This window comes from Lissotriton vulgaris, chromosome 4_1, assembly GCF_964263255.1.
Source record: "Lissotriton vulgaris chromosome 4_1, aLisVul1.2, whole genome shotgun sequence".
Classification (NCBI taxonomy): Eukaryota; Metazoa; Chordata; class Amphibia; order Caudata; family Salamandridae; genus Lissotriton; species Lissotriton vulgaris.
The window spans coordinates 1,653,583,798-1,653,727,976 of NC_141691.1; the positions used below are offsets into that span (position 1 = coordinate 1,653,583,798).

Genomic DNA, 144,179 nt, shown 5'->3' on the forward strand with positions numbered 1-144,179 from the left:
ATGCAGCAGCCACCGAATTGCATAAATCCAGTGACTCTACATATAATCCTTCCACTGCAGCACAGTGAGCTACGAACCAGCATCAAGAAGTTGCATACACTACAAAGCATGGATTTAGAAACATTTTTTTTAATCAGTCTTTCTTTATTCTAAGATTGCTATAAAAAGTTCCTTTGGGTAGTAATAAAGTTTCATTAGTACATGCAACCCCAACCACTGTGTGATGTTTAAAGTTGGCTGTGTTTCTCTTGACCAAGCACTTTTAACATATGGTGCCAAGTGCCAACCAATATGGAAGATATCTGACTTTGTGCACCTTGTTACTCTCGTTGTTTTAAGCAATTTCCAATATATTGATGTAATCAGTTGAATGATTCATTCTCGTTGTACAATATATGAGTGTGATGTAAATCCCTCTGACTCCCTACACTGGAACAATAGCTCCACAAAATACATTAAAATAAAAAATATATGTATATACATGTCACTTACATATAGGGGTTGAACAAAGTAAATGACTTGTCTACAAAATATAGTTTCTCTTAAGCGTTTGTGAAGCGATGACAACTGTGCACCTCTAGATCCCTCCACTGCACTGGCATCTAGGTGTCAGGCTCCAGATATCTCCCAACCATGATGAGATGGCAATAAAAGGAGAGGTGATGGCCCTTTGAGTGAGGCCTTTCTGATGGGCCATGCTGGACATGAAAATAAGAAACCTCCCTCACCCACTGCAAATTGCTCCGCTGTAAAGAAAGCAGACAACCTGCGAACACTGCTGGATGTGTTCCAGCACTGGCAAATTTTAGCAGAACAAACTGAGCATATTTTATTGGGGCCAGCCCGGATCCCAGGTCCAGCTCAATAACAGCTGCCGGGTCTACGATCAAGATGGATCCCCTCTTTTCCTGCACTGTACCCAAATCAGTGGTACTCATTTTATCAACCTCAGTACTATGAAAGACTGAATGTACTGGTCGGAAATTAAAATGTTGACCATGAGGTCAAACACAGATCCCTGCAGTGGCTTCATTAGCCCACTGCATCACCCGACCATGCTTCTCATCATGAGACTCTGCTCATGCTGCGATTATGTTATTAGAAAAAAGACTTCTGTGAGCATTAAAGTGCAGTTGGTAGCTGACGCAGGTCACACCAGGAAGGAGCAGTAGCCTGTCTGCACTCACTGCCTGTCACCTGGTGATGGACTTACCTGGCCCACCCATTGCCTGAGAGGCCTGCTGATGGCTGGAGTCCACACCTGCCTACTACCCATTGCCTTGACACCTCACCTGCATGCAGCTTTTGACACACTGCCAGCACATACTTTGTTGCTGAGCTGACACCTCCCCATGGTTTTCCTCCTTGGAACCCTTCCATAGCACTACCAGCCCAGCCCCTGAGTTGCCATCTTTACCAGCTAAGCAGGACAGGACACAGGGAAGAAAGCTATCAACTTTTTCTTTAATATGGCCAATGGTGAACTGCCATGTACTGTCTGGCGGCTGCACCGGTCTCTAAACCAGCCATTTTATCTACTTATGGTGTTTTTCCTGGATGGTGACATGACGAATTTCACTAAAAAGGCCCCCCCCCCTTCTTGCTCTTGCGGACTAGAAAAAAGGTACACCTGTTTGAAAGAGTTTGGAAGTTATATATTTTGATGGCTGATTTCTAAACCCTTAGTTACAAACATTGAACGTGTATTATGGAGAGAACGCCAGATAATCTCTCCTACTTCCAATTTTAAATCACCTTTGCCTATGCCAGTCATTGGACAGATTTACAGACAGGCTACAGCAAGGGTAGACATATTAACCAAGAAATGTTTTGTGAAAGATTGCACTCCATGAATGTGGGCCACTTTTTTGACATGCCTGGGTCAATTTTTGGTCCCAAACCTGCTTGAATGTTATGATCGTCATGCTTCTGTGAGGTTGCTAAGAAACATGACCTTTTACTCATGGCCAAGTAGTAGTGTCTTGTCATTGATTCGGTGGAGTTGTGAGGGGGCGTGGTCCAAGCTGGGAGGTCTCTGGCCACCTATATACGTACACGCATACTAACTGGCTATCAGTAGCTGAGAATGTGGATACTCCTTATAAATGTAGCTGGGCACCTGAAGGGTGGCCATATCTGTTGAAGTGCATAAGTACAATTATATTACCTGATGCTTGGTTTCTGGAGTCTCACCGCCCTTTAACTGAGCAGGTGAAGTCTTAGCATACATGTTGCTGACCATCTGGAGACTGGCATTGCATAGTTCTGGACACGCGGAGGTTAACATTACTCGATGCCAGACATGAGGAGTCTATCTAACCCCGTTATGTCATGGATGGGTTCTAGAGCCCGCCATTGTTATTCTGACAAAGTACTCTTTAAATTAAAGCACATTTTTACCGTTATTTTGATCCAATTTGCTTTACAGAGCACAACTTCTGAATCATTTTCAAAAACCGCCTTTTGGGAAGGGATTTTATATCCCACCAGGTTCTGGCCTGTGTTACTGGGTTATAGTGCTTTGAACCATGTCTGTTACTAGTCAAAGTGCTTCAAAATGCAGCTGTTGCTTCTCTTTGTCCCATGAGTTTCTTCCTGGAAAACCCCCAACCCACAAACGAGGAGGCGCCTTAACCAAATATTTTACCGACATTACAGACACAGAGTTTTTATTTTATACAGTGGTAAATGGTTCAGTTAGTTAAGCGCTTGCCGCTGAGACATGCGGTGATCTGCGGGTCTCAAGTTCACATCCCCCTCAAGGCTGACTCGGCCTTCCAGGCTTCCGCGGTGGGTAAACTGAGCACCCGTATTTACATAACAGTAGCAGCAGCTATGGATTGAAAGCCTCACTGTCATTAAAGCGGGAAAATGTTGGCGATGGGGAGAGGGTCTGGGCAGCTGTCGGAGGTTAAAGCGGTGTTCACCCTTGTTTGCTAACGACCATTGGGAAAGACCCGAATTATCTGAACGGGACAAGACATATCAAGCTAGCTTTTTCTCTCAGAAAAGTCACAGATTACATCCTGAATAACCGTGTAGAAAAAATGAGTCGTGAAAGTAAATTCGGTACAACCACACCTACACCTACACCTACAATGTGAATTTGAAGACCACAGCTGCAGAACAGGTTCAAGGTGACATTACTTGTGTCTGAACTACCGTCAAACTCAAAATCAAAGGCCACTTCTGGTGACTCGGGGAGCAATGCTCCAGTTAGGTGTTCTAAGTACAGAAAAAGTCAAAAGTACACACCCAGAACCTTTTACATGCAAGCACTTAGACCTTGTTCAATAACAATTTAACTGACATCCCCAATAGGAATATATTTGAAGAGTGGTATCCAAATACGTTAACGAAAACTCTAGCTGTGACTAGTCCACGTTTTGGCCTTTAGTCTGCATTGGCGCTTTCCTAATTACCATAAAAAAGTAGGGCGCAGGCACTATATTAAGAAACAACTCGGATTGTAAACACTGCTGTGCTCAGAGGAGCCGAGCCCCGTAGCACAATGAAGAGCAAAGTCAGTGACTGGCTGCTGGCGGGGGGTTGCGGGGCGTCCTATTTTAGAAAAATACCGGGCCTGCGAAGCCAACGCGCTCTTAAAAAAACACTGTTCCGTCTAAAAGGTCACATGCAATGCTCATTTGAAGGACCTCTGTCTGGTTACAGTTGGACACTGCCGCTCGCACACCAGAAGGGGGCGCTCGAGCTCGCACGCCTTCTCTTCAGATCTGAAGAGGGCTGCTTAGTGCACATCAGTCAGTCAGTCAAGTGACCAGGCCTAGCAGCTGTTGAAGCTGCCCAGGCACGTCAAGATGACCCTGAATGGACGTCCTTTGCACCGTCTGTGGGGGTTATAGTTTTAAAGACATCAAACAGCAGTCTCCTAACTGATCGGAAATTACGCTTTGCCGCTTTATTTTGTGAAATTCCAAGCAGCGCGCGTTTCGCAGTGAATGCGAACATACGGAAAGTCGAGGCCCTCTCTTAGTATTGCAAAAGTACATAAACAGACCGGTTTTTTCTTCACAACCCCAAGAAAGCTCCAGGTAACTTCTGGGTACGCACTCCTAAAATGAACCCTTAGTGCATTCCAAATCCGGGCACAGTAGCCCTATTACTGCTTCTGTTTCGTTTGATAATTGGAGCATAGTGTTAATTTCCTTACCATTGCTAAATAATGGCCTGTATATTTACTTTGCAGTATCAACACAGAGCCTGGACTTTACATGTATGTACATTGATCTGTGCCTTTGAAGAAGTAACAATATTCATCACGAAACTTGTCTTGGCAGCGATTGGAAACAAAAACAGAGACCAAACAGAACGTAAAGTCACTGAAAAGCAATGTCCATTTCTTTTTACACATTGGAGTCCTGGTGCCTTGCAGTGCCTCTCAAAAATGTAAATTTTCCTGGCCTTGGGTCAGAAAGGCTAGATTTGATTAAAGACAGGGAGGCGAGTAATACTATTAACATTGACATACTGTGCGGGGGCAATACAGCGCACAAAAGAGGGCGACCTGCACAAAACTCCTTCAAACATGCTCCAGGCCTTGTTCATATTTAGGGGCCTGGGATGAATATTTAGTGTTCCCATAAAACGGAAAGATGAGAGGAAGGATTCACCAAACTGGTGGTAGAACAATCAGCCGTGAGGCACGTTTTTTAATTTGGACAATATTTCACGAGGTAATAAGGAGATTCTTAATGATACAATGTTAGGTCATTATTTACAGTGTGAAAAGTGTGTACTACTCTTGGCTCACAAGGCCCTGATTTGCGGAATAGAGAAATAAAGTCTGCATCTAGGTTGTGTGTTTTTCTTTTATGTCTTTTGATTTGTTTTTTAGCTAATTAAGACCGGCACAAATGTGATCACTTTAGTGATATGGACACCCCTAGCAAACTGAAAAATATTAACTAAATCAAAAATCCAGGCAGAATCTAAAGCAACTAAAAGGATCACATTTTTTAACTAAAACTTCCCATTGTCACTGTATGTGTTTACGTACGTTTCCTTTTTTTCAACAACATAGATATTAAACAGACTGCCATGTGTATGCGTACACACATCCAAATAAAAACATAACATACCGCTGCATAGCACACCTCTTCACATGAATAAAACAAGAGTAGGTAAGTGTGCACATATCTTTTACTGGTTTCTTCTTGATTGCAACCGATAAATCCGATTTGTCAACGCTTAACTCAGAAATATAAAATTCAAAATATACTTTAAAATCAATATTTTCTTCTGATAAAACATCTTTTAAAATATTACAAAACCAACTTTCCAAATTAAGCTTTAACTGCAGTGGTCACCAAAAAAGTAAGACTAGAGATAAGATGTCTATAAGACGTGACGTGTCCTGGGAAGAAAATTACCTGCAAAAAATGGCAAAATGTCTGAAAATAAATTCAAGCAAGTTAAATAAGAAAGATAGACCTAAGTCACATACGTGTTAACATTCTCTATTGCAGCTGTGAACATTTTAGCAACTAGTTAAAAAAAACTGCTGCTGCTTAAGAAAGAAAATCATATTTCAAATGTGTTTACAAAAGTTTGTTGAACATTGTACCATTACCCTCCCTTCCCACCACAAATGTCAGCAGTAGGAAACACATTAAGTATAACCCAGCACAGCTGGATTTTATAATCCGTTTTAGCCCATAAACTGGTACAGAAGTTCTCAGAAAGCCCCAATCTCTGTACCCCATGGTCTGTAGGGCTTGCCAATGTTTGATGCCTGCGCTGGTCCAGACGGGCTCAGTACATTTGGGGATAGCAGGTGGAAAGACCCAAATGAAAAAGGGAACGCAGTTAAGGAGGCCATGGACGATAACAGAGGGCCAGAGAGTTTTGAAGAGGCAACGACCGGAAGCACCGACGCCAGGTTGCCATTAGGGGGCACTCTTAGAGAAGGGGTGTCCGGGTGTGAGGAGGCGGCCACCAGCCGACTTTGGTGATGTGCTTCTGTGGAGGGGGCTGTCGTGCTGGTGTTGTTGTGGCCGTTCTGCGCCAGCATCAGCGGGTGGGTGAGGTGAGGGTGATGTCCAAAGCCGGTGCCCCCCCAGGGGATGTGTCCGATGCCCGTGTGCGCACTGCTGGCTGCTTCCCGCTGCGAGGCGTAGTTGTTCAGGTGGGAGACCAGGCGCAGCCTCAGGGGGTCGGAGGTATCCAGCCCCTCGATGATGCTGAGATACCGCGCCACTTCCGCCAGGCACTCTCTGAATCCCAAGCTGCGATAGTCCATTGCCAGAGCGTGCGCATCGAAGTAGCCTGAAGAAGAAACGAGAGGCGCTTTGTTAAACACAATTCCCTCCAGCGCTGAAGAACCAAATTCCGAGAACAGAGATGCGATTCAGTTCAGATATTCATGCCTGTATTAATATTTACAACGTACGAGAAAGTGCACAGACATACAATAGAGGCAGCCAACATACTGCAGCCAAACAATAAAACTTCAATAACAAAACAGATAGAGGTACAGTACAGATTCGCTTCACAAGAAGAAAAAAAACAGCTAAATATTTTCACGCGAACCATTTATGCCAACCAGAAGGGCCACGCCAAGCGCCTATGGGCAGTTTCTAAGCCCACTAGTTACACCCGGTTTCTCAGAGCTTGCTTACGCAAGTACCATTTCCAATTCTCGACCTTTACTTTGAACGTCGTTTTAGTGGCTCCTCGCGCAGGCAACGGTGCGCTAGAGAGAAGGGACTGGAAATATCCTCCTTGGTGTCAGTCCGCACACAGAGGAGACATGGCTCAGACCCGTGGAAAATGCATGCGAGTGGCCGGCGTCAGCCCACCTGTATCCGTGAGGCAGGCTGGCTCACTCATACATGACACGTACATTAAAATCACAGTCTCTTGAAGGATTGGGAAGGCGGGAACCTGCCGCGGGACGGCAATGCTCCCACCGAATGCAGTAATAAGCAGTGAATAGAATAGATTGCTGAATACTTCTGCCAGCAGCCGTTACATCACCAGACACCACCGTGTAGCAAAAACACTTGACTGGGTGATTATTTCAACTAGTGTTAAATCTGTCAGCTAGTTTCCGCTCGGAAATTAAACAAATATATTTGCAATGCAGAGTAACTGCCTAACTCAATTTAAAGAGCTAAAAAAAACTCAGTGTGTGTATATATTCTAGGCTAAAATGTACCCCGAAACCAATGTATTGCGACAGTCAAGCTACAAAAATGTATCATAGCTACCGGAATGGAAACTTGGCAGTGACACAGTAGTAAAATACATAAATGTATCTGCCAATAGCGCTGTCTGCTCCCAGAACAGAGCGTCTGCCCCACCGGTCGAGGACTGTGTCGACACTCCGCCTGCAAGTCCACAGGACTGCTGGAGGGAATGTCGGGATATTAGTCAGGCTTCAACGTTTCCGAAAAAGGGGCCTGCGGACAAACTAGACCCTGGATTTACCTCCAGAATAACCAACAGTAGCGGCTACAGAAAGAAGCACTCACCCTTTCCGCCCGCGGCATGCAGCATCTTCAGGTGGTCCACGGTCATCTGCAGAATCTCGGCCTTTTCCAATTTGGCGGAACCCTTTGGGAGAAACGTGCAGAAAGGTGCGGTTTAAAGTGCAGTTCAGTCGTTGACATAGGCTGCAAGCATCAACAGTGTCTGACATCACTGCAACTGTGTGTCCAGTTGTCAGGCCTAGAGCTCGTGGATTTCTTACCTGTTTCTCAAAGGCACTGGGGACCAGTCTTCTTAATTCGGACAAACTGTTGTTTATTCGATCTCTGCGGCGTTTTTCTATGACCTGGAAGCCAATGACAAGAAATGCCGATTACTCACAGAGAATACACTCTTATGTTGATTTGTATAGTGCACTGATCAACCAAGAAGGTATCTAGGCGCTTGGTGCTTTTACAAAGACCCTGGTCTTCAGCTTCTTGCAGAAAACCTGGAGTGTCGTTCCATTAGCGACCTCCAATTTTGCTTTTGCGGATGCGAGGAGTTGTGTGTGAGTGAGAGTGAGGCAGAGGTAGGTGTCTAGTGTGTTGGTGAAAGTGTATGCAGCCCATCAGGTATTCTGGCCCTGTGTTGTGTGGGGCTTTGCATACGTGAACTGGCTGAGCTTGTCCATGGCTTTAATGAGCGCCCTGGGGCGAGGTGTGGTGTGATGTGGGCGCGGAACAGGTGTGCAGGATCGTGAAATCAAAGGCCTCTAAAGATACTCACCCCTCGGCGCCTCTTCCTGGCCAAGATCTGGGACGAGGTGGAAGGAGACATAGAGCCCGGGAACGAACTCAGGTTCCTGAAATCAAAACAAACACAACAAACTCGTGAACTTTGTGTCCCATGTGAGTGGGTAACAAATAAAGGCAACTGCAGAATGTCAACAGTGAACACCGTGAGGGGATGCGTAATCTCTGTTGTGAGAGGCTGTGAGGCACGGGTCTACCCCAGGGCACTGGATTCAACATAAACCGTTGCCCCAGGCCATGATCCCTTCCAGGCTACCCTTCATTGATCTGAGGGGGGGGGGGGGTATCGCAATTTAAGAGTTTCTACTAGGCGGGTTCGGACAGGACTGTGTGTGTCTCCACTTCTCTACTTCCATTTCAAGCAAGGTACACACACTCCCATACTGCCCGGTGCAATTCACACCCAAGGCTCTATTAAATGAAAAGGTGCGGGCCTGTGCCGCCTGCACCTGCTGAAAAGTCAGCATGTGCAACACAGAAGAAGAGGGCACTAATTAAATGCACACGGACCGGTGCAAGAGCAAATAGTGTTTATAAGGAAGCAACAGAAAAAGAGAAGCGGGCGCAAGGGCACTTGCTCATGAAGACAGTGTTTCAATCAATATACGAGTCATTTTGGAAGTAAAAGAGGAGAGCTTCCAAGTCATTGCCGGCGGACGTTCCGTTTATTGTGGATGGGTCCCGTAAAAGGTTTGCACCAATCCACGTGTACACCCACGAGTTTAGAGGCCCCGAGCCGTGAATAAGCATGCTCATGTTCTTATCGCGAAGACCGGGCGTCGCCAGCCTGGCCCCGAAGCACTGGGTCAGAGTGCCTCACGACCTCTGCTAAGGGTCGCACGCGGAGTGAGCAGTGGAGTACCCCTAAACCGCCTCTCCATTCCGAAGGGGAATAATCTAAATAATAGGGGTCAACAAGGATCCATCGTTGGAAAGTAGGGGCAGGTGAAGCTCTCCAAAGAGTGCACAAGGCAAGGGGGGGCCGCTCATGGTCTCATCTATGTTTAATGGATGAGACCCCATTAAAACCATTAAAGTCAGCGGAGCATAACCACTTGGGATGATGAAGTTCATTCTTTTAGAAAGTGATCCCCTTTTAGTATATGAGGCGTTTAGATTTTTAGAAGGCAGACTATGACTCTAAACAACATGACAGTCTGCAGGATTTGACAGGCACATTGTAGTTCCCGTCAGCTGGAAGGTACCCCGGTGCTAGAGGTGCGCCCCGCGCGCACTGAACGCTAGCCTCTTACCCATTCTCGTCGGCGCTCTCCTTCTCCACCTCGATGTTCTCGTCCAGGTCGCTGTCGGAGGAGCTGTAATCGTGCGTCCTCTTCATGGTGCAGGCTGAGGGTGGACGGTGGTTAAAGCTGCTAGTGCTGGGCTGACAGTGCCCGGCGTGTGCGGTGGTGCGATCTGTGCTGCCTCCGTGTCCCTGCGGCGCCGCTCGCACTCTGCACCTCCTTCGGCTCTGCCTCCGGTTAAAGCCCGGCCGCCACTTTCCCACGCTCCGCAGGGCTGCGGGCGGGGCGCGGGGGCCGGCGCCGCACTATAATTACTCCATTGTGCGCCGCCAATTGTGCTTCCCTTTCCTCCTGATTGACGCCGTCAGATCGGCCAATGGCGGCACGTGGGCACCAGGGGCACTGGAACACACCCCCTGCACAGGGCAGAGCGGCGGCGCTGGAGGGCCGCAGCGCAGACTTCGGATACTTGAAACAGAAGAAGGACAAGGCTTCTCCGCCACTTGTGAGCTGCACTTTAGTCGCAGCTGAAGACAAGCGGGTCAAGACATCTCAGGACCCATAGAGCGCAGCACTTCTCAGTTCAGAGTAGGCGCGATTAAATGCTGTGCAAAGAAATCGTCCCAACACCCTTCTTTCTGAATAGAAAAGTGTGCAATGCTTAATTAAAGACCTCTGTTTTCATCGTGTGTCCTTAAGACAGACAAAAATACAACGCATTCTGACTAGCATCCTTCACTTATAAAACGAGTACCTTACTGGTGCAGAGGAACGAAGGGGCTTATTTACAAACTCCTTGCGCCACTTTTGCGTCATTTTTTAACATAGGAAAAGTGACGTACGGGTGGCCCAAGAGGTTTGTAAATAAGCCCTGTAGGGGCAGATTTACAAGCCCAGTACGCCACATTTGCGCCGCCGTTGCGCAACTTTTGTGACGAAGCGGAGGAGCAAAGCCAGCGCCATGCTGCGGGGTATTTACAACGTGATGCATCTAGGGAGATGCGTCACGTAAACCCCTGCGCCACATGTAGGCGTTCCGGCTTAGGAACGCCTCCGAAAAGTGGCTGAGTGAAATCTACAAGATTTCACTCAGTCACTTTTATGGCCATGCTGTATCAAAACCCTGTGCCTGCTTGAAGCAGGCGTAAGGATTGACGTAGCACGTTAGGAATAGGGCCCCCCCGAGCCTTGCTGGAGCTGCGTCGTGACTCCAGCAATGCGCCGCCTTTCCGCCGGGGGAGGCGACACGCATCTGCCCATCCGTGCGCCAAAATGCGGTGCATCAGTGGTGGCACAGGGGTGGGCAGATGCGTCGCAACTCTTCTGGCGCATCCCCACTGATTAGCAGAGATGCGCCAGAAGTTGAAAATCTGCCCTGTAGTGTTTCGACTTCCCAACTATGGCGATTCCTGTTATTGTATTGCGACATTTCTAACGTCAAAGTACAGTGCTTTAAATGGGCCGGTACTGAGTACAGGGCATTTTTTTTTATTTTGAGAGGAAGAGTATCTGCACTTCTCCAGAGTGATGTAATACGTTTAATTGGAGAGTACCAGCCCTTTTCAGAAAACAAGAAGGTGCTCCAGTACAGAGTACCCGCACTTCTATTTTTCCATTTCAAGATAGAATCAATCATGATTTTCAAAGGGAGTACTTTAAGGGAGGTGACGTATCTTCAAATAAAGCGATGACTACTTTGTGTCTGCATTTATTAAAATTTAAGAAATAAACATACCATAGCAAGCAGACAGTAACATAACTGTAAACTATATTTCAGTTCCCGAGGTCTTGTCCATTTTCTATGTCGTTAGCTATAGCTTGGCTTCTGATAGCTGGGCAAGGGAGACGTTCCCCGCCCACGCTTACGGTGGTTGGTCGGGCCGCGGGCCAGTCAGAGGAGTCTGCGGGTCGGCTGTTAGCACGCGCGGGCCGTGGGAAAGTTGCTTGCAGGCGGTGGGAAGGGGGCGGTGGCCGGCGGCGCTCGGATGAATGGAGCAGTTGCCTGCTGAGGGCGGGTGGCGGGCGGCCTGTGGCTCCACCGTGTGAACCTGTAATCCGAGCGCAGGCAGCGGCCCCAGGGAGAGTGATGTGCGCACAGCGCTCGTACAGGAGCTGACTGGCTTGGGTATGGCTCGTTTAGAAAATCACAGGCGTGTCGCAGTATGGGAGTCGGTGCCACGCACCAGCGCAATGGAACACACGTGGCATCAGAGCCCCCCTCCCCCCTAGAGACATGTTTCTACTTCATAACTATTCTAAAATACTGCGATGCGTGACACGCAGTGCTTTATTAAAAGGATTTCTGGAACTCTGAAGCTTTGTGATGTAAACTGGGAAGCACAACTTTGTATTCCTTGATATCGTGACACATAAATAGTGCGAGACTAATGTTTGCAGTAGGATACATTCAACTTGGTAGGGTTGCTAGGATGCAATATCACAGGGGAGTTCAGAGGTGTTAGAGTTACCACAGTGAGAATGAGAAGGCGAGGAGGCTGTTTAGCACTCTTTGGATCAAGGTTTGCAAAATGAAAGCTTTTATACAAATACACCTGTAGTTCTAGGTAGGGTGACCAACTGGCATTGGTGCAAATTCAGGACGGTGAGTGTAAAAATTCAGGACAAAGGGTCAAAATTCAGGACACTAATTCAGGACAGGAGGTCAAAATTCAGGACAATAGGTACGTTTTACAGACACATCAGAGGTCGCGCAATAGTATATAAGTAAGCCCAGCCATTTCCAAACATATTCAACCGTTTGCAAACCTATCCATCATATATCCTTCCATCTATCATTTCACTCATCCATCCCTTCATCCATCCCCTCATCCATCCTTTCACTCATCTCCATTATCCATCCATCCATCCATCCATCCATCCATCCATCCACCATTTCACCCTATCCATCTGTACACTTATCCATCCACTCTTTATCCCATCCATCCATTCACTCATCCATTCAGCCATTTACCCTTTCACCAATCCAGCCATCCTTTCACTTACTAATCCTTCCACCCATCCACTATTTTAGTCATCCATCCATCCTCCCTTTCTCTCTCCATCGACCCTTTCACTTAGCCATCCTTCCTTCCATCCATCCATCCACCCACCCATCCATCCATCCATCTACTCATCCACTCATGAATCCATCCATTGATCCTATCACTCATCCATCTATCATTTCACTCCTTCACACATCTATTCATCCTTTTGTCCATCTACCCTCCCTTTCACTCACTCATCCATCCTTACATCCACCCTTTCACTCATACGTCCATTCATTCACCCTTGCACTTATCAATCCATCCATCATTTCACTCATCCACCTACCAACCCATCATCCACCCAACCATCCACCCACCCACCATCCACCCACCCACTCATCCATCCTTTCACCCACCCACCATCCAATCCACTGATCCATCCTTTCACTCACCCACTATCCACCCACCCACTCATCCATCCATCCATCCTTTCACCCACCCACTCATCCATCCATCCATCCTTTCACCCACCCACTCATCATCCATCCATCCTTTCACCACCCACTCATCATCCATCCATCCTTTCACCCACCGACTCTCCATCCATCCATCCTTTCACCCACCCATCATCCATCCATCCATCCGTCCTTCCCTTCATCATCCATCCTTCCCCTCATCATCCATCCTTTTCCCTCATCATACATCCATCCATCTACCCACCCACTCATCATCCATCCATCCTTCCCCTCATCATCCATCCATCCTTCCCCTCATCATCCATCCATCCTTTTACCCACCCCCTCATCATCCATCCATTCCCTAATCATCCATCCATTCACCCTTCCCCTCATCATCCATCCATCCACCCTTCCCCTCATCATCCATCCTTTCACCCACCCCCTCATCATCCATCCATCCCCTCATCATCATCCATCCATCCTTCCCCTCATCATCCATCCTTCCCCTCATCATCCATCCATCCATCCTTTCACCCACCCATCCATCCATCCTTCCCTTCTATCCATCCCCTCATCCATCCATCCATCCCCTGATCCATCCATCCATCCCCTCATCCATCCATCCATCCCCTCACCCATTCCCTCATCCATCCATCCATCCCCTCACCCATCCATCCTTCCCCTCACCCATCCATCCTTCCCCTCATCCATCCATCCCCTCATCCATCCATCCCCTCATCCATCCATCCTTCCCCTCATCCATCCATCCTTCTCCTCATCCATCCATCCTTCACCTCATCCATCAATCCTTCCCCTCATCCATCCTTCCTTTCATCCATCATCCATCCTTCCCCTCACCCATCCATCCATCCATCCCATCCATTTATCCTTCCCCTCATCCATCCATCCATCCATCTCCTGATCCATCCATCCTTCCCCTCCATCCATCCACTCCATCCATCCATCCATCCTTCCCCTCATCCATCCATCCTTCCCCTCCATCCATCCATCCTTCGCCTCCATCCATCCATCCATCCTTCTCCTCATCCATCATCCTTCCCGTCATCCATCTTTCCCCTCATCCATCATCCAGCTACCCTTCCTCCCATACATCCAGCTATTTACATTTTCTCTCCATCCTTCCCCTCACTCATCAATCCATCCATCCTCTCTCATTAGCCATTTATTCAATCTTTCATTCATCCATTCACCCTTTCACTAATTCATCCAGCCATTCACCCATCCCTTCACTTACTTACTCGCCGACCTTTCCATATTAATTTTGAGCTGAGCCCTTTTGAGAAGAGGCCCATCAAGAACTTCACCCTCGCTGCAGGGGCCGTTCCAGGACTGGGACGGAAGCCACCCAGGGAGGAGACAGGATCCACCACAGGGGGGACAAGAGCCACCACAGGTGGGGGTGGACTGGAGCCATCACTGAGGGGAAGGCAGGAGCCATCACAGGAGAGGGAACACAAGGGTGGGCATGCAGTATTCTAGTATCATCTTGGGCTCCTCTCCTGCATAAGACAACGAGAAGACAGACTCTCTGTCCAAAATGCCATCCCCCACTGTGATGTACAGTACTTACAGGAGATACTCTAAGAGAACTGATTGAACTGATTGTCCTCCATACTTTGTTAATCAGTGTGGGTGCGATTGTGCCATTTCTTTATTTTCTTACATTATAGACTGCATGTTTGAAGAACCGAGGTTTGCTTACAATTTAGTGACAGTAATTACGCTCTGTGAAGAGAACCACGTGCTGCCTCGGTGTAATCAGGGGTGTAATCTGGCCGGGTCTGAATGTTTGGGGCCCTGGGTAGAAATGGAATGTGTGAGCCCCCCTCTAAATAGCAGAGACATGACACATTCAGGGCTGTTTGCATGTGAATAGATGTCGCTGCTCCTGAACCGGCAGCCCCTCCCTCTCAGTCACCTTCGAAGCACCTCTTAACAGGTCATCAAGGGCTGGAGGTGTGAGGGTTGCCATCCCGCTGTGCCTCTACAGTGCTGGGGGGCATCTGAGGAGCTTTGGTGCAGCATCGGAGAGAAGAAAAGAGGCGGGTGCAAGCTGTGCCGGCTTTAGGGTGAGGCAACCGGTGCCCTGTTAAAATGACGGACAAATGGCGTCCGTTAAAGATTCCTTCACGGACAACGGACAGACGGCCGAAATTACGGACTGTCCGTGAAATTTACGGACGGTTGGTCACCCTAGTTCTAGGTGCACAATCTGCTTTAGATGAACGGAACACAAAAACTTTATTATGGGCAGGCTCATACCTACCAACTTGAAGAACAATCTTAGTGTGAGTAGGGGGGCGGGGCATTGAAGGAGGCGGGGTCTCTAGCCGAGAAGTACCTAGGAGGCACTTTTGAACCCCACCCCGCCCACAATCCACCCCCCCCCCCAAAGAAAAATCTTACTTAGGCTGGTGCCAATGTCCTGGGGTGTTTTCACACCCCTTTGCTTTATTTGCCAGTCTACCACGTTAGAATCCTACTCAAGTTGTTGGTAATATAATCTTTGGGGAATACAGCAGTAACGTAATTGGTGTAACGCAGCCCCCTGCGGCCTTGGAGTGTGAGGGGGCACCCTTCTGAGGGCTCCCATTCAGCACTATGTATAAATATCTGTGAGATACAGGAGACTCAGTGGCCCTTCACATTCTTCATTATGCCACTGATTGATGCAAATCTTTGCAGAAAAAATTAGAAAAATAAGCATACACTGTACGTGTGCTGAATGCTCTGTTACTACAAGGCTGCAAATGTACCCATTTTTAGGTCAGTTAGGGCTGGCCTTGGGCATGGGCGACCTGGGCCTAGGCCCGGGGCGACAATATTCCGAGGAGCGCAGCAGGGAGCTGTCTGATTCAATGTCATGCACATAGCAGCTCTTCCATCCCACTTGGTCTCAATCGGGTCCCGTTAAATACTTTGGGGCCCATTAGGATGGTGGGGCGGATTGCCCGCGCCAGCCTGGTGGAGGCACTCTGCCCGCCATCCGCACCTAAATCCCCCCCTGCCATATTAGGATGGTGGGGAGGACCGCGGCGGACGGAAAGACCGTCTGCCGCTTGCCGTCCCGGTCGCAAGGTGTCTATTAGACACCGCCAGCCATATTATGATGGGCTTTGTTAGATGCCTCGGAAAGGCATGCTGTCTTCACTCTGGGGGGGCCCTGCGGACCCCCAGAGTGAAGGAGAGGTGGGGGGGTGCACACGGGGGGTACCTGTGGTACCCCCAGCATTTGCATACACGAAGCAGCAGGCACAGCGCGGTGCCTGCCGCTTCGTGTATGCAAATGCATGCATGCATTTTTAGCATTTTGGCAGGCGGTGCAGAGAGCACCGTCCGCCACAATGTTAAAAATGAGGGATGTGCCCACCACTGTGGCAGGCGCATCATAATCCCCACCACGGGACCCCCGCACTTATGGCGGGCGGTCCCAATCCCTGTGAGGATGGCGGGCAGGCAAAGTCCGCCCGCCATCCTAATGACCTCCTTTGTAATCAGCCCTTTATATACCTCATTACTTCCCATTGGTTCGCTCCATCTTTACTCTTCTTTGGTGCTTTTTAACTGGGCAGCACAGGCCATGCATCAGTTCCGTTCCTTTAGTGGAATATGGACATAGCACTGATTAATTAAACTTAATTAGTGCCCGTCTGCAGCTCACTCTATGATTGAAGCACTAATTTCATTGACTGCCGCCACCTGGGGCCGTATGATGGTGTAGGCGCATTTTTATTGTGTGTGCCGGGCGAAGCTTTAAAATGGTGCGCTCGGCGCAAACAGTGAAAATTCGCCCTATTACCATGAATACGCTGCCCTTAGGGCAGCCACGAACATGCGGTGCCCTGTGGGCAGCGCATTAACGTGAAATACAGAGCAGCAGCTTTGAAGCAGCTCTGTGTTTCACAGTGCAGGAGGCAGCCCTCCTGCACTTTCAAAGGGAGTTATACATCCCCTTGCAGGCGGGTGCAACCAGTGACTACACCTGCCTGCAAGGAGATGTCTGGGGGGATCTGTAGGACTCCCTTTACCCACTGCAGATGGCTGTTCTCAGGAGGCGCACTGACAGTGCACCACCTTTTAAATGGCGGACTGTCAGTGCGCCATCTGAGGGCATCTTTGCCTCTGGGCTCTCATCGGCAATTCAGCGCGGGCGCAGAGGCAAAGGGATTTCCCTCGTTTGCCTGGGGCACGCCTCCATGCAAATGAGGGAATGCCCTCTGAAAGTAACACTGGCGCTTGAAGTGCGTCAGCTCTATCAGTATTACAGAGGGGGCCACACAAGTGTCTGCGGCCCTTCTGTAATACTAGAGGGACCCAGGGGTGCACAAAGCAGGCGCAAACGCCCGTTGCACCCCTGGGGCACTTTATGTAATACGGCCTCTGGTTTGTTATTGTTTGCCTGTTGTTGGTTGCCTCGCCTTCCCCACCCACGTTGTTGCTGCTACCAACTCCAGTGATGTTGTCCATTTTCCATTGGACTGACAACATTGAATGCTTGAGGTATAATGTGGACCACACATTAGTTTTCAGTATTGATTTACGAAGATAAGTTCAGTTTGTAGATCTACCTCTCCCGTTGTTTTTATTTCACCCTGATGGAACACTGCAAAGCTCTCTAAGAATGCTTGCAAGCAGCGGGTGCCCTGTGCATCAAAGCGATAAATACGCAGTGTGTCAAAAGATGACAATATATCATTTGGTGGCCTGCAAGTGTGACTAAAACTTTGCTTGGCTGGGAATCACAAGAATACATACACACTCCTGAACGTGGTGCATCAGTGAGGTGCTTGGTTTGATCACAGAGCTTTCTCCCTGCAACTTCTAGACAGTCTGCCTGTTGCGCCCTCCTTGCCCATCCTCCTCCAGTTCCCCTTTCCTCTCCCAGCAGCTTGAGCTGCAACAACCAATTGCCATTCAAGCAGGAAGGGCTGGGAGCATTCCTTTCCATTCGCATTTTCAGGGGACAAATAGGTTCAGAGCAAACCTTGAGGCGCAGAAGAAAACGTGGCGGGATACCTTGCTCCTTCCTCCTTTGCCAGAGGCCTTTCTTTCTTTCTAGAACCATGTCTCAAGGGAACCTGGGTGTATTGCATCTCTATGGTTTCAGTTTCGACAGGGTGCCACTCCTGTCTTGCTTGTTTCCTTAGTGTGGGTCTTCTGTAATGAATCGGAAAGTTGTATTACTTGATTGTTTGCTGTGTACAAGCTGTTAAATGGTACCATCCATCATAGACGTTTTTTTCTTGCCTCCATTGTTCCCCCTTCCTGTCATTGTTGCTCGTCCTCCCAGCATAAAAAAGCGTTATTTTCAAACGTATAGCCATGTTGCCAGCAGCATCGCTGCTGACAACATGGATAAACAACATTCGCAAAGCCAATAGTTCTTGCACAGGCGAGACCTATTGACTTTGCCAATGCTGGGTATTTGTTAATTTGTACATTTCCTAAAAAGGTGTTTTAGAGTGTAGCATAGAGACATCCTTGTGTCACCATGTGCACATATAATTTCAGGCAATACAAAGATTATTTACAGGTTTATGTCGACATGTTAATGTAAGTACCAGTAATTGAGTGTTTTCTAGTACTTTGTAAATGTACAGGAATTTATATAGCGCAAATCACCAAGCGGTTTCTAAGCGCTTGCTTAGGGAACCCGTCCTGGTATTCCCCTGTGAGATAACCCCGGCAGGGTATCCGCTAGGTGAAAGCCAGGCATCCCGCAGCGAGGGACCGTTGTGGACATTAAGCAAGCTATTGCCCAGAGTCGCAGAGTGTGAACCTGTGAATCGAGTAGGCACCGGAGCGAGAATTGTCGAGTCTATGGACATTTTAGGACTCAAGACCCCGCCGAGCCGGGATTAAACCCTGGTCCCGGGCTGACCTCTGCTTCCAGGTCTGCCTCCTCTAACCAGTGAGCCACACTTCTCCATTTAAATTTATTTAAATTGTATTTGGTGCTCTCCTGCTTTTGCTGTGCCTTATGGGTCTCTGCAATTCACAGAGTGTTAAGACACCTTTGGCGGAGCTATTAAAACAACGTCCACTTCTTTTTGGGGACAGAGCCCATTTGATCACAGTTCAGATGAAGTTAGCCACTGGGTATTTTTATTTTATGGAGTTCAATATAGGTTCTCCAGTTTTACAACATTCAATTGAAGATAGTTAGAAACAGTGGTTCAGTATAATATGTAAACAATATCAAATGTACTTAAAACCAAGGAGCACTTTAAAAGCACAGGAACACGTCTCTCTCTCGCTCTCTCTCTCCAGCAAACTTACCATTTGCTGTAGCTGAAGGTACTCAAAACAAAAGACATTAACAGCCGTGAAGGTTAAAAGGGCCTTGATAGAAGTTAGACAAATGTTAAAAAAATTAGTTTCATGCAAATGATTTGTTCATTTCTTTATAACTCACGTTTCAAGTGTAGCTTCTTGAGCAATTCTGACTTGGATATCATTGGTGACTGAAAAGTATGACAAAAAATAACAAGTGTGACCTCTACATGAACTAATGCATCCAATGATTTTCATAAAAATACAAACTTCTACAGGGAAAGATAAACCAAAGAAGCAAAATAGAGAATTTTCTTATATTATTTTTTCAGAGATCGCTACATTGTTTTGCCAGCACAGTTCTTGGTACTAAAGAAGCTTGACTGTCTCACCCAAATGTAGGTGCACCACACATGAAGAAAATGGCATGATCACTCTTATGCCTCTGAAGGGTTGTTTCCTTATGTTATCCTTCGTACCCACGATGGAAGATTATGCCCAGCAGTTGCCCAATGCATTTCAGAAACTCGTGCAGCAAGTTAACACATATGGTTACAAGAACATCTTCACTCATACAGAAAGGCGGACGTTCATGTTTTTTTGTAATTCCCAGCTTCTGTTGTACTGAAATTAAGAGCTGAGGTTAGCGGTTCTATTATTTGCTGCACTTGGCTTCTGACAATTTTTACGCCGTTAACAATTGCCAATTTTGATAAGCTGTTGTCTGTTGTTTGGTTTATTTTATTGCTAAACCTAGACCACGTTGCATTCCTGATTAATGAAACAGATTTTTTTAAGCATTCTTGTTAGAAAATATTTCTACTCCTCACTCCAATAATTTTAAGCTCAGAACTTAAAATTCATTGCACTGAACTTTTTATGTTCCAGATTTGATTCTGGTTGGTCGTACTGCATTCTTTGTATTTGACCAAAGAAGCCTGATAGATAAGTGGTAATGATTTCGTAGTAAACCTATCACATTGCACACATAATTGTGTTAGAAAAAAATGTAGGTGCAGAACAGGTTTTTAGATATTATCTTAAATGGTTTGTTACTGGCCTACTCCAGATTCTGAAAAGAAGAGGAAAACACTACTGATTTGTTTGTCATTTTTGAAAAATATTATTTCAAAAAAATATCTTATAGGCTGGTCTGACAATGCTAAAGCAGGTTCAGTGGGGCACAGATAAGAACAAAGCCAGTATATCTCTAAAAGGATGGTTTTTAGTAAGTGATGTCAGAAGTGAGACCCTGCCTTTCTTTTTTAAAGAAAGGTGTGCTATGAATGTGTGTTCAAATACAGGGCCTCATTACGACGTCAGTCAGAAATAGGGTTACCAACTGGCAGGGTGCAAATTCAGGACGGTCAGAGAAAAAATTCAGGACAAAGGGTCAAAATTCAGGACAGAAGATCAAAATTCAGGACAAAAATTAGGGACGAAACATACGTTTTACAGACATATCAGAGGAGGTGGCACAATAATAAATAAGTAAGTAAATAGACAACCAAAATAAATACGAGTCAAAATAAGTTTATATAAGGTTGATCCAATTGTGCACTTCAGTTTTTAGTATGCGCGCAACTTTGCAAAGCGACATCAGGCCCTTTCTGCAATCAAGATTTGTGCTAGTAACAATAAACATTAATAAATAGTATTTTTTATTTGTATGTTGAAATCTGTGTACAGTGAAAACGGTGTTAGTTATTTTATTTGTATTTTCTACAGCATGGCGCCAAGACAAAAGCAGAACGCTTTGCCCTAGTCCCATGCAGGAGAAGGCACCCCACATGCTGTCACTACAATTGGGCCCATTAGCACTTATAGAATGACAATCCGCTGCAGTCACAGACTGACAATGGGCCGCTCCACAGTCTGCACGAGGGAGGTCTGGGAGGGGCGGCTGCAGGGAGCCTCTTCAGTTTAAAAGATAAGAGCGAGAGGCCCGAGTGAAATCTTTTTAACTTACGGGGCCTCTCGCATGGGAAACAGCATTTCTTTCTGAGATTTCCCATTTCGATTTTAGTATGATGGCTGTAAGGCGTCCGTAATTTGGGATCCCCAAATTACGGACGCCTTGTGGACATCATATTAAAATGACGGACGGTCCGTGAAATTTACGGACGGTTGGTCACCCTAGTCAGAAAGCCTCTGACCTACAGCCATATTCCCCTAGACCGTGTCGGAACCCATCCTCCCGACTCGGTCGGAAACAATTGTGACCGACCAATTAAAATGCTTGCGGTTGGAAGGAGACTTTCAAATCAGTTCTGACCGGCATTAGGAGAATCCGAGCCGATCAGAGCTGATTAGTACAGCTCAACGGACAGCTTTTCTGACCGACCGATTACGATGGAAGATTCCAACAGCCTTTCCAACTCGGTCTGTTCAACACAAAAAGGCTGTCGGAAACTGACTTTGGGGGACCCTAGCAGGACCCCCTTCATCCTGAATTTGCCGGTTTGGGGTCGACGGTGTACCCAAGGAACCCCTGGTAAAACCATGCACAATATGGCAGCCACCATGGAGTGCCCGCCACAGTGTGCAAGGTTTCCGGAGACACCAATTTTCCCCATAGGAGCCTGTGTCATCGGTCGGAATACAGGCTCTCTTTGAAGTCGATGGGAGTCCTGAACGGGGTTCAGACGCATCATATTCGGTCGGGCGTAACCTTCGACCTAGAGTCGGTCAGAACCGAATCTGACGAGTAGTCGGGGGGGTTGGGTTTGCAACCAACATCCTAATGCGGCCCTTAGTCGCAATTGATACCACACACACAAAAATGTTCCCGTACTCCGTTCAACAAACAGAAAGTTTTGACCAAATCTTGCAGGGTCATGTAGTAGGAGCTGCGTAACTGAAGTGCGCATTCTATTGAATAGCGTTCACATGAAAATGAAATGATATGGAAATAAGTTTTGCAAAGCGCTCAATCGCCCAAGGGCATCTTGGTGCTTGTAGCACAACAGAAGGGAGATTAGGGCATCTGGTTATGCAGCTAAGAACTAAAAAGCCAGGTTTTAAGATTCTTTCTAAAAACTGAAATGGATGGACTGGTCTTTAAGTGGGGGCTGGGGCATTCCACCATTTGGTTTTACCATACATGAAACATCTAACATCTTCCCCCAACAAGCTCTTCTAAACATGGCCACTTTAAGGTTCACTGCTGAGGAGGATCGAAGTGGCCTAGAGGGAATGTCTCTTACCAGTTTTATTTTTTAAGTAGTCTGGGCTTTTGTCATTTAAGGCCTAAAAAGGCGATATAATGCACCTTGAAGTCTAACCTCTTCTCAATTGGCATCCAGTGAAATTCCACTAATGTCTTAGCCACTGAGCTGTGTCTAGGTATTCCAAGCAATAGACGTGCTGCCGAGTTCTACTAAATTTGTAGAACTCAGCAGCACGTCTATTGTTAGATTTTAAAATTCATCTGAAGCTGTTCATTGCATCCTAAATTCTCTACATAGAACAACTATTTGAAAAGAACAGAAAAACAACAATCACCTAAGGAAGATGAGACGCACCCAACGAGCCTTGCCTTTTGAAGCACATAAATACAGCCCAGACCCCGGGTCCTGTCCTCTTACCCCTTCTATTGCATGACATTATGGATACCATAACCCATCTCTAGCCTTGTGGACACATCATTTCAATTCAAGAGGAAGAGAAACTTCAAATAGAATTAGACAGAATTTATAGTTAACTTTACTGTGGTGCACTGCAGGGAACTACTCAATCACCACACGCCACAAATGGAGTGGACAAGGCGCACACGCCACGAATGGAGTGGAGAAGGTGGTCATGTGGCAGGATATTATCTGGAGTGTGAGCCATTGGGAAAGAGGTACACCATATGGGTGATTTAAAAAATGACAGGATGAGAGTAGGAAGGTGAAGGACAAGTTTTGCAAGACACAGGTGGCCAAGACTGGTGGTGCTGTTATATGGAATATGTGGACAGATAAGTGACTGCAGATACATACTATACTTAGAATTGCAGAGTTGGCTGTGGTGTCATGGTGATGCAACATTGATTTCTCAGAATGGCATATATTGACGGTGACATAGTTCACCATTCATCATTTACTTAACACTGTTAAACCACTGAGATGCTGCAACCATATTAGCTGTTTGGGTGAAATATGAAAGGGTTACTTGTTCATGCACTTGCAGAGCACGACCGCTAGACTGTGGCCCACACCAGGAATCTGAATGGAACCATAATCCACGGATAAGATTTCCATGTGAGCCATGTTGCATGTCAGTGTTGTGTAACATGCAACAGGCTGCTCTGATTTTGCACAGCACTTCTAGGGAATGCTTGAGCACTCCTCTTGTATGAACAAATGATTTGATGCATGGCACGGGGATGTCAAAAGTAAGGTCAGTGACAGTTTGCATACATATGAGTGTTCTGGTGTACTTCCATTAAGTCATGGAAGTTTGGCATCAGAAAGGGATGAGTGCAAAGAGAGACCATGCCCAGCATCATCTGCAACACACATGTGGTCTCTTTTTTTGCAGTTACACTAGAATGCTGCAGTCATTCGATACATGCATGCACACAATGTCACCATCGTAGGCAAATTGATATGATGTGAAGGTATGAGTGAATATCTTTGTGATGCCATTTCTGGCTTGCTGTAGGCAACTGTTGGAAAACATTGCTGTTGTACACACCCCTGAAATTCAGCATACACACATGTGAAGCAGCCCCTAGAATCGCAGCCTGCTTGCATGTTGATGTAGTGGCACTGATGTCTTTTGCAGCAATGCTGGTCTCTGTGGCAGGGTGGCTAAAGTGCCACATGGCTGAAATTATTGGCACCAATTACTCGAGAGGTGGGCAATGGATTACACTTTACATTCCACCTATTGCCTTTCCACCTCTGGCTGTGGGATGGTGATATACCGGGGCACAACAAATCTAATGACGCTGGTCCTGATGTGCGACAAAGCTCTCAGGATTGGATGTGCGCTCTACTCCTGTTTCATAGACTTCCAAACCTCTTTTGACAGCATCACTAGAGGTGCCTTGTGGTGTGGCAAATCGCGGGACCAGGGTCTCTCAGTTGATTTCCTGAGTCCTATCGAGCAACTGTACCCAAACACCTGGGTGTGGGTCAAACTAGGGGACGGTGCATGCATCTCAAGGAAGATCCCCACAAATTCGGAGCTGAAGCAAGGCTGTGTACTTGGGCCCCTGCTTTTCAACCGCTGATTTATTGGCAGCCCTAGACAAAGTTCACTGTCACCCTCCCAAACTGGGAGATCAACGCATGACACATCTCCTCTATGCTGACGACCTTGTAATGTTAAGCTAAACTATCATTGTCTTACAGAGTCTACTTTACTTCTGCACTGCCGGAAACAGTCTTGAAATTAATTTTGCAGAAACTATGATGGTCACCTTCGGAAGAAAAACCACAGGTCATGGTAGGTGGCATCTCAACAGGAAATTACTTCTGCAAAGTGCAGAGTACAAATATCTGGGCATTTAACTAGACAGCCAAGGCACTTTCAAAACTCACCTGCTTTCACTGAAATCAAAGGTACCGGCCTTATGCTTGATCTCACGACTCTAGCTCAGAGTCTTCGAAGACCGCGTCTAGACCCTTTACTTCAGGTCATGCACGCACAATTAACTCCCTCATTGACTTGCGGGAGTGAAATCACTGTGGGTAAGGAAGTCATGCTGCTGAATAAGGTAATCCTCAAAACTATAAAGTAGCTGTTTTTCTACCAAAAAGAGTGCCACAGACACTATTAAGTCTTGGGTTCATGCGACTAAAGCAGTCCTCGGCCAGAAGTAGTTCCTTTCTTATCTTCAGTCACAGGCCCAGACTTGCCCTACAAGACACTATGGACGGCGTACTCTGGAAGAACTTGGCAGCTCTGGATCACCTTACAAGCGCTATCTTCAAAACAAACTAAACAAACTCTAGTATGCAGAAGCATGGGGGGGGGAAATCTTCCAGAGTCAGCCTTTAAAAAGCTTACACCAATCACAGCCAAAAAAGCCCTCCTCTATTCCCCATTGTCATCACGGTTGATGTTTAGGTTGGCTTTTTAGGTCTGAGCGCCAGGATACCCGTAGGGTGGCAGTTGCGCTATATAAGAACCTAATTCAATTCAAATCAATTAAAAAAAGCTGTCAAGGCTAGAAGGACATGACAGCATTGAGTAAGCGCTCGTAAGCCTGGCAGTAATCAACTCCTATCATCCATGGTATCCGCAGCAATGCACTACCTGTAGTTGTTAAAATCCAGGTTTGTGACACTTATACTGGGGGGGGGGGGTGAAACATGCAGGTGCACCTCTCGCCATGGCAGAACGTTTAATGTGTCGTCTCTGCAGCTTAAGCGAGGAAACCATCATCCATGTACTATGCACTTGCCCTGCCTTACTGCAGTTAAGATAAGACTTACTCCACAAGGACCTCGTTGATTTGGGAGTCCAACCCTGCCGTCAGGCTGTGATCGCCAGCCTGAACAGTGAGAGCACCATATTAAATGGGAAGACTGTTACGTTCTTCCAGGAGGCTGCAGCATAATTGTGTTCCTTATGCAACATACCCGCTCCAGAGCTTCATCCTTAAAATTGTTCACCTTTTTGCATAGCTATTACGCAACACCTGAAGTGACCCCGGGACAACCCATCCCTGGCTTTGCATTTTGCACTTTCCAATTGTTCTGGATTTTAAAATGAATACCACTTGAACCTACTATAACAACCATGGTACAGCCATATGCTGCTTCTGCACTTTCTCATGCACTCTTCTTCTATCATGCTTCCTTCAGATAGTCGATCTAAGAATTTCCTTCGGAATACATGTACCTTTGCACTTTCTCCTATGTATTTGACTAATACCCTTTGTTTGCTTTGCACTTTTGCCTTTTTTAGGTTTTAACTAATTCTGGAACTTAAAAAGAACTCCATGCGGAACACTTAAGGAGTAAGGCGTTCATAATTCCATCACACTGTAGGTGTTGCTCAGTTTCATAGCAGCCAGTGTACAAATGTGTACTGTTGCCCTGGTTTCCTTGAGGACAGAACAGGCAATCCATAAAGTTTACTTGCTTTGAGGATTTGACCCTCTCTGATCAAACAAGATGTTTTGGGGCTTGTGCTTCTCCTGCAGGGTAGCAGAAAGCCTGTCAGTTGTGTGCAGATGTTTAACTGTGATAATGCCATTTGCCATAGTTCTTTATTCAACTGTTGCTTCTTCTCCATGAACTTTCGACTGCGAGAGACAGTTACTATGCTGGGGAATATTGTTCACTTGATGCAATAAACTTTCCATTTCATTAGCTATCCTAAGGGGCTACATGTCTTAAGCAGTGTGTTAAAATATGATCCTTGTAAGAAAATAGACCACCGACATCACTGGGTGATACCGCCTGTAATGGCCATCTGTCACCACGGGGACGTATGGTCCATTTAAACAGGGAAGTTTGTTCCTAACAATTCCTGTCACATTAAAGCATAAGTCTCTTTTTCTATTGTCTCTAAATTCTGTTTGGGTTAGAGATAACTAAAGACAGTCACCGAATATTCCTGTTTCATATTTTTCCATCGTGCCTAAATGGTACCAAAACCCTTGTCAGAAAACTTTCACTCCACGATCAAGGGCCTACAGTATTATTGCACCTAAAATGCAACACCTCCTTGACCAGTTAAAAGTCTTTTGATATTACAATGTCCAAATGAACTTTGTTGTCTTCTTTTTAGATGGCAAGTGAAAGAAGTACTGTTTTAGTTCTCCAAAAACATTGTGGCAATACCCAGCTAGTCTTGAAAGGCCCTGCCTTTGGAATCTCCCAGTCGAACGATGCTTGGAGCTTAGCCTCAAATTTCTGGATCTTCTCTCCGCCAATCTATATCCCAAGGTAGACCACTACTTCATTCTAGTCAGGCACTTGCCTACCTTGAACATATGGTATGATCTTTGCACTGTCCGCGGAACCCTATTAAGGTGGTTCAGGTGTTTTTTCCGTCTAGCCCTGAAGGTCGATAGGCATTCTGACTGGGTGACTCAGAAATCCTCCAGGCCAGCAAGGATTCCGTTCTCTGCCTTATGAAATGTGGCGAGGCCTTCTTTACCTGATATGGCATGTCCCTTTACTGGTAAAGTACTGTTGGGGTCCTGGCCAGTTTCTCCTTAGCACTAAGGTTAACCGTAATCTGCCTTTAGCCAGTGTCATCCAGATTGTTCACAAACTCATCTACCTGAGCAACTGAATGGACAAAGATCATGGCTATCTCATTGAGACCATAGTGGTATGCACATGTGTGGTCCCCCACTTAGGAATCAACTGCTCTACATTTCTCCATAGGCTGTGACTTGTCAATGACTTTTAGGGCATGCATCTTGGCCACCTCTACCTTGATGCAATTGTGTACCTTATCCAACACCCAGTAGATTTGGCTCTTCAGAAGGAAACTGTCTCCAGTATCAATGCTGTGTGTGCAAGAATTGTCTCCCCACTCCTGTTGCACAGGTGTCATATGAAGAGGGATTAATTCCCTCTACTTAATTTACAAAAAGGAACTCCATCTGCCAAGTTCCGCATCCCCTGCACAGATCAGATTAGAGTTGGGGTTAACTAATTACGAAGCCTATAACCTTGGTACTTACCTCAAGCTCTGCCACAAATTAAGACAGGCTGAACCTGGTACACTAGAATCTCTAGTTTGGAAAGAAATTAACGAGAGCAACCCAGGAGGATCATTTGGCTGTCTTTTGAAGGATTACATCCACCAGATGTCAGCTGCTGACCACTGGGCCCTCAATCCTAGTCAGTCTGCCTTTAAAAACGCAATCAAAATATGTGTGAGATCGAGATCTCTCCCTACTGACAAAGCTCTCCTCATTAAATGCTCTCCTTATTAAATGCCATTTGATGTGCAGCAATTCATTGCGTTTCTGTTTTAAATGCCGACGCGTTTCAAACCCAGTTTCATCACTTTGTGGGTTCTCATCAGGGCTCTGTCTCTTTTGTTTATCTGTATTCCAGCGTTTTGCCGGTCAACTGTTGTACGATTCCCTCACTGTTTCGTCTGAGTCTTTCTCTTTTCAGATCTGTGTCACAGGCAATGTTAGCTGACACTTGAACAGGGCCCTGCGTTTGTCCCCACCCCCAACTGGTCCCAGGTCCCTATCACACTGGGCCTCTTTTTGACATTACACTTTGAAAGCCTGATTGTCAGGTCTGCTGGCATTGCATATAACATTCGGGATGTACTACAACGAGCAAAGACAGGATTCCAAAGCAATTGTTGTGTATCCCATGCTTGGTTGCTGAAAACGTAGCTTTGTTCTACAAACGTTTGTCTCTGCATTTGTTGTTGGTACAGGGACTGCCTCAAACTGGATTTTGTGGTTAAATGTTGGAGGGCATTAGGATTACCGTAGCACACTCACCACTCAAAGCCTGAGCCCTCAGAGCCCAAGTTTAGTGTAGCCAAAGACTTTACCTATATGGAAAATGCCCAAAATGGGGAACATTAGCGCCAGTAATGTTTTCATCCATTGGTTAGGGTGTTCCCATGGGTCATTCCCACCAACAAGCTCATGCCAAGCATAAATGTGACATATACAGGCACCAACTTCGGAACACTTCTAGACCTGTGGAAGATCTGAAGAGGACTGAACTTGCTGTCGGAGACCTCAGAAGTGCCCTAGACGACAGGGACTGCTCTCTCTAGTACCAGGGGAAAAATGTGGACTCCTATGGTTATACGGTTGAGCTGCTGTTCACGCTACAAGGATACAGCAAGCTTCAAGGGGCCTTTCCTGCAATTGCCCAGCTGATGAGAGGCAACTGGACCTGGACTGGACTCTGCCTGAGACTCTATTAAGTGCCTCTACTACAGTCCCCAGGGGGGGGCGTTAGAAGTGTGCTCCTGTGGTGGATTGGTACTTAAAGGACTAAAGTCAGAAAGTAAAATCTTTCACCAGGATGAACCTGGTTGGTGTATCCGACCTGCACTCCATCGCTGTCAGCATCAAATCACTCCTAGGTCCCGGTCTACACACAACCTTTAACTATCATTGGCACTGTGTCCTTCTTGGAGCTACTTTTACTTAATGCTTAAAAAAGTCTTTTTTCCGGGTCCCTTTATTGGATTTTTGTCATTTTGTTTATTCAATGTTACTCAATTTTTCTCATTTATTTTGGAATATTTATTGTTTTGCATTTCAAGTTTATTATTGTTTTAGTACTGCATACATACTTTAGCAGTTGCTGCTCAGTTAATCCTGTCTGCTCTATGCCATAGCTACAATGGGATTGAGCTCAGGTTTATTTAGTGTTGTTAGTGGTTAACCGTATGAGGGATTGTGAATATTACATGAGATGGGTACCTACCCCCCTCATCTAATAAACCAATTTCTTGCAGACATTGTAGACGTCTCCACACAGCAGGTTGGGGAGGGGCTGACGTTTCACCTCAACGTTTCCTCCTTCCATGTTGATCACTGCTGTTTTCACTAAAGAGTGTTAAGGTGTAAACCTATTCACTTGATACACTTGATGTGATTCATAGCCTGCAGCCAAATCAGCTAAGTAGTTGTACTCACTGGTATTCAGAATAGTGAAGTGTTTGTCTAGCTTGTCCTCTAGAGCCTTAAGCCTTACAGGTTGGACCTCTTATCCTTCCAGGCCTGCTCAGCATTCTCTTCTAGTCATACTCATTTCACATCTCTTGCTTGGTATAAAGATTTTTTTTCATTTTGTGCTTCAGCTTCATTGTTTTGTGCAAGAGGACAAGAACACTTTCACCACCTCGGGCAAGGATAATCTTGGGTTTCCTTCCCTAACATTCACCAAAGTCTGTGTTCCCGGGCAGGCTCTCCCTCCGTTTTGGCTACAAAGTAGGAGACTTGACTCACCATGCGGTAATAAATCATCCACCACACACCACTTGTATTACAAATTTCAAGAACAAATGTTCTACAGGATTAGGACTTCTTGAACCCCATGTACCCACAATACCTCACTTCCCCATCAGCCCTGGGAACCAGTAAGAGCTTCTTTCTGGTCAAATCACTCATTAAGTTCTTGAATTGCAAGTCAACTTTCCTAGGCCTAATGCCCAAGATAAGCATTTTTCTTTCTCAAATCAATGACACAGATAAGCGGGGAACTTCAGTTTCCTGCCAAATTCTTTGCCACCTATGCAAGGGAGCCATGGATGAGATGTTCACACAGCAATTTATAATAGCTAAGCCCTACTAAACAGTAGCCCTTCTTGAAGGAAGGAGGAGCTTGGACGGCAGAGCACATAACTATTTCCATTGCTCTGTCGCGTGCAGAGTCGCGGAGCCAGATTTCCTGGAGAATGGTGGCTGTGGCCTACTGGAATCATTATCGTGCCACATCATGTTCCACCCGCACTTACCATGTCTTGTGCCACTTTAACTTCATCCTGAATGTCCTGTAGAACTTATGCCTGCTTCCTCTGACATGCGTGTCCTCTACAGAGAACCTTGCGGTCCACGAGTTGGCCTTCATTGGGTTCATGATCTTCTCCCTCAGCCTCATGATTCTGAACTATCTCCCTTGGAAGATGACTGGGTTAAACACTGTTAGTTCTGAGCATCATCCTCTGCACCCAAGAACTTAATATGAAAACATCTGGATTGCTGATGTGCAGCGTACTATAAACATCTGTGAATTGTGAAAAAATATCTTGAATTACTGACTGTGCTTCATGTCATGGATGGTAAAGCTTCTGGAATGGCCTGTGCTAGGCTTTTACCTTAGAGATGGGGCAAACTCATGGCCACTGAGAGAAAACAGTCTACCCCCAAACTGATGGTGTTTGTTCCCATTTAGTACTCTCTCTCTTTGTCTTCTTCCTTTGCTCCTCTCTCCTGAATCTCTCCCCTTGCCCGCTACACCGCCTAGCCCTTTGCCCTTTTGTGCCCTTTGGCTAAGCCCTCCTTCTCCCCTTGTTGGGAAAGATCCAATATTTATATTCTGGAGTCTCAGCGAACCCTCTGAGAGAGCCCATAGCGCCAAGGGGGCCACTCACAGTTGAGGTATGGTATGGCACCCCTTGCCAAAGCACTTTTGTGGAAGCGTCCAGTGTGTAGCCTTGGAGTCTCAGAGACCCCTCTGAGAGAGTCCACTGCGTATAGGGAGCCTCTCTCAACAGAGATGGGGAATTGATACCACTTCCCCTGGGTTCACAGCTTACCGGACTTTGGATGCACTTTGACTCGTCTACCGGTTTGTGTTTCCCCCGGCACCCTGCCTCTCCTCTTTCCATGCTGTGTCTCTCACCCTCCCCTCCTCTTTCCCTCCTCCATTGTCTGTATACTTCCCCTTGCTCCTCCCCTCTCCACTGAATCTCTCACCTTGCCTACTTTTTCCCTTACTTATATGTCCTTCTTGTTTGTCTCGACCTACATGTAACTATGTTGCCATGCTCTAATAAGTGTGTAACCTTTGTAACAATGTAACCTGCAATTATGGTCTGATACTCATGTAGGGCGCTCCGATACCTCCGGGTCTACCAAGCGTTATATAAAACCTTTAAAATAAATAAATAAATAAAATAAAATAAGTGAAGAGAAGAACCTTAGTGTAGTGGTCACTGATGGGCAAAGAGTCTACCTGCTCTGCTAATGAGATTTTCTATTCTTCTAATTTGACAGTTACAAAATAACTCAGCAAGGCTACCATACTTTGAATGTAATAGAACCGTGACATCTCAACATTGCTACTTTATGTTTCATCAAGCTCTTCTTAGAGCAGCAAGAGGTTTATTGGGGCACTAGTTGCACTTGCTAGAAGGGCTGTTGCAATTTATTTCCGACCAATTGTTCTCTTCTTAGCTGGGCTGCTATAGAATTAACTAGGTGATTTGGGAAGAGGGTGTGTTTATGCTCTTCACTGCAGTTCTGCTATCCCTGCAGTTGGACCGTTCCAGTTCTTTCCTGCAGGAATGTAATGTTTTCATGGGACCTTTTTAGGACATCTAGCCATGACTTGGGAATTTATTGTCGCCCACCCCAGTGGTAATATCATTGGTTTGGGCCATTACTGGTCCTTGTTAAAGGGAGTGCTCTAAAGTAAATGTAGTGTTACAATACCAGAGTTTCTCTATTTGGAAGCTACGCTCGTGAACTGACAATGTCAGAGCTTTTCCATAGGGCTGTTGTTTGTTTAATTCAAAAGCATCCGAATTTCTCAGCAAGGATGGTATACTTTGTAATGTGCACCATTGTTAGCAGTTTCTCAGCAGACAGACCAATATTTAAATGGTCAGGAAGTGTATAAGCCTCGTGCACTCCTGAGCAGGTGTGCAAAATAAGGTATTGGGTGCACATGGCATCACCAGTGTAAGGTTTCATACACACAAAACAATTACAGTACAGCTAGCAACAGTAACTTATCAGAAGAAGACAGCAGTAGCACACACTTATTTCACACACACAAGTAGAGCGCATGCATTCACAATACCTTCTGTTCCTGTACAGATCATTTTATGGTGGAAACCAGATCCTTTGACTGAACTAGTTCCAACTGGCATCTGTACTGCTGTAATCTTGTTATTTAGTTTTATTCTGAGCTAATTGGACTTGCATTTTATTGAGGTTAAAAAGTGTTCATTTCCCTTTGTACAGTGCTTCTGGTGTATTCATGTCATCCTTATTATGGCGATATAGTGCCTTTATTGCATTCAGTTGTTACCCTAAGGCTTTTTGGGGTTCGAGAAGCACTGTGGAATGTTATTGAGCCTGCTCTTCCCTTCATGAGAATTTGTACGGGAGAGTTTATGTACTGAGATTTCTACAATTATTAGCAGAGACTACTGATAATTGTACCACCTGCTATTTAAAAGATTTCTACTAGGGAGTCGGGGTCTATAGCCCTGAAAGAGTCCCCTACTGGACAGATGAGACATTGGGATGTATAGGGCTGCATGACCATCTCTTAACAGTCAACAGCTGCATTGCTTAGATGCCTTTTGCCATCCTCACCGCACAAAGGACAAAGACAGAGAGCTGAGGCGAGGCCTGCAAGAGCCGAGACACCCTGAAACACATCCACCAACATTGACACTGATGATCTCTGAGGACCCCACTCACAAGTAGGGGATGAAGAGCATGGTCTTCAGTGGATGCGTGGAAGTTACCTGCAAATGGTGAAGCAGGCCCTAAATGTACATCTTATTTGGGACACGCATGCCAAGGCCCGGACAGGTTCCCTCCATATGGCTTTTATGGACCTCTCCTGTTCCTTTGACTTTGTGGATAGGAAGAAGCTGTGGGTTTTAATGGACCAGGTGGGAGTGGATCACATTTTGTTGGATCTTGTAAAGTGCTTAGATTAGGATACACCCCTCAAAGTGCGCTATACACATTCAGGGGATTGAACTAGAACTTTAAGGGTAGGCAGAGGAGTGAGGTGAGGTTGTATTCTGGCTCCTCTTTGTTTTTATTTTAAATTAATTCTCTTGATAAAGCTTTGAGGTTATATAGTAAAGACATCCCTAAAATCTGCTCCCGTGCAGTGACGGTTCTCTTATGTGCAGATGATGCTGTTCTTTTGGGGCTAACTGTAAATGGCCTCCAAACTTTATTAAATGGTTGTAGTGATTTTATGAGCAATCAAAGTCTGAAGGTTAACCATCCAAAATCATATATAATGACATGCGACCCTAAATTTACAAAATCCCTCAAAAATTCTATTGGTGGGACACAGATATATAGGGAACCCTCATTGAGTATGGTGTTTAATCTGTATACAACTGTTCAGAGAATGCCAAATTCCTAAAAATAGTGAATGTCAGTTTGAAAGCAAATGACCTGTTATGGACAGCTTTTATCTCTATGAAACACCTGAAACCGTCCGTACCTACTTTGAGAAATCAAGTTGATATCATTAGAGATCTGAGCACTGTAAACAGTGCTTACTCTAAGGAGAGCGTTTACTTGATACCGCACTATTTGCAAATAGTGAAACTTTCATAAGAAACACACCACAGAGTATTATAAAGTATCTACTGAGAACAGTGTACACTCCATGAAACAGTTTTAAAAAAGACACTATATGCAAAAAAATCACCATGATCTGAAGGTGCTAAACATCCTACTACCGGCATCTTTAATGCTGTCTTAAAAACTTCACAGATAGCCCATCTTCTCAAGCAAAACAAGCACTTGTATATAAGTTATTACCTGGTGTACACAGGTTTCTAAGATATGTAGAAATTGTCATGCTGACACGATTCTAATAACTCAAGGCTGCTTACAAACGTTAGTATCTACTACTACTGTTGAAAACATTTTCTGCAGTACCAAACAACTTGTGTGGAACATCATGAACACAGGTCGTCAACTGTCACCTGCACATAGAATTACTTTTTAATGCAAAGATTTATAGCGTGTTCAATACCTCTACACACCTATGGTGCATTAGGAGCAGAGGTGTTTTGTAAACACTTCCACCCATTAGCTGGACCCATGCTATACAAAATTAATTAGGTAGACAAGTAATATGGTACTTACCCAACACTATGTACACTTTAAAACAAAGTAGCATACTAAATGGATGATGTCATCAATTATATAATTTGAGATGTCATGAATGCTGTTATAAACGATGCCATTACTGATGTCATATGTGAGGTCATAATCAGTGCATGGGGGTCTTAAATTATAGTTAGTTCTGCTAACTATATCTGGCGAAGTTCTGTTTTTTATTTATTTATTATTTCAAAGCGTTAATGTTATCACTGACATATTCACCCCAGCATGTTCCAGAAAGGAGCTGAAGTGAGGTTGTTTTGGGAAGTGTTTTGAAGATTCGCCAAATGCGGCCAAACTTATTAGCAAACAAAAAAAACGCTCTTTCTATGGAAAAGCAGACTTAACTGTAACTACCTAGTGGAGACAGCCACTAGGTGATATTTAGATTTATTGCAGCTAAATGTTTCTTTTAACACCATAATGTAGATTTTCCTAGTACTTATGATGGAAAGTCTTAATTTTATTAAAGACACAGAGGCGAGTATTATGCCTTCTTTTCTTGCTTTATTCTCAATAGCAGCAAGATAAGTAAACAACTACAATACCCAGAAGGCACAGCAGTAAAAACTACTGGCCAATGGGGATTGGATAAAACAAACAATAAACCAATCACAACATGGATAGTATATATGGCCCGATCTGACCACGAGTAGTCCTCTTTTCTTGTGCGAGAAAGTCAGTGGGAATGCATAAACAAAGGAAATATAGATAACAAAATGCAAAAAAGTCATAATCCAAGCAAATAAATCCTGAAGGAAACCCAGAACTGCAAGATAGTGATGGAGGAAAGTCCAAAGGAAATATGATGAGGATCCTGATGCAGAGAGGCAATCCATAGGAGCAGACACAGTCTTAAGTGGAGGCTGGTGGTAAAGCCGGAGTTCCTAAGGGTGGGAAAGACAGACATAATTAGTAATGCAGAGGTGGGATAATACTCGCCTCCGTGTCTTTAATAAAATTAAGACTTTCCGTCATAAGTACTAGGAAAATCTACATTTTATGTCAAGAACGGAGGCTCCTATTATGCTTGTTCAAAGCATATTAACCACCAAAGAAGAAGAAGTAACAACAGGTTTGCAATAAAATGTTTTGAAAACCGAATCATTTGACCAATCTGCTGATTTCAGGATATCCTCATAACGAGAGCCTGCCCAAAAGGCTTTAGAGGCCATAGCACCCCTAGCGGAGTGTGCACCAAAGGCGGTAATGTCAATGCCCGCGAGGGACATAATCCAACGCACCCAACGGGCGAGCATGGCAGAGGACACAGGATGATGGGGTTTGCGAAAAGAAATGAGCATTTGCGAATAAGAGGAGGTCCTGAGATCAGCAGTTTTTTGTTCATAACTTTTGAGGCATTGACCAACACAGAGCTGAGGTTGGAAAGGGAAATAGGCATAAAACACAGATTGCAAATTGGTTTTGGTACGCCTGTGAACCTGAAACAAAACACCAGAAGGTGAAAACTGTCTGGAAGACAAATCCAAAGCTTTGACATCAGAAACACGTTTGATTGATATTAAGCACAATAACATGTTAAGTTTGGCTGAAAGCATTTTGAGAGAGAGAGAGCATCATTGTCAGGCCATGAGATAAACAATTTGAAAACCAAATTAACATCCCATAAAACGGAACACTTAGCCAACAGAGGTTTCGAGAAACGGACTCCTCGGAGAAGACGACACACCAATGGATGAGTACCTACCGGCTTATTGTCAATGGGACAGTGGTTCAGAGAGATAGCAGATCTGTAAAGGTTGATAGTGCGGTAAGATTTACCCGCGCTAGCTTCTGAAGCTAGAAAGTTAACCACAAAACTTAGAGGGGCTGAAAAGGGATCAACAGACCGTTCCAGACACCAGCTTAACCATAATGTCTAAGCTGACTTGTAGGCTCTGGAAGTGCCCGGGGCCCCAGCTTGATTGATAAAGAGTGAAGCTTCCTGTGAAACGATGAAGTCAGAAGAGGAAGACCGGAAATTTTCCATGTTGAAAGAACCAGGGATTGGTCTAGAATCATGGCGTGGGGAAGACCATGAGGGTCTAGGAGGAGATCTTCGCTGAAAGGAAGAAGTACCGGAAACTCCACTGCCAGCTCCAGAAGCGAAGGGAACCAGATTTGAGCTTGCCAGAAAGGAGCTAGAAGAACCAATGAGGTCGACTGACTTCGGACTTGAGCAAGCACCCTGTTGATCATCAGGAATGGAGGGAAAGCATAATTGAGGTGTAGGGACCAGTCCTGGAGGAAGGCATCCGTCGCCAGAGCGAGAGGATCCGGTCGCCAACTGAAGAAAGTGGGAAGTTGGGAATTGAGACGAGAAGCAAAAAGATCGATAGAGAAAGGGCCCCATTTCCAGGAGAGAGAAAGAAAGACGGAGGGAAGAAGCTTCCAATCGCTTGAATCTCGAAGATAACAAGAGTGCCAATCTGCAATGGCGTTGCGATTGCCTGGCAGGTACTCCGCCCGAAGGGACAGTTTGTGTTGGAGACAGAATTCCCAGAGGCTCTTTGCAGGTTCTGCGAGTGGTTTGGATTTTGTGCCACCGAGATGGTCTATGTAGCGGACCGCAGAAACATTGTCCATCGAAAGAAGAATGGAACAACTTGCCTTGTTTTTTGCCAGACTGCAAATTGCAAAGGAGCCTGCCAGCATCTCTAATCAATTGATGTTCAATGACGACTCCTCTGGAGACCATGTACCTCCAGTCGAGATTGAACCACATCGGTTGCCCCAACCCGACAGACTGGCATCTGATTCCAAGACAAGATCTGGGGCCATAGCAAAGATCGTTCTTCCTTTCCACGCATCTAAATCCACCATTGAAGTTCGAGGCGAGACTCTAGGTCTAGCTGAATGAGATCGGAATACGCCAGTCCTTTGCGGAGATGTCTTCTCTTCAAGCGTTGCAGGGCGCGATAGTGAAGAGGGCCGGGGAAGATGGCTTGAATAGACGCCAATAGAAGGCCCGCTATTCTTGCAAGAGAACGAAGAGACACTTCGGAGAGCTGGAGAACGTGACGTACCTCTGTTCGAATGGCAGTGACCTTGGATTGTGGAAGGTAAAGACAAGCGGTGGAAGAATCCACACGGAAGCCAAGAAATTCTATACTTTGAGATGAAATTAACATGGATTTTTCTGAATTGATCAAGAAGCCGAGATCGAGGAGAAGAGACTGAGTAACGCCAAGGTTGGCAAGAAGAGACTGTTTGTCGGTGTGCATGAGCAAAATATCGTCCAGATAAATGATCAGACGAATACCTAGGGACCGAAGATAAGACACGACAGGTTTCATCACCTTGGTGAAGCACCAAGAAGCGGAAGAAAGACCGAAAGGAAGCGAACAAAAGCAGTAGGTGACACCGAGCCACTGAAATTGAAGATATTTCGTGTAAGATTCGTGAATGGGAATCGAGAGATAGGCATCTTGCAGGTCTAGTCTGACCATCCAATCTGATGGACGTAAGGTGTCCCTGAGATGGATAATGGTCTCCATCATGAAATGCCGATAAACCACGAACTGGTTGAACCACTTGAGATTGATCACAGGACAAACCTTTTTGTTCTTTTTCCGAACCAAAAAGAGAGAGCTTAGGAAACCTGAGGGATCGAAGGGAGCTTTTAGGATAGCTCGTTTGAGAAGGAGATTTTGAATTTCTTGTGAAACTAGCAGAGCTACGTCTGCGGAAAAAACCAGAGGATGAGGAAAAGTAACCTGGAAAGGAGGAGCGTAGAATTCTATGAGATAACCTTGGACAGAATTGAGGACCCAAGGGTCCGCTGTGAGAGTGCGCCACTTGTGAAGAAATAGAGACAGACGACCTCCGATTGGAGGTGAGGGGCTTACCTTGGGTATTTATTGGCGTTGCTGTTGCTGTTGCGGAAGCCTTTTTGTCCACGGCCACGGAAACCACGACCTCGCCGGAGGGATCGAAGGAAGCTTTAAGGATAGCTCATTTGAGAAGGAGATTTTGAATTTCTTGTGAAACTAGCAGAGCTACGTCTGCGGAAAAAAACAGAGGATATGGAAAAGTAACCTGGAAAGGAGGAGGGTAGAATTCTATGAGATAACCTTGGACAGAATTGAGGACCCAAGGGTCCGCTGTGAGAGTGCGCCACTTGTGAAGAAATAGAGACAGACGACCTCCGATTGGAGGTGAGGGGCTTACCTTGGGTATTGGCGTTGCTGTTGCTGTTGCGGAAGCCTTTTTGTCCACGGCCACGGAAGCCACGACCTCGCTGGGGGTAGAACTGCGGCTTGTACTCCTGATAGCCGGAATTGGCTGCACCTCTGGAACCTTGGTTTTGATAACCGCGGCCGGAAGAGCAGTTCCTGTCTTTGCTGGCCCTGCCAAAAACCCGAGGGGTGAAGACTTTTTTAATGGAGAATTGGGCTTTGTCTAAGGAGGCAAAGGTAGAGACATAGCGGCTGAGATCCTTGACAAGGAAATCACCAAATAGAAGTCCATCAGCCTTCACACCAGGATCCTGGGAAGCCAGGTTCGCCAACTTCAGATCCAACATGATCAACAGGCCCTTGCGGCGTTCATGAATAATGGCAGCGTTGGCATTGCCCAAAAGGCAAAAGGATCTTTGAATCCATAGAGAAATATCCTCAGGATTGAGGTCAGAACCCTCTAGGCGGGCTGTCTCCACCATGTCCAGCACCCGGGCCAAGGGACCAACAACATCCAGTAATTTGTCCTGACAAGTGGACCAAGCTCTGTCAACGCCCTTGCGAGGGTCTTTGCCAAATTTCGAAAAGAAAGTAAGGAGAGGTTGATCGATAGAAGGAGTGACAGTAATGTGAGAAGGTAAGGAAGGCTTGGGGCATTCAGATTTGAGCTTAGCTCTGACAGATTTGTCATGGGGAAGACAGAGTTTTGAGGAGATATATTCACCCACATGGGGGGTGGAGAACCATTCTGTAGAATTAGGGTGTCGGATAGTAGAGGGGTCGAACATAGGAATGCCTTCCGAGTCAAGCACGGGTTGGGATGCAAAAGAGTCAAGTCTAGCTTTCTTGGGAGAAGGAGGATCAATAATCTGAAAGAGGTCTGCCAAATCGTCAGTGTCACCCATATCATCATCATCATCATCTGTGTCAGGGATGGAATCAATGACCAGCTTCTTAGGAACCTTCAAGTTTTTTATCTTGGATTTACTTTTTCCCACAGTAGCTTTATACCCATCCGTGGTAGGAGGCCTGGGAGGGACCGTGCCCTCAGTCGAATGCGAGGACAACTCGCGACCCAGAAGTGACACTTTTTTAGATATAGTAGTGGAAGGTACCAGTTTACGTTTCCTGCTTTCCCCCGCAGACTAGGCCAAAGCTTTGGTCATAAGACTCATAAGAGAATTCTCCATGTGCTTGGAAACGCGATGCATAGAAGCTTCCACAGCTGTTACCACAGAATTATTATTAAAATGGCTAAGGTCATTTTTGAAAGTTTCACTTTCATCATTACGTGCTCAGGGGAGCTTTAAACCTCCATAGGGAAAAAACGAAATGGCAGTGAGAAAAGGGTTACAGACTGGGAAGGGGGTGTGTTTTAGCGTGATAAGAAAGAGGAAAAACACTCCCCTGTGGGCGGGAACTGTGATAGGAGAGACGCCGGTAATGCCGAGGGAACAGGAGCATACAGAACAGCTTCGGCAGAGACGCTGTAAGGGCAATGCAGGCAAAGAAGGTGCGCAGCGGGAAAAACCAACCGCAAAGCGCGTGAGGGGGGGAAAAGACGGGGCCGAAAACGGGACCGGCTTTGACAGGAAACGAGCGCGAGGAGCGCTCGAAGGCACCAAAGAGGAACGAGCGTAAGCAGCGCTCGAAGGGCACACAGTACAAAGCAAATATTGAACAATAAAATACTCAATAACAATGTAAACAAGAGAGTAAGGAGAAATATGACTTACCTGACTGCGTAGCAGCAAGAAAAGAGGGCTACTCGTGGTCAGATCGGGCCATATATACTATCCATGTTGTGATTGGTTTATTGTTTGTTTTATCCAATCCCATTGGCCAGTAGTTTTTCTGCTGTGCCTTCTGGGTATTGTAGTTGTTTACTTATCTTGCTGCTATTGAGAATGAAGCAAGAAAAGAAGGCATAATAGGAGCCTCCGTTCTTGACATAAAATTGCCTAAAGAAAATGGCCAAAACGCCATAGGTATTAAATGAAAATTTAGGTGGCCATGTGTATTATTTTCTAGTGCTCCAAGGGCTCCTAAGACATTCCTTTAGGTATTTCAATCGTATGTTAATAAATATTTTTAAGCAGTTCTTACTATTACAATTGTGATGCTCAAAAGCACTGTAAATAACAGGTTATGGTATAAGTACTTCGAGGCTGCCAGGCAGTGATAGTGGTGCAGAGTAGTTTAAATGTTATTTTCTGAGCCACGGAAGCCAGTGGATGTTTTGAGCGATGACATAAGTGGGGTGAATCTTTAGAATGTTTGTCAGGGTCTGGCTGCGTGGTTTTGTAGTGTCTGTTGCTTCAGGATTGCTTTCTTTGCCTATCTGAACCCCAACTATTGAAAGACACACACACACACACCCACGCACCCACACACACACACTCCGCCCGATCAGGATAGTACACGAAACAGACCTCACTACACACACACAGTGACCATGCATCCCCAGCTTCAGTTTCAAACCCTGTACCACATAGTAATAAATAAGCAGCATTGTGAAGGCGATTTCCTCACAATTGGTACCAGTGGCATCAGTGAGATATTAGCGGGCTTCTGGGTAATCGAGTTTTCTTGCTCTCCCTAGCGAAGTTGCTGCTTATGAACTCCAGCCGTTTTTACTTCTACTAACAAAATGTACAGATCTCGCTTGATGGAATTGATATTTCCTTTGAGCCGACATTACAGTAGGTGCCGATGTCTATTTGAAGAGAGAATAATTGAAGTTGCATGCACACTGGTTGAACCGAGGACAGTAACCATGGCAGCAGTCCGTTTCCGGGACTCCTTCATCACAGAGCTCCTCTTGAAAGCAGATGCCTCCTGGGAGAGGAGATCTGAAGGCAGAGGTCCTGAGATAATTCGGCACCAGCGCGAGCACAATGGTGCCACAGGCGGGTCACTGGTTTATGGAGCCCAGCAGAGACAATAAACAGGGTTCAGATTTACTGTGAGAGGTCAGGCATCGCAAAAAGGCATGGGAATGTCTGTGCAGACCAACATGAAAGAGCAGTGTTCATATGTTTAAAAAATCCCGCCATTCATAACCGACTGCTGCTGAGGCATTTATTGTCTTCAGAATATGGTCTCATGTATAAATATAAATATCGTACCCTAAATCCAGCTGTCAAAAGTATCGGCCATTGGAGGTAGTAGAAATTCTGCATTCACTGGATGATACTTTTGTAAAGGCTATTGAGGACGCAATATGTATGTGAGACGATAATTCTTACAAAGATATTCTGGTTTACAACGCGACGCCTTTAGTCCATATAAGATTATTTGTTTACTTTTCGTGTTGACTTTTTCATTTAAAAATATTCGACGAATTATGGGGCATATGTAGGTAGCCGTTTGCGATTCGCAAACGCCGAAATTCGGCGAATTTCGGCATTTGCGAATCGCAAACAGCGTTTTGATATGTAGGTGCCACTTAGCAAAATAAGGAATCGCAAAAATTGAGATTCCTTATTTTGTTTATAGCATTTAAGGAATCACAATTTTGCGATTCCGTAAATGTAATGTAGGGGTGATTTAAAAATTGCGATTTTTGCATAAGGAATCGCAAAACACCACCTACTTCAAGTAGATGGTATTTCGCGAATTCCTTCAAAAATGCTTTTTTTTAAAAAAACCCAAGTGCCATGTGGTGCACAGACATGCCCTTAGGGCATGTATGTGCGCCACATGTAATTACAGGAACATTCCAGGGGTGCAACAGGTGTCCTTTGGACACCCTGGCACCCTTGGAATTGCGATTCTCAAATTGCGATTTTCTCATAGAAAATCGCAATTTGAGAATGTATCCCATTCATTCCTATGGGCCTCTTAGCCCATAGGAATGAATTGGACACTCATTTATTAATTGCGATTCGCAATTTGCTAATCGCAATTAAGGAATGTTAGGGATTCGCAAAAAAATTGCGAGTTTTTACCTAAATTCCATTTTGCTATTCTCAAATAGCGATTCCTTAAAAATCGCTATTTGGGAATCGCAAAATGGAAATTACCTACATATGCCTCTATTATGTCTCTGCTTCCTACAAATTCCGCTGCTATGCTCTGAAAACAGGAAAGGGCTGTTGTTTCGCAGAGTTTCTTTCAGCTGCACTTGCACCTCGTGAGGAGGCCACTGCAGCTTGCACCACACATTGCCCCTGCCATGCTGCTAATGATAGTAACAAATGCAAAAACAAAATTGATGGGCAAAATGCAGAACTATGTCATATATTCAGCCCAGTACAGAGATCTGGGCCTAAATCCATTGTTTTTCAAGCTATCCTGGCTGGCGAAGGGTGAAACCCCAAAACCGGTACTAAGATGCTGGTTTCCAGTTCAGGGAGGACCTAGCCTTGGAGTTCGGGCTGGACTTTGGGTGCAGGGTCAAGACTGATTGGCATATGGCTGGGTCCAAACTGGAATGGAATGGGGAGCAAAAAACTATGGATTTAGGCCCAGATCTCTGTACTGGGGTGAATGTATGACACTGTTCTGCATTCTGTCCATCTATTGTATTTTATGCATCTGCCAGTGATAGTAACAGCACAACTACTAACCATCACATTCCTGCAAGTGTGACAATTCCAACTATTCCAGAGCCCAAAGCTATAAGAATATCTTGGGAGGCAGGTAATAGGCATTTTTAATGTATATCGGAATCAATAATTGGCTGTTGTGGTATTTGTCTCAGGCAGCTCCACCTTGTGGCAAACTGTCACAAGTCCTCATGTTGACAAGTGCCGGTGCCGAGTACCGGAAGCCACCAGCTCAAATTAAGCACTGCATGTGCTGAAGATGTAGGAAATAAACTGATTCCTGGTTGTATGTGCCACGTTTTCAAACGCCTGTGCTACCACCAGCCACCAGTAAGACAGACAAGACCTGACGGCTTTCCGGGGACTTCTCCTTTCAACATTGTTCGTTTGCCTTTTGTTTAAAGCGCCCTTTCACAGAGCCCCCTCATGGGCGGCTGCGCTATATAAACATTGAAGTACACATTTATTGGCGGGCTTCCAGGCCTCAGAATCTCCTAGTCATTCGACATATTTTAAGAAGAAATGGCAACCTTGGAGCCTCCCCCAGGAGCCCTGCACGTCCCGACACACGCTTGAAACATATAGCCTCCATATGCCACCTGTTGGAAAATAGGTCGCACCTGGAACCTTTCCGGCTGTCTGTCACTGCGACGATGTCTGTGGCACACGCTGTTCTGCACAGTGATCGCTCACACGATCAGTCACATACCGCGAGCCACTGTTATACGTTCCCATGGTTATGCTGTGCCAGGCTATTTAATGACAAATATTTTCACAATACACCTTAGCTGAGAGGGTGTTTGGCAAAGCTACCATAACCGTGTCAGTGCTCAAACACATTACTCTTGGGAGCCGCCCGCCACCCAGATAGGATGGGGGGAGGGGGTGTTGACAAGGGAGGCTGCTCCTTTTCACAAGATGTACAAGTGAGACAAGTGAGCAGTGTTTGAAGGATAGTGGAGGGGGGGGGGGGCAGGAGCTTGAGGGAAGAGGATCATCTTGCATGTGTCATCAACTAGTTTATTTTTAAATGTTCTGGATATAGCACAACCCTTAGCCACATTTAGAGGTGGGACATCACTGTGTTCGTAACAGTGCTCCTTCAGGCAGCTCGGCTATTACAACCTCCCTCCCTCCCCGGCAACTCTGGGCATTAGCTTGCCTCATCTTCACTAACGGCCCCACCAGACCGCTGGGGATGCCTGGTCTCACCCTGGAGATACCCATTAAGGGACCATCTCTCAGGGAAGCCAGGAAGGGTTTCGCAGTGGTCGAAGCGCCTTGGGACCCTCCGGGTGAGTAGTGCGCTATATAAATGCCTATATATACATACATACATACATACATACACCTGCTGGATAAGAAGGGACACCCTATTCACAAGGGCATCCTAACCCATTTGTTAATGCCTGTCGCCACCATGTGCACCGTGGCAGTTCCATGGACAAAAATGCTGAAATATGCACCCAAAAAGCTTGGAGAAAACTGCCAGAGTGTGCGTGACATTGTTTTTTTGTTTTTCAAAGACAAGGTCATCCATTGGCTGGGATCAGGCGCGCAACACCCATTCTGCTCACGGGGCTTCAGCCCTTCCCCGTCGTGTGTGTCAGCCCGGACTGACACAGCTTTGCGGGCTGGTGACCATCTAATTGCAGCCGCACCGAGTACTTAACAGTTCTTTAAGAGACCATTTACTTGTAAATTGTGTTTTTGTTGTGTTTTCACCCCATCTTTCAGTCACTCTGTCTATGGTTGGAAGAATTAGCCCCTCCCGAAATATTTTTCAGCCCCCCCCCCCCCCGAAATTGGGCTCTAGTTGCCCGCCTGGCTAGGATACAGTAAGCGGCCAGGGCCTGACTGGCTATAAAGTAGGAAATACGGAATACTTCACAAAAGATACTTTATTCCAAGTTGGAACCAGTGGTTGCTCCTCCACTATGGCAGAGGAGCGTCGCCTCACTGCTTTCAAGCAGTGCGAGAAACAAAAACATAAAATGATAATAAGTTTCAGTTATGCTAATTTTATGTTTCCTGTTGCTTTGCAGGCGGGTGGGCAGGGCTGTCTGCATTCAGATCAGGGGAAGAGTGGTTTGCCCACTCCTAAATGCGCAATGACCGTTTGGCCGGCCTTCTTGGGCCACCCAAGCCGGTCATGCACACTTTCCCTTTCTCCATGCAGACTGCATTATAGCCTGTATGGAGAATATGCCCACCCCTCCAGCCCCTGGCTGAGTGTCGTGTCACAGCGCTCAGACCTATTACAACACTGCAGTGCAGTGTGGTGATTGGCTTAGGAGAGGGAGCCTGCCTGCCTGCTTCCTGTTCCTGAAGTCAGAGGCAGGAGATCAGGAGCAGAGATGCGAGACACAGCGGAAAGGTAGGTTTTTTATGCTCCCTCTCACAATCGCAAGCCCCCACCTGCGCGACCCCCTTGATCCCTCCCATGCCCGCCCCCGCCCACAAGCAATGCCGGCCGCCACTGGTTGGAACACCTTTACAGAGGAGCACATAAGACACGCACCTATCCTGGCTTCTTTCTCTCAACTCCAAAGTGGAATGCAAACTAACAGAGAGGCACGCTCAGAGAACACATCATACACTGTTAAAATAAAATACTGATACATCATTAATGCTACTGATAAAACAAACAATCACCTGCCTGGTAAATAAATAAGAAAAGGATATCTAGTCAATGCTTTCAGTGCGCAATAAGTCGCACTACAGCCCAAAGGTTTGAGTATAATACAACTCAATCAATCAATCAATCAAGCATTTATATAGCGCACTACTCACCCAGAGGGTCTCAAGGCGCTAGGGGAGGGGGGTCCGCTACTGCTCGAACAGCCAGGTCTTGAGTTGCTTCCTGAAGGCGAGGTGGTCCTGGGTCAGGCGGAGGTGAGTCGGGAGGGAATTCCATGTCTTGGCGGCGAGGTAGGAGAAGTACCGTCCCCCTGTGGTGGCTCTTCGGATGCGGTTGACGGCGGCGAGGGCGTGGCCGGTCGATCGAAGCTGGCGTTTGGGAGCGTAGAAGTTGAGGAGGCTGTTGAGGTATCCTGGGCCTTGGTTGTGTAGGGCTTTGTGTGCGTGGGTGAGGAGTCGGAAGGTGATTCTCTTGTTGACCGGGAGCCAGTGCAGGTCTCTCAGGTGTCCGGAGATGTGGCTGCGAAGGGGGATGTCCAGGATGAGTCGTGCTGAGGCGTTCTGGATCCGCTGGAGTCTCTTCTGGAGTTTGGCGGTGGTTCCGGCGTAGAGGGAGTTGCCGTAGTCCAGATGGCTGGTGACGAGGGCCTGGGTGACCGTCTTCCTGGTCTCGGTGGGGATCCACCGGAAGATCTTACGTAGCATGCGCAGGATGTTGAAGCATGACGAGGAGACGGCGTTGACTTGTCTGGTCATGGAGAGGAAGGAGTCCAGGATGAAGCCCAGGTTGCGTGCGTGGTCTGTTGGTTTGGGTGCGCTGCCTAGGGCGGGGGGCCACCAGGAGTCGTCCCAGGCGGAGGGTGAGGATCCCAGGATGAGGACTTCCGTCTTGTCCAAGTTCAGTTTCAGGCGGCTGTTCTTCATCCATTCGGCTACCTCTTTCATCCCTTCGTGAAGGTTGGCTCTGGCGGTGGCGGGGTCGTTGGTGAGGGAGAGAATCAGCTGGGTGTCGCCGGCGTAGGAGATGATGTTGAGGTTGTGCTGGCGTGCGATGTCTGCGAGGGGGCTCATGTAGACGTTGAAGAGGGTTGGACTGAGCGAGGAGCCTTGAGGATCGCCGGAGATGACTTCGGTGGCTTCAGACCTGAACGGGGGGAGGCGGACTCTCTGTGTCCTTCCGGTGAGGAAGGAGGTGATCCACTCCAGTGCCTTCTCCTGGATTCCAACGTTGCTGAGACGCTGCACTAGTGTACTGTGGCAGACAGTGTCGAAGGCCCCGGAGAGGTCTAGGAGGATGAGGGCTGCTGTTTCTCCGCTGTCGAGCAGTGCTCGGATGTCATCGGTGGCTGCGATCAGGGCGGTCTCGGTGCTGTGGTTGGCCCGGAAGCCAGACTGCGAGGGGTCGAGGGATCCGTTCGTCTCGAGGAAGGCGGCCAGCTGCTTGTTGACGGTCTTCTCGATGACTTTTGCAGGAAACGGGAGCAGCGAGATGGGTCGGTAGTTCTTGAGGTCGGTGGGGTCGGCTGATGGCTTCTTTAGTAGAGGGCTGAGTTTGGCGTGCTTCCAGCTCTCCGGGAAGGTAGCGGTGTCGAAGGAGGTGTTGATGATGTCCCGCAGGTGGGGTGCGATGACAGTGTCGGCCTTGTTGAAGACGTGGTGAGGGCAGGGGTCGGTAGGAGATCCGGAGTGGATGGAGTTCATCGTGCGGACGGTGTCTTCGGTGCTGATCGGGGTCCAGGCGCGGAGGGTGGTGGTGGGGGGCGGTGGTTCTAGTGTTACCCAACTTTTATCACGAAATTGAATACATTAAATTTGTTCACAATATCAAAGGATTGTTGTAATACATTCACCTAGAATGGTTACATAGAATATATTCAAATGCCCAAACCACAATAAACAATATTTCTAATAGTAGATATATACCCTGGGGAATCCCAGGTTCCATCAACCCCCAAACAACCACAATCGGACTCACAATCACTCAAACAGACATACCAAGCTGATCTCGAAATACAAACATCCTTACATGTATTACACAAATCAATAAAATCACAGAACACTCAGAGAACACAGCCTACACGGTATGTACAAGAAAATACTGACACATCATTAATGCTAATGATGGAGCAAGGTGGAGAAACAAAATTTTGTGTACCCTTGTGAAATCATACTTCCATAATCATAATTTGAACTAACTGAGTGACGCATGAAATTAACCAATTTAAAATAAAAGTTGCACCTACACAGACACATGTGGGAAACTAATTATGCTTATGTTGCAATCATAATTAACTAATTTTGTGATTCTGTCATGTCCTAAACTAATAAGCAGCTTTAAGATAACGGAATGCAGCATAAATGTGCTTTTTGTTTACGTATTTTGTGGCAAAATGCGAGGATAAGTGAGTATATCATGCTTGAATGTGGCTATTTCACTAGGTAACTACTAATACGGATAACCTTAGAAAGGGGGGAGGTAAACAGAAAGGCTAACATTCTTAAATTAATGTTCATTTGTGTTTGTTCCTATGATAGTTCCTAGTTTTTGACACGTGAGGCCTAAATGAAAATGGAGTCACTCGATTATTGTGGCCATAAAAGAAGTACGCATGCGCGAGCATAATCCGAGTCCGAATGCGAGCTGCTTGTGCCTGGAGTGACTGCGGTTCAAGGACAACGTGGCCTGGAAGTATAGATGGCTGCCAAAATGATGAGCACAATAGTTCAGAATGTGAGAATATCCAGCAAAGTTGCGAATGGAGAACAGGACTAGGCTGGACTTGGGCCAAACAATGGACCCATTAGAAACTTGCAGTCAGAAGGAAAATTAATATTATGATGATGAGATGATGCTCATCCACCCCAAAAATGTCCAATCAGAACTCGAATTTAGGCTCAAAGTTACATTTTTCGATAGATAGAGCTAGTGAAAAGGGTATAAAAAGTGATGATTTTATTGAAGAAAAAGCTTCTTTTCGATTTCCTCAAGAAATGCTGTCGGAATGCTTATTTTCCTGGGATGTAAGACTTTGAATAATTTCCTATTTCTTCTGAATGAGATCTGAACTTTAGATGAGGCTATTAGTCAGGCAAGTTAGGGAAATAGGAGAAAATGAGTTTTGGTACTATCTGCTTTAACTAATACTTGCATTTGTAAATAGAAATAAAATGTCTATTTTAAAATTTCTGAAATAAATTACATTAATTGTCTGAAATAAACTCTTATTTCTTTAATTGTCGTTTTGAATAAAGAAAATACATAAATGAATAATTGTTTAGATATGCTGAATTTGCTCTTAATAAAAATTAGATAAATGGAGAATTAGGATGGTCTTGAGTTTTCCTACGCCTAATTTTTTACTAGCAGATCCGTCAACCTTAGTGGTGGCGTGTCTAATTAATATGTATTATTAAATGAAAACGTTGGTAAGCTTATTTAAACTGCAGGTGTAAATAGTATAAATATTTAGTTGTAGTTTAGACACTCCACTATGATACAGCAGCTCTCCTTTGAAATTCACCGATCCATGAAGTAGGATGGAATTATTTTATGGGTTACTCACGGTGTCATGGGCCTCACCGTCGAAGTATATGTATGATTTTGTACTTCAGGGCAAAGGTGCTATGATATTAGAAATTATTTCCGGAGTAGCGCTGCATCACTAACCATAAACACAAAATCGGCCACCTGTTATTCCATCAACCTTTTTGCTCGAAGTCCATATACTGTAAAGCATAGCTGCAGGTGATGGGATGCTAGATGTCTCATTTTCACCAGAGATTTTAACCTTTTGTGCCAGAGAACCGGGCTTGTCCATGAGGAGACCTTTCTTATTGATGCTACCGACGTATAGGTATTTTTTGAGTCCGGAGGTAAGATAAGGCTAGACGTGAAACAATCTTTTTAGGTTTCGCCTCGTGGAAAGCTGCACACCGCGCAGCTTTTCGGCGCAGGCGAAATCTAATGTTAGAACAGTGTGGCCTTTTTTCCGCCTCTCTCTTCCATTGGCTAGCTCCATAAATGGAGGTTAGCCATTGGAAGAGAGAACTGTCCGTCATTTCCCGAGGCGATTGGTGGGCGTTCCGCCGATTCTTTCCCTCTCCGCAATATCATGAAGACGTAGCCACTGTGGGCGTGTACTTTTTTTTTTTTTACACCAATGTTTGTGTTCATTGTTCGTCTTGTCCCTGTCCCGCTGGCTTTTTCCTGACCACCCTCCCGCTGTCCGTGTGCCTGCCCGCCCCCCCACCCCGCTGTCCGTGTGCCCGTTAACCCGCCCCCCTCCCGCTGTCCGTGAGTCCGTTCACCCGGCCCCCTCCCGCTGTCCGGCGCAATATGCTGCTAATGCTCGCTAGCCAGGCCTCTCCACTCACGGGGAAAACGGATTTCTTCCTGTAAAGCGGCGGCTAATTTTATTCGGCTTAGTGCTGCCGACATCAGGAAATACCCGAGCAGTCACGTAGACAGACCAGACCATACGCGCAAGATTGGAAATGTGTCGCACGGGCCCAGTATACGGTTATATGCATGCGTTGTGCAATTCATGGTGTCCAGGACGAGGGAGGGAAGGCCTCGTGTGCCGGATGTTTGGATAACAGTGGCTTGGCTGTGTGTTTTGTCGAGCTTATGCACAGCTGCGTGAACTGAAACATTTTGAATTACACCTTATTACTGCCACACAAATGATGCAAGCAAGATGCTCGGTCTTTTTTGCCCTTTAAGCCAATCTTTCGTCAAAAATATCAACAATAAGTGTTAGTTCCATTCTGGGGTCCGTGGTGATGTTCGCATGTCACTTTGTTGCCACAAGAGGAGAATTGTTCTCGTTGTTTTCCTTTTGTCTGAGTGGGACTGTGTGTCACCGGGGCACGGATTTATGCTGAATAAAATGCTGTCTGTTTCAAGCTACATTTTTCAATTCTTCACAAAAGGTAATTCAGGGTAAATATTCTGGAGTTTGTTTTGCTTGCCCGTTAACCCGCAGGGCATTTTTGGTGAGTCATGCCTGGGACATCGCTTGTTATGACTGGACTGTTTTTTTTGGTGCTCAACTCTATTTGTGCCCCATGTCAGTTTGTACCACAAAAAGTCCTGAAAATTGTACGTTCTCCACAGAATTGTACCTTTGGCCATTTTTTGCTGCCATTAAACCCGTTTTCGGTTGATTGACATTGCGCGCGCTTTTTTTCCTCACCTTATTTCAACGACGACACACCTTGCGTACATCACGTCATGTCTGTGCAACTCTGAGGGTCAACGTTTCGCGCACTAGCGTGCAGTGAGCCCCCGGCACTGCACACCGAACGTGCAGCCCTTTTTCTACATCCTGACTTCTGCTATAAACATCTGAACCCTTCCTGTGGGTGTACTAGTCGTGTCATCTTTGCTACAAGAGGACTGTGTTTTTTTCACGCTCTGTCAACCATGAGCTGTGCGGCTTAAACATTTGAGCATTTGCTGAGCTTGCTCTTTGCGAGCTCACGCAGTAATGTTTCTCCATTTTACTTTGCAAGTGCATGTACTATCTATTATTTAAAAAAAAAGTTTTTGTGCTCATCACATTTTTTCTCGCGTCTTGTTTGCATGCTGTTTAGTGTTAGAATTATGCACAATGGCCAGTCTATGCCGCCAAGATGTATTTATATTGCATATCTTAATTGATGAGAGGCATGGTTGTCTTCTCACTAACTTCGTTGTCTGTGTGCTACAATATTCAGGCGTCAAACACACCTTATACTTTCAAAGATGAATATGCTAATGTTATTGCTGTTTTTTTTCTGGGGCAATTGTATTCTTTGGAGTTTTCTCACCATTGGCACATTTGTTTATCCTCTCTTACATTAGATATTGTAATGGGTCTTAGCCCCATTCTCACAGTGTACGTTTTACTCCTTGGGCTACTGTAGGTTTCTACACTCACACAGGGGATCGTTTTTAAAGGATGTTTGTCACATTTCACGGTAGCTACTATCCCTACTTCTGGGATTGGTTATGGGTACTGGTCCATTTTCTCACTACACTTTTGCCTATGTGGTTAGTTGTTTAAATGAATATTGCCTGTTTTTATTCTCTTTATCTTACCTCTAAGCTTTACAGACACATATTAGTTTTATGGTCTTGTGACTATGTGACTTTAATTGTCACCTACATTTCCTGTTTTATTTTACATTACATAGGATATAGTTTCTTCCCTGCCCCCTCGCTGTGCGTGCTTCCCTGCCCCCTCGCTGTGCTTGCTTCCCTGCCCCCTTGCTGTGCTTGCTTCCCTGCCCCCTCGCTGTGCTTGCTTCCCTGCCCCCTCGCTATGCTTGCTTCCCTGCCCCCTGGCTGTGCTTGCTTCCCTGCCCCCTCGCTGTGCTTGCTCTCCTGAGTGTGTGTGTGTGGCTCTGGGTGGGTGTGTGTGGCTCTGGGTGGGTGTGTGTGGCTCTGGGTGTGTGTGTGTGTGGCTCTGGGTGTGTGTGTGTGAGGCTCTGGGTGTGTGTGCCTGGCTCTGTGTGTGTGTGTGGCTCTGGGTGTGTGTGTGTGTCTCTGGGTGTGTGTGTGTGTGTGTGTCTCTGGGTGTGTGTGTGTGTGGCTCTGGGTGTGTGTGTGGCTCTGGGTGTGTTTATGTGTGGCTCTGGGTGTGTGTGTGGCTCTGGGTGTGTGTGTGTGTGGCTCCGGGTGTGTGTGTGTGTGTGTGTGGCTCTGGGTGTTTGTGTGGCTCTGGGTGTGTGTGTGTGGCTGGCTCTGGGTGTGTGTGTGGGGCTGGCTCTGGGTGTGTGTGTGGGGCTGGCTCTGGGTGTGTGTGTGTGCCTCTGGGTGTGTGTGTGTAGTAGTAATTGCTGTCTGCTGAGCTCGTCCGTAGGGTACAATAGGTCTCACATTTGCGAGGGATTAAGCTAATGGCAATGTAAACAACAATTCCATTTATTTATCTGTTTTCAAAACCAACACATAAATACAAATTTTGTCATTTACAATGCCAATAGCTCTAACTTTTCCAAAGGCGAAACCATTGCATTGTAAAGTCTTGTTTGGATTTGCGGCACAGCAAGCTGCAGAGTGTAGAATGGCTAGAAGAGGAGCAAGACATCATATCTGTTTGAAAGTTAACGATGACTGTTACAGCTGGCTATAGGTCTGCCTTTGAAAGAAAATTTCTCGGATTCTATAGTATCGTATTATCCATTAGTTCCTATTAACCAGTTGGTTTGTTGTTGCTTGCCAAAATTTTGAGATGGGCATCATAATGGAGCAACGACTCTAATGTGAAAAAGATGGACTTAGCTGAAGTGGCACTGGTAGCGCCAAGCTTAAGAATATTCTGAATCTTAGAGACAGGTGGTCATTGTGCGAGGACTCTCCTTGAATCTAATCTTCATTTAGAGCGCAGCATCATCAGCCGGACGAAAATGCTGAAATATGCACCCAAAAAGCTTGGAGAAAACTGCCAGAGTGTGCGTGACATTGTTTTTTTGTTTTTCAAAGACAAGGTCATCCATTGGCTGGGATCAGGCGCGCAACACCTATTGTGCTCACGGGGCTTCAGCCCTTCCCCGTCGTGTGTGTCAGCCTGGACTGACACAGCTTTGCGGGCTGGTGACCATCTAATTGCAGCCGCACCGAGTACTTAACAGGTCTTTAAGAGACCATTTACTTGTAAATTAGGTTCTTGTTGTGTTTTCACCCCATCTTTCAGTCACTCTGTCTATGTTTGGAAGAATTAGCCCCTCCCGAAATATTTTTCAGCCCCCCCCCCGAGATTGGGCTCTAGTTGCCCGCCTGGCTAGGATACAGTAAGCGGCCAGGGCCTGACTGGCTATAAAGTATGAAATACGGAATACTTCACAAAAGATACTCTATTCCAAGTTAGAACCAGTGGTTGCTCCTCCACTATGGCAGAGGAGAGTCGCCCCACTGCTTTCAAGCAGTGCGAGAAACAAAAACATAAAATGATAATAACTTTCAGTTATTCTAATTTTATGTTTCCTGTTGCTTTGCAGGCGGGTGGGCAGGGCTGCTCTGCATTCAGATCAGGGGAAGAGAGGTTTTCCCACTCCTAAATGCGCAATGACCGTTTGGCCGGCCTTCTTGGGCCACCCAAGCCGGTCATGCACACTTTCCCTTTCTCCATGCAGACTGCATTATAGCCTGTATGGAGAATATGCCCACCCCTCCAGCCCCTGGCTGAGTGTCGTGTCACAGCGCTCAGACCTATTACAACACTGCAGTGCAGTGTGGTGATTGGCTTAGGAGAGGGAGCCTGCCTGCCTGCTTCCTGTTCCTGAAGTCAGAGGCAGGAGATCAGGAGCAGAGATGCGAGACACAGCGGAAAGGTAGGTTTTTTATGCTCCCTCTCACAATCGCAAGCCCCCACCTGCGCGACCCCCTTGATCCCTCCCATGCCCGCCCCCACCCACAAGCAATGCCGGCCGCCACTGGTTGGAACACCTTTACAGAGGAGCACATAAGACACGCACCTATCCTGGCTTCTTTCTCTCAACTCCAAAGTGGAATGCAAACTAACAGAGAGGCACGCTCAGAGAACACATCATACACTGTTAAAATAAAATACTGATACATCATTAATGCTACTGATAAAACAAACAATCACCTGCCTGGTAAATAAATAAGAAAAGGATATCTAGTCAATGCTTTCAGTGCGCAATAAGTCGCACTACAGCCCAAAGGTTTGAGTATAATACAACTCAATCAATCAATCAAGCATTTATATAGCGCACTACTCACCCAGAGGGTCTCAAGGCGCTAGGGGAGGGGGGTCCGCTACTGCTCGAACAGCCAGGTCTTGAGTTGCTTCCTGAAGGCGAGGTGGTCCTGGGTCAGGCGGAGGTGGGTCGGGAGGGAGTTCCATGTCTTGGTGGCGAGGTAGGAGAAGGACCGTCCCCCTGTGGTGGCTCTTCGGATGCAGGGGACGTCGGCGAGGGCGTGGCCGGTCGATCGAAGCTGGCGTTTGGGAGCATAGAAGTTGAGGCGGCTGTTGAGGTATCCTGGGCCTTGATTGTGTAGGGCTTTGTGTGCGTGGGTGAGGAGTCGGAAGGTGATTCTCTTGTTGACCGGGAGCCAGTGCAGGTCTCTCAGGTGTCCGGAGATGTGGCTGCGAAGGGGGATGTCCAGGATGAGTCGTGCTGAGGCGTTCTGGATCCGCTGAAGTCTCTTCTGGAGTTTGGCAGTGGTTCCGGCGTAGAGGGAGTTGCCGTAGTCCAGACGGCTGGTGACGAGGGCCTGAGTGACCGTCTTCCTGGTCTCGGTGGGGATCCACCGGAAGATCTTACGTAGCATGCGCAGGATGTTGAAGCATGACGAGGAGACGGCGTTGACTTGTCTGGTCATGGAGAGGGAGAGTCCAGGATGAAGCCCAGGTTGCGTGCGTGGTCTGTTGTTTTGGGTGCGCTGCCTAGGGCGGGGGGCCACCAGGAGTCGTCCCAAGCGGAGGGTGAGGATCCCAGGATGAGGACGTCCATCTTGTCCGAGTTCAGTTTCAGGCGGCTGTTCTTCATCCATTCGGCTACCTCTTTCATCCCTTAGTGAAGGTTGGCTCTGGCGGTGGCGGGGTCGTTGGTGAGGGAGAGAATCAGCTGGGTGTCGTCGGCGTAGGAGATGATGTTGAGGTTGTGCTGGCGTGCGATGTCTGCGAGGGGGCTCATGTAGACGTTGAATAGGGTTGGACTGAGCGAGGAGCCTTGAGGAACGCCGCAGATGACTTTGGTGGCTTAAGACCTGAACGGGGGGAGGCGGACTCTCTGTGTCCTTTCGGCGAGGAAGGAGGTGATCCACTCCAGTGCCTTCTCCTGGATTCCGACGTTGCTGAGACGCTGCACTAGTGTACGGTGGCAGACAGTGTCGAAGGCAGCGGAGAGGTCTAGGAGGATGAGGGCTGCTGCTTCTCCGCTGTCGAGCAGTGCTTGGATGTCATCGGTGGCTGCGATCAGGGCGGTCTCGGTGCTGTGGTTGGCCCGGAAGCCAGACTGCGAGGGGTCGAGGGATCCGTTCGTCTCGAGGAAGGCGGCCAGCTGCTTGTTGACGGTCTTCTCGATGACTTTTGCAGGAAACGGGAGCAGCGAGATGGGGCGGTAGTTCTTGAGGTCGGTGGGGTCGGCTGATGGCTTCTTTAGTAGAGCGCTGAGTTCGGCGTGCTTCCAGCTCTCCGGGAAGGTAGCGGTGTCGAAGGAGGTGTTGATGATGTCCCGCAGGTGGGGTGCGATGACAGTGTCAGCCTTGTTGAAGACGTGGTGAGGGCAGGGGTCGGTCGGAGATCCGGAGTGGATGGAGTTCATCGTGCGGACGGTGTCTTCGGTGCTTATTGGGGTCCAGGCGCGGAGGGTGGTGGTGGGGGGCGGTGGTTCTAGTGTTACCCAACTTTTATCACGAAATTGAATACATTAAATTTGTTCACAATATCAAAGGATTGTTGTAATACATTCAGCTAGAATGGTTACATAGAATATATTCAAATGCCCAAACCACAATAAACAATATTTCTAATAGTAGATATATACCCTGGGGAATCCCAGGTTCCATCAACCCCCAAACAACCACAATCGGACTCACAATCACTCAAACAGACATACCAAGCTGATCTCGAAATACAAACATCCTAACATGTATTACACAAATCAATAAAATCACAGAACACTCAGAGAACACAGCCTACACGGTATGTACAAGAAAATACTGACACATCATTAATGCTAATGATGGAGCAAGGTGGAGAAACAAAATTTTGTGTACCCTTGTGAAATCATACTTCCATAATCATAATTTGAACTAACTGAGTGACGCATGAAATTAACCAATTTAAAATAAAAGTTGCACCTACACAGACACATGTGGGAAACTAATTATGCTTATGTTGCAATCATAATTAACTAATTTTGTGATTCTGTCATGTCCTAAACTAATAAGCAGCTTTAAGATAACGGAATGCAGCATAAATGTGCTTTTTGTTTACGTATTTTGTGGCAAAATGCGAGGATAAGTGAATATATTATGCTTAAATGTGGCTATTTCACTAGGTAACTACTAATACGGAAAACCTTAGAAAGGGGGGAGGTAAACAGAAAGGCTAAAATTCTTAAATTAATGTTCATTTGTGTTTGTTCCTATGATAGTTCCTATTTTTGACACGTGAGGTCTAAATGAAAATGGAGTCACTCGATTATTGTGGCCATAAAAGAAGTACGCATGCGCAAGCATAATCCGAGTCCGAATGCGAGCTGCTTGTGCCTGGAGTGACTGCGGTTCAAGGACAACGTGGCCTGGAAGTATAGATGGCTGCCAAAATGATGAGCACAATGGTTCAGAATGTGAGAATATCCAGCAAAGTTGCGAATGGAGAACAGGACTAGGCCGGACTTGGGCCAAACAATGGACCCATTAGAAACTTGCAGACAGAAGGAAAATTAATATTATGATGATGAGATGATGCTCATCCAACCCAAAATTGTCCAATCAGAACTCGAATTTAGGCTCAAAGTTACATTTTTCGATAGATAGAGCTAGTGAAAAGGGTATAAAAAGTGATGATTTTATTGAAGAAAAAGCTTCTTTTCGATTTCCTCAAGAAATGCTGTCGGAATGCTGATTTTCCTGGGATGTAAGACTTTGAATAATTTCCTATTTCTTCTGAATGAGATCTGAACTTTAGGTGAGGCTATTAGCCAGGGAAGTTAGGGAAATAGGAGAAAATGAGTTTTGGTACTATCTGCTTTAACTAATACTTGCATTTCTAAATAGAAATAAAATGTCTATTTTAAAATTTCTGAAATAAATTAAATTAATTGTCTGAAATAAACTCTTATTTCTTTAATTGTCGTTTTGAATAAAGAAAATAAATAAATGAATAATTGTTTAGATATGCTGAATTTTCTCTTAATAAAAATTAGATAAATGGAGAATTAAGCTGGTCTTGAGTTTTCCTACGCCTAATTTTTTACTAGCAGATCCGTCAACCTTAGTGGTGGCGTGTCTAATTAATATGTATTATTAAATGAAAACGTTGGTAAGCTTATTTAAACTGCAGGTGTAAATAGTATAAATATTTAGTTGTAGTTTAGACACTCCACTGTGATACAGCAGCTCTCCTTTGAAATTCACCGATCCATGAAGTAGGATGGAATTATTTTATGGGTGACTCACGGTGTCATGGGCCTCACCGTCGAAGTATATGTATGATTTTGTACTTCAGAGAAAAGGTGCTATGATATTAGAAATTATTTCCGGACTAGCGCTGCATCACTAACCATAAACACAAAATCGGCCACCTGTTATTCCATCAACCTTTTTGCTGGAAGTCCATATACTGTGAAGCATAGCTGCAGGTGATGGGATGCTAGATGTCTCATTTTCACCAGAGAGTTTTATCTTTTGTGCCAGAGAACCGGGCTTGTCCATGAGGAGACCTTTCTAATTGATGCTACCGACGTATAGGTATTTTTTGATTCCAGAGGTAAGATAAGGCTAGACGTGATACAATCTTTTTAGGTTTCGCCTCGTGGAAAGCTGCCCACCGCTTAGCTTTTCGGCGCAGGCGAAATCTAATGTTAGAACAGTGTGGCCTTTTTTCCGCCTCTCTCTTCCATTGGCTAGCTCCATAAATAGAGGCTAGCCATTGGAAGAGAGAACTGTTCGTCATTTCCCGAGGCGATTGGTGGGCGTTCCACCGATTCTTTCCCTCTCCCCAATGTCATGAAGACGTGGCCACTGTGGGCTTGTACTTTTTTTTTTTTTTACACCGATGTTTGTGTTCATTGTTCGCCTAGTCCCTGTCCCGCTGGCTTTTTCCTGACCACCCTCCCGCTGTCTGTGTGCCTGCCCGCCCCCCCACCCCGCTGTCCGTGTGCCCGTTAACCCGCCCCCCCCTCCCGCTGTCCGTGAGCCCGTTCACCCGCCCCCCTCCCGCTGTCCGGCGCAATATGCTGCTAATGCTCGCTAGCCAGGCCTCTCCGCTCACGGGGGAAACAGATTTCTTCCTGTAAAGCGGCGGCTAATTTTATTCGGCTTAGTGCTGCCGACAGCAGGAAATACCCGAGCAGTCACGTAGACAGACCAGACCACACGCGCAAGATTGGAAATGTGTCGCACGGGCCCAGTATACGGTTATATGCATGCGTTGTGCAATTCATGGTGTCCAGGACGAGTGAGGGAAGGCCTCGTGTGCCGGATGTTTGGATAACAGTGGCTTGGCTGTGTGTTTTGTCGAGCTTATGCACAGCTGCGTGAACTGAAGCATTTTGAATTACACCTTATTACTGCCACACAAATGATGCAATGCCAAGATGCTCGGTCTTTTTTGCCCTTTAAGCCAATCTTTCGTTAAAAATATCATCAATAAGTGTTAGTTCCATTCTGGGGTACGTGGTGATGTTCGCATGTCACTTTGTTGCCACAAGAGGAGAATTGTTCTCGGTGTTTTCCTTTTGTCTGAGTGGAACTGTGTGTCACCGGGGCACGGATTTATGCTGAATAAAATGCTGTCTGTTTCAAGCTACATTTTTCAATTCTTCACAAAAGGTGATTCAGGGTAAATATTCTGGAGTTTGTTTTGCTTGCCTACGTTTATGCTAGCAATAATCGGAGCAGGGCATTTTTGGTGAGTCATGCCTGAGACATCGCTTGTTATGACTGGACCGTTTTTTTTTGGTGCTCAACTCTATTTGTGCCCCATGTCACTTTGTACCACAAAAAGTCCTGAATATTGTACGTTCTCCACAGAATTGTACCTTTGGCCATTTTTTGCAGCCATTAAACCCGTTTTCGGTTGATTGACATTGCGCGCGCTTTTTTTCCTCACCTTATTGCAACGACGACACACCTTGCTTACATCAGGTCATGTCTGTGCAACTCTGAGGGACAAAGTTTCGCGCACTAGCGTGCAGTGAGCCCCCGGCGCTGCACACCGAACGTGCAGCCCTTTTTCTACATCCTGACTTCTGCTATAAACATCTGAACCCTTCCTGTGGGTGTACTAGTCGTGTCATCTTTGCTACACGAGGACTGTGTTTTGTTCACGCTATGTCAACCATGAGCTGTGCGGCTTAAACATTTGAGCATTTGCTGAGCTTGCTCTTTGCGAGCTCACGCAGTAATGTTTCTCCATTTTACTTTGCAAGTGCATGTACTATCTATTATTTTTAAAAAAAGTTTTTGTGCTCATCACATTTTTTCTCGCGTCTTGGTCGCATGCTGTTTAGTGTTAGAATTATGCACAATGGCCAGTCTATGCCGCCAAGATGTATTTATATTGCATATCTTAATTGATGAGAGGCATGGTTGTCTTCTCACTAACTTCGTTGTCTGTGTGCTACAATATTCAGGCGTCAAACACACCTTATACTTTCAAAGATGCATATGCTAATGTTATTGCTGTTTTTTTTCTGGGGCAATTGTATTCTTTGGAGTTTTCTCACCATTGGCACATTTGTTTATCCTCTCTTACATTAGATATTGTAATGGGTCTTAGCCCCATTCTCACAGTGTACGTTTTACTCCTTGGGCTACTGTAGGTTTCTACACTCACACAGGGGATCGTTTTTAAAGGATGTTTGTCACATTTCACGGTAGCTACTATCCTACTTCTAGGATTGGTTATGGGTACTGGACCATTTTCCCACTACACTTTTGCCTATGTGGTTAGTTGTTTAAATGAATATTGCCTGTTTTTATTCTCTTTACTTTACCTCTAAGCTTTACAGACACATATTAGTTTTATGGTCTTGTGACTATGTGACTTTAATTGTCACCTACATTTCCTGTTTTATTTTACATTACATAGCATATAGTTGCTTCCCTGCCCCCTCGCTGTGCGTGCTTCCCTGCCCCCTCGCTGTGCTTGCTTCCCTGCCCTCTCGCTGTGCTTGCTTCCCTGCCCCTTCGCTGTGCTTGCTTCCCTGCCCCCTCACTGTGCTTGCTTCCCTGCCCCCTCGCTATGCTTGCTTCCCTGCCCCCTTGCTGTGCTTGCTTCCCTGCCCCCTCGCTGTGCTTGCTCTCCTGGCTCTGGGTGGGTGTGTGTGGCTCTGGGTGGGTATGTGTGGCTCTGGGTGGGTGGGTGTGGCTCTGGGTGTGTGTGTGTGTGGTTCTGGGTGTGTGTGTGTGTGTGTGTGGCTCTGGGTGTGTGTGCGTGGCTCTGTGTGTGTGTGTGTGTGTGGCTCTGCGTGTGTGTGTGTGTGTCTGTGTGTGTGTGTGTGGCTCTGGGTGTGTGTGTGTGGCTCTGGGTGTGTGTGTGGCTCTGGGTGTGTGTATGTGTGGCTCTGGGTGTGTGTGTGGCTCTGGGTGTGGGTGTGTGGCTCCGGGTGTGTGTGTGTGTGTGTGTGGCTCTGGGTGTTTGTGTGGCTCTGGGTGTGTGTGTGTGGCTGGCTCTGGGTGTGTGTGTGGGGCTGGCTCTGGGTATGTGTGTGGGGCTGGCTCTTTGTGTGTGTGTGGGGCTGGCTCTGGGTGTGTGTGTGTGCCTCTGGGTGTGTGTAGTAGTAATTGTTGTCTGCTGAGCTCGTCCGTAGGGTACAATAGGTCTCACATTTGCGAGAGATTAAGCTAATGGCAATGTAAACAACAATTCCATTTATTTATCTGTTTTCAAAACCAACACATAAATACAGATTTTGTCATTTACAATGCCAATAGCTCTAACTTTTCCAAAGGCGAAACCATTGCATTGTAAAGTCTTGTTTGGATTTGCGGCACAGCAAGCTGCAGAGTGCAGAATGGCTAGAAGAGGAGCAAGACATCATATATGTTTGAAAGTTAACGATGACTGTTACAGCTGGCTATAGGTCTGCCTTTGAAAGAAAATTTCTCGGATTCTATAGTATCGTATTATCCATTAGTTCCTATTAACCAGTTGGTTTGTTGTTGCTTGCCAAAGTTTTGAGATGGGCACCATAATGGAGCAATGACTCTAATGTAAAAAAGATGGACTTAGCTGAAGTGGCACTGGTAGCGCCAAGCTTAAGAATATTCTGAATCTTAGAGACAGGTGGTCATTGTGCGAGGACTCTCCTTGAATCTAATCTTCAGTTAGAGCTCAGCATCATCAGCATTACAGTGAAGGTATAGCCCAAGTTTTGTCAATGTGCACAAGAGGTTCAACATCAAGGCTGAGTAGTGAATTTCAAGCCCTTGTGATCACCATAAGGTAGTGGGGAGGGTTCATGGAGTGTTTCAAATCGTTATAAGTTAAGTTCTGTTTGTCTGATAGGTCTTACATTTTCATCAAAAGGTGTAGGCTGGCATCAGGAATCCAGAGCAGAATGGTTTCCATCTTGTGGCTAGATCAGAATCCTGAGTGAAACTCACCTAACAGTTAGTTTTCAGTGGTGAAGTCCACAAGCTGGTTTGCAACTCATCTTTCTAGCATCTTAGCAAAGAGGCAAAGCTACCAACATGTTAATACATTTCCATCTGTGTAGTCAGCAAGTTATTTTTTAATGAAATCAGCAAATGCAACCTATTTTGAGAGGATAAGGTACAGATCCATTGTAAGGCAACTATTAATAATTCAGAACCAGATCTCACTAGCAAGGTATGGTGGAATGTGGTAAGCTGTGTATTGTGATGGTTTGCTTTTATCAATCACTTTCATAATAATGACAGACGTAACGAATCAGAGCATACACCTATTGGAGACGCCCCACCACAATCCATGTCATGGAGCATAATCCAGGGCAGCAACAGTGAAAGAAGTTGAGCCCCCTGGGACCCCCCATCAGCAGCCTCCAGCCGCCAAAGTGGCCTCACCCACCTATGCAGTGGATTTACTCACTTCCCTTCCGTCTGCACACGCACCTTCCCTCCCCACTAAGCCCAAACCAGTACCCCAGTTCAATACCCCGGTTCTAAGTTAAGGATGCACACCATCAGCTTAGATAACGCCACTAGGGAACAGGGTCCACTACCCACTCACTTGGGCAGAATACTAAGTCTCCCTCGAACACCATGGGTAGACGTGGCTCCACAACCACATTATTTACCAATAGGCATGTCCCAGGAGGGAAACGACCTTTACAACGCAGTCATTACATCACACTACCTTTACATATCAGTCATTACAGTGCAACATCCTTTACATCGCATGTCATTACAACGCAGCCATTACATTGCATGTCACTACAATGCATGTCATTACAAGGCATGTCACTACAATGCAGGCATTACATCGCAAGTCAATGCACTGCATACCATTACAACGCATAGTAGCCTTACACTATCCGACACTTACCCTAATGTTGCCCTCACTGGAGTTAGAATAGTAATTTTTACCCCTACACTATCCAACCCTTACCCTACTGTTGCACCCACTGGAGTTAGAATAGTAATGATTACCCCTATACTATCCAACACTTACCTTACATACAATGTAATGGTACGTATTGTAATGGTATGCACTGTAAAGGTATAATGCGATGTAATGGAATGCGTTGTAAAGGTCGTTTCTGAAAAAGCGATGTAATGGCAAGCGCTTTAAAATAATGAGTTGTAAAGGATGTTGCAATGTAAAAACTGCGTTGTAAAGGCATGCATTGTAAATGTATGCATTGTAATGTCATACATTTGACCCAGTACACACACATGTGCTATAGATAGCCTTAACATATGAGCAATACCGGGACTAGGATGACATACCATGGTAGCTAAGAAAGACAGTAATCACCAATGTACACACAAGTGTCTAAATTATCTCTGTCTACCTATGCATTTTACTTGTGAATGAACAATCTCTCTGCTTCACTGTATCTAAAGTGTTAAACTTTAATAAAAAAAATGTAAACAAAAAAATCAATCACTTTCATAATGGCTTGGTGTTTGTGATGTAAAGTGATGGAGGCGTGTAGACAAGTAGTAGTGAATCAATCGATTTTATTTTGGCAGAGACAGGTACAATGAGCCCAGTAGATGGCTTCAACTGCTAACCATCCTGAAGCATCACACTCGAGCATTCTCCTCTAGAATATTGCATTCATGAATGAAAAGGACACTTACAATATAAGGCCATAGAATGTCCTGAACACTAATACTAAGTCGGAATATAAACACTATACAATGACATAATCACAATACTATGCCACACATATCCCCCTTTTACACACACCAACCACTCAGATAATACAAACATAGCACAACAGATAAAGCTAGTACAGAACTCAATTAACAAATATTTTAGGCACTTTTTTTCCACATGAACTTCTCCGTACAGGATTAACAAGATCCACAGGTTGTAGACAGTTCCCATGGTCAGGAACATCATCCTTTGAGACTATGTCACCACTTGTGTCACTGAGTTTATTGGTACAGTCTTTGCTCGTGTCTCTGAGTTTGCCTTTACACACCTTTACCACCCAGGACATGTTCCACCACTGACCATTGGAAATCATGACTGAATTGCCTCACACGCTCCAAACCTGAATGGGTTCTCTAAACTTAGACAAGCCTTTTTCCAATGGAAATGGGTTTCTAATACATACCTAATCTCTACTTGCACAATCATAGCATTCTTTTCACTTTTCTTACTGAACAATTCATCCCTGACCTTAGTCCTTCCAAGTTCATCCTTCAAAGCTTTCACCTTTTCAGACAAAGAATGAACATCAACACACAAATCAAGAACATCATACAGCCACAAAGGGGATAGATATGACCTCACACTTCTTCCCCTCATTCATTCAAAAGTAATTGGTTCTGTTACAGAGTGTGGTCTAGTGCGATATGCCCATATGGTGTCCCAGATAGCATGCACACAATCTACAAGAGATTCAATGCACTTTGAACGCATTCCACAAAGATTTCGGTAAATCTTTTCACTTTGCCATCAAACTGAATACAATTTTATGGAGTGTGAGTGTATTTGAGCACATTTTTCTAAAAAAAATTCTTACATGATTGCAAAGGTGAATTGCGCACTGATGTTATATAATAATTCAGCTGATGTGCCCTCTTTGGAAAGTACTTCCTTAAAACCCCCAGTATTGGGTTCAGCAACCCCCTTCACTTCCACCCAGGTTGACAGATGATAAAATACCTCATGTGAACTAACAATACATGGAAAGGACTCAAAAAACCAATAAAACCCCTTTTCCATACTTTCTCAGAACAAAGGGATACTCTAGGGGCCAGATGTAGGTAATCCTATTTTACCAATTCTAAAATACCGAATTTTACCGTTTCGGTATTTTAGAATCGGTAAATGGGATGTAGGTAAAAAAATCGGTAAAATTTACCGATTCGGTAACATTCGGAATCAGCCGTTCGGAATTTACCGAATCGGTATTTACCGAATCAGTATTTACCGATTCAGTATTTCCCATTCATTCCTATGGGCCTTTTGGCCCATAGAAATTAATGGGAAATACCGAATCGGTAAATACCGATTCGGTAAATACCAAATTGGCTAGGAAAGAAAAGTAAAACTCATGAGTCAGCCAATCAGGTGCCTCCACCCCCCTCCCAACCAGGAAGTGGCTATACCCAGGCAGCTACAAGCAATTTGAATGTTCTGGAGAGGCTGAGAGAACAGAGCAGAGTCACTGAGGCACAGGAAAACGTTTGAGCTTTTAAACTTTTGAAAATGGCAAGCGCCAGTGAAAAGGAACTCCAAGAGAGGAAGAGAAAAATAAAATTCAGCACCATGGAGCTGCAGGTCCTAGTGGAGGAGGTGGTGAAAGAACACCATAAATTGTTTGGAAAGCAGTCCCTGTCTGTGGCTGAATCTGCCAAAAGAAAGATTTGGCTGGAAATGCAGTCCAAAGTGAATGCTGTGGGAGTGACTCCAAGGGACATAGATGACCTGAAAAAGAGGTGGTACGACCTCAGGAGCATAACCAAGAAGAAAATAGCAGAGCTCCACAAAGAGGCAAACAAAACTGGAGGAGGGAAGTACCGTGCACCTCCCCTGACTGAGCTAGAGGAGCTGGTGGAGTCCACCATAGAACCGGAGAGCATCTGTGGACTGGGAGATACAAACAGCTCAGCCAGAGCTGCCGCCAGAAAAGGTAAGAAGCATGCACAGCAACCACCCCCAACCCATCACCTTCCCTCTCCCCTATATAGCAGTGTTAACCCCACTCCAGTAGAAGTAGCAGTATACAGGAGCAATGCATTATGGGAGATGTAGTCATTGAAAGACATACCATGTCAGACAGCACACCAAGCTATAAGTAATGCAACACAGATCAGTCACAATCAAGCAGAGGCAATATGTACAGTGTGTCAGTGAGAAGAATTTAATTGAATGAGCATTGAGGCAGGACCTCATAGCTAATGTATGCTTTTATGTCCACAGGCGAGACATCTCGCAGGCGTACCAGGGCGAAAGAAGGCACTGCACCACAGAGGGACGACAGCCAGGAGGCAGGCCCAAGTGCTGGGAATTTAACAGAGGACACTGGTGAAACAACAACACAGCTACCGTCCCAAGACCTAGAAATGTCTCCACAGCTGCAGGGCTCCCCAGAGCATTCACAATCCCCTCTGCTACTGTCCTCACCTGAAATTCCTGCGTCACTGCCACAAACAACACCTACAGCTCAAAAAAGCAGGAGGCATGCTGTTGCACCACTAGTGGAAATGGAAACAACAGAAGGTGACATGGAGGGGAACGACACTCCAATCTTGGCTGGGGAAGGAAGCACTGCCACACAGCACTCCAGCACAGAGGGTGTCGGCACAGGTACCAGACGCCGCAGGCCCAGAGTTAGCAGTGCTGCACAGCATATGGAGGGTCCCAGTGTCTTTCTTGGTCTGGAGGGTAGCATGATCAAGATACTGAGAATGCAGGGGAAGGCCATCCAGTTGGTGCAACGCCAGATGAGCACCTGAATACAAACATGGAGAGCATAGGGAAGGGCATCAGTGCACTGGTGGATGAGAACCAAAACCTGGCATCAGGCATGAGGGAGATGGCTGCAGGGATGAAGGACATGTCACAATCCGTCCAGCTTCTGTGCACAAAACTGGACCAAGACAGGTCAACAAGGAGGAGGGACAGGCAGCAAGCGCAGCAAACACTAAGGCGGTGAACCGCCTGGCTACAGTCACTTCCCTTCTATGCAGGAGATGCATCAACATGCAAGAGTCACTAACACACAGTAGCAGTGAGGTGTAATGGGGCCTTGCAGGGATTACAAGTGCTCTTGAGGTGCTGCTAAATGCACAGTCAGCAAATACTGCTGCTCTAGATGTATCAGAGAGCGAAGAAAGCGCCAGTAGGAGCAGCATGACAAGCCCCACTGTTGTTGAGACACGGAGGAGCAGCAGGCTCCATGGTGCTCCAACAACCCACACACCCAGTGACGACAGCCAGCAAATTACATCTGGTACCAGAAATGACTGATGCTGCCCACACTCCATGACATTTAATGGGGAAGTGAGCCTGGACTACCATTGTTAAATGCATGACATTTGTGTTGCACATTTGTGCCCTTGAGTACCTGCGAAGTGCCAATGATTAAACTATGTTTAGTACATACTCCACATTTCTAAGTCTCTTTACTTACTCAGAAATAGTTCTGTGTGATCTCTGCCAGTCTCTGTCTGCCATCTGTTGGTGGCGCAACTCCTGCTGTGTTGGGTTCAGGCAGTGCATGTTCATCATCGTGGTCCTCATAGCCGCTCAATTCAACCTCCGTGCCCTTCTTTGTAGCAAGGTTGTGCAACATTGCTCAAGTTGCAATCATCTTACAGCAGATGAGTGGTGAGTACTGCCGTGCCCCTCCGCTTTTGTGGAGGCAGCGGAACCTGCTTTTTAAAAGGCCAAAGGTGCGTACCACAACGATCCTAGTGGATTTGTGTGCCACGTTGTATCGTCTCTGGCTCAGGGTTGAAGGGTTGAGGTAGGGTGTCAGGATGAACGAGCGGACAGCATATGCGCTGTCACCTATTTTTAAATGAGAGAGCCATTACTCAGATGCACACATACACATACATCTGCCATATTATCAGGGTGTGTCACAGTTAAGTATTGGCGGAAAATCCGCTACGCTCGCGGATTTTGCGAATTTTCGGTAAATTCGCGATCCGCGAACTCCCGCGAATTTACCGAGAATTCGCAAATCCGCGAGCGCCGGATCCAGGGGCAAAAGTTGAAGCCTGGCCTGTTGTAACTATTTTACGATGGCGCCGGCAAGCTGCCAGCGCCATCCTAAAATAGTTACTAAGTTAGCTTCAACAGAAAGCTCTAATAGATAAAATAAAGCAGGTGCTCGATTTTATCTATTAGAGCTTCCTGTTGAAGCTAATTTAGTAACTATTTTAGGATGGCGCTGGCAGCTTGCCGGCGCCATCGTAAAATAGTTACAACAGGCCAGGCTGGTGTGCTTTCTTTTCCCAAATGTACCGTGGAAAATCAGCTGTGATGCTGGATAGAGGCTTTTGCATCCTTGACTTTCACGAGCGCAATACCTGTGCTGTTCCTGTGACCAGGAGCTTTTTCTCTTCATCTGCTGAACTGATCTTTCTCTGACCTTTTATACACACAAGAGGCATGTGAACTCGCATGGAAGCCCCGCACGTTTGACCCCGCTCACACACTCGCGGTTTGCATCGTCTTCCCGCCATTCACCCACTATGATGGACAGCTCACTCAAGGGACCCCTGCGCCCTTCCGGGCGATTGCATAGTAACACACACATGGTCGCTCGAACTAGTTGATGCTCAAATTCAGTGACTCATTCATTAGCCCAAAAACAATCGTGAGCGTCGTCGAGGCTGGACAGGCGCGCCTTCTTCCCAACTCTACCGTGTAAAATCAGCTGTGATGCTGTATAGAGGCCTTTGCATCCTTGACTTTCACGAGCACAATACCCGTGCTGTTCTTGTGACCAGGGGCTTCTTTCTCTTCATCTGCTGAACTGATCTTTCTCTGACCTTTTATGCACACAAGAGGCATGTGCACTCGCATGGAAGCCCCGCCCCAAATCCGCGGATCCGCAAATCCGCAAAATCCGCGGATTTTGCGGATCCACGATCCGCAAATCCGCAAAATCCGCGGATCGTGGATCCGCAAAATCCGCCCATGCTTAGTCACAGTGTTTTACCTAGCAGGTATCCTTCTTTAAATTCCCCCTCTGTCAGGCGTGTGTAGATCCCACTATTCTGAAAGATGTAGGAATCGTGGGTACTTCCTGGGAGCTTGGCCACTATGTCTGCGATAATGTTGTGGGCATCACAGATTACCTGTACATTGATTGAGTGGGTTGACTTCCTGTTTCTGTAGATGTACTCAGTGGAAGCAGGTGGGCATATTGGGATGTGGGTGCCATCAATTCAGCCGATGACGTGTGAAAAATTCGCCATTTGATAAAAGTCAGTCTTGGTCTTGAGTCAGGAAAGCAGATGTAATGATGCATTCTCTGCATCATGGCCTCTAGGAACTTCCTGAAGAAACGTGACAGACAGCTCTGGGACACCCCACCTACCGCAGCAATCACACTCTGGTAACTCCCAGATGCAAAGAGGTGTAGGCTACACAGCACCTGCACATGGGGTGGGATGGCGTGCGCCCTTGGGGTTGGGTTCTGCAAAAGTGGGTGGAGGTCTCTGATCAAGTCCAGGATGGTTTGGTGTGTCGCCTGTACCTTTGCAAGATCTCTGGCTCAGTGAGTTGAAAGACCGTTATTTTCTGTCTGTAGACTTGCTCCTCCCTTCTCCAGACCCTCTCTCCTGCTGCCTGTAGCCGTAGCCCCCTTGCTATGATGTAGAATGCCGCCATTATGGTCATAATGTTGCATTTTGGGACCTTTTTTATGGCCTGCACCTGGTTACCTCCTGCTTTCAATCCATGGTAATTACCAACTCCTAAATACCGAATTTCACGAAATTCAGTATTTTAGAAGTTACCTACATCTCAAACTAATTTTTTCCCATTTCTTATTTACCGATTCAGTAAATTTTGAATCGGTAAATTCCGATTCGGTAAATTCTGAATCAGTAAATTCCGATTCGGTAACTTACCGACTTGTATTTACCGAATCATAATTTTTTGGGCTCCTACATCTCAATATCACAATACCGTTCGGTAACGGCCGAAATTCGGTATTTTCGTCCGTTATTGACCGGTATTGGCCTACCTACATCTGGCCCTAGGTATTTTCGGCTGTTACCGGCCAGTATTGGCCTACCTACATCTGGCCCTATGTTCTGTAACTGAGGTAACCAAATGTTTATCAATATGACAACATTGATAACATCTCTGCACTTCAAGATGTATGCATGGTCACCAATATGCGCGCCTCACATGCCTTTTAGTGTTCGTCATACATAGGTATCCTGAATGTGCTTTCTCAATGATTCTTCACCTGTAACATGCAGGAGGAATTCATTTATCTCCTCTGACAAAAATTAGGCTGTCCAAGGACAACTTATCTGCAATTTTCAAAAATGGTTGCAAACTCAATCTCACACTTTTTTCCTGAGGCCAACCCTTCAAAACGAAGTCTATGACCTCTTGTAAATCACTATTACTGACCACATTTTACTTCACTCATCAAGACTCTTGCATGCCACATAATCTTCAACTTTCACAATCACGCACTCTTCAACAACTTCTTCTTCCAAATAATCTGACTGGTTACTCATAGGTAGTCTAGATAAACAGTCAGATTTGCAATTCCTACCTCCAGCTATGTGAGACATATTAAAATTGAACTTTACCAATTTTTACAAACAACCTGGCCAATCTTGCTGTGCATTTTTTTTAAATTTTAACGCCTTTGAGAATATCCACCAATGGTCTATGATCTGTTCTTAAGCAAAACTACCCCAGAAATATTGTTTTCATTTCTCGACACCCCAGGTTCATAGAGAATTTCTTTCTCCATGAACGAGTATCTGGTCTCAATGTCAGTCAATCTTCGTGAAGAGAACCCAACAGTTACTTGCTTTAAACAATCTCATTGGGAAAGTACAGCTCCAAGACCATATGCACTAGCATTCACAGTGATACATGTTCAGCAAAATGCTGTAAAGCCTAAGCACATACTATGTTCTGCCTGATGAGATTGTAATTTTGTTGATATAAAGATGACCAAACAAAATTGGAATCTTCTTGAGGAGACCTCTGAAGCATTCAATCATATCCGAATATTTTCGTATGAATTTGGAATAAAATTTGCTCATACCTAGAAAAGATCTGAGCAGGTCTCTATCTTTAGGGTGATTAGCTCTTACAATTCCATCCACCAACCCAGATTTGGGTTTAACCCCTTCAGTTGAGAAACTCTACTTCATTGACAGCAAAAACACACTTTTCCTTTTTTTTAGTAGCACCACTGTTAAACACTGCATTCAAAACTAGACTTTATGCTCTTCCAACGTGGTAGCAAATACCAAGATGTCATCTTTGAAGACTACAACATTTGATATGCCATGGAGTACTTTTGAAAGACAAAGGCAGCGGAGGCCAGACCAAATGACATTCTACAGAACTGAAACATTTAATTAGGTGTTACGAAAGCTGTCAGGTGACATGACTCAACATTCAAAACAACCTGATGGTATGCAGCTTTAAGATAACATTTTGTTTACCATTTGGCCTGATCCACAACTGTAATAAGATCCTCAATACGAGGAATGTGGAAATTCTTTACCCGTACAGTGTCATTTAGGCTTCTCAGATTGACACACAATTGAAATTGTCCTGACTTATTTTTCGGCAACACGACCAGAGATAACCACAACATGGCATTCACAGTTTCAAGTATTCCATCCTGTTGTATTTTTGCCCAAAATTTGTATAGATCACCTCTTAATCTGAAGGGTACATTGCACAGTTTATGTTTGGTTGGTGTACAACCCTTCTTTACCTTAATCGCATGCCTGAAAATGTTAATTTCACTATTTTCATCAGTAAATCTTTGGTGAACTTCAAAACCCACTGGATTTTCTCATTAGTGAGCATCCACCCAATGCAGTGATCATTTTATAGCATCACCAGGAATTTCTTTCCAGGCAAAATCAGCCTGGTGCCCCCAACCAAGCACGTTGATGCCCTATGATTTTCTTCATTTAAAACACAATTACTGCCCAGAAATACCCTAATAGATCGATCCTGCTTCCTTCAAAGGCTGTAGTTATCACATCTGAAGGGAATAAAGCCTGGTCAGCTCACTTCCTATTGAATTTGGTGATATCAATGATGATTCTAGTAGCACCAGAATTAACAAGCATTTACAATGCAATGGTCTCGGCATTATTAAAGGTAGAGCTATTGGCATTGCTGTTGACTTTTTTTTTATTCATAAATAAATGGCATTGTCATTTACATTGCCAATAGCTTAATCGTTAAATAAATGGCATTGTCATTTACAATGCCAATAGCGTAATCGCTCGCAAATGCAGGACCTATTGCATTTACACCCACACAGAGCCACACACACAAAGCCACCCACACACACATACAGAGCCGCACACACAGAGCCTCCACACACACCCAACGCCCCCCCACACACACCCAACGCCCCACACACACAACCAACGCCCCACACACACCCAGAGCCCCACACACACACCCAGAGACCACCACACACACACCCAGAGACCACCACACACACACCCAGAGACCACCACACACACACCCAGAGACCACCACACACACACCCAGAGCCACACACACACCCACACACCCAGAGCCACACACACACCCACACACCAAGAGCCACACACACACCCACACACCAAGAGCCACACACACCCAGAGCCACACACACCCAGAGCCACACACACCCACACACCCAGAGCCACACACACCCACACACCCAGAGTAACACACACCCACACACCCAGAGACACACACCCACACCCAGAGACACACACCCAGAGCCACACACACCCACCCAGAGCCACACACACCCAGAGACCACCACACACACCCAGAGACCCCCCACACACACACCCAGAGCCCCACACACACACACCCAGAGCCCCACACACACACACCCAGAGCCCCACAGACACACACCCAGAGCCCCCCACACACACCCAGAGCCCCCCGCACACACCCAGAGCAACACACACACACCCAGAGCCCACACACACACACCCAGAGCCCACACACACACACCCAGAGCCCACACACACACACCCAGAGCCCACACACACACACCCAGAGCCCACACACACGCACCCAGAGCCCACACACACACACCCAGAGCCCACACACACACTCAGAGCCCACACAAACACCCAGAGCCACACACACAGGAGAGCAAGCAGAGCGAGGGGGCAGGGGAGCAAGCACAGCCAGTGTGCAGGGGAGCAAGCACAGCCAGGGGGCAGGGGAGCAAGCACAGCGAACTTAAAGGAAGGCACGGATACACACACTTGATTACAGGTATTATCATTCTTTTAGCACAAAAAAGGTGGAGGTAAAGGGATCAGAAGGAAAAAGCGAAGGAAGAAGACATTTTCTTTTATATATAAATAAATGGTATTGTCATTTACAATGGCAATAGCTGTGCAGGCCTCAGTTCTCTGGCAGCAGGGGGGGGGGGGGGTGAGATGCACTGATAGAGCTATGTATGTGTCATTTCTCGGGCAGAAGGAAAGTTGACATGCACTGAGGGGTGTGCAGGCCTCAGTCTTAGTTTTGTGGCAGCAGGGGGTGAGATACACCGACATGATAAGGCCGCAGTCTCTGGCAGCAGAGGGTGAGATGCACTGAGAGAGGTGTGTTAGCCTCAGTTTCTGACAGTCGGATGCTTGAGATACACTGACAGATGATAAGGCCTCAGTGCTGTAGCGGAGGGAGATGAGATGCACTGAGAGTGGTATAGACATCAATGCTCTATGGGGGGAGATGAGATGCACTGAGAGGAGTGTAGACCCCACAGAATGATGATGTTTATACCACTTCCCGCTCACGGACACCAAAGCTCCCACCCTTCCAGCAGGCCTCAGACACACACCTACGGAGGGGGGGGGGGGGAGCGGCGGCTTGGGGCACTTACCTTTGACTTGGCTCTCGTACTCCGCCAGCACCCCTCGCTCCTTCCGCAGCTTCCCGTGTGACGTCATCCTCAGCCCTTGAAACTCCCCTTACTCCACAAATGAAAAGTTCCTCTCTGCTCAGTGCCCCCCAGCGGGCTCCTCTGGCATTGGGGGCTCCTGCCCACCGTAGGTAGGGGCAGGGCAGCGGTGCCGAGTTCAAGGGCAGTCCCAAAGGGCAGATGTTTAAGGCAGAGTGCGGAGTCTGCTCCGGAGGAGGGCAGGCATAGCTCCCAGCAGCACCGACAGGCAGGGCGAGGACACATAGGGGTTAATCACGAGATGCAGCAAACACTGCCAGCTTTCAGCATGAATAGGGTCAGGCGCTGGGAGTCTGCGGGGGGGGAGGAGGTATGGGCAAGGTGATGCAGGCAGTGAGAGGTACGATGGGAAGGAAGCGAGTGGATGGTGAGAGCGTGCAGGCGCGTGACAGGTGAGGGATACCACTGTGAGAGTGAAGCGAGGGAGAGGGCGACGCAAGGCTGGGAGGTGTGACAGGATGGGTGACGGAGGAGTGGGAGGTGTGAGGTGGGGGGCTGCACACGGTGAGGATGTAAGGGTGGAGAAATGCAGGGAAGGGGTGTCGGTGGGCAGACGGTTCGTGGTGATGCAGGGGGAACACTGTGGGGGGATGGGGGCTGAGAGGAAGAGGGCGTGAGGACGATGGGAAGAGACACCGCAGAGAGTGAAAGCAGTATTTTAATGCAGGGGGTGGGGTTGTGAGGGTGAGAGGTGAGAGAGGGGTGGGACTGTGAGGGTGAGAGGTGACAGAGGGGTGGAAGTGATAGAGGGGTGAGGGTGCAAGATGACAGGGGAGGGACTGTGAGGGTGAGAGGTGACAGAGGGGTGGGACAGTGAGGGTGCGAGGGGTGAGACAGTGAGGTTGCGAGGGGTGGGACAGTGAGGGTGCGAGATGACAGAGGAGTAGGACTGTGAGGGTGGGCGGCGACGGGGGGGGGAGAACTGTGAGGGTGCGCAGAGACAGAGGGGTGGAAGTGGTGGAGGGATGGGGGTGCAAGAGGACAGAGGGGAGGGACTGTGCGGGTGAGGTGAGAGAGGGGGAGCCTACACTGCGAGGCCCAGGGTAGGCTGAGGCGAGATGTGCTGCAGGGACAGAGGCTGTGAGGGTCACGCACATAGAATTAAAAACAAAGCATAAACAGTTGATGTTAAAAAGGAGAGACGGAGGTAGCCACCTAATAGGTGAATTGCATAATGATAAACTAAAAATCCTGGCTCCACGTGTGACCAAACTGTGTGATCCTGACTCGAATCGTGCTCTGAGAGTCCAGCCGGACTCTTAGCTCGAGTCTGGCTCGACTCTCCATGTTACTTGTTGCCTCGCCCACCTCTCCCTCCAGCCATGCTCTCCTGTGTGCAGACACAGTTGTCACTTCCAGGCCATCACCCCGCCATATCGCGTTGCTTTCCCCGACTAATGAAGTCGCTCTGCGCAAGCCTGTTTATTAGCCTTTCATTACAAGATAGCAGAGTGTGCCCTAATTACACGATACATGTCACTGACTGGCGACGCAAATGGCCATGCCGACCTCTGAGCAGACTGCTGGGTAGCGCCTGGAGCCGGGCTTCGGCCGCTGAGCTGGTGTTTGCTGACCTTGAGCCGAATGCAACTAACCGAAGAGAGGGGGGCTGTGAACTCCCCGGGTCTTAGGTCCCCTACAACTGCCCGTCATCCACCCCTAAAGCGACAGCCGGGTATCATCGGCGGGAAATCGGCGTTGCCATGTCGGGACAGTGAGGGTGTGAGATGACAGAGGAGTAGGACTGTGAGGGTGGGCGGCGACGGGGGGGGGGGGGAGAACTGTGAGGGTGCGCAGAGACAGAGGGGTGGAAGTGGTGGAGGGATGGGGGTGCAAGAGGACAGAGGGGAGGGACTGTGCGGGTGAGGTGAGAGAGGGGGAGCCCACACTGCGAGGCCCAGGGTAGGCTGAGGCGAGATGTGCTGCAGGGACAGAGGCTGTGAGGGTCACGCACATAGAATTAAAAACAAAGCATAAACAGTTGATGTTAAAAACGAGAGACAGAGGTAGCCACCTAATAGGTGAATTGCATAATGATAAACTAAAAATCCTGGCTCCACGTGTGACCAAACTGTGTGATCCTGACTCGAATCGTGCTCTGAGAGTCCAGCCGGACTCTTAGCTCGAGTCTGGCTCGACTCTCCATGTTACTTGTTGCCTCGCCCACCTCTCCCTCCAGCCATGCTCTCCTGTGTGCAGACACAGTTGTCACTTCCAGGCCATCACCCCGCCATATCGCGTTGCTTTCCCCGACTAATGAAGTCGCTCTGCACAAGCCTGTTTATTAGCCTTGAAATAAAAAACACGGACATACAACACGAGAGGGAGGGTTCCGAGTTGGCGGAGATATGGCTAAACAGAAGCGACAGCCGGGTATCATCGGCGGGAAATCGGCGTTGCCATGTCGGGACAGTGAGGGTGCGAGATGACAGAGGAGTAGGACTGTGAGGGTGGGCGGCGACGGGGGGGGGGGGAGAACTGTGAGGGTGGACAGAGACAGAGGGGTGGAAGTGGTGGAGGGATGGGGGTGTAAGAGGACAGAGGGGAGGGACTGTGCGGGTGAGGTGAGAGAGGGGGAGCCCACACTGCGAGGCCCAGGGTAGGCTGAGGCGAGATGTGCTGCAGGGACAGAGGCTGTGAGGGTCACGCACATAGAATTAAAAACAAAGCATAAACAGTTGATGTTAAAAACGAGAGACGGAGGTAGCCACCTAATAGGTGAATTGCATAATGATAAACTAAAAATCCTGGCTCCACGTGTGACCAAACTGTGTGATCCTGACTCGAATCGTGCTCTGAGAGTCCAGCCGGACTCTTAGCTCGAGTCTGGCTCGACTCTCCATGTTACTTGTTGCCTCGCCCACCTCTCCCTCCAGCCATGCTCTCCTGTGTGCAGACACAGTTGTCACTTCCAGGCCATCACCCCGCCATATCGCGTTGCTTTCCCCGACTAATGAAGTCGCTCTGCGCAAGCCTGTTTATTAGCCTTGAAATAAAAAACACGGACATACAACACGAGAGGGAGGGTTCCGAGTTGGCGGAGATATGGCTAAACAGAAAACAGTTAGGAACCTTACCTGGGGGCAGAAGGCAAGAACGGGAAGCCAGAGTTTGTGTCTCCTACGCCTGGAGCTCGGAACGGGAGGAGTGAGAGCGCAGGGAGACGAGAAAAAATGGCGCCCGCCAGCAGCCCGATTCTACCCGCACCTTGAAATAAAAAACACGGACATACAACACGAGAGGGAGGGTTCCGAGTTGGCGGAGATATGGCTAAACAGAAAACAGTTAGGAACCTTACCTGGGGGCAGAAGGCAAGAACGGGAAGCCAGAGTTTGTGTCTCCTACGCCTGGAGCTCGGAACGGGAGGAGTGAGAGCGCAGGGAGACGAGAAAAAATGGCGCCCGCCAGCTTCTGTATTTTTCGTATTTGGGGGCGTGGTTTTGTGGTTCTGAGTGACAGGCAACGTCACTGTCTAAAGAACGCAAAAAATCACGCCCCCAAATCCGAAAAAGACGGGGCTTGTTTGAAGTGACCGTTCTCTCCTCCAATGGCTGGCCTCCGTTTAGGAAGCCAGCCAATGAAGGAGAGAGAGGGCATGGAGGCGGAACCTTCTGCGCTACTACAAATCATTAAATCTCATGCCTAAGACTGCGCAAGCGCAGCCTTTTAGGCCTTCGACCTAAAAAGGAGAGGTATGGCACAACGACCGATGAAAAATTCCACCAATGGATCACTATAACATTCAGTATTTGGGTAATTGATCATCTCCATAAAATCGCTAGCACCAATTCCTTCACTTTATTCTCCAAACTTTCTATAGTTTCATTAACATTTTGAGTTTGAACGGCACATAAAGACATACCTTTTGCTATACTTTTAGTAACATTGCCACGTCTACCACCTCTCCATATTGTTCTGAAGTGCCTGAGTCTGTTGCACTTCCAACACTTTTTGCATACAGCAGTACACTTTTTAAAACTTGATACATGAGAAAAGGAGCCACACCTAAAACATTGTGGTTATTATTCATATAGGGTTCTTTGGACATAGATGATGTGCCGAGCTGCCCACTATTGTTACCACTCTTCACAATAGTAACCTGGTGCAGGGTGTTTTCCAATTGTTTGGAATCCTCTCTTGATGACTCTGTGCTTTTGACTATTTCAATGGTCTCATCTAAAATAGAGTTCTTACAGACCAATAGTGTCAGTGTCTCTTGAATTTTTTTCAGAACTGCACCTTGATACTAATTAATCCTGTATGAGTCAGGATGTAAATTTCTTGTGTTCGCAATACTAGGCCAAAACCTTTAGGGCAGTGACATACTCATCAGATGGGGCTTGCACTCTAGTGAAAAATATGTGCCTTTGTGCACTAAGTTGACCTTGAATTAAAAATAATTTCCAATTGTTTAACAGCACACTGGTATTCATCTTGCATTTCATCTTCTGCAGGGTTACATTCAGGTAAGTGGTAAAACACATGTTGCCCGACGACACCTAAATAATAGTATAATAAATTCTTTTTTTTGTCAGGTCTGAATTTTTGTCCATTAATAGCATGTAGATATACATTAAACGATCTGATCCAGAGCTGCCATTTGAGTGGAGGTTCCTCAAAATCTTAGAGGAAAGGTGCAGGAGGTATAACTGTTTGCATCATATGGAACCAATTTTATGCAATAAGCACTATAACAAGACACTATAAACTGATGGTAATGTACTTCGAATTACATCCACAGTTTGCAGTTCTGAAACAACAGATGATAACAGTAACTAATGATATTACACACATTAACAAATGTTAATATCCAGACATAGAGTGTGTCACTATTAGCACACAATTTTAAGTTATCCACCAAGATGATAAGTAACGTTGCTAGATGCATACCTTAGAAAATGTCACACAAGGAATGCGTGGTAATTGCTGTTAGCACAAAGCTTGCTATAACCTGTATTGGTAGCAGGTGGTGCTGTTGGACACAACCTCTGGAAAATGAAACCCACGCGATGAGATGCAAAGGTCTGAAGGAACGTCACTGCAGAGGCAGAAGATGTCAGTGAAGAGGCAGAAAGCAGCTGGCAAGAAAATGAAAACCTGTCTGACGAAAGAAGATATGCAGTCACACAGAGAAAGGTAGACAGTTGTCCTCACTGTGGGGGCTGGCCTGTAGCCGGCTAGGCCGGCGCCGGGGATTTAGCCGCATGCTATAACAGTTCATGCTTGGGGTAACGCTGAAGTTCTGTCTCACACAAGCATTTGTGTTTGTGCTGAGTGTTCGGCACTGGAAGTTCCATGGCTCATGATCACTATGATATTAGTGCTCGAGCTGGAAGAACGCATGCAGTATTGCATTGCAATTGTAATGTAATTGCATTTATATAGCGCTTACTACACATGATGAGGCATCAAAGAGCTTTCAGGGTCCAGAAAGTTTCTTCTTTTTATGAGTTCATAGCAGTAGGAGGGTGTTTGGATGAGTAAAGGAGTGGTGGAGGCGGAAGAATCAGAGAGATGGGTTTTGAAAGGCTTGTTTGGGAAATTTGTTTAGTAAAAGAGGTATGGCATAATACAAGAAGGGGTGGAGGAGGAAAGAGTCTAGAAAGGGTTATTTTGGGAATCATAGTAGTGGTATGAGGCTTGAGATGAATGACAGAGTGGAGGTAGAGGATATAGTAAGAGAGGTATAGGGTGAGAAATAGGGTAGTGTATTGGAAAGAGCAGTAGAATGAGGTTTGAGTTGAGTCAGAGAGTTGGGCTAGAGGATATATTGAGAGCAGTATAATGTGAGAAATAAGGAAGAGTGTTGGAGAGAGTAATAGAATGAAGTTTGAGATGAGTCAGAGTGGAGGTAGTGGATATATTGCCAGAGATATAGGATGAGATATAGGGTAGCGCATTGGATATTCTGAATTTGAAGCAAAGCACTATAAAGATAAAAAGATACTAGTATCACAAAGCACTATAAAGATACAAAAGATACTAGTTGCCCCCTAGGGGACCTCTGGATTGAAGAGGAATTAATTCCCCAATTTAGAACGCGCCACAGGGCATGTTTGCAATCACATCACCTCAAGCCCTGCCCTCTACCTTCACCACTGTGCAAACGCTCCCTGTAGCGTGTTCTAAGTTGGGGAATTAAGTCCCCTAGGCCACCAGGAACCTCCAGTATGCGCCAGGGGGCTGCGTTGCAGAGAGGTGTAATGAGGCCACCACCCTTTTTACACCTCTCTGCAACGCAGCACCCTGGCACGTTTTCAGAGGGGGAACTAATTCCCCTTGCATACTGGGGGTCCCTGGGGGCCACCTAGCCCACCAGGAACCTCCAGTATGCGCCAGGGGGCTGCATTGCAGAGAGGTGTAATGAGGCAACGCCCCTTTTTACACATCTCTGCAACGCAGCCCCATGGAGCTTTTGCAGAGGGGAACTAATTCCCCTTGCATACTGGAGGTCCCTGGGGGCCAACTAGTCCCCCAGGAACCTCCAGTATGCGCTCAGGAAGGTACAGAGTACAGTACAGACTACAGTACAGAGTAAGGTACTTCGTACCCCATGATTTAAAAAATAAATATTATGTTTTTGGGCCTTAGGGGTCCTTGTGGGACCCCCTGAGCAGGCCTTGGGGATATGGGTGTTTCTACCCTGTCCCCTTTGTATGTTGTGCAGGTTTGTTTCACTGCTTTCTTGTGCCTCAGTTCTACCGAGGCACAAGAAGGCTGCCAACACTTCCTGGTTTGGAGTGTTGACAGACAGTTGACAGCCAATGACCATGCAGCTCGTGCTCGGGAAGGTACAGAGAACAGTACAGAGTACAGTACAGAGTATGGTACTTCGTACCCCGCGATTTAAAAACAAATATTAAAAAATGTGGGGGCCATGGGGGTCCTTGTGGGACCCCCTGAGCAGGCCTAGGGGGTCAGGGTGTTTCTACCCTGCCCCCTTTTCGTGTTTTGCACGTTTGTTTCACTGCTTTCTGTGCCTCGGTTCTACCGAGGCACAAGATGGCTGCCAACACTTCCTGGTTTGGAGTGTTGACAGACAGTTGACAGCCAATGACCATGCAGCTCATGCTCGGGAAGGTACAGAGTACAGTACAGAGTGCAGTACAGATTACGGTACTTTGTCTCTAGATATCACTATGATTTTACTTTTGATTTCCTCAGGAACTACTGAACGGATTTACACCATTTAACAAAAAGCACAATCTGCGAACCGAACTCTACCTTCTTGCCAAATTTGGTGTAATTCCGTCCAGCCGTTCGGGCTGTAGCCCTGGCTAAAGGTCCTTTGGAAAATTGCATGGGGAAAACATGTTTTGGGACCCCCTTTTTTCTCGGCCCCCACTTGACGAATCACCCCCAAACTTTAAGGGAAGGAGCGGAGCGGAGCAGGCCATTTTCTTTGAGAATTTCGCAAAGATTCGCCCACCAGCGATAAAGTTATTCCAAATGGAAAGTTGTGGATTTCCTATCGAAACTAGGTCCTAACTATATCTACCTACTTGCGACCGCCAATAGGTAATATATATATATATATATATATGTATATATATATATATATATATATATATATATATATACCGTACAGAGTACAGTACAGAGTATGGTACTTCATACCCCGCGATTTAAAACAAAAAAGAAAAAAACATGTTTGGGCCTTGGGGATCCTTGTGGGACCTCAGAGCAGGCCTAGGGGTCAGGGTGTTTCTACCCTGCCCCCTTTCTGTGTTTTGCACGTTTGTTTCACTGCTTTCTTGTGCCTCGGTTCTACTGAGGCACAAGATGGCTGCCAACACTTCCTGGTTTGGAGTGTTGACAGACAGTTGACAGCCAATGACAATGCAGCTCATGCTTGGGTAGGTACAGAGTACAGTACAGAGTACTGCACAGAGTACGGTACTTTGTCTCTAGATATCACTATGATTTTACTTTTGATTTTTCAGGAACTACTGAATGGATTTACACCATTTAACAAAAAGCTCAATCGGCGAACTGAACTCTACCTTTTTGCCAAATTTGGTGTAATGATACAATGCAGCTTGAATGTTTATCTTTTGGCAATCAGTAACCAATGCAGGGCTTTAAAGGCAGGACAAATGTGGGCTTGTGGCTTTATATGTAAGAGTAGCCTGTCAGGAGATTTCTGAATCTGTTGTAGTCTTTTTATAGTTGTTAAAGGTGATCCATGGTAGAGGCGTTTGGGGTAATTGAGTTTGGACAGAACAAGAGAGATGGTAGCCTAGACCTTGTGTGGAAATCCCAGGTGGAGGAAGATGCGTTGCAGAATTTTTATAGTAACAAAGCTTGATCTTGCTAGTTTGTCCACTTGGGCATTCAGTGATAGCTTGGAGTCCATGGTAATTTCGAGGTTTCTTACTTCCTTTGATACTTTAGGTAGTGATCCCAGATCATCAGGACATTTGGTGAGTGGGTCATAATTATTCCAATCGCCACATGTGTGTATTTCCTTTTTGGAAGCATTCAGTTTGAGATGACTCCATGTCATTCATTAATCCACGGCTCTGAGACACCTGAACATTGGTGCTTTTTCAATGTCTTTATAGTTATAGCACGTGAAATGAAATTCATTGATCAGTGCTGGTAATGACTTCATCTAGATGTTGAAAAGCATGGGTGAGATGATAGAGCCTTGGGGGACCTCTGCTTTTATGAAGTACGGTTTGGAAGAGAAAGGGGGCTATGGATAACATTACTTCTGTTGTGAAGGTAGGATGTGGTCCAGTCTAGGGCAGTCCTCTCTAAGCTGACTTTGTAGGGTCTTTATTTCAGAGTGTCGTGGTCAACAGTGTCGAAGGCAGCTGAGAGGTCCAAGAGAAGTAGTGCTGCATCCTCGTTCCTGTCAACTGTGTTCTTAAAGTTATCCCAGATGGCAATGAGGGTAGATTCTGTGCCTCTTCCTGGTAATAGAAATGTAATTGCGAGCTGCTCGAGTTCAGAAAATATAAAAACTCATAGAATAGAGTTACCTTAAGTATAACACTTGCCCAAATGTATCCGACACTGGTAGATGCCTTTTCATAACAAATCCTTCTCTTTTATTAGATTTAATTGCCGCACTCTATCTAAACACAAGTCAGACATCTTTGATCTACTAATAAACGACAAACCCGATGCGATTTCCCTCACAGAGACCTGGCTCCATGAGAGTTCAGGTCCAGATATTGCTGCGACTTTGCCCGCAAATCATGCTATAGTGAGGAAAGACAGAAGTGAAAATATGGGAGGTGGGATAGCGGTCATCTTTAAGAATGATTTTAAATGCGAATTTGAACATCTGCCTTGCCCACATTGTGCGGCCGCTCTCTTTCAGTTGACACTATCCCCAAAATTCACCCTCTCAGGTATACTTGTATACCGCCCCCCTACCTCCCCTTTATCATGGAACAAGACTTTTAAGGAATTCATAGCCCCTCTAGTCACGAAAGCAGCAAATGTCTCCCTTCTTGGAGACTTTAATCTCCACTTAGAAAACACTTTGTGTAAAACTAGTTTAAACTTTATTTCTGATTTAGCCTCTTTAAACCTCCATTTATTAAACTCCGGCCCCACACATGCAGCAGGGCATCTTTTAGACCCAGTTTTCTCAAATCTTAGAGAGATTTCATGCTCTCCAGCCCTGCCTACAATTTGGTCGGATCATTATTTGATCAATTTCAACGTAGCTCTCCCACCACACTTATCCTTTACCCCTGGTACGCCGGTCTCAAAGAGTAGAAATTGGAAAAAGTTAGATATCAACGCGCTAAACTTATTTTTGGACTCTCACAAACCTTGCTCATCTCTTTCAGTAAACCAGCTATTATCCTCTGTTCAAAATTGGTTTTCAGACGCCATAAATTCTTGCTTACCAATCACGAACAAAAAAATGAGTAACCATCGCCACCGGCTCCTTGGTTTACTGAGGCACTGAAAATGGGAAGAAAAAAAACTGTAAACGTTTAGAAAGAAAGTGGAGACAGAATTACACTCCTGCTTCAAAATCAGTTTATCGAAATGCAAGCTTGCTAGAGCAGAATATGTCTCAAGCTCTGTCCCCTGCATTAACGAAATCTAAATGTGAGGCCTGGGACTAATTTTTTGTGCAAAAATTGGACAAAATTTATTAAAACATCGTGCTTGATCAGACTAAAAATGTCTTCACCAACCCACCACTTCCACCATCATCTCCTGATGCTGAATCACTCCCAAATCCAATGGGTCAATTGAATTCTCATGAACACTCTTTGACCACTTGACCTCCGCTTACTACTGAAAGTCTAACAACACTCTTAAATAGCATCAAATCTGGATCACCAAATGATACTTTAACTGTTTCAATACTAAAACAGGTGAGCGCTGCCTCATTGGCTGTGATAGTGAATCTCCCCAATGCCTCACTACATGAAGCTATCATTCCAGTGTCCTGGAAACATGCTATGATTCACCCTCTCCTGAAAAAGGCTAACACCGACCCTGAGGCGCCCAGTAACTACCGCCCCATATCCTTACTTCCCATTTTGTCAAAGATCTTAGAAAGGCATATTCACCAACACCTCAGCAATTTTGTAACAACACATGATCTCCTCCATCCCTCTCAATCGGGCTTCAGAGCGGGTTTCTCAACTGGAACCACCTTACTTGGGGTCACTGAAAGCATACAGCAACATCTGGACAATGGTGACACCGTAGCGCTCATTTTATTGGATCTGAATGCTTCCTTCGACACGGTGTCACACGCTGTGCTTGTAAACAGTCTTATGTCACAAGGCATTTGTGGGCCAACCCTAAACTGGCTCACTGCCTTTCTTACAAAACATACCTTCCAAGTGTTTTCACACTCAGCCTGCTCTGAAATCCACTCTTTTGCCCATGGGTGCCGCAGGGGTCCATCCTCAGCCCGCCATTATTTAAACTTTATGTGAGACCACTGGCTGAGGTAGCTGCAAAATCAGGATTATCCCTCTTCTCTTACGCCGATGATTCACAAATCATTTTCTCCCTTTCCTCACAGAAAACAGATGATTCATCGATTCTCAAAATTGGCTTATACAAAATAGCTTTTTGGATACAGCAAAATTTTCTTAAATTAAATGGGGAGAAAACGGAGATTCTGGTATTAGGGAAGAAAAAAGACTTATGGAATCCCCTACACTGGCCGAGTGAAATGGGCTTTTCCATCCCAGTCCCCTCAAGTTAAAAATCTGGGCATTATAATAGATGGCTCACTCAGCATGCATTCTCAATCAATCAAACTATCAGCAACCTGTTTCACCACCCTTTGACGGTTAAGGAAAATCTGTTGGATGCTACTGGAATTCACCAGAAAAACCGTAGTCAATGCCTTAATAACATCGAGACTTGACTACGGAAATGCTCTTTACCTGGGGACGAACAAAGCTGTAGTCCACAGATTACAAATGGTTCAAAATGCCGCTGTCAGACTTCTATGCGGAGTCCCTAAGTTCTCCTCCGTCTCGAACTACAGACGCAAGCTGCATTGGCTTAAAATAGAAAATAGAATAAAATTCAAAGCCCTGAGTTACATGCACAAAATGTAATCCCGCTGTGCCACATGCTATCTTCAGTCCTTGGTCAATCCTTACCTTACCCCCCGTAATCTCAGTTCTGTCACCCAGGGAAGGTTTGTTGTCCCTAAATTCAAACTAGCCCGGGTGGGCGGTAGGTGTTTTTCCTATCTCGGTCCCTCGACTTGGAACTCTTTACCCACAATTCTTGGGAATGAAACAAATTATACACAGTTTCGTAAGTCTTTGAAAGCTTGGCTGTTTGACAAATAAGTGCTCTAACTGCCTGGCTCCTAGCCCTGACCCGTCTTTTGCTGCTGGAAACCTTTTTGGGTATCTGTCGCGCACTATAAATTAAAAAAACTAAACTAAACTAAACTATGCACAGTGGTGGGTTCTCTCCTTCTTTTAAATGGTACACACGTAGCTGAGGACGGTTGACCTCCTGGCCCAAATGCAAAGCGTTGCCTATAGAATAGCTTCAGTTGAAAGTGCTCCTTGTTGCCAAATATAAAGTGATGGAGGCGCGTAGACAAGTAGGAGTGAACCAAGAAGATGTTTTATTTGCTAAGAAGTCAAAGTATAGATACAGGTACAATGAGTTCAGAAGATGGCTTCAGCTGCTAACCATCTTAAAGCATCATGTACGAGCAATCTCATCTAGAATATTGCATTCACAAATGAAAAGAACACTTACAATACAAGGTCATAGTATGTCCTGACCACCAATACTAGGTCAGAATATAAACACTGGACAATGACATAACCACAATACTATACCTCATGATGAGATTGAAATCATTCAGTGAAGCTGTTTTTTTGTTACCTATGAAGAAGAATATGTCATTGCCATTTGAAAGGATAAGAGCATCCACTTCCCTTCTAACTTTGTGATTTAAAAAAAACTGAACTGTTAGTGCACCTGCAGTCTGTCAGTACATATAATGTATACGTGAGCGTAGTGGGAATGTTTGCTCCTGCTGTGGCTGGCTGGAATGTCCGGGAGAGGCTGTGAGTAGGCATTCAAAGGCATGACTAACTGGATTTTCTTTTTAAACTGTTTTTATTAAACTAGAAAGGGAAGGCTTCGGTCATCGCTTACAATTCTTCATTGGCTGCAGCAGTTACACATATTTCAAAGTCAAATAATTACATAGTATATAAGGATGCAAAAGGTGGGATATACGGTTCACTTATTATACATATCAAGGCGATAACTGTTCGTCCAGGACGGGGACACTTGGGGGCTCACAAATATTTCCACAATAAGTGTTCCACTTAGTCCAGATTGTTATCCATTTTCGAGGGCAGCCACGTGCTACCTATACCGTATTCTCCTGTACCATACACCAGTGTCATGATTCCCTATCCCAACTCCCTTAAATTCCTGCTTATGTACATGCAGGACTAAAAGGTGGTTCATACAGCTTGCAGAAAAAGCGTAATATTCCCTGAAGAAAACCCACCCCTGTCCCGTGCTTCCAGCACACCCTAGTTTGAGTATGGTAATGCGAGTTTAACTGTCTAGAAATATGCAGTGTTTATATAATACGTGCCATGTCACAAAACCTTGTGCTGCCTTTGTATTTCGTTTTTATATACAATATTGTGCGTAGTAATGTGTAAACATATGTACTTTTCCACCAATTTAAAACTCATTAGTACTGTGCGTTCTGCAGCAAAGAAAAATCAAAGGCATCATGCGTTTTGCATCGATGCAGTCTCCCAACTTGCGCACGTTGTGTGGAACGCGCACAACTTCATCATTCTTCTTGGGTGTGGCAAGCCTATTTATTGCCACACCCAGCTTTCAGGAAGCGCTTTGCTTACTGAAATCACCTTACAAGCAAATTGACGGGTAAGATTGCTTGTAAACCTGACAGAAGGCAAAGCCTACGAATATTATTTTGCCCAGACGTTATGGATGCGACTACTTCAGTGTCATTGCAAGATATTGCAGCAATATTAACTGATATTAAATCTGAAAATGCAGCTCTTAGAAGAGATATTTCTGCTTTACAGTCAAGTATGCACGCTCCAAACGTTTCAGGTCCAGCCACCTGGAGTTTTCCTACCTCTCAAAAACCTGTGTTAAAACCACCTACGTTTCAAACTGGAATGCACACCTAGCCTTAGTATTTCTACCTACAAGGTTATTAGTTAGGGTACTGGGAAGTTGGGGCCCGATTCACAGAATGAACTTAAGACTCAATCCTAAACTTACTACTATTTTGGTATTCACAGAATGCACTTACTATTTGTGGCATTCACAGAATGAACTTACTACTTTTGGTATTCACAGAAGTTAGAATTTTGTCCTAAGTTTGTCTTAAGACAGACTTAAGACAGACTTAAGACAAAATCCTAACTTCTGTGAATAGCAAAAGTAGTAAGTTCATTCTGTGAATGCCAAAAGTAGTAAGTGCATTCTGTGAATACCAAAATAGTAGTAAGTTTAGGATTGAGTCTTAAGTTTGTTCTGTGAATCGGGCCCTCTGTTCATAACGTCTCTACGAAATAACCTTACAAGCAAATTGACAGGTAAGATTGCTTATAAACCTGACAACCAGTCCATATCCGCCTTCCAGGTAACCAGTGTTGGTGGTGCCGCCGCTCCCCACAGACGGGCAATGTTCTGCTTTGTAATCACCTGGCAAGGGTCGCCCAGTGTTTGCCCTTGGTATTAAGGTCCGTGGGCTCCCAAACTTTAAAGAGGCATCTCTTGGCTTAGGGCCTAATTACCACTCCCCAGACTGTGCTCATACATTCATGTACTTTTCCCAACACTCTTGTATTTGCTCATACTCCCAAATAATATGCATAAAGGAGCCTTCTGAACCAAATTGCTTTTTGCACAACCCTCCGTCATCTCCTTAGGGGGGACAGTGCCTCCTGCCATTCCTCGTCATCCAACTTGAGGCCTTCACCCCCTCATTTCTCCCTTAATGATACTAAGGGGTCGGGAGTATTGCAGATGAGCTATTTATATGTGAGGGAGATGACTTTGTCTGGCAAGTATTCATCCAGCAGCCCATCCTCGAGAGGAGAGGATGCCGGAGGGGAGAATCCCACGGGAATGTTAGACTGAAGGGAGTGTCTGACTTGTACATATTTAAAATATTCTGAGTCTGCTAGCTCGTGTGTCTGTTGGAGTGTGGCGAATGCGATCACCCCATTTGGTCTCCATAGATCTCCAATGTGCGAGAGCCCAATCAGGTCCCATTTGTCGAAACCCTTAGTCTGCCCAAGTGTACCCAGGCACTCAGAATCCCATAGTGGGGTGGCGAGCGTGAGCTTTTTGGCCCATCCTAAGCTACTATTAACCGGGTGCCAGAGCTGGACTGAGTGTTGTGTGGGTCCTGTTAATGAATATTTGTTGGGCCTAGAATAGAGCACCTTCGTAAAGTTGCCACCTGGAAGCATCCATTTGTCCATCCTGTAGCCTGGGTCATCCCCCCCTAGATAGGTGCAATAGTTTGTGGCTGAAAGATGCGCTGCCCAGTAGTACTTTTGATTGTCTGGGAGTCCGATGCCCCCGTCATATCAACCGAGCGTTAACTTGTGAAGCACTATGTGTGGTTTACCTTCCCACAGTTGTTCTCTCTGGGTACTTTCAATGTCTTTGAAGAATCTAGGTGGAACCAGGTCTGGTTAATTCTGGAGGGCATAAAGGAAACCCGGCAACGTCATCATTTTAAAAAGCGCTGCTCATCCCAATAATGACAGTGGCAGCGTCTTCCTGGTGATGGTGTCTCGTTTAAATCTCTGAAGGGGTGGAGGAGATTGTGCTCGTAGCAGAGTTTTGTATCAGTTGTGATGAAAATACCCAAGTATTTAAATCCGTCTGTGGCTGTCAGGATGGGGCAATCTCTCGGCAGTGGGGGGGTTCAGTGCAGGACATATAACTGCGACTTACTCCGGTTGATTCTGTATCCTGAGTTTTTCCCAAAGTTTGTGAAGATGTCGAGGACCAACCACAGCAACTTCTGGGGAGAGGCTAGGTATAAGAGCATGTCGTCTGCGTAGAGTGAAATTTGATCCTCCCATCCCTCAGCCCACCTAAATCCCCTGTTGGAAGGGTCTTGCTGTATCCAGGCTGCTAGCAGCTCAAGCGATAGGGCAAAAATCAGAAGGGAGAGAGGGCATCCCTGCCGCGTCCCTCTGCCGAGATTGAACACCTCTGAGACTTTTTTATTACTATCACTTGGGCCACTGGCTCTGTGCAGAGATGCCGCGCCAATCCAATGAAGCCCAACTTCTTGAGGACCGCCATCAGATACGCCCATTCAAGTGGCATCCAGGGAGACCACTATTGCATCTTCCTGGATGGTGGCCTAGCTCCCCAGTACCCTGTGTAATCTTCTCGGATTGAGCGCGGTGTTACGGTGTGGCATGAAGCCCGACTGTTCAGGATGGACCAGTTTACCTATCACCTGTCTTAGCCGGTTCACCAACAGTTTGGCGAGGATTTTGGACTCCGCATTTAGCAGGAAGATAGGTCTATGGGAGGTTCATTAATCTTTGAGCTTCCCTTCCTTATGTATGGTGACCAGCGTGGCGATACGCTAGTCACGCAGGAGTAGACTGAGGTCTTTACAGTCCTCAAACATTTTCTTGAGGTATGGGGCTAACTTGTCGGGCTTCAGTTTGTAAATTCAATGGGCAGTCCATTGGGGCCCAGAGCTTTCTCAGGCTGGATGTCCCTTATCGGTGTGGCAAGCTCATCATTTGTCAGCGCGCTATCTAATACTTCCCTGTCGGGGTCTCGGAGGACAGGTAATCGGATGTCATCAAGATATGCGGAGAAATCTTCCTCCGGCAATTCCGAACCACTCTGATACACCTGTTTGAAGTGGTTAGCAAATTCTAGCACTATTTCGTGGGGTTCCGTCAGTACTGCGCCTGCCCTACTCTTAAGTTCTGTTGCAAACAACAGGGTTGTACCCATAAAGTCAAAGGGAGCTGGGTGAGTAATTGTTACGGACAGAGGGGTCCCAGACTTAAGGAAGCAATTGGTATGAAGAATACCACAAGAATAATTGACAATCATGGAAAAAGAAGGAGAAGACAAATCGTAAGTGCAGTGTTTTTATTCACAACGCACTGAACAACTTTTTTATGGTTTAGACGATATTAAAGGACAAATTGATATTTTTTCATTGTTTTTTTTGTACCCACATAGGAAAGAGGGGGAAAAAAAAGGAGTGCAGGGTAAAGATTGAAATAAAAATAGTTGTGACTCACTATTATAAATTGTGACATAAACAACATACATTAAAGTTCATGTATATGTTCTTTTTTAGATGGTCCCAATCAATCGGGGCCACACGCGATATGTACAAATCAATACATTTTATTTATGCAATCAAACTTCTAAACAACTGTATGTATCCTGCTGGTGGTAGGAGTTGATGGGGTAGATAGAAGTCTACGTTTCGACCCTTAAACTTGGTAGGTTAGCTGATCCTTACAACGCGGGTCTTCATCAGGACAAAAGGGAAGGGTAGGGGGGCTGTCCTCCTTGGGTAGAAGAGGAAATTGGAAACTTATAAGTCATGGGGGGCTACACAGAGTCCCTATCAACCGTAGTGGAGGAGCCACCAGGTAGTGGCGTTAAAATACACTGAGGAGAGGAAGAGAGAGCCACGTAATTACTTATGCTCTCACCGTGAAGTCAGGATTTACCTTCACGGGGTGGTGGGTCAGAAGATATCGGATGTTGAAAAATTCACTCCGTGGGAACTGAAGGAGCGAAAAGTACTGGGTAAGGATCTGTACATTATGTTATAGAAGACGAATATTCTTGAAAGAAGTGTGAAATAATTACCTTGTGGTCAAGGAAACCTGTGATCAGGAAAAACGGCTAAGAGGGTTCAGTCGGTTGGTCGTATCTAAAGGGGCAAGTGGAACGACTAGTAAGTATTGGAAGGTAGGAATCTTACAAGCGTAACTCAAAACATGACACGGAGGTCTCATGTCGAGCTTACCTTTTCAAACACTATTCTGGAGCTTGTTCGGGGTCTCGAGGCAAAGGCTCATCGCGTCTCCCGTAACCAGGAAGTAAGTCAGGGATGGGGCATGGTTACCTTTTATATGGAGTGAAGACAGACTGAACATGTGGAGGTTGCTAGGTAACCTAAGGCGTCTCAAGCCGCCCATACGCGAAACTACCACAAGTGGATAAAAGCGCATAGTACGTCATTCAGGACACACAACAACTTTCTGTGTATTGTATACAGACCTCGTGAGTGCGTGAACCTACCGCCAGGGTGGTTTAGACGCACGACATATTATGGTGTGGGAAAAAGACGTATGTAAAAACATGTTTCAGTAGGACATCTGTTCGCGTGAACCTACCCCCATGGTGGTTTAACGCCCAGCATTGTAAAGAGACAAGTTGCACAGATAAGCATTATAGACTCAGAGTGAAGCGAAAGGTAATAGAGTGAAATTTAGAGGATTGCTAGTTGAGCAAAACTGCTTTCAGATTCATTAAGGCCATTTCGCACAGAGTCAAAAAAGTCGATCCATTTGAGTTCCCTTACGTTGAGAATAGGTGCAATGTTGCCACCCCTGGGGCCAAGTTTAACCTGTTCAAGTACCCCCTTTGAAAGCTTCAGTTCCCACGGAGTGAATTTTTCAACATCCGATATCTTCTGACCCACCACCCTGTGAAGGCAAATCCTGACTTCACGGTGAGAGCATAAGTAATTACGTGGCTCTCTCTTCCTGTATAATCCTCAGTGTATTTTAACGCCACTACCGGGTGGCTCCTCCACTACTGTTGATAGGGACTCTGTGCAGCCCCCCATGACTAATTAGTTTCCAATTTCCTCTTCTACCCTAGGAGGACAGCCCCCCTACCCTTCCCTTTTGTCCTGATGAAGACCCACGTTGTAAGGATCAGCTAACCTACCAAGTTTTAGGGTCGAAACTTAGACTTCTATCTACCCCATCAACTCCTACCACCAGCAGGATACATACAGCCGTTTATGAGTTTGATTGCATAAATAAAATGTATTGATTTCTACTCTTAAGTTCTGGCACTAGCCTCTTCACCCTCTCTTTCTTGTTTAGCCAGGCGATTAGCTTGCCTGCTTTATCCCCTTGGTCGTACAGTTGTCCATCCTTATCCCTCGCGAGAGTTTTGGCTGCATCAGTCGCAACTGCTCTGTATTCAGCTGCCTTGAGTTGTAAGTTATGAAGAGCGTCCAGCTCCTCCCCACCCTTTGCCGCCTCCTCAAGGCGGAGGAGATCCTGTTCAATACTATTCATTTCTTTATGTTGTTCTTTTTGCCATCCCGGCTATAGCAGAGAGGGTATCGCCAGAGGTCCGTAAGGCCAAAGGCCTCGAGGAAGTTTGAGAGCCAGTTACTCCCAGTACTGATCTCTTGTGGTCTGGAGACCTGGAGAAATACAGCGAGCCAGCATTGTGAGAGTGCAACCATCCCATTGCCCAGAGACCACTGCATAACGCCCCAGTGGGTCGGTCCACATATGCTTTATGTTGAGTAGAAAGGTGCGTTTAATTTGGATGCCCACCCCTCGTTTGCCGGATGTGAAGCCAGCGTGTGCGACCATGGTGTACCCCCATCTATCTAACGCCTTACATGTGTTCCCAATTAGATGCGTCTCTTGGATAGAGCAACATCTGGAGTTTGATGTTTTATGTATTGGAGAACAATGCTTTGTTTAACCTTGTCGTTAACGTTCCAGCTTAGGAGCTTTAGACTCTTATCCCACTTCGTACTCATTTTTGCCGATGGGGTTCCTGCCATGCGTCCGAAACATGCAACAAAGCAATGATAGAGAAATTTTGTTTGTGAGTGACCAGTGCATGACCAGTAACTACCCCCCACCTCCCACCTCTCCCCCCAATCTCCTTGAGAACAGACAATGAAAATTAAAACAATCCCCCCCTTGATACCAATCACCCCTACCTGCTACCCTGCTACTTATTTTCAAAACTACCCACATCCCCAACAAGCAGAGCGCCTATCGTCCCAAGAACAGTTCAACAGTTGCGGGGGAACTCGGGCTAGTACCGACTCCAGCCGCTAGGGACCTGCCCTCACCCATCAAGGGATAGTGTCATTTTGAGGGCCCCTCAGTACCGCAGAGCCAGTCTCTTATGGTATACCCCCCCACCCCACCTCAACACAGAAAAGTTTTATACAGTTTTCTGGGGCAGATTCGCGATTCCAACAGCATGTAATTGTCCAGTCAGTCTCCGGTGGCCTGTAGCGTCGCCGGGCTGTGTGATCTTGACCTCCAGGATCGTTGACTCCGCCTGTCTGAGTCCGACCTACCATCTGCAGAGCTCAGTGAGTGGAAGTGGGTGTCTCTCCAGTTGTCTCCCATGGTCGCTTCTGACCTCCTTGTGGCCGCCTTATCCAGCCATGCCTGCAACTCCGCTGGGGTCATGAAGAACAGTGATTTCCCATCCGCAATAATTTTGAGCTTTGCGGGGAAAAACATCATATACTTAATTCCTCTGTCCCGTAGAGCCTTCTTGATCCCGGCGGAGGAGTGTCGTGCTTGTTGGACCTTAAGTGTGAAGTCCGGGAAAAAACGCACTGTGGTGTTTTCGTAGAGTAGATCCCCTTGCAGTCGGGCCACTTGTAGAATTACGTCCCGGTCCCTGTAGTTGAGTATTCTTGCAATGATGGTCCTGGGGCAGCCCCGGGTTTTGGTTTTGGGATCGGCGCCCGATGCCCCCTCTCAATCGTGAAGAGGGAGGAGAGCCGTTTCGGCTTAAGATGGTTGAGGATTAAGTCTTCGAGAAAGAGGTCTACGCTCGGCTCTTCTGAGCCATCCAGGACCCCCACCACTCTTATATTGTTGCGGTGGGCCTGCCCCTCCTGGTCCTCGAGCCAAAGGGTCATCTGGCGATGTTGGTGTACGAGCTGTTGTACCTGCTCTTCAAGTTTCTTAGTGGAGGTTTGGAGTTCCAGAACGTTCGACTCAGTCACCTTGACTCTCTCCGTGGTTTTGTTCATGTCGGCCCTCATCAGGTTCATTTCTGGAGACCTTGTTGATTTTGGTCTCAAGAGTCGCTCCCAGCACCTGGATGGCTGCCATTACTGAGCTGAGGGATGGTTCATTGTCTCCAGCCTGTCCACTCTGGGCTTTGTCTTCTGAAGGTGCCTGCTTCGGAACCGCATATTTGTCGAGCTTATTTGTCTGCACCCCTGTACCACCCTCGGGCTTTATGGCAGCAGCGTGTGTTTCGGAGGCGATTTTTGTTCCTTCTGTGCTCCTCAACATAGTTCTAGGGCTTGTTCAGCTCCACCGTCACTCAGTAATTAGTCACTGCTAGTAGTTCAGTTTTTACAGCAGGGCCTCAGGTCTCTGGCCTTGTCTGCGGTGTCACCACATCATTAGTGTAGCCCATGCGGGCAATGGGTTCCCCCTTGTCGGGGTATGGGGGGAAGGTCAGGGTATTGTCCCCCGGTTCTCCGGGCCACCACCGTTGTTTACTCTTCTGGTATTTGCCACTCAGCGCTCTCTGACTGCAGCCTCCCCTTCCGGTATAGCGGTCTAGTGTGCCCACATCTCCGGTCCCTCACCGCTATGAGGGGTGCTCACTGGTTCTGATCTATTTCCCACACATCCCTGGGAATTGATTCTATAGCGCTTACGGAATTGCGCTAGGCGCTCGGGGTTTGATGTTCCCAGCCTCCCAGTTCTGCCGGAAGAACTGTCCCTTCAAGGCACCCCAGGCCACGATGGGTAGATGTGAGCGCAGACTCTGAGAGAGTGGGAGGCGGTGCAGAGATCAGCAGCTTCAATACTGCCCCCTATTATGGTCAAGCGGCATGCTTCTCATGCGATGCAGGGAGCACGGCTCAGCTCACGATCTTCGGTCCCCCCTGCCACATGGGGAGCGACGGCCGGGGAACCGCAGGCCGCAAAGTCCCGCCACCCGCCGCCGAGGCCCGGGAGGACCTCACTGCAGATGTCGGCGTGCCGCAGGCCGAGGCACAGGGAGGGGGCGGAGGGGCGGCAGAGTGAAGGATTGTCGCCGGTCCTCAGCTGGACGGGCAATCAGCCACGTCACGCCCACCGATGTCGGTTCTGAGGCCCACTCTCGATCCCCGCGTGGGCCTTCTCCAGCAACTTCCACCCCACCTTGGAGCCAGCAATCAGGGCGATGGAGCGTCTTCCGGGATCGGAGTTTGGCAGTAATTGGGTCAGCCAACGTTCCGATAGCTCTGCAGGTGTTTTCGGGACTCCTGCTGTAGGATGAATGCCGGATTTAGGGTTATTGGGCATGGTACCCTTTAGGCAGTCATCTTCGCCGGCGTTAGGCCATGCCCTCCAAAGTGGATTATTTTAATGCTGACCCCTTCCTTGAAATCGAAAAGGAAGACAAGGGGACCCTGCTCACTAAGGAACTTCCTTGAAATGACAGACAGGGTCTGCATGAGGACAATGCACACCCGGGCAAGTTGGCCTGAATGTCGAAGGTAATATTCTAGGTTGGAAGCAGCATGAACACCATTTAAAGGCCAAATAGAGGTGAAGGGCTTGCCTGAAAAAGGGGAGAGGTGAGAATCCACAAGGAAGCAAACTCAAGGGCTTTAACTTTAAGATTGTCTAATGAATCTGGATATTTTCCACCCATGAGTTCTTTCACAACCTGGATGGAAGAATATCTCCCACTTTAATAACAAATTACGCAAAACATTTCTGGTCTTCAGATAATATCTTTGTATGTAAGGTCACTCTTATCTTGGTTAACAGCTTTTGAAGGCCTCTTTTATCGAACAAGTCATAGTATGTATTTTGCAAAAGTGTACGATCAAATTTATTTTATCTTGTCGCAAGAACTGCAGCAGTGTGCTGTACATGCATGTTGAAATACTACTTAGGCCCTGATTCTGAGTTTGCTGATTCAAGATGCTTTTTATTGCACTCGATAAATAGCATTACCCTGGGGTGCGTTATTTAACTACATTGCTGCGGCGGCTATTCCGCCGCAGCGCTAAGTGGGCGGGGCAGCCGCGCGGCGGCCGCATGCTGGAGACAGAACCGCTCCGTCACCAGCTGCGGTTGGGCTGTGCTTGTGACGGAGCGGTTCCGTCATGGCCCCGCCCGCTCAATAGAACGCACCGCGCAGGCGCGAAATCAGCACCGCGCAGGCGCGGCGGCAGGGCCATGACGTAACCGCTCCGTCATCAGCACAGCTCAACCGCAGCTGATGACGGAGCGGTTACGTCATCAGCGTCGAACGGGTTAATGGGTGCGATAAATAGCATCTATTACAAGTTTATATGAATAACTTTCCGATTTTGGTGCTCATGGCATCAACATCCACTTTGTACAGTAAATCCTGTACACTTTTACTCTGTTAAATTCTGGCAGGTTTAACCTGATGACATTTAATGAAGGCTGAGAGATTTAACGCATACAGTAATTGGTGAACGCAGTAAATACCTCCCAACTTAAAAGTCTGACCCCTGCAGAAACAGGGATTTATGTAGGGGTCGGAGAACGCCGAACTACTTGTAATCTTGTCTCTATATTACTATCTGAAACGACAGGCTTGGATTGTACCTGATGTCATCCTATCATTCATGTGATGCATTTCAGAGTACTGGGAAGATAGGTGCGGATTTCTGGAGAGTTATATGGATACCAGCAAATACGCTGGGAAATTGTGTAAACTGTTTGGTATTGTGACAGCATGAAAAATTAGGAATGCTTGTGTCACAAGAAGTTGTATAAAGTAGGAAGAGTCAATGCTTTGGGGGGCCGCATTTTAGCAGAAGCAAGGAGCGTCTGAAATCTTTGTTGCCCAGAGTAAAGAAGAAGTTCGGCCACAGCTCGCCGCACATGCTTCGCGGGTGCCGCATCGCCGCATCCATCAGGGCGAGAACGCTTACCTGGAGAAGAACTACGAGGCAGGAGATCAAGCACTGGGCGCCAGCAGGGACTCCATGTACCAGGAGTCCCTGCTTGATTGAGAACACCTGGTCCCGCGCCCTGCTGCAAGACCCGCCCACAGGCTGCCATTCGCATTTAAACTCCCCGCCAAATCAGCTTCGTGGGGGCCGCATTTTAGCAGAAGCAAGGAGCGTCTGAAATCTTTGTTGCCCAGAGGAAAGGAGAAGTCCGGCCACAGCTCGCCGCATCCATCAGGGCGAGAACGCTTACCTGGGGAAGAACTGCGAGGCTGGAGATCAAGCACCGGGCGCCAGCAGGGACTCAATGTACCAGGAGTCCCTGCTTGATTGAGAACACCTGGTCCCGCGCCCTGCTGCAAGACCCGCCCACAGGCTGCCATTCGCATTTAAACTCCCCGCCAAACCAGCTTCGGGGGGGGCCGCATTTTAGCAGAAGCAAGGAGCGTCTGAAATCTTTGTTGCCCAGAGGAAAGAAGAACCCCGGCCACAGCTCGCCGCACCCGCTTCGCGGGTGCCGCATCGCCGCATCCATCAGGGCGAGAACGCTTACCTGGGGAAGAACTGCGAGGCAGGAGATCAAGCACTGGGCGCCAGCAGGGACTCAATGTACCAGGAGTCCCTGTTTGATTGAGAACACCTGGTCCCGCGCCCTGCTGCAAGACCCGCCCACAGGCTGCCATTCGCATTTAAATTGCCCGCCAAACCAGCTTCGTGGGGGCCGCATTTTAGCAGAAGCAAGGAGCGTCTGAAATCTTTGTTGCCCAGAGGAAAGGAGAAGTCCGGCCACAGCTCGCCGTACCCGCTTCGGGGGTGCCGCATCGCCGCATCCATCAGGGCGAGAACGCTTACCTGGGGAAGAACTGCGAGGCAGGAGATCAAGCACTGGGCGCCAGCAGGGACTCAATGTACCAGGAGTCCCTGCTTGAGTGAGAACACCTGGTCCCGCGCCCTGTTGCAAGACCCGCCCACAGGTTACCATCGGGGATACATAACTGTTACAATCACCCGCTGCGCTGGAGCGTGCAGGAGCATCCCGGGAGAAGCCCAGGACAAGGGCGGGACCGTCCAAGGCCATCACAGGCTGGAGGAGGTCGGGCCGGGCCACCCCCCTAAGGTTTTGAACATCGAATTGACTGTAAAATCAGGTGAACAAGACTTTAGTGCATGTTAGAAGATCGAGCTGGTATTTGCTTTAAGTTATTTCCATTTTCTCTTTTACAAGCACATATCTCATTGTAAATCATGTCTATGGGATTAGGTAAAGGGGGAAAGCCAGTAACAAATCCTATTGGGGGAAGTATCACTGGAACGCTAGATAACTTCATTACTAGGGCAGCGGTTATCCTCGAATGGGAGATAGCAATCACTGAAAAACGACTCTCACTAGAATCCCTCAGTTCTAAACGATCATCATTGGGTACAATAAAAAATTCCATAACTCCTGAAAATCGAGTAAGTCAGTGTCTCGTTGGCCTAGGTTTGCCAGAGAACAGTATAGGGTCAGACAGACAAGGCATTATTACCCTGGGGAATAGCTCACAGGATAGCAACGCTACCTATGAAGAAAGTGGGCATCTTAACACACACCCTATGAAGCCTCATGTACGTCCCACAGCAAAAATGATAGCCAGAAGCACTAAACAAACAGGGAAAAGGAAGCGGTGTGGGGGTGGACAGAAAGGTAAATGCTCAAAGATTCCCAAAACCGTGAACAAAGCGGGTAATCTATCAGCCTCATGCAACCCCACACAAGTCCCTGCTTCTGCCCCGTCTAAAAGTGCTCCCCTCTTATTCAATAATGGCCCTCACCAGCCGCTGAAAAGACCGCTAATGGTCGTACAGGGAGATGGTGGTTTAATTGGGCAGGTGGAACATATTGTAAAGTCCCTAATGCTCTCCTTCATTGAGAGATTGAAAATAATTAATGAAAATCTAGGGAAGCTACAACAGGTCACTTTAGACAACACACAAATGCTACATATTTTAACAGATAGCAAGAGACCTGGGGGACAAGTTATACACCCAAGCAAACGGTCTGATTCTAACCAACCACCCATACCTATTGCTAGACAACTTGTCACATCAATAGAGAGAGGGACTTTGACTAATGGGGGTCTTAGATCAGTGGCGATTAAGGATAGACCCCAGGGTGTGGAGGGAAGTATTAGTCCTGAGGGGGCCCATGAGATTTACCAGGAAGAGGGCATACAACCAGCCTCAAAGACTAAGGGAAATACACAGACCAACAAATTAGCCCAGGTTGTGGGTAACCAAACCATTCTTGACTTACCCCCACAAAGTACTGCACTAGTGATAGTTCTGGGAAATGTTCCACCTCTCCCGGAGGGAGCGAGAGAGGATTTTTCCCAGCTCAAAAACAAGGTAACTCACTGGCTATCCCGCAATACTGTAGAAGGTCAAACGGTAGGGCATAATATAATCATGGCCCGGCGAGTAGCCTGGCTGGGATGCACTAGAAAATCCAGAGATGGAGACTGCATAGTGATAAACTTTAACAGCCCAACACCAGTGGAAAGGATATTTAGGGAAGTAGAGGGAGGTACATCAGAGGGGGAACAGGGAATAGAAACACTACCCCTTGGGTTCTTCTACAGAATGGGGCTGCAGGGTGGTCTTAACAACAGGAAATGGATGCACATTAACAAGTTACCCAACCCTAGAGGACCAGATGGGTGGGATACAATACCCTTGAGGCCCATTGGAGTTTGCATGAGGGGCGGATCAGGATATTTCCCGCAAATGGAGGTTACAAATAGATACACTGTCCTCTCGGGCCTTAATGACTGCGATTGACTGTGTGGTAACCCTATAACTCACACCCCCCCTAATGGATCTAGTTACCTGCCTGTATATCCCTCACCACTTGTTAGATTTGTGACAGTCTCTAACAGCTAGAGGTTATCCCTGATACAATAACCCCATCGGCAGAAGAAGGCCCCCGTGAGGATAACTTTTTCGGAACTACTCGGCCTGATTAACCTGGAAAGCTTATTCCCGAGATAAAAGAGATTAACTCAGAATATAATGTTCTCTCATGGAACATCGCGGGGTTGTTAGGAAAGGTATTAGACCCTTTATGGGTGCAGTTTGTAAGCCAACATTCTATTATCTGTCTTCAAGAGACATGGGCTGCTAACTGCAACATCTCGTTGGCGGGATATAGATCATTTTGGGGGCCAGCAATAAGCTCAAACAGCGGCCGTGCATCAGGAGGACTGGTCGTCTTTACCTCCCTGGCACTAAGATGCAGCATAAGGGTCTTTTCCTCTGGTATCAGAAACATCCAGGCCATCACCTTGGGGAAAGAAGACAGTAGCCTGTGTGTGGTAAATTTTTATAACACAAATAACAAGGGCGAGGGATGCAGGATCACTGAATTGCATAACTTCATCATTCAGTGTCGTGGTCCAACCAGAAAGAACCTGCTACTTGTAAGCGACTTTAACGTGCACCCTTGCGGCGACCCTATGTTAAATACCTTAGCGACCATAGGTTTCCCCACGAGAGCGGGGCTACACTTTGAACACACAAAACAGGGAAATGCGTTGAGCTTCATGCTAGACGAGCACGATCTGTTGTTCACTATGAGTATTGCACCACCGTTAATCACACAAAGGGAACCCACTTTTAAAGGCAGAAGTCATGGAACATTTATAGACTTTATTCTAGTCTCTAGAACTATTATGACCCTCCTCCTGGGCTTTTGTATAACACCCAGTGCACACAGCGACCATAATCCAGTCTGTGTGTTGCTAAGAGGGAACCTTATGAAAAAAAAGGATAAAGTCGTAGGAGCAAACGTGTTGCTACCAATAAATGGAGGGCGGCGCATTAAATCGAACCAGGTTATACCGTCCCTCTTTCACGACAGACTTAAGAAAGAATGCGCAGCTGAATTTTTAAGCTGTCTTAGCGATGAACCCTTGGGCGAAGGAGTTCTTAAAGCCTTCGAATGCATTGCCTCTAAGGTAGGAGAGATGCCCCGGGGGGGAAAACCTCATCCGGAGTGCCTACATGGTTTTGCCATAATTTCTCCAAAGCAGCTAGGGACGTGAAGATGGCCCTGAAAACAATTCCCCGGGATAGATCCCTGATCAGCACACTCCGAACAAACTATAAAAATACCTTGGCTAAAAGGAAAGTGGAGCTGAAAAATGCACTTTGGAGGGTACTTCTAGACCCTTTGACTCTAGCAAGTAGTACTAGAATTTGGTCCTCAATTAACAGCTCACCTCTATTAACGTCAGGGGTTAAAGAAGTGGGGTCAAACATCACGGAGGATGAATGGGTGTCCCACTTTTCCACTATCTTTAAGGATACAGCTACACAACTAGCCCAGCCAAAAGAGATGTTGGGGATTGACGTTATGGTGTTCACAGAAATGGAAATGGTGGAGGGAATAAATAATCTCACAAATAAGAAGGCCCCAGGTCCAGATGGTATCCCCCCTGACCTTTTTAAATCCAACCCTCTATTTTTGGCCCCCATCCTGGCAGCAGTGGGCAACGCCGCAGCGAAAAAGGGTTGCCCGACCTCCTGGGGAGTATCAACAACAGTACCTGTATTCAAGAAGGGAGACCGAAACGGCACCATAAACTATAGGTCCATTTCCCTGATTGATTCTATTGTAAAAGTTCTAGCGGGTGTTTTATTAAAGAGGCTGACTACATGGGCGGAGGAGAAAGAGATAATTTCTGATATCCAGTATGGGTTCCGCCCAGGGCACTCGACCATGGCCCAATGCCTAAATCGTTATCTGATCTTGGGTAAGTACACCCTCTCATGCCCGGGGACTATCTTCATGGCCTTCATGGACCTTTCATTGGCTTTGACTGTGTCAACCGGGGAAAGTTGTGGCAGTCCATGGAGGCCATGGGGGTAGAGCAATATCTGGTGAACTTCCTAAAAGATCTGCATAGAGACACAAAGGCAAATGTAAGATACACCATAGATCTTAAGGTAACAAGAAACTTTAGTACTAGCCGGGGGGTCAGGCAGGGGTGTATATTGGCCCCCTTTCTTTTTAACCTGTATATAAATGACCTTGAAGAACTATTGGTTGATACAGGGGCTGATTATCCCTATGTGGGACGACGGGGACTGCCCGTTCTGCTGTACGCGGACGACGCTGTCCTCCTAGCCCGCACCCCGAAAGGGCTACAAACCCTACTTGATGCTTTTCACGGGTTTATGGCTAGGCGAGACCTATCCATAAATAACACAAAATCCCACGTGATGTAGGTGGGGCATGGAGCTAAAAGACAGTACCCCTTTATGGTTGACGGTGTCAGGGTGCCTACATGTACTTCTTTCTCCTACCTGGGTGTTCTCTTAGATCATCGGTTAAATTGGGCCACACTCTTGAATAAGAAAAGGGGAGAAGCCATTAAGGCTAATGCAGCGCTCTTTGGTTTTGCCGCCAAAATGGGCAACAGACCGGTGGCGGCCATGTTGAAGGTTTACCATGCAAAGAGTATTTCGATAGCCAGTTATGGGAGTAATCTATGGGGATACTGTGACCTAGAGGGCCTCCAGGTGGCCGAAAACAAATTCCTAAAGCAGCTTTTGTGTGTCCCTCAGGAGACCCCGAACATGTCTGTGCATGAAGAGACTGGCACGCCTTTTATTAGTGATACCCTGTCCCTGCAACCCATTACCTTTTGGCTACAATGTTGGCTTAACAAACACCTGGGCCTTACACATAGCCTCCTAAGAGAGATTTTAAGCCTAGATTGTATGACCAAAATCCCTTGGAAGAAATACCTTAAAACCAGCTTTAGTAAGGAGGGACGCTTGGACTTGTTTTTAAAACCAGCAGGTATCACTGGCAAAGATATAGCGTATATTAAACAGTCCTTCACCACACGTAAAATAATGGAAAGGGAGGAAAAGGATCTGTTGAAGCCCAACGTGCGTCTACATCTGATGCTCAAAACCTCGCCTGATGAGGAACCATATTTACTTTGGCCGCTACCAGCCTATGAGCGTTTTTTATTACTCAGGTTTAGGTTTAATCTGTTTCACCTTTTATTAGCAGTCCCAAGGGGTTGTCATAAAGGGAAAGTGTTAGCACCCTGTGGCTGCGACAACTTGTCTCCACAGGATTTGCTGCACTTCACGTTTTTCTGTAAATATTATGAATTCCCAAGGTCTTTTTACCTTAAACCTATTTTAAAAAGGTTGGATTTTGTACAAGTTCGTCCTGCATTATTTTATTTACAACTGTTAAAACCTGATTGCATACCTCACGTGGCTGACTTTCTAAAAAGCTCAATGAAGTACAGAAAATGTTTGGACACTTAAACTGAATTAGTAGTTTAATCTCCCATTGATGTTCTTTTTAATTTGCAATAGTTGGAGCTTAAAGCTATGAAAAATTTGTGTTTTAACTGGTGTTTTTTTGTATTATGTATTTTACCTGAAAGCTTGAACTGTATTTTGTTTTATGAACTTTTAAGGTTTTGCATAAGTAAACGAATAAAGTATTTTGAAATGAAATGAGTCAATGCTTTTTATTTTACTACTTGATTGAAGGTAGAGTGGTTATTTCTCTACCTCTGTGATTAGGGTGGCAATCTCTGGCTGGGTTGAGAAATCATAACGTATACTTCCTAACGCTTGAATCTATTTCATATGCAGATGATCGTATTTATTTTAAGACAAAATGCTCTGTTGAGCTTCTTGTATATGTTCACTAGTTTTTCCCTAGAATGGGTTTGCTCTGCAATTGGTTCAAGTCGTCGTTGTGTGATTTGCCAGAATCTGGAACACATTGTTCAAGGCGGAATTATGAGTACAATTTAATGAGATTACAGCATGCACCTCGAGAGCCTTGAAACAACAGACTACTTTATTGCCATTTATTAGTTATGGAAGGTTGCAGTTAGATGGGGTAGGGCGTGCTGGGAAAATCTTCTTGTAAGTTTGCAGGTGGTAGTTTACCTGTTCCACTACTTCCCTAAATACCAAGCCAATAGATCTAGACTTAGCAAGCTAAATAGTTGGCTAACAACACATACTATTCCTCGTTTCAAGATGTGTAAACAGTGTATATGCATTATATGCTCTGTAATGTGAGTACATTTTATAGTCTCCTTGATGATGGTCTGTCGCTTGCTCACAGAATACTGGGCTCTGTTAAGGTTTTTGGGGTCCACCCATAGTGGTAATCCTTTTATTGTGGGTGGTGCCCATCCTCATGCCCAGGCTATGACACTACTACTGACAGGTGGGAGCTGATGTTTGTAGTAGGATACAGCAGGCCAGGCCTTCTTTATCTGAAACTCTATTGGTAGATTGCGGACTGGCTGTCTGTGATAAATCTAAGTAGTAGGTCGGTCACAACTTACCTTTGCCCACATTACGCTTGTCTGTGAGTGCTTGAATACATGAGAAGTGTAATACCCAGCTTTTAGAGTCCTCTGAAAGTATGAAGCCCCTAAGGTGATGGAACTCTCCATTGGGTTAGTGGTAGTCAGCGACTGTTGTCTCCTGTTTCTCCCATTCGCAGCGCATTCCTCTGCGCTACTCCATTACTATTGACCCTCCCTTCAGCATTCAGTATGTATTCCCAAGAAGGACCTCCTATGTTCTGACTAAAATTGGAAAATGGTTACACCAGGTCAAGATGTAACCTGAGAGTGAGCAACACTTAAACAAAGACTTTGAAGCCTGTCAGTGGCAACCTGGGCAGTAGCCCGTCACCACCGTGCACCCCCTGCAATCTGGCCCAGTCTGTATCTGAATGCCCAACTCCCAGACTTGATGGCTGCAAGCTGCAACGAAAACATTGTCTCCCATGAAAACTGCAACCATCATCTATGTGAGCACAGCTGTTCTTTTTCTAGCTGTACTTTTGAAATAATAAAAAATACAACATTTTATGCTTTAAAAAGTTCATCTGATTTTGGGAATTATTACCCTTGTTACTATCATCTGGATATATTAGGCACAACCCTTTCTTAAAGCAATTTCTCACAAGGCTGTTCTTTTTCTAGCTGTACTTTTGAAATAATAATAAATACAGCATATTATGCTTTACAAAGTACATCGGATTTTGGAAATTATTACCCTTGTTACTATCTTTTTTTTTTTTATAAATATTTTTTTTGTCAACACAAGTTTGAAGCAAATTTGTACAAACTAAATCATAATCACAGACATAATCATAATAATCAAATCTTTTACATTAGATTAAAGAAAGAAAAGAAAAGAGGGCAGAAAGTAGTCAATTATGTAACTACATTAATTTCCCTTGTACCAAGTGGCAGTATAAATAAGCAACCGTTTATATACACATTTTAAAACAATGATCCCCAAATCAACTTAAATTTGCGCATGTGTTGAACACCCCTCGCTCTAGCTAGTGCTTCCTCCATGTCGTGTATTTGCCTTACTAATACCCACCAATCCATTACTGTGGGAGCTTTTGACGATATTCTTACCTGTGCGATTGTGAGTCTTGGGCAGACAAGCAAAATGGTTAAAAGATCTTCGTTATCAGATCTCAACTCCCTTTCCCCATCAGTATTTCCATGACCGTTAGTGGTGTGTTGATCCACAATTTTTGCAACAAAATATGTTCCACCTTCTGCCAAATTAGCGAGAGTTCAGGGCATGTGACGAACATATGCTTTATATCTGCCGCATATAATTCACACCTGGGGTCTTTTGCCCTATCCTTTGCCTGGGTATTAAGTGACCAGTTTGCTATTTGATCCGCCGCATAATATAGTAAGCATATTGTGCGAAACTGTTGCATTTGCAGATTGGAGGCATGAACTACCCCAGAAATTTTACTAAGTGCATACAATATATTCTTAGCTGAGACAGGTATACCCATAATTCTAGTCCAGCTAGCAGCTATTCTGGGATTATCCGCCAATCTTGTGCCACATAGGCTTTTATATGCTGTACTTAGCAAGGATTTATCATTAGAGTCATGTAAACAGACTATTACATCTGAATGAGATAAGCTCATCAGTTTAAGATAATTAACAAAATAATCGTGTATCTGTAGATATTTAAACTGCATGCTGTCTGTCAATTTATACACAATCTGTATTTTTCCTAACTCCATAAAACCACCATGATCATATAGGTCCCTAAACATGTTACCCCATAGTTGGCCGAACATTTCCCAGTCGAATCATGAAAAATGCTATGCAGCCCTGGATTGCCCCAAAGAGGAAATTTGACATTCATTAGTGTCAAGGCATACTTGAGATAAATAGCACACCATATAATTATGCAATCACGAACCGTCTTAAATTTGACCCTTTTGTGATATTTTGGGTCATTGGTTCTGAACAGAAACAGATTGCTCTCTCCTGCCAACATAAATTTATGATAGTAGGTACTCTTCTCACTGTGAATAAAGCTATGAAGATGACCAAAAAAAGCAGACCACAAAATAAATTTTAAAATCCGGGAAATCTAAGCCTCCATGACTAAAGGGGAGCTTTGGGAGTTCCAGGGCTTTTCTCTCCTTTTTATAGCCCAAGATGAAACTGCCAAGAATCCCATCTAATCGTTTAAAAAAGGGCCTAGTCAATCGCAGCGGGATACATCTAAACAGATATGAGAATTTTGGCAAAATCTTCATTTTTACAATGTTTACACGCCCTATAATACCAATGGGTAGCCTGTGCCAGCTCTTAAGTAGTTCAGCCGTCTCCTTCAGTAAGGTCTCGTTGTTTAAAGTGTTACTATCATATGGATATATTAGGCACAAACCTTTCTCAAAGCTCAGAGCACAGCTCTCTGCCAGCTGCATTCTGCCTCCATCACCTGTCTCCACCTTAACTAGACGGTCTTCCCTTACACCAGCCTTCAATAGTAAGCCTTTACTGCTAGATCCACTCTGCAACCACAATCAAACAGCTCAGTCACCAAAACAAGTACTTCTACCCCTCACCCCAACCTCCAAACCTTGTCTATTCAACCCACTAAAAGCTAAAAGGCAAAGCTTGAAGCCCTTGGCAGTTAAGAACACCTTCAGTAATAACTGGTTGGTGCATTTCTGAAGACAGTGACAATACTTGTTGCCAAGATTGCCTAACTGATATAGGGCTGTAAATGCCCCAGAGAACAAGTGGGACAGTGATGTTCTAGTCTGCATATTATCGCCTATGCTTCTTAGAAATATCCCCTATTGATTTGTATATTTTATTATGAAACGTAAAATTATTATTTTGTGGTCTTCTTCCTGCCATGATTCCACGGACTCCACTAACACAGCCATGAACCCCTCTAGAACACACTCAGAAAAGGACTCAGTGGTCCTATATTTTCTTGTGTAAAGCCCACCCGTATTCTGTGCAATCAGCACTACCATTTGGCGGGGATAGGCAGAGTGTTGTGACTATGCTTGGTTACATGTTGCTCATTGCTGCACTACTGTATGTTATGTGAGATGCCAAAGTTTTGAAATATGCTTGTTTCACGTATTTAGACTTCAGGACCTTTTTACCACATCATTGCATGTTTATGCCAGGATTCGTCCGCTAGGTTTGGGCTCAGCAAATAGTGAATATGAACACTGTTATTTTGCTCTGCCAGCCAACCGTGTTGTGGCCTTTCTGCACATTCATTACCATCTGCCACATGTAAACACTGCCAAGATCTCAAGGGATCTTGACGACATCCGGTGGCCATGTTGGGCGTGGCCTTGGTATTTAAGGCCACGCCCGTCTTCTAGGAGGCTCTTTGCCTACTGGATTCCTTGCGCTTGGCAGCATCCTTGTGCGCTGTCTCTGGGCGGTGATGGGTCAGGTGAGGGTACAGAGATACAGGAAGAACTGGGAAATGTTGGATTGCTGGTCTGCCTGTTGTCCCCTGGCGGTCTGCCTGGAGGATTTAGCAGATTGGCACGGGTTGCCAAGGTTTGTTGGAATAAATGTATCCAGCCACAGCAAGTGACAAGGCCATATGCCCTGCACCTTCCGATCTGGTGTATTCCCCGCTTAAAGGCCTTTCTGGGGTCTATAATCCGGGGCCATATCGAGAGACGGAGCTGTTGACCCTGGGGGATCGTTACCAAATGGAGGGCCCAAGGTGTGTTATAGCAGTGGGCCCCATTTGGCACGTTGTCTCGCTCTATGTGGATGAAGTCCTGGTGTACCTGCGGACTCCAGAAAGGAGGCTTCTGGCTTTTCTTGCCACGCTGGATGAGTTTGGCGACTTGACAGGCAACGGGTGAACTGCGGAGGATGGAGCGTGCAGATCTGGAACGAATGGCGAATGTCCATCTACCTTGACAGATGGACATATTTCGCTACCTTGGGGTACAGATTTATCATGCAGACCGTGATCTCCTAGAGGGTAATTACAGCAGGGCCATTGCAGGAGTGAGGCAGTCCCTGGGCTTCTAAACACGCCTACCCCTGTCACCCAAGGGTCGTGCCTCAATCGCAAAGATGCTGATACTTCCACTGATCCTCTATTCCTTTGCGGGGGGGCCTGGGGTCCCCACGCGGACTTTTTTTTAAGAACTTGCTGTGCTTGACCTCATATGGGGGATGCACGCGAACAGGTATCCATATTACAGCTGCCATTGATAGAGGGCGGGCTTAGGGTTCCTGATCTGGAGTATTATTTCGCAGCTGTGCAACTGTAGTGGCCAATGCGCTGGTCAGGTGGTGATGGGCCAGGAGAGGGTACAGAGAAATGGGAAGAACTGGGAAATGTTGTATGGCTGGACTGGCTGTTGTCCCTTGGCGGTCAGCATGGAGGCTTGAGCAGATTGGCTTGGATTGCCAAGGTTTGTTGAAATACATATATCCAGCCAAAGCACGCGACACGGCCATATGCCCTGCACCTTCTGATCAGGTGTATGCCCCACTTAAAGGCCTTTCTGGGGGTCCATAATCCAGGGCCATGTTGTGAGATGGAGCTGTTTACCCTGGGGAATATTTAGCAAGATGGCACCCTGGGCTCTTTTCAGAATTTGCAAGATGTTAATGGACTACATGCAGGACAATTTTTGATGTATAATGCTCTTGTGTTGGAAAAACATACAAGCACATGGGGAGCAGGCCAAGAGGTTTCAGCCCTGCATCAGGGGCTGCAGAGTGTGTTCACCCATGGATTGGGTCGTAGAGCAGTCACGGTTCTCTACGCAGCGTTGCAGGACACTGATACCGCTCTTTCATGATTGTGCTGTGGCAACAAATGATAGACAGAATGCCAAATCAATCAAACATTCACCCCCAGACAAGAGATCTGGGTTAAATCCATCATTCTTTTGCACAATACGCCACCCCAGTTTGGATCCAGCAATATGCAAATCAGTCTTGACCCTGCTCGTCGACGGAACAGTCCAGCCCGAACTACCATGTCAGGTCCTCACTGGAACGTATTCAAGCAGCCTGGGACCGGTTTCGGGCTAATACCCCTCATCAGCCAGGTTAGCTTAAATCCAGTGCCAAGTTTGGGCATACCCATCCCACTTAGGGCGATAAGTGCTGCAGCAACAAATGATGGACAGAATGCTCAATCAATCAAACCTTCACTCCCAGTCAAGAGACCTAGGTTAAATTCATTGTTCTTTTGCTCACAGCGCCACCCGACATTAGACCCAGCCATATGCAAATCAGTCTTGACCCTGCCCCTCATGGGAACAATCCAGCCGGAACTGCCAAGCAAGAACCTCCCTGGGTCGGAAACAAGCATCCTGGGACCGGTTTCAGGGTATTACCCCAAATAAGACAGGCTTTCTTGTAACCAGTGGCACTGAGAGCAGGGGACCCATGTCTGGACTTTCCTATCCCACTTAGGGCAAAAAGTGCTGCAGCAACAAATGATGGACGGAATGCTGAATCAACCACACATTCACCCCAGTCAAGAGAACTGGGTTAAATCCATTGTTCTTTTGCTCACTACAACATCCCAGTTTGGACCGAGCCATATGAAAATCAGTCTTGACCCTGCTCCTTATGAGAACAGTCCAGCCCAAAGTGCCAAGCCAGGTCCTCCCTGGACTGGAAACAAACATCCTGGGACTGGTTTTGGGGTATTACCCTTCATCAGTCAGGCTAGTTTAAATCTCATGGCACAGCGAGCAAGAGGCCCACGTCTGGGCATACCCATTCCACTTAGGGTGAAACGTGTGTAATATAGTTGACAGTCTAGTAGCTGGGGTGGGCGGAGCTAGGTGGGCTGAGGGGAAGAGGAGGGGTCAGTACAGGATGAGGACAGTTAGAGTAGGGACAGGAGACAGGCTGGATGCAACACAATAAAACTCCAGTATAATAAGAAATTGTGTCTGTGGTTATTTGTAGCAGGATGCTACAACTGGCGACGAGGATGGGATAAGCAAAACCCACAGCACCTCGTGAAAACACCTTGTCCCAAGCAGCAGTCGAGATCGAGCTGGTGAAGACGACTGAGCTGCCACCTAAACCGAAGAGGTCAACACCCAGTGACCCTGCCCCTCTGCAGACCGCGAGGGAACTGAGAAGAGTGGCCGAGAGGAGCGCTGAAACGCTCAGTGCCAAAAAAAAAAGAGCCCTTCGCGCTTAAAACGCGGATCACGCCGGAAGCGTGCAGAGTGAGTGACCCTCGTGAAGACAGGAGTCGGGAGCCCACTCCGACCCTGCTGTGCCCCCAGAGAACCGAAGAAGTGCCCAGAGGTGGGAGAATCTGACCCTGAAGGACTGGCTGGGGAGCGCGACCGAGCGCCTGAAAACCGTGGCTCGAATGCCCGTGACCGGAAAAAAACCTCACACCCGATGCGTGTGATTTGGCATGCCCCAACGAAACAGAAGTCGGGAGCCCACTCCGACTCTGCCAATCCCCAAAGGTCGAAGGAAAGTGCCCTAGGGTGAAGGGCATCACCCCCACGAAGGTCTACTGCCCCCAAGAAGGTCTCCTGCCAAGCGCTGCTGAGCGCGGTGAAATTGGAGCCGAGTGAGCTCCGACGTCGGAAAACCTCATTCCTAATGCGTGGGTTTTGGCACGCCGCCTCCTAAGGACCCTGCAAAGTAAGGCGGGAGCCCACCCCAACCTCACCTGATTGTAGCAGTAACCAGAGGGACCCCAGCCTGGAGTATGCTGACCCTGGAAGCAACTGCCGGTGAGTCCTGTGTGAAGAATCGGGTCAGTGCAGAGAGAGAAAGTAGTGCCTGCAGACAACTATGGTGGCCATCTTTGAGTCAGGCAGGTTTTAAGGACATACCCTGTGTGGTCCATAGGCGGCCATCTTGAAGTCAGGCAACATCAAGAAATCACCAAGCATTGGCAAAAGTGAACAAACAAGCACTGGCAAGAACAAAGAAACAAGCATTGGCAAAAGAAAGTCAACAAGCACTGATAACTGTAAGGAAACAAACATTGGCAAAAGCAAGCAAGCATTGGTACATGCAAATAAACAAACATTGGTAGATGCAAGTAAACAAACATTGGCGAAAACCAAACAAACATTGGCAGAGACAAACAAGCAAGCATTGGTACATGCAAATAAACAAGCATTGGTGCATGCAAATAGACAAGCATTGGTACATGCAAGTCAACAAGCCTTGGCACGTGCAAATAAACAAGCACTGGTAAATGCAAATAGACAAGCATTGGTACATGCAAGTCAACAAGCCTTGGTATGTGAAAATAAACAAGCACTGGTAAATGCAAAGAAATAGGCATTGGTAAGGCAAATAAATAAGCGTGGATAACGGCGCGTGAAAAACAATGAACAAGTCTTGGCAACCAAAACAGAACAAGCACGAGCAACCACAAGAGTGACTTAACAAACAAGCATTGACAAAAACAAATATCAGCAAGGGTGGAAACGCGAACACTGAGAAACGCAAGCGAATGCGCAGTGGCGAATGTAATGAAGTAACGCGTGTCTGTAAAATAAAAGAAGCACAAGCGAACACAAGGACCAAGCAAAGACAACAGCACAATGGAACAAGCATAAGCAAATTCAAGAGACAGATAAAGACGACGCTGAGCACAAACTGAAGAGCGCCGTTGGGAGGAGTTGCTGGACAGAACCACACGAGGTTCAGAAGAGGGCAAGACTGCAAAAGAGAGTACCAGGAACAAGCACAACACACACTGAAGTGACTGGAGGACTTGCGCTAGTGCACAGGGAACGTCCGAACGAACAAAGATGTCAAACGTGCCCAGCATCACAGCGGAAGAGTTGGTAAACACCTGCCACTAGCATGCAACTCGAAAGAAAAGAAACCTTGTGTCTAGCACAGTGCAGCTGGGTGGTGGACACTTCGGAACGCACAAAATCTAAGTGATTCACTGGCACATACTGTGATGACTGCAAAGATTATCAACGTCCCAGCACATGACCAGACTACAGGTTTCGACTAAAGAGGATCAGCTAAGAAGACGAGAAGACGAGTGAACAGCCTGTGCCCTGCAAATATAATCCATCAAAATCCTCCTCTCATGGCGGGGGAAAAAGTAGCACAACAGTTCAATCCCTGCATTGAAGTACCACCCCCAGGGGTGCAGACGGATACCTGGAGTCTGTGTCTCAAACGGAACCATTGGCTGGCAACATTGAGTGACTTCCTGGACGCCAATGGTGAACAAAGAGAGAGGAAATGTTTAATGCTGCTCCTCCATTTGGTGGGTCCTGAGGGCCGATGTCCAATCAAAACATCTTCCAAAGAAGACACAGAATTCTATAAAAGACTCCAAGAGAAGCTAGGTGCCCGTCTCTCCGCACAAGCGGAAGTGGATCATGAGCGCATCGCTTTCAACACAGCTCGGCAGGAACCAGGTGAACCATTGCCAAGTTTCATAATTCGGTTGCAAAACCTGGTACAAGGCTGCCACTTTAACACCTTTACGAATGAAGACGCAGTTCGACTCCGGATAATTGAAGGCTGCGCAAACCCCAACACAAAGCTCAAGATCCTGCGAGGAAATTGGTCATTAGAAGAAATCATTAGGAAGGCTGAAATTGGGATACACGTCAAGGCAAAAGACCGATCAAAGAACCTGCCTCTGAAAGCAACATATCAAGATGCCTGGACGGATGAAACTCGGAAAATGCACAAAACAAAAAGGAGAGAGAGGGAAGGCATACCAGTGAAAAGACAACGAGATAGACAAAGTGATAAGGAGCACTCTGAGTCAATCAGTCAAAGGACAACCTCAAGGAGTTCTTCAGCCTCAAGGTGTCATTCAATGTCTGACGAGGAGGGAGCATCAAGTGGGACAGACCGCACTCCTGGACAAGAAGGCAACCTGCACAACAAGAGAGTAAGGAAGACAAACCATAGAAGAAGAAATCAAAATGGTCAAAACTGGAAGTTGGCTCAGGAACATTCTTCGCCAAGTTGTGAAGATGAGTCTGAAGGAACATCATCCAGCAGGAGAACACATCACACCCACATCATGGGTATCCGAGCACCAAATAAGTGGGAAAAAGAAATAGGTCGCATAAGACGAACTGACCCTCCCCAACAACGAACAGGAAAAGACCAACGCATCAATGACACCGGGGACAACGAAGAAACTGAGAAGACGTTGTTGACATGTGAGAAAGGCAAAGATGGAAAATCTCAAGAGCAAACACAAAGAACAAGCACGTGGTTGTTTAACAACTTCTCAAATGAAACAACGCCAAAGACAAGTCGACGAAGGCACCCGGAGAAGCGTTTTAAAGACAACCCTGAGTCAACGAACAACGTGTCACGGCCCACTCATTTCAGACATCCATTACCCGATACACCCTCAAAGGAACGCTTCAAAAGGAGTATGGCCAGGAACTCCTCTGATTCAGAGAGCGCGTCCGTCCGATCCTGGAAGTCGACAAAAGACTTCTCTGACTCAGAAAGCACGTCTATGGCCAGGAACTCCTCTGGTTCAGAGAGCACGTCTGTCCGATCCTGGAAGTCGACAAGAGACTTCTCTGACCCAGAGGGCTCGTCTGTTCAATCCCGTGAGTTGACCGAGTCATGGGCCCGACAACAGCCATGGCGTCAACCACCCGAACGCACCATGGAACCAAAGGACATCCTTCCCGTCAAGAGTAACACGTCACACACTAAGGACTCTGAATACTCAGTCACGCCACAAGACAACCTGTCATGTCAGTCACAAGTATATCTGGACATAGATCAGACACCGTCACCCCTGAAGGGGTCCGCGAGGCTGACTCAAAGGACCTACAAAAGGAAAACAGAGACAGTGGACCTTAATCACCAGACGGGAAGGGACCAGCCATCCACTCCGCAAGAAAAACCGGACATGTCAGCAGAGAGAGATCATCATATGAGAGAGAAACATGCCTATGCACAGATAGCCCACGAGCTCGCCAGACAACCCGAGGCCGTGAATGAGTTATCGAACCACACCGTACTGTCTGGTATACATTACTCTGAATTGGAGGGCAATGTTGCCCTCGACCGGACTAGACAAAAGAAAGTAAAAGTAAATGCGGCGAATGAGTTACCGAACCAAACCAAGACAGTCTCATCAGATAGCACCGTACTGTCTGGTATGCATGACCCTGGATTGGAGAGCAGTGTTGCCCTCGACCGGACAAGACAAAAGGAAGTAAAAGTAGATGCTGGTGCTCAGAAGAGGACCAGAACATTATCCACTCATGAAAGAGATCGAGCATCTGAACCAACAGGTGCACCGCAGGAAGGAAACATGATGACTGCGGAGTGTGAGAGTAAACAGTTCAAACGCAACGTGGTCAAGAATGCCCTGATCCAGACAACAGAAAGATTGACCAAAGCCAAGCCCACCACTGATTCGACACTACTGAGGTTTGAAGAACAGACTGTCCGCCGACCCGTGTGGTGGATTGAAGAATTGCGAACACTGAAGACATTAAGCTCATTTTGTTAAGAAAGGGGGAGATGTAATATAGTTGACAGTCTAGTAGCTGGGGTGGGCGGAGCTAGGTGGGCTGAGGGGAAGAGGAGGGGTCAGTACAGGATGAGGACAGTTAGAGTAGGGACAGGAGACAGGCTGGATGCAACACAATAAAACTCCAGTATAATAAGAAATTGTGTCTGTGGTTATTTGTAGCAGGATGCTACAACGTGCTGCAGCAACAAATGATGGGCTGAATGATGAATCAATCAAACATTTACCCACAGTCATGAGATCAGGGTTTAATCCATTGTTCTATGACTCACTGCACCACCCCAGTTTGGACCTAACCATATGTAAAATCAGTCTTGACCCTGCTCCTTATGTCCAGACAGAACTTCCAAGCCAGGTCCTCCCTGGACCGGAAATAGGCATCCTGATACCGGTTTCCAAGTAATACCCCATATCACCCAGGCTAGCTGAATTCAGAGGCACAGCAAGAAAAGGACCCACATCGGGGCATACCAATTCCACTTTGGGTGAAAGGTGCCTGGGGCATAGGGATCCCAGGATCCTTAGTGGCTCAGGAAGGGGAGCCATTTGCCACCTTCCCTTCAATTTAAGAAGAAATGCCATGGGGTACTGGGTTTCGAGGGCTCTTGATCGTTCGGGATGGGAGGCCATGTGCCCCTCATCCCTTATTTAAAAGCAAAGACCCCAGGGAATGGGGGTCACAGAGGCCTTCCAAGGTTCATGGAGGGGTGGCAAAAATCAGATATCGATGTCCTGGGTGGGTGCCGGGAGCTCTACAGTAACTTTTTTTTAAGCGAATAAATAATGAGCGGCAGGAGCCGCTCATTTATTATTCATTGCTTCTTTAAAGGAGCACCCTATAATGCCCTGAAAGGGCTTTATTTTTAGTAGGTTATTTTGATCTTGGTGGTGCCCATAGAATAGGGAGGGGTGCCACAACACCTTTTTAGGTCTCGTGCCTAGCGTTGCAGTGAGCAGCACTTCTCGCTCAGTGCAAGACCTCTTGTAAGGGGGTTTGAAAGCTGACCACATGCTCCTGCGTGTGGTTTTGCTTTCGCGGGCTTCCATTGGCTGTACGGTATTTAAAAAAAAAAATAAGGCACGCAATTGGGCAAAGGCGGGCGCATTTCCCGCCTTTGCTCCGCCCATTCCCATCGGTGTCTAGCATGTGCATCAGCGCGTGGCACAGACAACAGGCTCCCTCGCCCCCGCTCATCTGTGGTGCGCGCGCACCACTGGTTTCGATCCCCACGTCGGCCCCTCTGTGGTGCGCGCGCACCACAGGTTTAGATTCAGTGCTTGTTGTTCTAAATGTAACCAGAGCCCTGGTGCCACACGGGATTATTGTTGTTCCGGCAATTTCTGTACCAGTCAGCGTCACTGTCTCAAGATCCGCTGCTCTTAATTGCATCAAATCCAGCATAACGGGCAAAGCTGGGCAGTTAATGCCTTCAAATTGAGTTTTTCACAGTTGGTGGACAGTCCCTTCCACGGAAGAAGTTGGTTTTAATTGCTCTGAGCTTTTCGTTATTTCAGGTCTCAGCTGCAAATCAAGTTTCATTAGTTTTATGTATCTTTGTAAAGCTAAACACCGCATGAAATAATAGCAATATCAAGAAGTGCAATTTTGGTGAAGTTTCCGGTCTTTTTTAAGGATGGTCATTCTTTCGGTACTCATCGATGTTGTAGATTTAATTATGGCCCATGTTAACCAGATCATTTTATGTTATAGATGTGCCGGGTCACGCTTCTTTGGGCCAGAGGCACACCTGCCCACATAGGCAGACTTGTTTTATGGGCAGCAGACCTTTGCCTAAGTCCAGCAGACTCCGGAATTATGCACTGCTCAACTGGATGCCACTAAAGGCTTCACTCTGCCGTCCTGCTCCTTGATGCAGCAGACTCCCCCCACCCCTCCCCCCCCACCCCCCCACGCAGCCGGTCTAGGATTCTACACTGCACAACCGGATGCCACTGAAGGCTTATCTCAGCCGTCCTGCCCATGGAGTGAGAACAGAAAGCCAACAAAGTATATCCCGGGCACAAACATACTACAACACCCCGTGTCCTTAGCGCTGCATGCATCGGGAAACAAGCTTAAATTAACAGTGGGCCTACTCTATTAAACCCGTAGGCAACTGTTTGCAAGTTTTGGGAGCTAACCTGGTGTCTGGGATTGTGGAAAGTATTGCAGCGGACTTGTGGGATCTGCAAACATGCCCGCCAGGAAGCAAGGTAAGCAGAAGACCAGCTTACCCTCTGGTGTATGCCTCGTGGGTATCTCTGATTGCAGCATGTGTGCGCGAATGCAGCGACTCCATAACTTCTGGTTTAGTTTGTTGTTTTGAGCTCACAACCATCCCTTTATTGGCCCCTTCACAGCTGCTTAGAGGCATTGCAGTCCTACATCAGCATTTGCCATCTCCCCCAAAAAAGAAAGTTGAAAGCCTAATTTTCCTTTGGCTGCTCAAGGAGGGGCAGACCCTTAGTATGCGGGATACTGTGGAAATGTGCACCTTTCCTGTGGGCTGTGGAACCCAATTCCGGATTGGGATTGCCTAGTTGGGATTCCTGGGCATTAATCCGCACGTTGCCTCCAGCATGCTTAATCCCCCCTGTTTAATGCTTCCAAAATGTTTAATTTCAAGCCCATTCCTATTGTTTTGGTCTCCACTCTGCTACTCTTAGTTTCTCTTTTCCACGGTACAGGTACCACAATAAAAAGCTTAAATAACATTATAATAGGAGTTCCCAATTCTACTTAGTCTATGTGCGTATGTTTTCCAGCCCATGTTTTACTTTTGCGTTCTGGGTGTTGTAGCCCCATGATAAAACAGGACTACCAAACCCATTTTTTTAGTTGATTTCTTGGTCTTGTAGCCTTCAGAGGAATGGGTCTGGCAAACTTAAGAGTTCTGCAAGATCAAACAAGCTTCATGCTCTCCACAACTTGAGGGTTTTCTGTAGAGGGGTTTGGGCTGCCTGCATTTTGTGTGTTTAAGGCAGTAACCTCACTCAATGTCGCCTCTGATAGTTTAATGTTTTGGAATTTTCACCCAAAAGCCATTGATATCAGGTTAGATTACCCTAATTATTAAATAGAAACAAAGGTTACATCACCTCGGATGCCTTTGATTATCAGGTGAAAGTCCAAGACTGAAGAGAAACTGTGCTTGATGACACAGAGTCGAACGGAGAATAGATACACATGAGGACAAGCATTTGCAATGCAATATGTCTCGCATTTGCGAGCGTTTAAGCTATTGGCATAGTAAATGACAATGCCTTTTATTTATGTTTTAAAAGTCAACACATAAATAAAAGGAATTGTCATTTACAATGCCAATAGCTCAAACTCTCGTAAATGCAAGACCTATTGCATTGTAAATGCTTGTTTTAATATTGTTGAAGGCTGCACTGAGTCCAGCAGCATTAAAAAAAAGATGTAAGTCTCCTGGGTCTTTAAATCCATGACCCCAGGATAACTTACAATATCTTTTAAAACACTTCTTGCTGGAGCCCTATGTTCTTGAACCAGAGTGCTAGGCCTCTTGTGATTTTTTTTGTGATTGCATTTTCTGGGCTGAAAAATGTTAAAAGACAGACTTAGAGACTTGGGGTCCGAAGTAGGTAATTCCGATTTACCTACTCTTAAATACTGAATCATACCGATTCAGTATTTAAGAGTAGGTAAATTGGAAGTAGGCAGATGTAGGTAATTTTACTTTTACAATTACCGATTCTGTAAGATTCGGTATTTACCGATTCGGTAAATACCAAATCGGTATTTCCCATTGATTCCTATGGGCCTTGAAGCCCATAGGAAATCAATGGGAAATACTGATTCGGTATTTACCGAATCGGTAAATACCGAATCCTGGCAGGGGGAACGGGGTGTCACTTTGACACCCTGTAGCACCCCAATTGCAGGCTTGTGTGCCATGTGGCACACAGACATGCCCTAAGGGCATGTCTGTGTGTCACATGGCATAGGTGTACATGCACAGATGTGCATGTACCCTGGAATTCGGTATTTTATCACCCAATAGGATTGGGTGGTAAATTAAGAATTCCTAAGAGCCTGTGGCACTGCAAACTGTGCCACCTACATATGGATTTACAGAATCGGTATATATACCGATTCGGAAAAATACTGAAGCGGTACATTTATCGAATCGGTAAATATACTGATTCTGTATATTTTAAGGCCCCTACATCTCCATTAGCAAATACCGGTCGGTAACGGCCGAAATCGACCGTTACCGACCGGTATTTGCCGACCAACATCTGGCCCTTGGTGTTTTAAAAAATAAAGTAATAATATGTCTTTGACTGTTTATTTTGATATTTTCTACCACAAAATGTAATAATAATAACTTTGTAAAAAGAAAGTCACAAATATGTTTTTATTAAACTGTTATTATTTTTTTTTAATAAAAATAAATAATAATAAACATTGCATTGTGTGACTTATTGAAATATACATTTGATTATAAATATAAGTGATTTTTTCAAGAAACAGTACGGATCTGTTTTTTATATATTGATATGCTATCCATTGGTCGTGTGTTGTGGGGCGTTGGCTTTCTATATGGTAATAAAATATTATTTTATATTAAAAAAAACTAGAAATTCATTGATAAAACAAAGGTTAAAATGGCATTATAGTTAGGTGAACATTTGAAGGACAAGGTAACATTTTAAACAAGAAAAAAAAAATTGCCAGTTAAAGTTATCTCTAGTAACTATAACTTGTACACTAAGGTAACTATAACTTGTACCCTTGACATACACTGTTAATTACGCCACAAATTACATTACTCGTGACATGTTCTATGTCATCGATTGCAGATAGAAGGTACTGAAGTACACAAAGAAATCCACTATACACTGTATAATGAAAATAATGAGGTACTTCAAACTCTAAGTATGTATTGTTCGTATTTATTCCTCCCAGTATTGTTCATAGTCTGTGTGGAACAAAATGTGACATCACAGATACAGCATGCTTGGCTCAGAGGATGACTTTCAATAGATCACAATATCAGACTACAGGAGGTAGCCCATATACCCTGAAGAGACTAGGGCAATCATATATATCAGGAAACAATGTCTCAAAAGGGTGTCAATTGGAGGTCAGTTACTAAAAGCATAATCAGTTGCTGAGAATAGAATCATAAGGGGAGAAAACCAGGGAGACAAATTGTTTTTGTCACATAAATGATGTTTTAATGAATATACACATTTGACATATAAAATATCTTGCAATCAAACGTATGGGACGCACTGCGTTACATTGAATGACATGTAATCTGTTGGATACTGTGCACAAGTGCTCGTGAAGGGTTGTGACAGCGCATGTGACACATGATGAAAGTATGTACAGCGATAGGAGTGGGCGCAACAGAAAGCAAATGAAGGTAAAATTTACATAGTCCGGACAGCCAAACACTATATGGTACTGAATACAGATAAGTCAAGTAGGGTGTCGTTGATCGGGGCGCCAGGAATTCTGCTGTAAAGAGTCAACGGTGTTTCGGCCTGTAGAGGTATTTAGGCCATGCTGGGGGCAAAAGGATATACATATATCTATATACATGGAATCGCTCAAAAATGGGCCAGGAAGAAAAGAAATAGAGGGGAAAGGAAATAATTAAAAATAAGCCCAAAGGGGGTTTTGGGGAACAGGGATGGTTGGTTGCGGCAGACAATTACCGCGTGACTAGGCTCAAAGAGAAGAATAGTGCGACAAAGCGCTGAATCCACTTGAGGGGGTGCGATTCATGGAGGAGAAGGGAAGGAATGAATGGGGGTGGAATAGGACCCAAGGCTCCTCGAATAATTGGTCAAGGGGTGGGGTTAAAAACTTACTCAGAGGGACTTCATTAGAGGTCCCAAGAAGGGACAGGAAACGCTTCTCAGTGGCGATAATCCAAGGGCTACGGTGCAGATTACCTAAGGAGGCAAGAAAGCGTGTCAGTTGAGTGAGGGAACAGGGAGGAAGCCGGTGGGCAGGCGATGCCACGTGGGTGGCCGGTGGCGGGTGGTAAAACATGTCATGGGGCCAGGGTAAGGAGTGCAGGGTGGAAGGGAAGCTGAGATCAGTGATAATGGACTATAGCCACAGGTGCGGGGCTGGGAGCCACCAGGTTGTGCGTGTGAAATGGGACGTGTGCCCAGCTGGGGGGCAGAGGTACCAGTATCAAGATGGGCAGAGGGCTGGCAGTGTTCAGAAGGGAGAGCGGCGTGGGCAAATTGCACTAAGGCAGATTTTTTATGTAAGTGTCCAATTTAGTGTGGTGAGGAGAGAGCAGTGGGGAATGAGGCTGAATGTGTTGTTGGGATGGTGGATGGTATTGTGGTGACTAGTAAAACCATTTCTTTTCAAGAATAGAGGGAATGTGCAGTGAGTGACAGTTGTCTAATTAAGTTAAGGAGGGTCATTGTGGAACAGTGGTCCCAGGAAAGGTATGTGTGTGATGAAATCAAGTCATTCTTTCAGGTCAAGGATGAGTTGTCCATTGAGAATGATTTGGTGCTGTGAGGTAGTACGCTCATTCCCCCAAGTGTACTCAGGAACCTGTTGGTGAGTTTAGCACACAAAGGCCACGTGGACATGAATGGCACGAAAAAAAAAGTTAATAATTTCTACTGGTAGCTGCACATGGATAATGAAGTTGACTTGTGAATAAGTGAGTGTCCATGATGCAGACACACTGACAAATCCCTGCGGGTTTACAACACACCCTTATGTCCAGTTGAGTTTCCCAGAGACCCGTGGGAAAAGTTAGGCTGAGATTTTATGGACCCCATGTTTGATTTGCCTGTGCATAAGAAGCATGCTTTGGTAATTGTTAACTACGACTCCAAATGGGTGGAGTGCAAGTTATGGAAAGAACCTAATATGGAGGTTGTCACTTCCTTGTTCAACAGGGAAGGTAACCCCCAGGTGAATGTCACAGGCAACAGGATGCAGTTCAATTCAAGTACCACGCAGGAGTTTCTTGGTAATTATGGCATTAGAGACCTTACAGTAGCTCTTTACAGTCATTAAGGACATGGAATGGTAGAAAGGGTGAATCAGATGTTAAACGAGTGTATTCAGGTGGCCTTGGTTTCTGGGATGGCTGTTCAAAGCGGGTTATGGATGTATACTCTGTTTGAGTTGCAGAGAGGTTGGCACTCTTTCTGTGATTTATCTACTACGTGGGTGTTGGATAAAACTGAAGCCAGTAGTAGAATTCCTAGTCATGAGGAGGTGCGAGGCAAGGTGTTAAAGGGACAAAACAGAAGCAAGGTTAGGTATGGCACTTGGCACAAAGTCAAGGCAGTCTCATTTCATGTTAGCAATGTTGTAAAGATTAGAAGACCTCATCGGTAAAAGAGGTATTGTTTAGAAGTATTCCCTGCCACACAGGTGGTGAAGGTTTCCAATCATGCCATTATGGTTGAGAATGGTAAATGGCGGAATAAAAGAAATGAGGCATTGGTTGAGGGAGTTCCTGATGCAAAAGTGTGCAGGGAAATATTACCTGTGGTTGCTCCTAATGTTGAACCTGGTTGGAAGAAGAGTGTAGTAGTGCCAGGAAAGAGGGTATTCTGGGGTGTAGTCCTCGGATAAGTGTTGAGTGTTGGGGGGATTCTGACAACACTCTTTGTGGTGGGTCTCCTCCCAACTTGTGTGTTGGCCCTTCTGTTGAACCAGCCAACTGCGTTCAGGACTCTGTGGTGGGCCCTTCTAGAGAGAGTGGAACAACAAGGAAGGTGGGCAGTAGGAGGAACTATGTTCTTCTTAAACATTTAAAGGATTATGGGGCATATTATCAAGCCTGTGCGCTAAAATTATTGCCGCTTTATCGGCCGAAAACGGCCGATAAAGCGGCGATAATGGGCTTGATAATATGCTCTGTGGAATTCCAATCGAAGCACATGTTAGATGTGAAGACATCTAACATGGGCTTCGATTGGAATTCCACAGAGCATATTATCAAGCCCATAATCGCCGCTTTATCGGCCGTTTTCGGCCGATAAAGCGGCGATAATTTTAGCGCACAGGCTTGATAATATGCCCCTATATTTTTAGATAATGTTTTCACTGTTGGGTTGCTGTTCCATGCATATTTGTACTTCATTTTTCTCCTCCAGGTTTCTGTACCCCACCCTTAATTTTGTTCTGTCACTTTGCTTTTGTTTTCTGATTGAGCAAAAAGTCAATTTTGTGCAACTGCATATGTATGTTGTACAATAGGCAAGGTGCTGCGGTGAAGTAATTAACCCAGAAGATGTTCTTGGTTTTGGATGAGTAAGACCCCAGATCTCCTCTTCTGGGATGATAGGCATGGTCATTGCCCATCAGATTATAAGTGTGTGAGAGACTGGCCTGGCATATGGTGTACACTTATGTGAGTGGACACCCTGTACCAGTCCAGACAACCCTTATGGTGATTCAGGAGGTCTTAGACAGCATTAGAAAGCTCTCTAAGTGGTAGCTGTGGAGAACAGCCTTCAGGCTTACTCCAGAAGGAGTGTAAAGAAGCTTGTTTTACCAGAATGCAATCTTATAGATATAGATTAAATGAAAAGAACCACACACGGTATTTATAAAAATATGTATTTATTTTATAATACTCACTAACACAGACATCTACGACCAGATATATGCACAGTGCACACAATACTTTGCATAGAAATCACGTAAATAGCACAGAATACACAGTGGGCCCGGGGGGAAAAGGAGGGGGGAACCAAACCATATACTAAGAAAGTGGTATAGGAACCATGACTCATGTCAGGACAATGGCCAGAGGACATAGAAGTGTCGGGGGCCCAAGGAACCATCCAAGGTGAGTGACTAGAAACCCCACGGATATCATGTGCAGTGTGAGAATATGACCGCGTTCTCTGTACAAATCAATGTGTAAGTCGTGGTTGCAGTTTTAAAGATTAAGGACCCTTCCCAGTGGACCCTGAAGAAACCCAGTGGAAGGTTGGAGAGCCACTCCACCTTGGATACCCTAATACCCGTGTTACCTACACGAGGGAAGCCGGGTGAATAGGTGTGAAGTGGTGTTGGAAACCGCTGTTGAGCCCAATGGAGGACTTCAGGAAAGCACCGCTGCTTTAGAAGGAGAAAGTGTCCGGTGGAATCCGAAGATGGATTCAAGTTGAAGAGTACCTGCAAGCAGAGGGGACAGAGTTTATGTCACTCAGGAGTGACCAGGAAGATGAATGCCCACCAATGTCAGGATTTGCAGGAGAGCTGACGGTGACCTTGACTCTGTCGCTGTGAGGACGAGGTGAAGCTATGGAAGACCAGGAGCTGTCCCACGTCAGATGGTGAAAGTTGAAGAGTCAGTGTCCGTCGGGAGCACCCACAAGCCTCAGCAACTGCAAACAAATGTAGATGTCGAAGAAGGTGCAATGTTGGGACCAGCAAGCAGGGGAGTCAGGGCAGGCCCCGGGCAATCAGAGAAGTCCAAAAGAAGCAAAGATGACCGTAAACAGGACCCACAGGCCAGAAACACTGGAGTCACAAGAGGACCTCGAGCAGCTGACCAAAAGATACAGACCACGGTGCAAACTATGCGGTGTGGACAAAGATTCTGGTCATTGGAGATGCTTGAGGTTGGGGCTACTTGAAACCCTAAGTCTTAGTGGAAGGAAGTCAACAAGCCTTTGCAACAGCAAGTCGACGCAGTGCACAAGGATTTGGTTCCTGTGGCTCCATCGAGAGAGCTTCTGGCCTCAAATTGGTGAGAGGGCAGGGCAGGCCTCGAGAGCTACGGAGAACCACCATGTGTGTTGCTGAGTCTTTCGGAGTCCGTAGGAGCTCAGGATCAGCAGACCAGTCAGCTTAGTTGCGGTGCCTGCAGATGCAGGGAAGTGACTCCTTCACTCCAAGGGAGATTCCTTCAGGTTTCATGGATGCCCGTATGGTGCACAGGCACAGACGATGCAGCAGACTGGAAGGGGAGACGAAGTCGAGCCCAAACGAAGTCCAGCAAAGTCCAGAGTGTCCAGGCGGTAGAAGTTGAAGTGGTGTCTGAATTGAATCGTGTCCCACAATGAATCTAGGGACCTACACCCAGGTAAGCCCTTAAGTACCCTAAGGAAAGGGTTGGGGCGAGGGTTTGGACAGGGGGGAGGATACTCCTATGTCCTTTGTTCAGTTTCGTGCCAGAGCGGGAGCGAATGACTCCCAGAGCTGGTTTGCACTAGACTATGCAAGGAGGCACCAAATGTGCCCCTCGTGCAGAATGAGTGGTGCTGGCAAGCGCACCCACCTAGCCCCAGTACACTAAATCCTATCTGAGAGGTGGTCACACTGTCCTGTGACAGGATACCTATTGTTCTGCCTGTCCCTGCTCGAGCTTGGCTCAGCAGCAGGAGGGCATAATCGTGTTTTTGGTCGGCAGCAGCCATGTGGTATTGTCCAGGTCTAGAAGGCTGGTACCAGGAGCAGTGAGAGCCTAACAAAGGCCCGTTCCAGTGCTTGGAATCATACCTGTTTACAGTGTGGGGGTATGATTCCAACATGTTTGTTACCAAACATGATAGGATTCGTTGTAGCCAATTTTGAGATGGTCATCATGTAATTACGCGCTGCTCTTCTATATGTTATTTGGCTGTTTTACTTACAGCCCAGGAGAGTGGACTTCGTAGGCTGTAGGGGTGTCCTGCTTATGCAGGGGAACCCTCACACATAGAACCAAGCACCCTGCCCTCAGGATTGTAAAGCCCTACCTTAGGGATGGCTTATAGTTTTTAAGTGCAGTGACCCTAGATATATGAGACCTATATCTATCGTAAGTGATTCTAGAACCAGCTTCCACAGGCTGAAATGGCAGGCCTGTAGTTACAGTTTGAATGGTCTCCCATGAGTGGCATAATACATGCTTCAGCTCACAAGGGACCTCTGGGGTACCTATGCCCTGGGTATCTTAGTACCATATACTAAGGACTGATAAGGGTGCCTCAGTATCCAATTTGGGATGTGCCTAAGTCTGAACGTAACAAGTTAAGGGAGAAAGCAGAGAGACGGGTGTCCTGATTAGCAGGATCCCAGTCAGACTAGTCAATAAAAGCTTAGCACCAGGCAAAAAGAGGGGGAAACCATAAAAGCAGATTCTACTTTCCTACAAAGTGTTCAACTTTCTATTTCTAATCTATTTTTAGGGACACAGGCAAAATTAATTCTAGAGTGAGGATGTGGCATAACGGGCAGAGCTCCCGACTTTGGAACTGGGGAACCTCCTGTGATTCCGGGCAAATCACTTAATGTCCCTGTGCCATACAATAATGATTGTGCCATGACCACCATTTACTGTAAAGTATTGCACAAAACCCACAAGCTATCCATCTACAGCTTGTGGAGAGGCTGAAAGGTGTGCTTTCCTGAGCTCATGAACACCTTTGTTTAATTCCATTTACGCTGATTTACCAGTTGGTGGTGTGGGAGGGAAGTGGTAGGGTGGAGGCAGAGGCCAGGAGTAGTGTTCTTATCTCTAACATACCCCCCCTTGAGCCAGCCCCGGAGGATCATAGAGGAAGCAGTATGTGGTTCCACCACTCCCTACTCTGCTATTATAAGTTAGCCTTTAGCATTCTTCAATCATCATTCTGTAATGTATGTGGATGTGCCTAGATTGGTGATCTGTGCCTGAGGATGCCACTGCCACTGTCCAAGAATGGCTGGTGTGCTGCCAAATGGCCCGCATAATTATGATTGTCGCTTTACATTGGAAGCACTACTCCAGATTAATAGCACTCTCACTTCAATGAGATTACCAAAATGTAACAGAGAAACTTTAGAGCTCTGCGATTAAGCCGCCCTAATGATCTGCTGTTGATCACCTAATTAAAGCTACTTATGCTCCCTGTTCTTTCTGGCCACCACTCATTATATACGTATTGTACAGATCATTTATGAGACTAACCCTACCCTGGTGACTATGGGAATCAGCTAAGACCACATCTGTGAAGCTTCTTTTCTGTGACTAAGTACTTGAGCATTTTGTCATTCCATACAATGAGATTCTATCACAATTGTCTGATTTATTCCAAATTCAGATTTTGAGTACAATCTATTCACCATGATATTTATAATAAAATAACTGGCTACTGTCCACAGCCCTCAAACTGGAGTGCATCCAATGACATGTCTAGTGAATCCATTAAACATAGCGAGATCTTCCACCATGGGGACATACCTGGCCAGGACACGTGACCTAGAATAGAGTCCATTAAAAGCTTAAAAATGCAAACATACGAGTTACAGATGAAGTACGCCAGGAAACTGAAAAAACTTACAAAAGGATCTCTAGGTGAAAAGGGCCACCACTTAGAATCTCAGGCCTCGGGTTTACCTGTTCTCTGCAGATCTCCTGTGCATTTTTTCCTACCACACTCTGCCCATTGTGTACTCAAAGAGCTGGTTTAACTCACATGAAAAGTTCCCTGCAGCCTAGGTTGAACTTAATCCACGATGTGTTTTACTTGCTGTACATATCCCTTTCCACACTGTAAATTCATCCACCAGTGAACAGAATGCAGCAAAAACAAATACTTGCAAAGCCATTAGGTCTGGCTAGCATTTTGAGTCCCAAGTACATATTTAAAATAGCCTACTGCATGAAAAAACAATATAGAAAACGATTGCTGTCTGTCTAGAATGTATCCATAAGATAAAAAATTTAATGTGTGCGGATTCATCTTACTGTTGACATGCACCTCATTCATTGCATTATTTACAAACACTCCACAGCAGACAAAATAATACACTAAATAGCCAATGGTATAAGATAAGAGAAGAATACTAATTTAGGTGTAGCCAAGTTCACCCTATGCATATTTTAAAGACCTCATAACGGTAGGTGTACTGACAGCTGCGATTTCAACCTAGACCTAAAAAGTTTGAAAACATTCTTGCAAGCATAAACTCAAAAGACCATGCCCATTTTAGTGCACCCTACAGTGGATGTTGGTTTTGCAATTTGCTTTATCATCTCAGGTTGCATTATGTCATGTTATGTTATACTATGTTAATTTATATTATGCTGCGAGATATTTGTATAGTACTGTATTGACATTAGAAAGGCCTTCCAATGCTGCAGTGTTTGGTAGATACATGCCCTGGTCTTGAGGATTCCATAACAGCCGCAATGGTTTTATGTTTGCTTGAGAAGAATCAACAACAATGTGGTTGGGTGTAATTTTCGGTGTATGTGTTTGGTTGTTAATGTGTTGTTATAATATGAGTTCCTTCATGTATGTAGCTGGATCCTCTTGTCACTTTGGATACATGCCATGTGAAGGATTCAGGTGTGCTCTGTTTAAGGAGTCTGTATGAAGTAATTGAGACCATGGCACCTTGTTAAAGTCCACAGTTTTCCTCTCAATGGTATAGTGGTGGGGTTTTGGGTGGTTGTCGGTTAGTGTTTTATTTGAAATCTTAGAGAGGCAGTTTAGTGAAGAGTACATTACTCTTGCAATCTTGGGATGGATCCTCTAAGATGTTTAATAATCATATTAAATCTGTCACTTTTTTTTTTTATCCTCATTTTGCGAATGTATGTATAAGGAGTATCGGGAGTCTGTTTTTTACCAATCTATACCGTCACTGCCCCGTGTATCGAGCTTGGTTGGGGAGTATCCCTTTCGTTGCTGGTTATAAACAGGTTTCTCGTGTATCCTTTAACATTATCAATAATTCTGATTCTTTGACAAGGAGGGGAGCTAGCCTTCCTGGCTACTCGGCAGAACTTATTCCACCTGAATTATTGTCATCGCTTTAATCATAGGATGTAGTTAGCGGATCTTACTAAGGTGTTAGTTAGGTGTAATGCTGTTCCCATAGTTCCCAGAATTTTGACTTTTTGCTTATGTTCCCTTTCCTATCCAATTTATTCGTTGTTACTATTGAATTCAGCCAATTTGCGTGCAAAGGAGGTGCTGGTTTAATCCAGTTGATACAAATCTCTCTCCTTGCCAATAATATTAATACAAATAGTAGCTTTTCCTTTTTCTTAGTCAAATTACTTATCTCTGTTCCGCTTATAAAATGGATCCCAAAGATAATTAAGATAATACTTACATCTATTTGATGACCCAAGACCATAGTTACCGTCTTTCCAACTTCATGCCAGAAAGTTGTGAGTAGGGGGCATTCCTGGAACATGTGGACGTCATTCGCTTTCTCCAATCCACATTTGGGGCAAGATTTTATGTTAGCTCCTTTAAATTTGGATAATTTTTGGGGGGTCCAATATAACCTATGGACTGTAAAGAGATGATTTATTTTCAAGGCTGCTGCTTTCAAGCTGGACCAGCAATTTTCTAAAGAGTTTTGCCAAAGAGTATGGAGATCTGATTCAGGCATATCTTTCCTCCAAGTTGTTTCCGGGACTGGGCAGTCTTCCTCTCCGGCCTCTACAAGGGCCCAGTACCATTTCGATATTTCTTTTTTTATTGTTGAAGGTTTTATCATTTCTTTCTCTAAACTTTCATTTCCCGATTTTTTTTCCGTTAAGGATTTTGTCCAGCTTGTCAGCTGGTAGAACTTGAATTTAGATAGATTGAAGTTAGTGTCTGAAGATATTTGGTCCCACGTAATTATGGCGTTGTCTTTTAGGAGTTGCCCCCAAGTTTCGATTCTAGCTACTTTTAGTGGGAGAGCTAAAGAGTCTTTTAAGCAATCCGGTGTGCCCGGGGAATCCCAAATCGGTGCCAATTTGCTGTAGTAAGGTATATTTACTGTGTTTCTAATTTGATACCACTATTTTGCGGTGTTGTAAAGGATCTTTAGTTTTATTTTCTTAAAGAATTTCGGATGGCCGAATTTGAATAGGTAGTGATCAACTTTGCCTGTCATGTTCTGTAAGCAGTCTGGGTAGAATTGGTATTTTCTTAGTAAGGGTCTCATATTCTTAAAATGAAAAGCTCTATATTATTCGAATAGATCCGGGCTTGCTATTCCTCCTTGCACTTTCTTCCTCCTTAGTTTGCTCCATGCGATTCTCGTGCTTTTAGATGCCCAAATAAAGCTGGCTAGTTCACCTTGAATTTTCTTCAATGAGTTTTTCTGAAATTCCAGGGGAATAGTGTTAAATAAATACGTAAACTTAGGTAGGATTGACATTTTTAAAATGTTAGATCTTCCCAGAAATGTTAAGGGTAGCCCATCCCATACTTTCAGTAATCTTCTTGTTTCTGTAAGCACTCTATTCAAGTTTAGTTGTGAGATTTTCTCAAGATCTTTGACCAGGATAATCCCCAGATATTTTATTTTGTTTCTGGAGTATGTAGTAATGGGTTGTGTGTTCCAGCTCATGGCCTCAGTCTTTGTTTGATTTGTTAGGTATCAGGATACATTTCCAAACTTAGAGATCGTATCTTCTATTGCACTGGAGGACTTGTCGTAGTTATCTGTGAATATCATCAGGTCATCTGCGTATAGTGCCACTTTCTTTGACCACATATGATAGCTGAAAGGAGATATTGAGGTGTGTCTTCTCAGGGAGCAAGCTAGTGGTTCGATGTATAAATTAAAAATGAGAGGGGATAGAGGACATCCCTGTCGTGTCCCCCTTTGTATTTCAACGTTGCAGGTGAGTGATCCATTGATTAGGTGTGGGCGGAAAATCCGTTCCGCTCGCGGATTTTGCGGATTTTCGGGAAATTCGCAATCCGCGAGATTCGCGAATCTCCCGCAAAATTCGCAAATCCGCGAGCAGCGGATTTTGCTCGCACTGCTCGCACTGTTTGCGTGAGTTCGCGCCCCGCGAATAAGTGCAAAATTGCAGAAATACGCTCTTAGCAAAACTGAAAGTAACTACTTACCAGGTTCAAAAGTTCAGGCTCATCATTAGTAGCCATTTCCGGTAGTGCTTCCTGAGGGGCCCCTCCAGAGTTCAGTTGCCAGTTGAAACTATTATGTGACCCTGCTCTGAACCTCAGAATAGTTACACATATGCCACAAAGGTCCTGAATTACAGCTAAGGGAGACAAGCAGGAGCCAGGCTGGAAGTTAAAATCCATTAATCAGCCCCTAATTCATTATTGTCAGTTGGGGCAGGGCAGGTGTTGTAACTAATTTTGCAACAATGAAAGCACTTAGCAAGTGCAAAAGATCACTAATCAGGGCGCACTAAGGAAGCAGGTGCCAGCTAAAAAAATATTCTGTGACACATTAATCAGCCCCAAATTAATTCAGGTCACTTGAGGCAGGGAAGGTGTGCTTTGCTTTGCCGAAAATAATGTACACTGGACAACCAGAGGGTGTGGTGATGAAACAGAGGGTGGCATGGGTGGGCCAGAGGGTGGCATGAGTAGTCAGAGAGTGGCAGTGGTGACAGAGAGTGGCAGTGATGAAGAAGAGTGTCCCAAACAGGCTGGACACGTAGAAACAACAAGTTCGCAAAACTTGCGACCCGACAGGTAAGTTCGCAAATTGCGAAATTGTAAAAACCCTCGCGAACTGGCAGAAACACGGGCGAACACAAAAACAAAAAAAAATCCGCAAATTCGCGGGAATTCGCGGATTTTGCGGATTGCGAATCCGCAAATCCGCAAAATTCGCGAACGCGAGATCCGCAAAATTCGCCCATGCTTACCATTGATTAGTATTTTTGCTCTTGGTTTTCTATAGATTTCTTTTATCATGGAGCCAAATCTTATCCCTAGATTGTATTTTTGAATGGTTTGTTTTAAAAAGGCCCAGTTTACTCTATCAAATGCTTTGGCAGCATCAAAGGTGATTATGGTTAGCTGCATTTTTCACAGGTGGCTATGTCAATTGTTGCGAAGAGTTTGTGTGTTATTTCATGTAGTTGTCTTCCTTTTGTAAAACCTTTCTGATCGGGATGAATTAGTTTTGGTATTACTGTGGAAAGTCGCCTTGCTATGACTTGCATGAAGATTTTGTAATCGCAGTTTAACAACGAAATAGGCTTATATGATTCACAATGCTTCAGGTTTTTTCCTGCTTTTAATATGATGCTGATCGTGGCATCATTCCAGGAGTCGGGAATGTTTACTTGGTCCATATATATTTTATTTATTAGATCTGTTAAGAGAGCTACTACTGAATCCTTCAGTGCCAGGTAAAATTTGTTTGGCAAAGCATCCGGGCAAGCAGCTTTACCCCTTTTCAGATTCTTTATTGCCGCTCTTACTTCCTTGACTTTGATTTCGTTATTTAATTCCTTCTCCTCCTCCTTTGTTAGTGATGGTAGTGAAATGGTATCTAAGTATATTCTGATTTGATCATCGGTTGGGTTTATGTCTTCTTTATATAGTTTGGAGAAGAAAGATGCAAACTCCTGTTTTATCACGGCTTCATCAGAGCTCAGTATCCTTTGGTTATTCTCAATACAGGATATTGTGTTTCTTGTCCGATCTGTTTTAGTTCTCCATGCCAACATTTTCCCGCATCCTTCCCCATACTCATGGTTTGACAGTTTGCTTGCTTCCCACTTTTTCCTCACTATATTTTCCAGATAGTCAGATAGTTTCTCCTTGAGTTGTAAAGCCTTTTCTTCCAATACAGCCTTCATTTCTATTGAGGTTCCTGTCGTGATTTGCTCTTCTAAATTTTTAATATCTTTTTCCATATTTCTGATTTCCTGTTTCTTGATTTTAGATTTGTAGGCCCCGAGGCTTAACAGCTTACCCCTAGCCACTGCTTTATATGTGTCCCAGGTAATTTGTTTTGAGGTTCCGATCCGATTCTCCTCAAAGAAAATATCTGTGACCTTTGTTAATTCTTCGATGTTTTATGGGTCAGATAATATAGTTCGATCGACTGTCCATCTCGGCTGTTGGCAGTTGTTTGTGTTATTTAGGGATAATTGAACTGCGGAGTGGTCGGATAAATGCGCTGGGATGTGTTCAATACTACTAATATTTTCTGGTAGGCTCTTATTTACCAAAAAGAAGTTGATCCTAGATCTATGGCCCAACTTTTTGTTATGGTATGTGAATGGTTGCTTGTTGTCACCCTTTTGTTTCCAGATGTCTATCAGATCTAAGTCTTTTTTGTAAACTCCTAGCCACTCCCTCATCTTAGGGAGGTTCACATGTTTACTAGGAGGTGATCTGTCCGTTTTTGGATCCAGTAGAATATTGAAATCACCACCTAGGATTATTGGACCAGTGATGGATAGAAGCTCGGAGTATAGTTTTTGCAGAGGGAGAGGACCGTCTAGGTTAGGGCCATAGTAACCAACTATAGAGATGATATTATTATCTACTCTCATTCTGGCAATGACCCATCTTCCGTTATTGTCTACTGCCTGATATTCGATTTTTGCTTTAAGAGATTTTTTGATGAGGATTGCTACTCCTTTAATGTTACAGTTTTGTTTAGTGCAGACACAGGCTTCCACCCAGTTTAGTTTTTTTCCGATTTGTTCCCATTCCGTGCTCAGAAGGTGAGTCTCTTGTAGTATGATTATTTCATTGTTAGACTCCTTCAAGTATTCAAAAATTCTATTCCTCCTGTTGGTCGTTCTAAGGCCGTTAACATTCCATGAGAGAATATTAATTGTTTTCCTATTTGCGGTCATTGTTTATGTATTCTAGATTGGAAGAAATTATGTAATTCCCGATAGCTCCCGATAACTCCTTTTTTGTTAGTTGTAGAGGACATTTTTTTTTCTCTTTTTTTCCCTATTTTGCTCCTCACCCGTGTACTAATTTACTTTGTGATAATTCCTTTTTGTAGTGATCATTTTTCCCCACCCTGAGGAAGCCTCCCTTTTCCTTTTGGGTGGTATTCTTCGCCCTTTTCGAGCTCCTATTCACCTAGTTAAGTGTTCGTTTTTCCTCCCTTCTTTTCCCCTTTTTTGTCTTTAATTCTCAATTTTATTTCTCTGTTCGTAATTGATCCATAATCTGTTCAAGGAATGTTTCTACTTCTCTGGGGTCCCTTATATTGTGCATCTTGTTTCGCCACATGATACGGAGAGCTGCAGGAAACTTCATTTGGACTGTGGCTCCTAGGGATTTTAGTTCTTGCATGAACTGTCCCAACTCCCATTGTCTGTCCTGTGTGGCTTTAGACATGTCGGAACTGATTTTAAAAGCGCAGCTATCTTTTTTGAATGTTCCATTTTTCAACCCCTCATTTAGAATTTTCTCTTTTAATGTGTATGTCTTAAAGTTAATTAAGTTTTTCCGTGGTGTCCTTCTTTCTTTGTTTCTTCCGAAGGGGTCTCTGTGGACTCTCTGAATATCTTCCATCAGATTAACCTCCTTGGTCCAAGGAAAAAATTCTTCCATGTGAGTGACAACAACATTTTTAATGTCTGACCCTTCCAAATTTTCCGGAACATTTAAAATTCTTAAGTTGTTTTTTCTTGCTTGGTTCTCCAATGTTTCTAATTTCTCTTTGATAATTCTGTCACAATCCTTTAATGCTCTTATATCCTTATGGTTTAAGTCGACTTTTTTGCTGAGAGACTCCACCGTAGATTCCATCGCAGTAACTCTTTCACCTAGATCATTTAATTTCTGGTCCAGGTTCTCACACATTTCTTGTATTTTGCATTGATTTGTTTCTGACACTGTGAATCTCTCCTTCATTTCATTCATCACTCTGCCCATAAATTTTTCCATCAACTGTTCAGTCTGATTAAGCGCCTCTTTGGTTGCTTCCGGCTGTTCTAAACCGTGTAAGGGGTCCGGACTCAATGTTAACTCTGCCAAGGGGTCTTCGTGCACTTCCTCCCTATTTATAGCTGCGCTATCCTTTGTCATTTCCAGTTCGCCTTCCATTAGGGGAACCAGTTTTCCAGTTTTGCTTGAATGCAGTCCCCAACGTTCACTCTTATCTTGTTGAGCACTCCCCCTACCCCTGACTTGGACCAGTTGTTGGACTTTAAAGAAAGATTTTAATGATGGGGTGACTTTTATCTTCTGCTCTGATTGAGGTCTTCCTTGCTCCTTGGCTTTTGCTGCTCTGGTCTTTATATTTTGTGATAAACTTTCAAGTTTGGGTGGCCCTTTCTGTTTTCTTTTTGTGGCTTTAAGTACTACAATCTGCTTTGTTGGCGGGGAGTTTTGTTTAAAAAATTGTCTATTTCTAAGGCAGTAGAAGGATTTTGTTTTGTCGTTGCTCTCACTGAGACGCTGTTTGTCTGTGTCTGTATCTCCCTCTACTTTCTCTGCTTCCTGGTTATCTGGTGTAGTAGATATCCCACTATTTATACCTCGAATTCTCACTTTCTCCTTTCCTCCCTCTACACAGTTGTCTTGTACACGATTGTCTTGCTCAGCTCCAGTTCCAGCCCCTGACCCCAAACTAAAAAAGACCTGTTTTTATGTATCCAATATCTCACTTTGATAGGTTTTCTGGTTATGCTGATTACACCCACTGATTATATCTGGAGCAGCAGATCTCCCACCTCCTCCCCCCCCTCCCCCCTTTACCTTGATCATGAGCATATGAGGCTTCTTCCCGCGTTCTTGTTTCTGACTAGGGGTTTGGTTTTTCATTCTGCCGGGATTCCTCTTGTAGTGCTTTTGACGTTTGGTTTTTAACTCCTCTTTCTCCTCCTTCTCCTCTGAAACGTTGGGCAAACTTCGGCGATTACCTGCTGCTGCTGGCTCCACTCTTGCCCTCCTCCCTAGTTCAACAGACCACCTGCAGTCTCCGCTATCAACCAGGACGGCACTGGGGGTACTGAGGGGTTTATTATTGAGGCTGGGACTCCTCTTTCCAATCGCCCAATAATACGGCGTTTCTGTCCTCTCCCAGCCCGTGTTGCTGCTCTCACTTACGAAAGTGCTGACTCTGCCTAGACTACCTCGGAACAGGAAGGTAATCGTTCCCAATGCCCTCCGGTAGTTTCTGCTCGCCTTCTGTGCTGCCGGCCAGGTCCCAGTGCCGGTGTGCTGCGTCTCGTCAGTTACGGCGGCAGTTTCGGCGGCTCCAGTGAGTTCAGCGGCGGTGTATCGGCAGGAAGATAACGTGACTCTCCTAATCATGCCCCAGATTTAAATATGCCAGATTAAATATGCCAAAATGGATCAGTCTTGTAAGGAGTCCGCTTGCATGCGGGGAAAGTTTAAGGGGAAAAAAATCATTCTATGTGAATTGTGCTGCGGTGTTTTCGGAGTTCGCGACTGTGCGTCCTAGCTGGCCGCCATCTTCCTCAATCCCTCCAGAATGACGACAAGCTCAGGTGAGGATGGTCGCCGCTCTCTCTCCCTGCACGTGCTGCACTGCACTGCAGTGCGTCAGCACCAAATATGTCACCTTTTGGGGACATTGAATATGCAGCACTTTCTGATGCTCCAGGACAGCCTTGGTGGCCTATGAGACTTAACACTACACAATAATAAAGAAACATAAAAGTAAATAAATGCATAAAAATGTAAGTATGTAAGTGTCACAAAGCGCCATCTAAATACTTGTGTTTATGTATGCACTCCTGAACTGCACTGGCATCAGTGGCACAGTCCTTAGATGGTTCACATCTTATCTTTAACATCGCTCCAAGCAAATAAAAATCCACAGATGTCTCTTGGAGCCTGCACCAGTACCTCAAGGATTACCTAAAGGTTCCATCCTCTCGCCAGCCCGATTCAATCTTTTCATAGAACCCCTCACATTTATCCTGAATCAAGCTGGTATCAAATATCACCTATATGCCCATGACACATAACTCTACTACAGAATAAAATCACCCAGTGACAGCCAACATCTTAATGCCACACTAAGATTCAAACTTGGCTCAATACCAACCACCTTATGCTGAACCCCAACAAGACTGAGCTTCTACTCCTCTCCCCAAAGAGCAAAACACAAACCTGTCAATGAAAGAACACGTCAAAAATGCAGCCAAATGTGCGCTCTACACACTAAAACAACTCAAAAAATCAAATTGTTTATCTCACCTGAAGATCTTAAGACAGCAGTACAATCCCTGGTCCTCTCGAAACTTGACTATGGCAGTGCCACCCTGACAGGAACTCCCAAAAGCCACCTTAAGCCACTAAGTGCAATACTCAATGCAGCTGCCAGGGTCATCACAGGAACTAACCGGTCTGATCACAACTCTCCAGCTCTTAAAAGACTCACTTGGCTCTGTATTGAAGGAAGGTGCATCTACAATACAGCATGCATCCCCCACAAAGCCCTACAAACTAAAAAAAACAAATATCTAGAATCTAAACTGTTGTAAGAAGGAAAAGGACGGGCTCTGAGATGCTCCAACCCGCTTCTTCTCATACCCCCTAGACTTAAAAAAAAATCATTGCAGACTTGTCCGGAAATGACCCCAAAATCTGGAGCTCACTCCCTAAGGACCTGCACTGCAATCCCTCCTTTTCTAGCTTCAAACAGGACCTCAAATCTCTATTACTCAACAACTACTTCAACTAGAACATGTGACGACTTACGCCTCCCAAATGCCCAACTCTCTTCAACAAGTCCTGTCGGAAGTCCCCTTACAATTTGACTATGCTGATTTGAAGTCTATCCCTTTCCGCAGTACCAAATTGCTTGATTGATATATATTACTGTGCCCTCACTTTGTCTACTTGAAGGCTCTGTTGTCCTATATTTTTGTATGTGACTGCCTGTGATTTCCACCTGACTCTCATCCTGTACTTGTAAAAGTATTCTTTAAACATGGGTCTAGCCAGCGCTATATAAAACTCAAAAATAAATAAATATGCCTGCGTAAAGGCCTCTCCAACTATATTAAAGGGGGTGCTCCAAACTGTCCAAACTAATTATTCAACTAAAATATAAGCTTCAGAAAGGCATAAGCACGGTTTCTTTTATCAGCTGTGAGTTATGATTTTTAGCTAACTTCCTGTACCGTTACAATCCAAAGGCAAAGCACTGTAGAAAAGTCTCGTCAACTCTAAAGTTTGGATTTTTTTAAACCAAATTTCTCTATAGTCATTAGTTAGGGTTCTATTTTGTGTTTGCGCTTATTAACTTAATTTCCAGTTAATAACTATCACGTTATATGTTCTTCCATTTCTCTAAATCGTGAGAAAAGAGGCGCTAATCTAGTCGCCCTGAAAACATGTTTAATCCCCACAACAGCGCTTTCGCCTGGATCTGTGATCTGCAGGGAGGGGCGGGGCGGGGACGCTTTGCGCGCAGATAATGTGCACAAGGTTTTCTGCTTGGCATGAGGACAACAAGCTACAAATGTCACCCGGGGGCCCACGGCGCTGACAGCACGGCACATGTGCTTGTAAACTGTCTCAAGGAGGAGGTTTGATTGCCGCCTTTCTTCTCTGTTCTGGTCCCAGACAAAGGCGGGCTGACCTCCTGCGTGACCTGGCAAGTGCTGGGATTCCCGAAACACATTTCCCTGTTGTGTCCCGGCGCTTAACAAAACGAAAAAGAAGCGACCTCTGTACGCTTGAATGATGAGATGAAAATAACTGCTGTGCTCGGCGGAGAGGGTGCAGAGTTTCACCTCAAAGCGCGCCCCGGCAGTTTCTCATGCTGCCCGAGTGATTGTTGCTGGTTATTTTTATTTATTTATTTTTACAGGGGGGGGGGGGGGGGGGGGCTTTGTAATTGCCATGTGCACTGTGTTCCCACGCTACTATTGTTTGCGCCTTCGTGTTTCCGATGCCTGTCACGTGTGCTAATTAGCTGGCGTCGCTGGATGACTGTTGAGACGTGTGTCCCCTCCCAAGGGACCAAAGGGGATAGAGCGCTTGGTGTAAAAGAGCAGGGCAATCTATACAACGTGCATGTGTGGGTGCACGTGAGTGTGTGTGTCTGCATGTGAGTGTGCGTCATGTGGCCTCCCTTGCCTTCATGCCCTCTTTTCTTTGCTTTTGGTGGGGGGAAAGGATGCAGCTACAGGCGAGGGAGTGGTAGCAGTATGTTGGCCCCTTCTCTGTCGTGGTAATAACAGGCTCAGGTCACTGGTCGTGGCCGGATTATCCCCCCTGCCTCTCTGAGGTGAGACTTTCTGCGGCATCTCCGTGCAAGGGAGTAGCCAGAAAACGAACCCCCTCCTTTGAGCCAAACTTCTGATGACTCAGAGTGAGCAAAGCAAGCATGCTCAACCTTTCCAACAATATTTTAATTGACCCTTGTATCCACCATCTATCCATTCATCCTACCATCCACCTTCCACTTTCAGTCTTCTATCCTTTCATCTCACCATCCATTTGTTCACCATTCCATTCACCCAGTGGCCATCCATCCATTCCTACATTCATCCACCATTCTTACAACTTTCCAACCTTCTATCCTCCATCCTTCCTTCATCCATCCATCCGTTTATCAGCATTCCATCCAGTGACCATTACGTTCAAACGCTGACCCATCCACCCCTCATCTATCCTTTCCCAAATCCATTCTTCCTATAGCCCTTCCATCCATCCTTCCATTCACCTAGCCATCCTTCCATTCACCTATCCATTCACCCTTTCTTCCACCCATCCTTTCATCAATGAAACCTTTTACATTTCCTTCCATCATTTTACCTTTTTACCATCCTTTGTTCTTTTCACATTTCCTTCCAACTTCCCTTCCTTCCTTCCATGTTACCTGTATACCTTTTATTAGTGCTTCCATTCACCATTGCTTTCTACCTTCTTCCTCCCTTTCCCAGTTTCTAATACCTACCTATCCATCATTCTTTCTTTCCTCTCCTTATTTTCCTTCCTACACTTCTCTCTCCAATTCACTCATTCTTTTTGTCCCTCTCTGTCCTTTTTTGAATACTTTCATCATTTCTATGTCTTCTATGTAGAGGTGTTTTGTAGATTTATATTTATGTGCATCATTAAAAAGGCACCTTATGCAATTACACACACGATTTCACATCAGTAGGCTGATTTAATATAATTGCTTTTGAAAAAAAATCACCTACGATCTGTTGAAGTGTGTATTCTAATGTATTTTAGTTGTACCACATTTCTGTGTAAAACACCATCTTGAAACAAGATGGAAGTCATCTCTGTCATTCATTCATGCTTTCCCCACTGCACACATCCTCTCACACAGGCAGCATACAGTCAAGCTGAAGTCACAATAGTTTATTTTCATTGCATTTATTGTTCGTCTCACAATGAATCTTCCACCGCTTGGATGTAGCAACATCTTCCGTTTCTTCACTGAATCTATTCATTCAAAGAAAGCTTTATTGTCAGTGTTTATTACATGTTCAAACATCTCTAGTTGGCATTAGCATAGAGGTTGCCGAATAAGTATTCAAGATAATCGCATACTTCTTGGTGTTCAGCAGAAGATGTTTATTTTTCATGTGCTCTGATTTTCTGAACAAATGATATATCTGCTCATACCATGGTGAAGCTGCATAAATGTTGATGTGATATGCAAGGATTATGTATAAAAAGCCCTTAATTTGAGAATGAGCCAAAAAACTTTCCTGTTCTACTAGTGATGCTGCCTGCTTTTTTCTGATTTTGCTACCTAATGGGATCAAACTATTTTCTTACCTTTTGCTTACTCTGAATCTGTGAGTCTTCATGGCATCGACTCTGTGCCACTTATGTTTTGCAATTTTGTAATAAAACCCTTCAACTTTTCTTTTCTTATAACTCAGTTATTTATTGGGCCCTTTCAATTCAATAATATTAATGAGTGGAACTTTAATTGATTCTGATGTTTTGAGAGGTATCTTAAGGCAGGGACACATTGCCTCATGGAACTGAGGTTTAACACTGTCTCCGATCCAATACATTGTGGGCAGTCCAGTTGAAGTAAATTATGGGGTGTCTCAATTTTGGTTACCATTGATTTGCTTCCACATCTTCAGTTAACTTCTTTCATTTTGCAGCCCTTGGCCTCCACCCCTCAGTCCTGCCCTTGGATTACCCAGAGCATATTTATTAGCTTTTTGCTTACAGAAAGAGACTAATATACACCTAATAAATATGTTTGTTGTACCCAGATTATCAGGCCATCAGTTCCAGTGGCAACTTCCACGTTAGCTGCTAAAGAGGGGATTCACAACGCCACTGGTTCTGTGCATGCATGAATTAGAGGAGGAGGAGCTTTGCACATGAGGATTTGTGTGCCATCTTCGTTGCCAATATCATTGTCTAAAAGAAGACTACAACTCTGGGAATATACAGGGACAAGATACCCCACCAAAAGTGAGCCATATACAGCAACAAGATATTCCACTAAAGGCAAAATACACTCTGTTCACCCACCTTTATCCAACTGACGAATCACTTACAAAATATCGACTACCGCAATATTGAGGTACAAAAATATTGTGACAAAAATATCGAAGTCAAGAATATCGACATCCTATCTACATCATGGTAAGTACAAAAGTATAAATGTCTAAAATATCGATGTCTAAAATATTGTTGTTAAAAATATCATTTTTTAAAATGTTAAAAAAAGTAAAATAAACAATACATATAATTAAAAGAAACATAGTTCAAAATATTAATTTTTTTTAAAAATCACAACTAATACATATGTTAAAATAAATTACATATATACATATAAAATATAATGTACATACTTCATTATATTTGTAAATAATTATTTTAATAACAATAAATCGGTAAAACATTTTATATATTATAAATACATATATACATATACAAAAATAATATAAATACAAATTGAAAAATGTATATAACAAAACAAATTAAAAAACTACAATATTTTTAATCTTTTTAAAATATATTATACACCACATTAACTAAAACAATACAGAAAAATATTGGATAGCGGAGGGAATAAAATTACTATTCCAACTCCAAAGAGTGCAACAGTAGGGAAAGTGTTGGATAGCATAGGGGTAATAATAACTATTCCAATTCCAGAGAGTGCAACAGTAGGGAAAGTGTTTTGATAGCGTAGAGGTAACAATTACTATTCCCACTCCAGAGAGTGCAACAGTAGGGAATGTGTTGGATAGCGTAGGGGTAAGAAATACTATTCCTACTCCAGAGAGTGCAACAGTAGGGAAAGTGTTGGATAGCAAAAGGGTTAAAATTACTATTCCCACTTCAGTGGGTGCAACAGTAGGGAAAGTTTTGTATGGAGTAGAGGTACAAATTACTATTCCCACTCCAGTGAGTGCAACAGTAGGGAAAGTGTTGTATAGCGTAGGAGAAAAAATTACTATTCCCACTCCAGAGAGTGCAACAGTAAGGAAAGTGTTGGATAGCGTAGGGGTTTAAAATTACTACTCCCACTCCAGTGAGTGCAACACTAGGAAAAGTGTTTAATAGCGAAGAGGTTAAAATTACTATTCCCACTCCAATAATTGCAACAGTAGGGAAAGTGTTGGATAGCGTAGGGGTTAAAATTACTATTCCCAGTCCAGTGAGTGCAACAGTAGGGAAAGTTTTGGATAGCGTAGGGGTAAAAATTAACAGTTTTGCACTCTTCGTCTGTCTGGAAACCTGAGGACAGACACTATTATATTATTATTATATTTAAATTTATAGAGCGCACAGCTACCTGGAGGTTTCCCGGCGCTAGGAGCAAGACGAGTGAAGGACAAAGCAGAAATGGAACAAAGGGCCAAGTAATTAGGAAGCCTATCGATTGAACAACCAACTTTTTAGATCTTTGCGAAATTTGGGATAGCTAGGTTCAGTACGAAGGTGAAAGGGGAGAGAATTCCAGAGTGCTGGAGCCAGGTACAAGAAGGAGCGACCGCCCATTCTAGCTCTTTTTATCCTAGGTACCTGGAACTTGTACTGATTGGAAGAACGAAGGACACGAGGGGGACAGTAGTGGTGAACTAGGATTTTTAGATAGAGGGGAGCAGTGCCAGAGTTGATTCTGTGCATGTTGCACATGGCTTTGAACTTAGTGCGATTTTCAATTCTGAGCCAGTGGAGGTTTCGTAAGGAAGCTGAAGTAGGGGATTTATTAGGTAGTTTGCAGAGTAATCTAACCGCGGCATTTTGTACTACCTGAAGTTTGCGAATGACTTCCTTACTGTAACCTAGGTGCAGAACGTTACCGTAGTCCAGTCTAGATGTTATTAGAGCTTGGACTACGGTTTTTTGTGTGTCCAGAGGAAGCATCCATATGATCTTCCTGAGCCATTTGAGGATGACAAAACAGGTAGAGGCAACTCTGACAGCTTGTTGCTTTATAGTCAAAAGGTCATCAAAAATGATGCCGAGATTGCGAGCAGATTTGGAGGGAGCGGGTAGAGGACCCATCTGAGGAGGCCAATGTTGGGGGCCCCACAGAGTAGTGTTATTGCCAAAGAGAAGGAGTTTGGTCTTTCCCCCGTTAAGTTTGAGTTTGTTGTCGTACATCCATTTGGCAATGTCATTGAGTCCAGAAAGTAATGAGGATGAAGTGGAATGTGAGTTCGTGGAAAGTGAGTAGATAAGCTGGGTGTCATCAGCGTAAGAGTAAATTGTAAGCCCAGCTTGTTCCGCGATGGTGGCTAGCGGGCTGATGTACAGATTAAAGAGTAAGGGACTCAAGATAGAGTCTTGAGGGACACCATATTGCGATTTGTGAATTTCAGAGGTAGATGTGGGAGAGAGAACTTGAAAAGTTCTGTCCGAAAGAAAGCTCGAGAGCCATTTGAGGACTAGACCGGTGATGCCGCAGGAGTGGAGTGCATTGAGAAGGATTGAGTGGGAAACCGTATCAAATGCGGCACTTAGGTCTAACAAAATGAGTGCCACGGTTTTCCCTTTGTCGACCTGTCTACGAATGATCTCAGAAACACCTAAGAGTGTAGATTCTGTAGAGAATCCTGCCCTAAACCAAGATTGGGAGGTATGTAGGAGGTTTCTTGACTCAGTATATATAGT

The 144,179-nt window shown here is 45.7% G+C and overlaps 2 protein-coding genes across 2 annotated transcripts; both read right to left on the reverse strand.

Moving 5' to 3' along the window:
- Positions 1-5,142: 5,142 nt before the first annotated feature.
- On the reverse strand, positions 5,143-9,764 carry HEY1 (hes related family bHLH transcription factor with YRPW motif 1). The gene is made up of 5 exons (XM_086965917.1): positions 9,497-9,764; positions 8,218-8,293; positions 7,712-7,795; positions 7,494-7,575; positions 5,143-6,285 (listed from the first exon to the last, which is right to left on the reverse strand). Exons 1-5 carry the CDS (start codon positions 9,580-9,582, stop codon positions 5,696-5,698), a joined length of 918 nt encoding a protein of 305 aa, XP_086822043.1. The 5' UTR covers positions 9,583-9,764; the 3' UTR covers positions 5,143-5,695.
- Positions 9,765-20,069: 10,305 nt separating this feature from the next.
- Positions 20,070-74,126, reverse strand: LOC147724360 (uncharacterized). The gene is made up of 4 exons (XM_086918029.1): positions 74,060-74,126; positions 38,935-40,029; positions 37,791-38,026; positions 20,070-20,195 (listed from the first exon to the last, which is right to left on the reverse strand). Exons 1-4 carry the CDS (start codon positions 74,124-74,126, stop codon positions 20,070-20,072), a joined length of 1,524 nt encoding a protein of 507 aa, XP_086774155.1.
- Between the last annotated feature and the right edge of the window lie 70,053 nt (positions 74,127-144,179).

What these genes read in the sequence shown, in the direction of transcription:
- HEY1 (XM_086965917.1), bottom strand. Translation starts at nt 9,582, where the DNA reads ATGAAGAGGACGCACGATTACAGCTCCTCCGACAGCGACCTGGACGAG. An exon ending in GAGAGCGCCGACGAGAATGG is followed by an intron (nt 8,294 to 9,496) that starts GTAAGAGGCTAG and finishes TTTTGATTTCAG; the next exon opens with GAACCTGAGTTCGTTCCCGG. An exon ending in CCAGTGCCTTTGAGAAACAG is followed by an intron (nt 7,576 to 7,711) that starts GTAAGAAATCCA and finishes TTTCTCCCAAAG; the next exon opens with GGTTCCGCCAAATTGGAAAA.
- LOC147724360 (XM_086918029.1), bottom strand. Translation starts at nt 74,126, where the DNA reads ATGACGTCACACGGGAAGCTGCGGAAGGAGCGAGGGGTGCTGGCGGAG. An exon ending in GTACGAGAGCCAAGTCAAAG is followed by an intron (nt 40,030 to 74,059) that starts GTAAGTGCCCCA and finishes TATCTAAAAAAG; the next exon opens with TGTCACTTCTGGGTCGCGAG. An exon ending in TCACTGCCATTCGAACAGAG is followed by an intron (nt 20,196 to 37,790) that starts GTACGTCACGTT and finishes GCAATGTGATAG; the next exon opens with GTTTACTACGAAATCATTAC.